Here is a 121,896-nt window from a genome sequence, read left to right on the forward strand (position 1 = left end):
CCTGGGCCACTGGAGGGAGAAGTGGCCCCTACTTTCCTGGAGAATAGGCCAGCTCTCTAGCTCCCCATCCCTGGGGTCTGGGGAGGTCACATGAGGCTCACATTCAAAGCCCTGCTGTTCTGCCTCGCCCTACATGGAAGCTTTCAAAAACCAGGACACGAGGAAGACGGGCCAACTGTGCAGCAGGTGCTGTCCCACCCAAAGGGCTCTTGATGCGGAAGGGACGAGCTGCTCAGAGTGAAGAGAAGAGAAGCTGGGTTGTTGTGATGCTGTTTTGGGTCTGAAACAAAGGGAGCATCAAGGGTCACACACCAACAGCCAATGAGGGTAGCTCCTTAGAGCTGCACTTGAGCAGAGGACAGTGCTGTCTCCACCTCATCTTCTGCCCAATATACACATTTTTCACCATCCAGTTGTTTCCTACTCGAGGCTTTTGCATTAAAGATGGGGTGTGTCTCCAGCCATCCTCCTGAGACTCAGATTTAGGGATTCAAGCAGACTCAGGTCATCTCCCCATACCCCTCTGGACTAGCTAGCTTCCATATCTTTCTAATATGATCTCAGGAGTTTTGAGCATTTCCTTACTTTTTTCATAATAGAAAATTGGGAGGGAAGATCACTCTGCTGTTCAAAGAATGAGCTGGAGGGTGCTAAAAGACAGCAAGGAGCCCATCTGGATGCTGTCAAGGAGTCTAGGTGAAAGGTGATGGAGTCGGGATTTATATGGACCAGGTTACAGTGGCAATGATGAGAAATGATTGAATTAAGGATATATTTTAGAAGTAGTACTAAAAGGACTTGTTAATGGATTGAATTTGGGGGAGAGAGGAGAAGTGAAAAATGGAAGATAGCATCCAAATTTCTGACTTAAGCAACCAAATGGATGGTGCAGCCATTTCCTGATGGGAAAGACTAGGGAGGAACCAGTTTGGGTGGGTGAGAGGGGATCAAGAGTTTTGGCTGACCAAGTTGGAAGTGTCTCTGAGACACTTCAGGTAGGCAATTGGATGTTAGAATCTAAAGGTCAGAAAAGACCTGGCTTGAGATACACATTTGAAAATCATCACCATACAGTCTAATGCCTGAGGCTGAATGAGGTCACAGTGGGAGAGAACAGGGGTAGGATAGTCATAGAAAAGACTATGGAGCTGTGGGCCCTCCACTCCTTGGAGGCCTGACAGAGGAGGAGCCAGCAAAGGAGGCTCAGAAAGACTGGCCAGTGAGGTGGGAGGGAAAGGAGGAGAAGGTGGTGTCTGGAGGCTTATAGGAGAAAGCGTGGCTAACTTTTCTGGGGTGGAATAAGTTAGGGAAGAGAATGGACCATTGGATCTGGCCTGAGGTCAGCTTGATACAAGCTAGTGACTGGTAGAGAAAAAAGCCCATCTGGAATGGGTTGAGAAGAGAATGGAAGGCTAATAAATGGAGACAGAGATGCTTTGCCATGAAGGGGCAAAAACTGGGATGTTGTCAGGAGGGGAGTAGGGTTAGGGGGAGGTTATTTTTTTGTGAATGTTTTGTTTTGAAGGAGGAGACCATATCCACTTCCCCCAGATGGGCCATAGTAAGGCAAGTTTGCAGGCTAAAGGGAATAATTGAGTAGAGAGGGCGAGGCGGGTGATGCAGGAGGAGGTCAGGGGCTGGCATGAGATCCGGAGTTGGGGGAGGGGTCACCTGTGATGGACTCTCTGGGACACCTTGTCCACTAGAGATGGACAGAAGGCAGGCAGAGTCTAGGACCAAAGCAGGCAAGGTTTTGACTTTGGTGGTGGGCAGGCAAGGAAATTCTGGGTTTACATGAACCCATTTTATGAAACATGAGGCAGGGCCATCAGTCGGGGAGCAGGTTTGAGGAGAGGAAACGTGAAATAGGCCCCCTTATGTTCTTTAAAAATGCAGATTCCAGGGCACTACCCAATGATCCTGATTCTGCTGAGGCAGAGCCTGGGAATCCTAAGTTTTAGCAAGATCCTGAGGTGATGTCAGGTCGGGGGGGAGTCCTCTGAACCAAAGCAAGAAAGGTTCGTCGTTTGTTTTGTCTTACATTAAGTAATCTGTATTCTTTATGGAAAATTAGAAAATGAGGATTGACCAAAATGTCAAGTTTAATCCCTCGTCATCGCTGTTAATATCTCAGGTCCAAGCTGACCAGTTTCCCTCTCACTAGCTCAGTTCCTCTCCCTTGCAAGGTTCCTGGTCTGTTAGGGGTGAGGGTGGAGGGTGGGGGGTGTCGGAGGAGGGGGTGTCTGGGGGGGGGGGCTCCGCTTTCTGCGCCAAGACTATTTTCTCTCAAATGAAGGGGCTTGCTCCTGGGCCGCTCGTCACTCCCAGCCCCCTGTCAGGATCTTGCAGCCGATCAGATGGGGAGCAGAGGGGGTGCACGACCTCCGAGGGCCTTCTGAGCACCCGCCAGCTAGCGGTGCACCCGAGGGGCGCGCGGTCCCCAGGACTCTCTCTGCCTGGGGCGCGGGCGGCAGGGGAGGCGCGCTCAGTGTCCGCGGGGCCCCAGGCCCGAGCCGAGGCTTGAGGGCTGAGCGGTGCGCGGCGAGGCGATGGGAGCAGCGCCGGTGCAGAGACTCGGAAGCGCGAGACAACGCGGCGGCGTGACCGCGGGAGATCCCAGAGCCAGGAGGGACAGACGGCGAGGTCGGACAGCTGGTCTGCGATCCCCAACGGTCTCCGAGGGCCAAAAGGGAGGAGTCGTGGCTGTAGGCAGAGAGCGCCCCCAGGATGGCCCCCCCGCCGGCCCTGACAACCCCTGTCTCCGGCCCTGACACCTCCCGCCCCCTCCCACAGTCGCGGCCTCCCCGGGGTCGCAGGATTTCCTCCGCTGAGAACCAAGGCCCCTTCCCCACACCAACCCGACCTTTCCCGAGGGAATTCGGCAACGCGTGTATCTAAAGCCCCGGAGACATGCAAGTCCTGAGCCTGCAACTCCACGTACAGGAAGTTAATATGAACGATGCCTGTGCGTCTTTGTGCGTTAACTCAGCCGGGGCTCGATCCAGCCCACACCGTGCGAGGTGCCGGGGATGCGGCGCCGCTCGAAGGCCCCTGGCCCCGGGCCGCTCCTCTTCTAGAGGGGAGCCCCACGTTAAACAAGGTCACATAAAATGTGTGGAAATGGTGCAAGCGCTCTAGAGGAAACCAGTCAGGGTGGCAGGAGGATAAGAGGGAAGAGCCCCTTTGGATTGGGAGGGCGGCGTGCGGAGGAAGGTTCCACGAGAGTGAAGCAGCGCGGGCACCGCCGCAGCAAGGCACTGGGGGCGTTCAAGGCCCAGAAGGAAAACCCCGGGGCGGCTGGAGGGGGAGGAGGGGGAGGTGTCCCAGCCCTGGTCGATCGAGCAGGCCCTTGTGCACCGCGGCACACGCGAAGAAAATAGTCTACGGATAAAATAATAGCACATGGCAGCGGTTGTTATTCAAGTTCCGGAGCCTCTGTCGGTGTGCTTGGGATGAAATCCAGAATCCACACCGCAGCCTGAAGGTCCCGGGCTCTGACCTTGACGGCGAGTCTGCCGCTGCGCGCTTTTTTGTTTTGTTTTCCGTGGTTTTTTTTTTCTGCTGGCATGTATCCCACCTTGCAGCAGAGGCTGGTCAGCGGGTCCTGCTATAGGACCAAGCGGACTCAGGGCCCAAGAGTGACCCTCTCCATACAGTCCATAAGGTCAACGAAGGGACCCCAATTTATGTTATCAATGGCTTCATTAAGCATCTAGGCAAAATGAAGAGCCATAGTGAACTCATTTTAAAATCCTCAGAGAGGGAATTCTACGAAGTTCCGTGCAGCCTGGCACAAAAGGGTCAGAAAGCACCCGCGGGCCTCGAACCCCCGACGTTGGCACGAAGGGATTGTGCAGAGAGGGAGGAAGTGTCTGACGATGCGAAGTAACCGCTTGAGCTAAAGCTGACCCCGACAACGGCAGGCGATCGCAGCCTCTTAACGCGACAGGGAGTGACGTGGCGGGGCGGGCTGCCTCTGCTCCACGCCTCCGAGCCCTCTGCCTCGCCCCGCCGCCCGCCCTGCTCGGTGTCCGGAGAGCCTGTCCACAGCATCGGGGAAGGCCTCTCTGTCCCTCGCCTGCGTCCCGCGCGCGGAACCGCGGGAAGGGAGGGGATCCTCTGCGCGAGCGGAGGGCCGAGGGCGCGGGTGAGCACATCAGCGCCGCCGGCCTGGGTCAGGCAGCGGGGCCGCTGAGAGGTCCCCTCGTTCTAGAAGCTTTTCAGGGTGTCCCGGAGCAGACCGGGGGAGCCCAAGACCCTCCATAAAACCTCCCATGAGAAACCTGTGAGCTTGTGGAGGGCTGAGGCCAGCTCGTTTCATCTCTGTGCTGGGCGCTGGAGACATAGGGTTAGTGACCAGCAAATGCTTTTTAGATGGGGAAGTGAGTGAATTAATGAACAGTAGATTATCAGGAGATGGGGCCTGGGATGAAGCCTGCAGGCCAAAGAATTCAGAGCCTCATAGTTTCAGAATCTCCCTCTCAAAGGTACAGTAAGGTGAGTCATTTCTCCTGTCCCCCACCCCACCCCTTTGTCTACACTTCTTTCCTTTTATTGGATTCAGGAACTGGATGGAGACCTTACCCATACAATTGCTAACAAGAGGCCTGGGACCTCAAGGAGAGTGAGAATGTCTCTGTTTACTGAGCACACACCACAGTGCCAAGCTCTGGGTTAAACATTCACTTCATTTAATGGCCAGAACAACTCAGTGAAGTGGGTAATGTTGCCCCATATTGCAGATGAATAAACTGAGACTCAGAGTTAGGTCACTAAGCTGTTAGGAATTACGTTTCCCTGTACCTAGCACTGCCTGGTCCACAGAGACATTCAATAAACGTTTGTTGAGTGAGTGACTGGGGAGAGTAGGACAGCATTATACTAGAAGCTGTGCTGTCCCCAACCTGGGTTGAATCCCAGCTCCCCCACTTCCTAGCTGCAGGACTTCAAGTTCAAACTTTTCATTAATTGGCTTTTTTATATTCATTTTGTATGAAATAAAAACCACATGAAAAATTAAAACCAGTACAGCAATGAAAGCCACCCTCGACCTAATCCCAACTACCAATCCAGACCCCTGCCCAGAGGAAACAGCTATTTTTATAAAGTTTGCTGTGCCTCCTTCTAGTCCTCTTTCTATAAATTTACATATAAAGGTAAATAAAAAGATATAGCTTTATTTTGGTTATGGCTGTGTTTTGTTTGATACGATGGGACAGCGCTGCACCGGCTTTATGGGAAGCTTCACAGTGTGTTTGGGACATGGTCCCACGACAGTGTCTGGAGATCTCTCATTATTGGCAATAGCTCCCCAAGAGTACACGAACCAGGATCTATTTTGCCATTCCCCTGGTAGAGCTGGACGTTGAAGCTGTTTCTGGTTTTCTCACTAGTTTACAAATAGTGCTCCAGTGAACATTTTTACACAAGCCTCTTCTCGAACGTAGACAAGTATTTCTTGAGGCTAAACTCCCAGAAATGGAATTGCTGGGCTGAGCAGCAAGCACACTTAAAACTGTGCTTGCCAAATTGCCATCCCCAAATGGGCCTATTAACAGTATGTACCTGATGGAGGCCTGGGAAGTTATGCTGTGATAATGTGCCTCATTCAGGCCCAGAACACAGTAGGCTCAGTAAGCAGTTAACCAAAGTAATTGCCAACAATCATTTCCCTCCGATCCATTGCCAGCCTCTGATCTGAGCCCTGGCTTTCAGGCCTGGAGCCTGGGTTTAGGAATGAGAAAAGCCAGCAGACAGGGGAGGACTCAGTGGGTGCGTTCCAGGCGCTCCCCCTGGTGGGCAAATGCCCCTGGACAGTAAGAAATCCCCTGTCTTTGTAAACCCTAAAGCAGATCACGTGGATTCCCGCTCAGAACCCTGAAAGACCACCTCTCATTCTTAGAAACCCACCTAGAGTCTGTTCCTGGGATGATCTGGTGCCCGCCTGCCTTTCTGATGGTACCTGGTGCCCCCTCTTCTTCCCTGGTTTTGTTACAACCACATTGCCTTCTCTGGTTCCTCAAGCATTGCCTTTCTAGCTCCTTTGCTCTTTCTCAGAGATCTCCCCACCCTCCAATCTCATTCTTTAACACTCAACTCACATGCCACCTCCTCAGAGTTCCCTTCCCTGAACACTATGTCTAAAGGGCCACCTCTCTCCTCTCCACACCTTCCCCCGCTTAGTCTTTGTCACATCAGCCTGTATTTTTCCTCCACTGGCAAGTACACACCTCAGTAAACTCAGACATTTCCAAGTGTGGTAGAGCACAGTGTCATTAGGACAGGGACCATATTTGTCTTACAGATGATCCTTGTCTTCCCAGTGCCTGCCACAGCACCTAGCAGTAGCAAGCACTCAACGTTTGTTAAATGAGTGGATGAATGAATAAATGACACTAACAAGAAGGAGTAGATTTGAAATTGAGGGCTAGCAGAGGTCAGGCAAGATATACCTCCAAGGTTTTGACCCCTTTCCCCTATAGATGTCCTTTCGTGATCAATAAGAAAAATTTTTCCTGGGGTATCCTTTAGTCAGAGGTATTATCCTGAGTGCTCTGGGGTGGAGGGAAGGGGACAGAATGCAGAGGAGCTTTCCGTACCTTTGCTTCAGTAATCCTTACCACAGTCCTCAAGGTAGACCTTATTATTTTCTGGATGAGCAAACTGAGGCTCAAAGAGGCAGAGTAGAATGCACAGCTAGCATTAGGCTCAAAGAATGGTAATGTCTGCTGAGGGGAGGGTTAGCAAACAGTCCCTTCCTCTAGTCCAAAAGGACACTAGTCAAAAGGAAGTACAACCCCATACTGATGGCATGGTGGCCCTTCTCAATGGAAAAGTCTACACTGGCTGGGATTGGGCGGTGGGCTCATCTATTCAGCACATCCTTAAAGATCGTCTACTGTGTAACAGGACTTTCAGAGATGAGTAAGAGGTGATTCAGCTTTCAAGAGCCTTATACACCAGAGACGTAATAGACCATTGCTCTGTAGGGTGTCAAGGTGTGTCTGCACTAGGTACAAGCAGGGCAGCCACATACAGCCAGGTTGTATAACTCAGATCTGGTCATTTGCCCTTCAGAGTGACCACAGTGTGAATAGTGCTCCCTGGAGTCATGCAGTGCACAATCTGAGCAAATATGTGTGGCTGCTGGGGCAGATGGGGTAAGTATCTGGAATTAGGTGATCAGTCTGAGGAGTCAGAAGAGAGACTAGATCTCAGGGGAGCACGAATATGTAGGAATCTGTGGAAGAAGCAAAAGCCAGAGACGCAGGAATGGACCACGCTGTTACAGAAATCAACAGAAGAGGAATCAAGATGGCGGTGCAGCCAACAGTGCCAAAGGCTGTGAACAGTCAAGCAGAGAAAGGCTGCTGAGTGACCGGCAGCAAGGAGTTTGTTGGTGACCTTGGCAGCAGTGGTGAGGAGGAGGGTCATATTCCTGTTTGTTGTGGGATGGAATGTAGGGACAGAATGAGGGTGTTCAGCTCTTTCTGGAAGTTGGGCTGTGAAAGGAGAGAGGGAGCAAGGGTGATAGGGTCTTCAGGACTGGGGAGAGCTTTGTTTTGTTGTTGGTCTTTAAGACGAGACCCTTGTGCATGTCTAAATGCTGTTGGGAAGGAGGCAGTAGCAAAGAGAAGTTGAAAACTCACTAGAGAGTGTCTTCACCAGGCTGATCGACACAGGAAGGTTTCTAGGAGGGAGAGGAGTTAGATTCATAGAGGGCAATGATTACAGATGATGGCTAGTCAGGAATCCAGAAAGCTTCATGGAGGGGCTGTGCCTTAGTCCTGGGCACAAGGGCCCCTGCCCTATGCCTAGTGCTCTGAAGAGCCCTGCCTACGATGCTCTCCACAATGTGATAAGGAATTGTCAAGGAACCAAGGGAAAATGCATACCCAGAACTCTCCTAGATCATTCTCCAGATAACCAGAACACTCAAATCACCTGCCAGAATGGCCCTGAGGATCTTCCAGGGTCTTTGTGGGCCTTTTTCTCAGGATGTCCTCCCAAGAACAGACCACACCCAAGGGGAAGATAATTCGTTTTATGAGCCTAGCATTACTCTAATACCACACCAGAAAAACGTGTTACAAGAAAACAACAGACCGATAGCCCCCATGAACATAGATGCAAAAATTGTAAACAAAATTTTAGCACATAGAATACAACAATCTTTAAAAGGATAACACCTCATGACTAAATGGGGTTTATCCCAGAAATGGAAGGTTGATTTAACATTTGAAAATCAATCAACATAATTCACTATATTAACAAACTACGTGTATGTGTGCATATATATATATATATATATATATATATATATATATATATATAATCACAGCAATAGATGCAGAAAAGGCATTTAAAAATCCAACATGCATTCCTGATTTAAAAAAAAAAAAAACCTCTCAGCAACCTAGGAACAGTAGAAGACTTCCTCAATCTGATAATAGGCATCTACAAAAGGCCTACATGTAACATCATACTTAAGTGTGAAAGACTGAATGGCTTTTCCCACTAAGATTGAGAACCATACAGGATGTCCATTCTGACCACTCTTATTTAACGTTATACTGAAGGTTCTAGTCAGTGTAATAAGTCAAAAAAAAAAAAAGAAATAAGTTATCCAATTCAGAGAGAAAGAAGTAAAACTGTTCTTGTTGATCAGTGACATAATCATCTATATAAAAAATCCAATGGAATCCTCAAAAAGCTACCAGAATTAATAAGTGATTTTGGCAAGGCTGCAGGATATAAAATCAGCATACAAAAATCAATTATATTTCCATTTATATCAATAAACAATTGAAATTAAATTTTTAAAAATACTGTTTACAATAGCGCCAAAAGTTATGAAATACTTAGGGATGAATATAACAAAATATACACAAGATCCATAGATGGAAAACTACAAAACATTGCTGGGACAAATTAAAGAAAATCTAAATAAACGGAGAAACATACTTTGTTCATGGGTCAGAAGACTCAATATTGTTAAGTCGTCAATTCTCTCCAAATTGTTCTGTAGATTCAATACACTCCAGTCAAAATTTCAGCTGACTTTTTTTGTTAAAAGTTGACAAGCTGATTTAAAAATTCATATAAAAATTAAGGGACCCAGATTAGCCAAAACAAGTTTGAAAAAGAAGAATAAAATTGGAGGGCTAACATTACCCAATTTTAAGACTACAGTAATCAAGAGAGTGTGATATTGGCATAAAGATGGACAAATAGATCAACGGAACAGAGCAGAGACTCTAAGAATAGACAACTGATTCTTGACAAATGTGCAAAGGCAATTCAGTGAGGAAGGTGTAGTTTTTTTCCACAAATAGGGCTGAAAGAATTGGTTATCTATATGCAAACAAGTGAAGTTTGAGCTATACATATCTCCAACCACATACAAAATGGAATCATTAAAAAAAAAAAAACACCTAATGATGCATCATAGACCTAAATGTAAAATCTAAAAATCATGAAACTTCTGGGAAAAAATCTTTTTGACCTTAAGCTGGGCAAAAAATTCTTAAAGATGAGATCAAAAAGCATGATTCATAAAAGAAAAAAATGATCAATTGACTTTTATCAAGATTTAAAACTCTGCTCTTTGAAAGATGCTGTTATGAGAATAAGAAGACAAGCCACAGACTGAGAGAAAAATCTTTGCAAATCATATATCTGATAAAGGGCTTGTATACAAAATATAAAAGAACTCTCAAACCTCAGTAGTAAGAAAACAAATGGCTCATTTTTTTAATGGGCCAAAAGTTTGAACAGACATTTCTCCAAAGAAGATATATGGATGGCAAATAAGCACATAATAAAAATTCTCAGCATCATTTGTCTTTAGAGAAATGCAAATTAACACCACAATAAGATAGGGGCCGCCCCGGTGGCATAATGGTTAGGTTCCCACGCTCCGCTTCAGCGGCCTAGGGTTTGCAGTTTCAGATCCCAGGCGCAGACGTACGCATGGCTTATCAAGCCATGCTGTGGCAGATGTCCCACATATAAAGTAGAGGAAGATGGGCACGGATGTTAGCCCAGGGCCAATTTTCCTCAGCAAAAAGGGGAGGATTGGCAACAGATGTTAGCTCAGGGCTAATCTTCCTCACCAAAAAAAAAAACACAATAAAATACACTACACATTCATTAGAATGGCTAGAATGAAAACACTGACCATTCCAAGTGTTGGCAAGCGTGTGGAAGAACCAGAACTCTCATACCCTGCTGGGGGGAATGTAAAATGATAAAACCACTCCAGAAGGAACAGACTTTGGCAATTTCTTAAAAAGCTAAACATACACATATCATCTGATCCAGTAGTAAATATTACTAGGTATTTACTCAAGAGAAAAGAAAGCATATGTAGAAACAAAATCTTGTACATGAATATTCCTAGCATCTTCATTCATAATAACCACAAGTAGGAAACTACTCAAACATTCGTAAACAGGACAATGGATAAACAATCCGTGTTATATCCATGCGATGGAATACTACTAAACAATAGAATGGAATGAAATATTGGTACTTGCATCAACATAGATGAATCTCAAAATAATTATGCTAAGATAGAGAAGCCAAACGAAAGGGTATGTATATACTATGTGGTTCCATTTATATTCAACTCGAAAAAATGCAAATTAATACATTTTGATGGAAAGCAGAACAGTGGTTGCCTGGGGGTGGTGGGGGTAGGGTGGGAGGTTATAGGAGGGTGGAATTATAAAGAGGGAGATCTTTTGAATGTATTAGATGTGTTCACTATCTGATCGTGGTAATGGTTTCATGGATGTACACAGATGTCAAAACCTATCATGTGCAGCTTATTGTGTGTCAACTACACCTCAATAAGCTATTGAGTATATAGGCCCATAGTATATGGGCCTCCTTATTACTCTGCCTTTTGCCCCACAAATGTTAGGAACAAGCTTAGTGATAGAGCAGCAATGATAAGACTTGAACATTAAGAATGGCAAGGAGCAAATAACCTTTTCTGAGTGTGTATCTGTGAGTGTGCTAAGTTTGTGAGAGACAGAAATAGAAAAGACATTTTTCTCAATTTCCCAAACACCTAGCGGTCTCAAAAAGTCACCAGATAATATAATTAACAGCGGGTATTTATTTAGCAACCACCATGACCCCAGCCTCGAGTCAGATTCTTAGTAAACGTATACAGTAATCCTTTTGGCCCTCCCAACAAATTTACAATATTTTGACAGTTTAGAAAACTGAGGCTCAGAAGCCTCAAGTCAACTATCCAAAATTGCACAGCAAAGAAGCGACAGGGCCGGGACCTGTGGGGCCTGAACTGGCTGGACTTGCTCCCTCTCTCTCTTTGTGGACCCCTCCCTGCAGGCAGCTCCCAGTTGGGCGGCTGCCGGCCTCTGGCTGCACATGGGCAGCTGTTGAGACAATAGGCCAAGCCTGTCCAAGTGTTCTAACCTCCAAGGTTAGCTATTGTGCATGGAGCTATGTATAGCTCACTGTTAGGAAGAAAGAGAAAATAAGATTTACTTTTTGGAGGCTCAGAGGATTTAGGCAACTTGAAAGATCCTGAAGGCCTTTGCAGACAAGGGCTGAGGGGTCATTGGCTAAGCACAGTTGGACTGTGGTTTCTTGGCCAGGGAGGAGGTGTCTTGGCGCAGGGAGGTGTGACATGTTCCTCTGCTCAAAATAGAGACTGGCCATTTCCTGAGTGGGAGTCGGCTGGGAGTGGAGAAGCAGACCCAGCCCTATGGCCTCTGACAGTTGGAGGGTCTGGCAGTCCTGGTGGAGAGTAGGAAATGGGATGCCCATTCAGAGCCCCTGAGGGTCTCAGGCTGGGGGTGGAGGATGATAGTCAAGGGCAGTGAGATGGCTACTATATTGCTGACGGGGGTGGTGGGGAGTGGCTCCCACCTCTGCCTGGTATGGTGGAGGGCGGGGAGAGGGGAACGTGGAGTGAGCCTTGAGGACTGGGAAGGGTTTCCAGGGAGAGGCCAGTCCCTGCAAAGTGTGATAGGGGAGGTGTTGTTGAGGCTGCAAGTTGCTGGATATGGAGGGAGTTGATGGTTCCTGTGTAGGAAGTGACCGAAGAAGGGTCCAGAAAAGGAGGCAGAGGCAGAACGATGACCCTGGTGGTGTGAGTGAGCATTCAGAGGTGAGTTCTAACTGGGTGAGAACCAGCAGTGCCCTGTGGTTTAGCTCCTCTACGTGATCTAACTCAGTACCAGCTCCAGGGCTGGTGGTGAGCTGGTTTACGCTGGTGTGGCTGCCTGGGAGTTAAATGTAGGAATACTTCTGAACTGGTTGGTAACTAGCCACTACCCAAGTCCCCCAAAGTGAGCTCCACCATCACGGCCTTCTGTATCCTCCCCCCACTTCTGCCCCATGGTACACTACTCCTCATCTCCCACAAATCTAACCACCAGAAGGTTAATGCTTAGCTGCCATCTGATTGGCTGGTGTCAGGGTTATTAAATATTTGAATATCATCTTCACTGGACCCAAAAGAGTCACTGTAGTCAATTGATATTTGCTATGTGCCAGACACTCACCATTCTAGATGCTTTACCTACATCTACAACAACAGCAATAACGATAAGACAACAATAGCTGACAAGTATTGGGTGTTCATTAGATGCCAGGCACTGTGCTAAGGGCTTTGCATGGATTGTGACATTTTAATGTCCACCCATTCACTATAAACTTATGTGGTAGGTTCTTATATTATCCTCCATTTTCAGAAGAAAAAATGCCCCCAAGGCCCAGAGAGGTTACGTAACTTACTTTGGGTCACACAGCTAGTAAGTAGCAGGGCCCAATTCAAACCCAGGTCTTGCTGACTCCAAAGCCCTTGCTCTGGCATTACTCTGTACTGTGAGAAATAATACCAAGAATAGAAAAATGCTCATAAAAATTGAAAAACAGGGTTCTAATATTAAAAGCACTCTCTTCCCTTCTGATCTGAGTCCAATACCTTCATCAGGCAGTTCCTCCAACTTTGCTGCTTAAGTGTTTCTAATACATCCTCTGAATTCTGTGGGTAGCATTCTCACGCTGTGAAAATAAATTTTATTGTGATAAATTCTATGAAAGTTAATTTCAGCGGCCCTGAAATACTCTCTACAGAAGGTGCAGGTGAGTCCTGGCTGATGTCTGCAAGAGACTAATGGGATTACGGAGCCTTCCACAGCTCCATGACATCCATTTGCTCTCCAGACTCCAGAGCTTTCCTGGAAACTCTCCTTCCTGATTCTTTTTTTATTGTTGTGCTGCAGCCAATGCAAAGGCTATTAATCTATGCAGGATCTCACTGGCAAGCCTCATAAGAGATGCCCTGTTCCCGAAAGCAGGCCTCCCTTCGCCTGTGTTCCAGGAACTGTCCAATGTATTAATGGCTGGTCATGGACATGCACTCATCCATTCAACTACTATCTAGGGAGGGTCAGCCATGGGTCAGGCACTGCTCCAGATATGGGGGATAGAGCCGTAGACGAAACAGCCCCTGCCGCTGCCCTTGTGGGGCTTGTAGTCTAGGGAAAGAAAGAGATATTAGACACATGATTACAGAGATACAGCTAACTGTATAATTATGATTTGTGATAAATTCTATGAAAGAAAAGTAAACAGTAAAATGAAAGTTGATGTCAGATCTTAGATTGGATTGTCAAGAAAGTAGGAAGAAGGGATATTGCAGTAATATTCAAGCTGACACATGAACAGGCAGCCAGGGAAAGGAAGGAGAGGGTCCCAGAAGAAAGAAAGTTCCAGGCGGCGGGAACAGCATGAGTGAGGGCCCTGGGGTCAGGTGAAAATTTGACACATTTAAGATCATGAGAGAAAAAACACGATGTCTGTAGTTTAGTGAGCAGGGGGAAAGTCAGAGAGAATGGGACTAGACAGTAGGAGTGGGCCAGATTTTCTATGAATGAAGGTCTCTATTTAGAAAGTGCAGATGAGGATTTAGGGCCTGAGGAGGGCAGTGGAACTATTGCAAAATACCCTTTGGCAGAACAGACAAACCACTTGATAACGGTAAAGGAGGAGCCCCCAAAAGCTATCTTTTTTCGTAAGGAGAGTAAGAATGGCAGTTGCTTTTATAGAAAAATTAATCTTGGGCTAAAATCATACCATACTGGCCAGAGGAAGCATTCTTGATTAAAGTAAACCCAGCCAGGCCATGTGAGTAAACACGTCCTGAAGTTTCAGGGGCTGGGACGATGCCCTAGTCAGGATTCTTTTAGTTAACAGTGACAGAAACCAGCTCAAATCAGCTTAAGTGAAAAAGAGAAATGTGTTGACTCAAACAGCTGGGGAGACTAAGGAGTAAACCGGCAGGGCAGAGAGGTTCAGACTCGTTTTCAGTTGTCTGTCTCTCCTGGTCTTTCTAGCTCTCTCTCTGTTCATCTGTCTTTCCTTGTCTCTCCTCGCTGACTTACTCAGACGTGGCTTCATTCTAAGACAGACAAGATGACCTCATGCTACTTCAGATAAAAGAGCTAGATTGTTATGCAAAGTCTGACTCTCAACTTGGATTGTACACCCATCCCTGACCTGACTGCCAGGACAGAGCAGTCTGATTGCCCAGGATCAGTTGCACCAACCATGTGGGTCAGACAGTATGAGGATGGAATTGGAGAGGAGTCGTTCCCCAGAGGGGTACTGGCAGACCTCTAATTCCTAAGGGCTGCAAAACAACTGGTCCTGCCTCCATATAGAGAATTTTATTATTACATTATTTTTATAAGCTTTAAAAAGAAGAAATGTTACCTATAATCCTACCATCTATTGTTAATATTTTGCTATCTATCCTATTAATCATACACACACACTCACATACACATAGACATTATAGACATACACATATTTTATTGGCTTTGTTTTCTCTTTTTTTTTTTTGCAGTCACTTGGTAGGAGATTTTAATTCCAATAATATTCGTTTTTTGTTTTGTTTTGTTTTTGCTGAGGAAGATTCACCCTGAGCTAACATCGTGCCAATCTTCCTCTATTTTGTATGTGAGTCGCCGCCACAACATGGCCACCAATGAGTGGTGTAGGTCCGCACCTGGGAACTGAACCTGGGCCGCTGAAGCAGAGCACGCTGATCTTAACCACTAGGCCATAGGGCCGGCCCCGCAGTAATATTAACCATTAATTTTTCCAAAGAAAACTTAAACCTTTATTCCTCTAACAGTGATGTCCTAAGTGAAACTTTTGTTGGCACTCCTGTATGTAAACCTCATTCAAAAGCTTTTACTCCTTCCCATCTTTCTTAACATTTAACACTGATATTAATATCCCCGGGCCGGCCGTGGCTTAGTGGTTAAGTGCATGCGCTCCAGTGCTGGCGGCCCGGGTTCGGATCCCAGGCGCACACCGATGCACTGCTTGTCCGGCCATGCTGAGGCCATGTCTCACATACAGCAACTAGAAGGATGTGCAACTATGACATACAACTATCTACTGGGGCTTTGGGGGAAAAAAAAAGGAGGAGGATTGGCAATAGATGTTAGCTCAGAGCCGGTCTTCCTCAGCAAAAAGAGGAGGATTGGCATGGGTGTTAGCTCAGGGCTGATCTTCCTCACACACACACACACACACAAAAAATATCCCCAGTCCCATTATCCTCATTGGATTTGATTCAACCGTAAATGTTACAATGCTCATACTCCCAAATGTTTTCCGTACTCTTCATCTTACCTTAGCTTACAATCTTTATTTTCTGATTTAAATTTAACCTGATTAGAGTACCTTCCTTAGTACTTTCCCCTGGAAAACATCAGTGTACTTGCTGTGTCCTTGCATATCCAGAAAAGTATTCTTTATACATGGATGGTAAGTTGGCTGATGTAAGATTCTTGGAACGTAGTCCTTTTCTTTCAAAATCTAGGATCTGTGTTTCACTGTCTTCTGGTTTCCACTGTTGCAGGTGAGAAGTTTAATATCAATTTGATTCATTTCCCTTTGTAAGTAAGCTTTCTCTGTGCCTGGAAACATGTGAGATTTTTCTCTTTAACCTCAAATTTGAAAGACTTCACCGGGATATGATTAGTTTGGAGTATTTTCTGCAACTTGGAAGTTTATGAGCCCTTTACTCCTAAAAACGCAAGTTTTTCTACAGCTGAGAGTTTTCTTTCATTATTTCTTACCTATTATTTTTCTCTTTCTGTGCCTTTTGCCTTAAGGATCTCCTGCTATTTGCATACCAGATCATCTCCCAGAGCTACCCTTTATGAATCTTATCATGTACCCATAATTCGCATTTCTTTGGGTTTTTTGCCTCTGGGTGTGTGTGATGCTTCTCTCATTTGATTTTCCAGAACATAAATTCCATTCCCAGCAGGAATTTTTCTCCTTTTCTAGTTCCTTTGTTAATTTTTAAAAATATTTTTGCAGTTTTCAGGTCACATCTTCTTAAAGTTTTCAGTTTTAGAGATTTCTTGCCCTTCTTCCACTAGAATGCCTCTATAAATGCATCAGTGCCTGTTGGGGACTTGGCTTCCCTTCCTGAAATGGCTGTGAACTTTCCTCAAAACGTTGATGGTTTTGCTCCATTGTCTTCTGCTGTAGAGTATCGTTGAGGAAAAGTCTGACACAAGCCTGATTTTCATTCCTTTGTAGGACACCAATTTTCTTTTGTCTAGAAAGCTGTGCCTATGCTGGGATTGGTGATGGGGTGGCTCCTCTCTTTCATTGGTTAGGAAAGGTGACATCTCACAAGTGGTGGACCACACTGAGAGCAGTTAGAAATTTCCCATTATCTTTTTTTAGGAAGATTGGCTTGAGCTAACATCTGTTGCCAATCTTCCTCTTTTTCTTTTTTCTCCCCAAAGCCCCAGTACTTAGTTGTATATCCTAGCTGTAGGTCCTTCTAGTTCTTCTATGTGGGACGTCGCCTCAGCATGGCTTGATGATCTCTGAGTAGGTCAGTGCTCAAGATCCAAACCAGGGAATCCTGGGCCAGCGAAGCAGAACGGGAGAACTTGACTGCGACGGCACAGGGCTAGCCCCTCCCGTTATCTTTTTCTCCTACCTGTGGCCCCAGCAATCAGCCATTGGGCTTTATCCAGGCTGTCACTGATGGAGAATCCTCCTGATGTCTAGAATCATTGCCTAGTACTTTGATGTCTAATATTCTAATGAAATGTTAAAGTTCTCTATACATTTGCGTGGATATTTCTGTGAGAAGATGGTGTAGGGAGAGGAGAAATGATCCTGTATGGTAGTTAAGCTTCTTTATTGCAAACAACATAAACTTTCTCTCTGTTGTTTTATCTGAAAGTTGTTGGGGAGCTTGGAGAACTGATGGACAGACTAGAGAAGCAGGTTTGGAAAATGGGTAGGAACTGATGGAGTAGGGGTGGCTGGGAATGAGACTGGGAACAGTCTGACTATGACACTGTTGTCACTGCTCTTCTGGAGACTCACTACACTGTCGGACTCTTAACCTGGCTATTACAACCGTGAATCGTCACTGACTGTCCTGAATCTTCATGCCACTCCCTTGTCTCATACATAGCAGGCAGCGTGTAAACATTCCCTGTTTGGGCTTCCTGGTGGAAAGCGGCTCAACCTCCCACCAGGAACTACAGATAAAGGAGTCTCCCCCAAAAGAAAGAGGTGTTAAATGCTGGCAGCCAAAAAGGGGCACGTGTCCATCTAGGGAAACGTCAGTAGATTTCTGATTTTTCCACTAAGTAGGAGTCTTCAGTTCTGTTTGGGAATTGTGACACTTCCTAAGAAATGATGAAGCAGGTGCTGTCATTGCTCTGCCGGTACCCTCTCAGCACTCCTCTCTCCCCGGCACCTGGTCACTCCGGACATCTGCAACTCTCTGCCAGCTGCAGGAATGCACTTGACCTCTACCCAAGACAGGTTAGAAGAGCCAGACACTTAATGCTTCTTGTCTCAATTCTCAACCAACAACAGGACACGGCCATAATGGATAAGTACCCCAGCTTCCATGTCCCATGGTTGGGATAACTCTGGGGTGTATGTTACACTCTTTCCCAGCATTTTCCAGCAGGATTGAGTCCCATCTGTGCACAGTGGGAAATGGTTTAATAACACATCCTTTACTGCCTGTCTCACTTCCCCATTCCCTTTCTTGTATTTCCTGAGATTACCTACCAAATAAACTACTTTCACTTGAATACTTGTCTTAAGGTCTGCTCTTGGGGTTACCCAAACACAGACAGTTGGTGAAGCCCTATTGGGAATGGGGCCAAGAGTGCCTGGAATGAGGGACAGGGCTGAGGAGTCCTGACCCTTTTCCTGCTTTTCACTTAGGGTTGCTGAAGAAGTATTGGTGCGTTAACCTGAAATATCACACTGTACATGCCCTTGACTCAGTCTTTTAACTCCTACTTGTACATCTTACAGAAGGACTCACTCATTTGCAAAAATAACACAAAAAGATGTTCATTGCAGCTTTGACTGTGATAGAAAACAAAGTGGGAACACTGAAATGTCCATCAATCAGGTCAAACAAATTACAGTGCATCCCTACAACGTAGCACAATGCAGCAATGAACAACAATGCTACTGATTTCCACCAACCAGTATGGGAAGATGCCCAAAATGTACTGTTGAGAGAAAAAATCAAATTGCAAAAGAGCATTATACTTTTATTTCATAAACAGATAATTCAATAAATATTTATTGAGTGTCTACTATGTGCCAGGCTTTTATTGTCTTGTTTCTTAAAATTTTCATCTGTTCTATTACCTCAATTGTGTTTTGTTTGAAAAATGGCTTCTCTTCCAAAAGTATTCAAAGAAGATGAGAAAAGGAGGACTCAGGGTGGCTTTTGAAAACTGTTTAGAGTTAATAGTTTGAATACCTTCTGGAAGCATTTTCCCCCATTTTTTTGTAAAAGACCTAATTTGAAGATAAACATTATATATGAATATTTGTGTGTATATATATATGTATGTATATATAGTTTCTGACTGTTATGGAACCGAGATCACCTATTCCCTTCTGTACTATTTGAATATTTCCCCCAAGATACACACACACACACACACACACACACACACACACACACACACACACGCATATGGTTTTTCTCTCAGACAAGTCTCCCTCGTTAGTGACTTTCTACTCTTGGGAAGCCTTGCCCTTGTTCTCTGCCAGATGCTTCTGTGATCTCCTCTGAACTATCTGCCCCACCAGGCAGGGAGCCATATTCCACCATCTTGATATGCCTGTTTCCTTTTTCTCAGTCCTCTAACGCTTGCATCTCCTCCAAAGATGGTCAAGAGAGATGAGGAAGAATGCAGGGGAGCGTTTTAGAACTGTTCAGAGTTCAAAGCTTGAATACCTTAATAAAAGCTTTAAAAATTTTTTTTCTTAAGAGACTTAAGTTGAAGAAAAATATACCATGTACTGTTTTCCTGAGCCCCACCCTGTGCATGACTGCCATAAAGCGTTCCTCACTGTAAAGCAATTGGTTATTCTGACTCCTTCCGCAAATTAATTTACCTCAGGAAGCCACGTTCCTCCATAAAGCAAGGGGAAACAATGGGCTCTCTTACATTCTCAATAATATGGTGCTCATTAGCTAAATGCTGACTTTGTTGGGCTCTGGAACAGAACAAAATATCCTAAAGCAAGGTTGTGGCTGTAGCAAAACGGAAAGAAAGGGGACCCTCACACCTGTGTCTGAGCCCTGGGTGGGGAAGGAGCCAGGCTGGGGCATCTAGGGCAGGAGGCATGCTGCCCAGGTGGCCTCCTCCTCCTCTCCTGGGGCCTGGGCCCAGAGGGAGTGATGAAGGAGGGACACAGGGTAGCGTTTAGACCTCCTGGCCAGAGGTCCCAGAGTATCTTACAGACCAGTGGTCTCCACACTATTTTTTACCCCATGCTATTTTTTTTTTTTCTGAGGAAGATCAGCCCTGAGCTAACATCTATTGCCAATCCTCCTCTTTTTTTTCCCCTTTTCTCCCCAAAGCCCCAGTAGATAGTTGTGTGTCATAGTTGCACATCCTTCTAGTTGCTGTGTGTGGGACATCGCCTCAGCATGGCCGGACAAACGGTGAGTCAGTGCGCGCCTGGGATCCGAACCCTGGGCCACCAGTAGCGGAGCGCCAGCACTTAACCGCTAAGCCCTGGGGCGGCCCCCTACCCTGTGCTATTTTGATCACAACTGTCTCTATTGGCAAAAATGTCTGAGCGCATACTCCCAATATACATTATAATGATATATTGAATGTCTTATAAATTAAAAGAAGTGAACATTTTAAAGGATGAAATTTAAAAAAAGCATATAAAGAGAAATTTAAATATAAACGTAAGATCACTTCTGTAGATGAGGCAGGAGCAGTCCTATGGTCCCCAGATGAATTGTGGAATGATCTTTGGAACTTGCAGCATTTATTTATTTATTTTTTTGGTGAGGCAGATAGGCAATGAGCTAACATTAGTTGCCAATCTTCCTCTTAAGATTGGCCCTGAGCTAACATCTGTGCCCATTTTCCTCTCTTTTGTATGTGGGACGCCGCCACAGCACGGCTTGATAAGCAGTGCATCAATCCATGCCTCGGATCACCAACCTGCGAACCCCCGGCTGCCAAACCAGAGCGTGTGAACTTAACCACTACACCACCAGGCCAGCCCCTGGAACTTGCAGCTTTAAATACAAGCAAGCAGCCTCATACCAACCCCTACACCCAATATCCCACCAAAATATTTGCGAGGGTTCAGAAAAGGCCCAAGGCTGTCATTGCCTGAAGGATAACCTATAAATTGAATTTGGGAAGAATTTCCACCAAATAGAGGTCTAATTGAGTTGGACAGGAAAAAAAGGTCACAATCCTGCTTCACCCATGAAACAGAGCATCCCTGCTTCCTAGAAAGAAGGCAGAATGAATCTTCAGCAACCTCCATTTCCTACCCTCTAGGTGTTCTGCAACAGCCATAAAATCAGGTAGTCATTTCAGAACACCAGGAGGCTACCTTTGAGGAGCTCTGAGAAATATCCTTTCCCACTCTCCCCAACACCACATGTTCTACATCCATCCAGAGACTGCAAATCGCAGAAAGGAGGAGGGCAGGGAGTTTGGGGATGAGCAAGAGAGAAAGAGATGGTATAGGGAATTTTAAAGTGCTGAGCTCCCAAGGTCAATGCTTTGACAATAAGGAAAAAAGAGGAAATCTTCATAGCAGTACCTGATGAGGATTTGCATTTCTCATTTATTCCAGTAATTCAACCCATCAGAGAGCCAGGAACTGGAAAGTAGGAGAAAATCTGCCTTAGGACAAGAGGTACATGTCAAAAGTGATATTCTGGGCCCTTACCCCTCACTTCAATCAAGCTTTTACAATTTTATAGATTTTTATGTTGGAGTTCCGAGTAAGATTTTTTCTGAAAAAAGATTCCGCTGAAAACCATAACAGTTCTTCCTACCAGACATTGCGAATTGGACCATGAGCTATTTATAGCCACCCGCTCTATTGCTGAATTCACGAAAAGTGGAGCTGGGCAATCTACCCACTCATCTGCCCTGTAGTTAGTTCTCTGTTTGTGCAGAATCAAGTGGGAAAGGAGGAACCTGACAAAGGACAACTAAAACCCCAGGGCAAATACAGGAACAGAAATATCATCTTAAAAATTCAGAGGAAGAATGTAACGAAAATGATATATGGCAAAACCCAGAAGAAAATTTTAGAAAACTATTTGACACCTTCAATAAAAACAGCTTCTACAAAATAGAAATAGAAAATCCTGAAAAGAAAACAAGATGAAAAGGGATAGAAGGAGAGCAAGGAAACTTATATATTAGTGATAAGATTAAAATCATCTGAATTGGAGGCAGTAAAAAACTAAATTAATGCCCAGAAAATTAAATCACTGACATGTAGGATAAACTCTAGCAGTCTTTCTAAAATGCAGAGGAAGTTGGAAAAGCTATAAAGATTATGAGAAAGGAAATGATCTACTTGGAGAATAATAGAGACTAATGCCAAGAAGTGTAGGCTATCCTAAGTAAGAATCAAAATAAGTGGGTGTAGAACCAATAAAACATAATTGAAACATTGCAGAGATTTAAAAAATTTTTATAAGGATGCAAATCAAAAAAAAACATAAAAAAGGAAGAAAATATAGGTGAGGATTTGATGTTAGGAGGGGCAAGAACTCTCTAAAAAGAAAAACAACATCAACAATAACATGTATTTATCAAAATATCAATGGACTTTGATATATAATTTTTTTTTAGTTTAAAGAGCATTACAAAATTGAGATAAATTACAAATTCAGAAAAATGTCTATGATAAATATGACAAGGAGTTAATATGTTTAATATATAAAGAGCTGTTAAAACTAAATAAGAAAAATACAGGCCCCCTCCAATAAGAAACTTAGGCAAAGATCATAGATAAAATAATTAAGGAAAGACTCAAATGACCAAGAAATATTTGAGAACATATTTAACCTCATTAATCATTAAAGATATGCAAATACAAAACAACACTGACATATAAATACTTTCTGCATTTGCAGATTTTTTAAAAGTTATAATACTTAAGCATTCAAGGTGATTCTGATGCAGTTGGCTTTTGAAAAGCACATTTGATCAGGGCTGGCCTTCGTCCATTTGAAGGATGCTTCTCATCCTTTAGGTTTCAGTTTTACCTTCACTTCCTCCAAGTTTTCCTGACCACCCGGGCTAGGTTATTGTTCTCCTACTATAATTTTCATTGCACCTTACACTTTGTGGCATTTATCTGAACGATATTGTGACAATTTGCATAATTTACTTATTCAATATTTGGCACCTCACTGAGACTATAATAACAACCAAAGTTTATATTGAGAATTTACTTTTTGCTAGGCGATATTTAAGAGCTTTCACGTTTTATCTCATTTAATCCTCCCAATAACTTTATAATATAGAGTGTTTAATTGTGCTTGATTTATAGAGGAGGAAACTGATGAAATTGAGAGAGGTTTAGCTTCTTGTCCGAGGTGATGGGGCTGGTACTTGCCTCCACTGGCTAGAAGGTATCAGATACTCCTGGTATCAGAGCTGCAGGTGTCTTTTCTAAACCTTTTTCATCCAGACTGATCACACAGAAGCAAAGCTCCCTCCCTCCAGGAAAGGACTGGATCTTTCATTTTCTGAGCCTCCGGCAGCACCATAACACATTCTTCCGAGGCTCTACTAGCAGCTCAAGGTTACATCTCGAGAATATAAAGCAAGTGGCTTGGGGCTGGCCCCGTGGCTTAGCGGCTTAGCGGTTAAGTGTGCGCACTCGGCTGCTGGCGGCCCGGGTTCAGATCCCGGGCGCGCACCGACACACCACTTCTCCAGCCATGCTGAGGCCACGTCCCACATACAGCAACTAGAAGGAAGTGCGACTATGACATACAACTATCTACTGGGGCTTCGGGGGAAAAAATAAAATAAAAATAAAAATTTAAAGCAAGTGGCTTAATTAGAAAATACTCAAAGTTTGCCCTCATTTTTTTGTTTGTCTCAGGAAGCAAAACTTTTCCCCATGACAACGATCTCCATATTTCATGTCACATTCCACCACAAAGATACAAAGTAAGACTGGGGCCACTGAGGAATTCGTGACTCAAGTGTCCAAATCCTTTCTTGAATCCAAAGGAAAATATCTTGCCACTTTCATACGCTGCTTTGTAAATGCCAAATAGATAACGAGATAAGCAACATTTTTGGAGGATACAGGACACATTAGAATTATTAAAAGTTAAGTCAAGTGAACGTGGAGCTATTGCCCTTTGGTCACAAGGAGATAGCCATGAGTTTCTGGGATGGGGTGAGCTGGTGCTAGGAGCTTCAAGTTTGGAGGAGAGAGGGGAGTGGGCAGCTGGAAGAGAAAGAGGATTTTCTGATTAACGTCTGTAAGCAGCAGGGAGCAGAGAAAGATTTGTGGAAGCCGTGCTGTTTTGTAGAATGGAAACACTTCTATGAACCTCTAATCTGCCACAACCCCCTTAATACAAGATTCACATAGAAAACAAAGCAGCTCAGGGCACTTGTTTAAGAACCTGAGCTTCAGTGTTAGAAAGGTCTGAGCTTGAGTCTGAGCTCTGTAGCTTTGTGCCGGTGTGTAAGTTTCTTAACCTTCTGAGCCCAACTCTCCCGTAAATTCGGGATCATAAAAGGGGTCGCTTCAGAAGGTTGTAATGAGAGGTACATGAGATAAGTAGGCAAAAGACTAAGCGTAGAGCCTGGCATGTCATAAGTTTTCAATACATGTTAAGTATTACTATTTCATAGCGGCAATTTGACCTGCCAGTGAAAACGATCCTTTCCTTTTATATCTTAATTATTTTTCTTTATACCTTAATTATTTTTTATGGAAATATTCTAAACTGAAATGCATATTTTCCAGGCTTATTAAATAGACTGCACTAAATATAGTGAGTGCTTTTGCTTTTGTTATGCTTAATATACCTCACTGTACTGGCAAACAATGCAGGAGTCTGTAAAGTTGAAATTGAAGTCTGCCCAGTCTGTTCCTCTTTCCAGGTAACCACTCTTACAGTTTGAGGCGTGTTCTTCCTGACTTGGAACTTTCCTGAAAGTTCTATCAAATGTCGTGATACAGGGATGCTCTCATCTGGAGCTATGACAGTGTGTGGTGCAGTGTGCCCTTACACTGAATGGCCCCAGCCAGCCACCCCTCCGAGCTCCAGGCTTACTTCTCAGTTTTTCTGCCTCTCCCTTGATGTCAGCCTGTGGCTCTCCCCTACCACTCCTTCCCACATTAGTTGGAGTTTCTAATCTCCTTTGTTTAGAAAACAGAAAATCAAGTTGATTATAAGAGCTAAGCCTTATAAGGGCTATTAGAATTGTGATTTCAGATGTTTCAGACACATGATAATATATTTCATATATTTCTAATCTTATTATTATAACCATAGAAAGAGGGGTAGTATCTCAGAAAGAGTCCTCGATGAGGAATCCAAAGATATGATTTCTAGTCCTGGCCCTATCATTTAACACCTGCATAAACCTGGAAAGTCATGGAATCTTGCTAAGCCACAGATGCCCCATCTATAAAATGAGATTCATTCACTAATTCATTAAACTTATAGTTAATGATTGCTTCTATGGGCCAGGCATATTGCTACGTGCCACGCACACAGTAGTGAACAAGACAAACAGATATCCTCAAAGTTTCATTCTGGAAGTGGGAAAAGAGGCAATAAACCAAATACATTCCCCAGTTAATCCCCCATAGTGCTACCAGATGGTATTGTGAAGACAGTCAGACAAAGAGGAAAGACATAACATGACAGGCTGCCTGTCTCCCGGGGTTGGCAGGCCTTCAAATAAGTTCTTCAAAGAGTTTTGTAAACTATAAAACATGATATAAAATATAATTTAATTCTTAGAAAACAAGAAAGCATCTATACATTTGTAATACTAACCACCCAACATTCTGTGATTCTCAAAGAAGGAGCCGTGCCTCAAAGGAGAAAAGGGCATCCGGATGGCATACGATTGAGAAATCCTGCTTTGCAGTTGATAAAACACTTGTCCATACTTATCTCAATCTGCTCCCTAAGTTTTCAAAATGTCTCCCAAATTTAATGGCAGGGAGTGATGTGAAAAAAGGAAGAGCTTTACTTGTATATGACTTAAGCTGGACCCTACCGTTAGCACTTGAACGCCTGCCCACAATAAATTGGAGGGTGAAGTGGTGCCTGGGGCCGGAGCTCTGCAGCGTCCTTTGGAGTGCTACCTTTCAAGTGTTTGTTTACTGATCATTTAGTACTTTAATGGTAGGAGAGACCCAGAGCAAAGTACTCCAACCGCCACGGATGAAGACTAGTTAGACATTACGTGAAGAATATCTGGTAATGTGATAAAGGCATATTTCCATATCTCGGTTTAGGATTTCCATTTTACTCCTCTGGAACCTGATCGTTCTCTCAAACGTCTAGTGGGGTTGGTATCACTCTCCATCCTTTACAGATGAGAAAACTGAGGTTCACAGTGAAAACATCTCCTTCAGAGTCTCCCAGGAGCTCAGGCCACGCTGGTTTTCTTCTCGAGTCCTTGGCCCCATCACCCTCTTGCCTCCGTTTCGCCCTCCCTTTGTTCATTGTGCTTTCCCTCCTGGCCTCTTGGTCTCCTTCCCCATCTTGCATACAGGTCCTCCTATTAATTTTCCTCTACCATAGCACTTTTTTTCTATGCACTTATGAAGAGATATCATTATATTTTCAAACATGTTAATTTGTGTGTCGTCGGTCTTCCCCATCGTGAAGTCACAGTTCATGCCTGTTTGGTTCACTGTTGTATCCCCAGCGTCATGCCCAATGCTCAATAAATGTTTGCTGCATGATGAATGGAAGAAGGGAAGGAAGGAAGGCCAACTCATCACTTATTTGAAGTTTCATCCATAAAATAAAAATGATTTCCTCTGATATTGCATTATGAAAATGTTGAAACACAGAGAAAGTTCAAATGCAGAAGAATTTGTGTTGTATTGATTCAACAATTGTTAACACAAATTAAGAGCTATTGATTGAAGTTTATTTCAAGGAAAACTGAATTTCAAGTTGGGTTGGTTGGTTGTGACACAAACAGGCATTGGACCAGCAGTTACTACCAAATGCTTCAGGAGTTCTCGGTTTCAAAGAATTGGTTTTACCCTAACGTGGCCCAGAAGCATCATCACCTTGGACAGAAAGCTATAGGTGCCCACCCACAAGGCTCAGGCTTCTTCCCGGTTCCTGATGACACAAGTGTGGGGGGAATATGGACAAGTCTGGGCCTAGAAGCCTAATCAAGGCCTCATGAGGCTCTCTGATGTGGGTCGAGTTACTTCTCTTTCCTGAGCCTGTCTCTTCTTCTGTGAAATGGGGATTAATATCCCAGGCCTGACCCCCTCATCCCTCACCAAGATGGGATGATGGGAATCAGATGTTGGACATCATCCTTTGTCCAAGTACAAAGCACACATCACTGTTAAAATGTAAGGGATTATTGCAGTTGGGGGCGGCACAAAGCATCCGGGTATCTGTTTATTTTCCTTCTCGCTCATTTGCACTGTTAACTAAGAATTCCAGGTTAACTCCCAGCTGCTGTGATCTGGCAGGACTTTGGATCGCAGCCGTGCGCCTCCTCCTAAAAACATGGAGTTGAGCCAAGGGCAAACCTGTAAGGGCCTCTTAGATACTGCTCACTCCCCGGAAGCCGGGTTGCTTTGAATATTTTGCCAAATCTCCTTCTTACTCTTGGAAGAAGATTTGAGCTGAAAGAATATAGGAACGGCTGTTTTTGCTTGCCCCTGCCCTGTGCCCCGGCTGCAGGATTTCTGTCTCACATCTACCCTCCTACTCCCTTTCTTCTCCTCCCGCCCAGACCCAAACTTGCAGGGGACCTTTTGCCCTAAATTTCAGCAGGAAACACAACCAGCAACCAGATGTCTGACTTTTTCACCCCATTGGCAAGGATTAGCCATCTTCCCTGTAAACTTCCGGCCTTTCCTCTCTGTTAGATCTTTCAGCTTCTTCACGCTCCATCTCCTTTAGCTCATACACATGAACACCCTCCAGAGGAGAAACAAAAAGGCGCCTGCAAACTGCTGCAAACGTGCCGAGTATTTATATACCCTATTCAGTAAGTGGAGTACTGGGGGAGGTTGGAGGGGGTGGGAGTGGGTAGGGTGGCAGTTCAGCTCTTGGATTCATTTGGTCTATCACTACCTTCAGATTCAAAGAAGAGTAGGTGGTCTTGATCAAAGACAGAGATAACTTAATAAATTCGCAACTTCAAATAACACACAAAGGAAAGTAAATGCAAATTCTGTTTCCATCAAAGTATTTAGGTGTGAAAAAATAATGCGTAAGGCAGCTTTCTCAACTTCCAGAATAATGAGAAACCCAGATCTTCTTTGACACAAAACAGAGGACTTTGGAACTGGGAGAGACCTTAGAGGGCAGCTCATCCAGTTCCTTCACCTTACAGGTGGAGAAACTGAGGCTCTGCCTGGTTGGGAAGGACTTGCCCCAGGTCCCTTGGTTGATGGCAGCACAAGGGTCCACTCTTGGCTCTACTTACACCTCCTCTGAGATGTTTCTGGAAAAGCAGGGTGGCAGTCACAGGTCTGGAGTTGGCCTGGATACTCTCTGTGCCTTCTGTCCTTCTGCTCTTGGAATGGTTGGCTGTGTCTCCTTCTCGGGGGGCACTCTGATCTACAGCCCCCAGCCATGCAGCAGCAGCAGCCACAGCAGCGATGGAGCTCTGCTTGCCTGTGTCCACCAGCCATCCAATAAACACCTTGAGGGGAAGAAGCAGAAGCCTTTCTTTTTTTTAAACATTAGAGGAAACATACCCAGAAAAGACTCTAGTTTTCAAGTCAGCACTCGTGGGCTATCTACAGACAATAAGAGCAAGTGTTCCCCAAAGAACTGCATGGAAAGCAGGCGGGTCGTCACAGGAAGGCTTTAAAATGGGATTTTAAGGAATTATCACTCAATTGCACAAAGTCTTGTGCCCCCACCTTCCCCACCCACTTCCTCAGGTATGTCTCTGTTTATTGGTATAAATCCCCATTCTACTATTTCTAGATGTGTGACTTTGGTCAAGTTGCTGCCTCGCTCTGTGCCTCAGTTTCCTGACCTGTAAAATGGGGAAAATAGTTCTTATTTGATGGAGTTGCCATGGGGATTGTGTGAAATGAGGGCTATCACACTGAGCATGTAGTAAATGTTTAATAAACTTTAGTTCTCTTCCAGTTCTCTTTCTTCTGTAATAGAAGACTATAAACGTGTCCCTTAGGGAGTGGGTCCCAACAGGGCAGAAGCAAAGTCCCATAGCACTTTGCCTCCTTTCCCACCTGCATTTTTGCCCTGCAGCCTCAGCTGCCTCCAAGAAGAAAGGTTGATCTGGGCCTTGAAGGATGTGTCCAATCTGTCTAGGTGGCCAGGGTACCTCATCCTGGCAGTGTCACTGTGGGAAATGTGTGCCCGTTCTGTCCCAGGTCACAACCAGGGGCTCTATCCCTGGTGTTGCTAATTGTTCACATCACGAAACCTGAATTTTTCTTCTAAAAAAAAAAAAAGAAACCAGGGCCCCAACATTAATGTAAACGAATTCCAAGAGGGGCCTGTTAGCTGGGGCTCAGAACAATGAGTTAATTGAAAGTGGTAATGAGAAAAAGCAGCTGACGCTCATAAACCCACGGGCCAACGAGCAGTTCAATTCCTGGGCAGCGGGTGAGAGCCAGGCTTTCTAGCCAACCAAGATGTCAATGGCTTCTGAAAATAATTGCCCGAAGAATATCAGGCTGCCTGCAGGGCCCAAGCTTGTCCGCAGATCCTGTCACCTGGTTGGGAGCCACCTGTGATGGCTCAGCGCCCAGTGCTTCAAGCCCTGAGAAAACCCTGTGCTTTGAGGAAATACCTGAGACCTAAGGACAAACACTCAGCTCGGGCGTCATATGAAAAACCCCAAAGTCAAGGGACTTGCTTCACATTCCAGCCCTACCATTCCCATGGGGATGGGGCTCAAGAAAGGTGCATCTCCAGGCCTCAGCTTCCCCGCCTGTCAGACGAGCACCTGAACACCTGTCCTCCCAGCCTCCCAGCACTGCTTTGTTTGAACATCAAATGGAATGTTATATCTGGAATGCTCTATAAAATAAGAAACATGTTGTGCAAATAGGAGAGCTTAGCAGAGTGAGTTGAGTTATCAGACTGCCTGGTTAACTCGTGTTAGATTCAGAAAATAATAAATCATACTTCATAAGATTGATGACAGAATTAAATATATGTATATATTAAATATAGATACATAATGTATTTGGCATGGCAGCTGGTATAGGGTATAGGCAGCTGGTATAAGCACTGCACATATGTTACCTATTATTTGAGATGAGTTATTACTTTCAGGGCTGCCTTGTCCTGTAGTGACTAATCCGAGCTTGTGGCCAGAGGTCCAGTTTGGGCTTGTGCTTTGCTTCTTTTTCTAATCGTTTCTGGTCACACAGATCAAAGGCCCATTCTTCCCACAGCAGTCCTGCATCATACAAGGAGGGGCAGGCTGAGTAGACAGAGCAATGGGGGATTTTAAAGATAAACTGATTCACAACGCAGCTGAGATCTAACCCATCGAGATGACATTTCTTTCCAGAACATGACAATCACACTGCACTACGAGCTCACTGCACACTTGTCCACCTGCAGGGCCAAGCAGGAATGTAATGGAATCCTCAGTGAGCCTTGGACAATTTATCTGGACAACTGATGGAGTCCAGGGCACAGGAAACTGGGAAATGTGAGTGTGTGTGTGTGTGTGTGTGTGTGTGTGTGTGTGTGTGTTGAGGGGGGATGCAGAACATCCAGTAAGAAAAAATAGTATACTCTTTGGATAAGAGACAGGACACAGGGGTTTCCCTGGCTATCTGTCTGTTCATCTCCATTCTGCCTCTGTCTGTCTCTCAGGACTTCTCAGAAGTTTCCTTGGGCCATCTCATTACCCACGTGCAACCTCAAGTGGGACTTTACGACAGGTGCTGAGTGATGTCACCTATACCGTGCTGAGCATGAATCCCACAGCAAGTGCAGGAACGGAGTCCATGTGGCTGTGTCTCAGCACAGCTTTCATAAAGCCAAGGACAACATTAAAGCACAGTCAAGTGACTCACACACTGCCAGTAGGAGAAGTTGGCACAACCTTTTTAGAGCACAGTTTGGCAGTATTTGTCAAAACTAAAGTGCACCTCCCCTTTCACCCAGCTTTTAATTCGAGAAATCTGTCCACAGAAACAGGCACACGCATGTACAGAGGCAGAGGCACAAACCTGTCTACTGCAGCATGCCAGTGGTAGAAAGGAATAGGAAACAACCCAGGTGCTCATCCGAATGCACGAAGATACAGGGACGCTCACTACACCAGGTTTGTAATCACAGAAAAAAAGAGACACCATGAAAAATCTATTTATAGAAGCTGTTTAAAACATTGAGGTGATTTAGTATATAGACTACAGTGGTGTGGAAAGGTTCCAAATATATATTAAGTAGAAAAGGTAGATTGCAAAATATTAAGTGTAGTGAAATCCCTTTTGTTCGTATATGCATAGCAACAAGGTCTGGATGAAGAGACACAGAACTATTGACAGTTGTTACCTTGACAGGGGAGGAGGAGAATACACAAGGCTTGCACTTTCTACCTTACTTATCTTTGTAGTGCTTGACTTCTCCACAATGAAGCTATATTAATTTTGAATTTTTAAAAAAAACAATAAAGATAATTGAGGAAATGCACATCAACAAAACTGAGGGTAAATAAATCCAAGAGGCTGAGGCTACATGCTTGGCCTTCGGGCATTCAGTTAGGTTGGAGTGCAGTTTCAAGGATCCATAGAGGTGGTTTGATGTGGGCTCTTTTGTGGGATATTTGGTAGACAGTGGTCAAGTTTTGCTGGACCTGGAGCACGGGCAGCTCCAGGATCTGTTCCCCGATCCTGGGCGGCAGACCCTGACCAGCTTCAGAGCAGATGAGCAGTTGGTCTGGCTGCCTGGATGCAGGGACAATTCCTTTCTTTTTCCTCCTGTGGAGCTGGGGCACAGAGAGGCTATGGGCAGAGCCAGCTCCCCCACGGGAGCAGATCTGGGTCTGAGCCAGCTGGGGAGGAAGGGCTTCCTTAGGGCCCCGATCCATCTCACAGCCTGGGAACTCTGCACAGCAGGTCTTCCCTTCCTCCCAGAGGCCCCAGAAAAACTTTTGTGTTTCCCCTTATGACCCTCTAGTTCTTAAAATGTTGGTTCCAGGTGATCTGGATAAGAAAAATCTGACCACACACTGAGGACCGTCAGTTTTGCAAACCAGATGGCTCAGCAGCCTCTGCGTGTAGCTTCTCATGGTCTGCTGGTTCTCACCACTAAGCGGGCCTCCTTCCCAGCAAGGCATCATCAACAGCACTAGAACCACAACTTCCCGGGTTTCAGGAACAGAACACGTGCCTCTATTGATTCAGTAAAATCAGCTGGACCTTTTGAAAAGTTGGCATGGGGTGGGAAATCTTTGGTCCCCTAATTCTGCCTCATCTGAGAGCTTCCACCATTTTAATGTTATTTCTGAGGAAAGGTCAGAACTTTTATCTGAAGATTTTGACATTGAGAAGATTTACAGGTGGTCATGTGAACTATCCTCGAAAATTTAAAGAGTCACCCCATGGAAGAAGACGTTCGACCCATTCTGTGGATTTCCAGAGCATTTACTTCCCTACCAATCATGGGTGTGAGCTACAGGGGAAGGGGGACACCTGCTGTGGACCAAGCCCAGTGCTAGCTTCCAAGGATACACTGGTGAACACCAACAGTTATGTCTACCTTCATGGAGCTTACAGACTAATGAGGGAGATGACTTTCAATCAAATAATCACCATCCTGAGTATATAACAGCAAAGGGACACATGTGCTCTGAAAAATGAAACAAGTTCTGTGGGAACCTAGGATGAAGGAACCACTCTAGACTCGGGGGTCAGGAAGGGCTCTCTTGAGGAAGTGATGCTGAGATCTGAGAGGTGAGTAAGAGCGGACAAGGCTGGAGGGGGTTGGGGAGTAAATGCTCTTGTAGACCCTCCGGACAGAGGATGGTGCCGTAAGCTAGGCAAGAGTAGGGAAGATGGAGAGAAGTGGACAGGAATGAGAAGGGGGCCATGAGGAAGAGAAAAGAAGTGATTTTTATGGAGATACACATGACTACCACTACCACTAACCCACCCCTCCCTCCCCATGCACACTCAGTGTCTGAATATCTTACTTGGAAATGGAGGGTAAACTTGTCAAGACCAAGGGATTCCTCACAGGGCTGGATCTCTCTCTTTACTAAACTCTTCAATCTTTTACTGAGAGAGAAACTGAGAGTTGAATTGACTCGAGTGCCTGCTAATTAAGAAACTATGAGAAATAAAGATGAAGAGGATCTGAAATGAACATGAGAAAAATGTACACGTGACTGCCTGGTTTTAATCTTTGTCCTTTTTACTGGACAGGAATCTAAAATGCCAGACTGTCTGGTTCAATACTGCACACTCCTTGTCCGGACTCCTGGGCCTTCTTCCTTCCTCAGGAAACCCAGGCCATTGCCCACGCGGTCAGACTCTCAGACCCTTTCCCTCTTGAACCTAAAGAACTCTCAACTCACAGCCTGGAGACTTCCCTCTGTGCCACGTCACCCAAGCTTCCCCTCACCCTCGCAGACCCCGACTCCTCTCCGACTTCTCTGGTTGACTCTGAACACCCCCTTCCTTATCCTGCCTGCCCCCGACATCCAGCCTCCTCTTAGCCACACAGGGTCCTCCTTACGTTCATCTCATGAATCTCAAGCCTCCCCTCCCCTCACACAGATCTCCTTCCCGGCCTAACGCTTCACTCCACCATTTTATTTTCTTTGTCTGAGATCAAACTCGAAGGCCGCTCTGACCAGACTCCCCAAGGCTGGAGGCTGCAAGTAGTAGGAGGGGAATAAGAAGGACTTTCTCAAGACCCCTGGGCCCTCCACTACCCTCCTACACCCTGCCCCCTTCTCTCTGTGTCTTCCTTGGTGGCCAAGCTCCCATCAGAATCAAGATCCAAAGTGCCACCTGTGGCAAGGAAGGGTGCTGTGAGTATCTGAAGATGGCCTCTTGGAATCAGAATCTTGGAGCTGTTTGGCCTGAGGAGTGGCACAGGCAGAAGGCCTGGCCTGAGGGTAGAAAGCACCTCACTGTGAGTTCTGCTTCAAAGGAGCAAATATCTCCCAAGGAGAGCACCTTGCAACCCCACAGCGTTTCCTAGTCTGTCACCTTCATTCATGGATTTGGGGGGCCACTGTGTACCCGCTCTCCTTGTGGGGGTACTGAGATGATCAGACTGGAATGAGGCCATGGTCATCTGGGTTTCTGGAAGATGAAATAACATATAAAGAATTCCCCGTATAAAGATAAGAGGTTCTTAGCTTCTTGGAGATCACAAACCCTTCGAATGGGTGAAAGATCTTCTCATCAGAAAAATTTACACATACAAAAGTGCACAAAGCTCTGCGTACAGCACAAGGTTCCACCCTGCAAAGGGCCAGGAGAGAGCGTGGGCTTCCGAGTAAGCTGGAGGCCATTCGGCAGGCAGGGCATCTGAGCTCCCCTTCCCCACGCCAGAGGGGGCGAGGAAAACCTGGCCTCATCCCAGGTCCAATCCCCAGGTCCTGGCTGCAGGGAAAGAGCAAGTGAAGGAGCATTTTTCTTTCTCTTCTTAGGGATAGCGCCATTAAATGGGAGCTCTTCCTCTCTACTGTTATTTAACTTGGGGCTCCGGAGCAAGAATCTTCCTCGGTTTCTCACTGTCATCACCACGCTCCCCGTGGCCCTCACACTATTCCCTCCTCTGCCTAGAAGACTTTCCCCACCCTCGTCCCTACCCAAACTTCATCCTTGCTTAATTAACTCCTGTTCATCCTTCAGATCTCAGGTCAAGCACCTCTTTGTCAGAGCAGCCCTCCCTGCCCCCTGGTCCTATGTGCTCATTGGCTCGTGTTCGTTTTTATACAATATGATTATTTGATTAAGACCTGTCTCTCCTGCTAGGTTATGCAGTCTGTGTGGGCAAGAACTGGTCTGTTTTTGCTCACCACTGTGTCTGGCACCTGTCACAAAGTCTGTTGCATAGTAGGCTATCAGTAAAAGTATGATGAGTGCTTGGATGGATAAATGAATCAATGAATGCCTTGTATGGAGGAAGCTATCCATACTGAGCAGATCCCCTGGCACTCACTTTGTGTGCTGGGCTGGCAGCGGTGGAGTCCAGGAAGCCCAGTATGTCTGCCATGCCCATGGCAACCTTGTTAGGAAAGCTACCTGAGCCATTTCATTCCTGAAGTGGTTTGGACTTGTGCCACGTGGTTTGAGTGCAAGCAGCCCTATAGCTCTGGGCGCAATTACCTAGATGCGGACTGATGTCCCTGCCAAATAGCAAATGAGCTGGACATGACAGAAGCCAATCCTTTTGGAGGAGGCTTGGCATGGAATTCTACTCAGTAGAACTCATTTTGGGTAGTGACAAAGTTGGGAGTTTTCCTGAGACGTCTAACTACCAGGAATTCTGGAAAAGTGAACAAAGAGAGAGAGGGTTACTCTAAGGCTGGCTGAATCCCTAACCACGCCCGGAGCTATTGTTCTAGAAGCCCGATGGACAATCCAGCCTCAGTAGCCCTGGGACCATAGTGGCTTCGTGGCTGAGGAAGCCACATTCCGTGCCACACTGCACTGCCAGATCACCTTGCAATGTGCCTCCTTTACCACTGGTATTTCGTGTTCATCCCTTCCTTTCAATTTTAAGGAGTAAGAATAATCCAAGTGTGAGGATGAGGAATGGGTTTCTCTCTGTGTGTTTGTCCTCATTGTGTGCTGTCTAGAAAAAAAAAATGGACCTCTTCGGTTCTTCCTTAAGGCTGTGAAGAGTCTCTAGAGGTAGCAGCTAGAAACCCCTCAGCGCAAAAACTTGGGTCTAGTGTCTATTTTCCTGATATGCTCATGTAGCTGTGGGGCAGTTAGCCTGCTGATGAAATTGTTCATGGCATCCTAGTAGTTCCAGAACTGTCGGGGTCCTTAAGGTGAAATATCACAGCTGGATGAAGACAGGGCCTATGTGTGAGTCAGTGGTGATCACCAGCACCCCAGGTGCTAAATCCTTCAGGAATCAATGTAGGTCTGGGTGCTTGGGTGTCTGGGTGCCTCTAGTTACTCAAATTTGTTTGTGGCTGTGTCAATGTTGCAAAAATAATAAGAGCAAGCGAGACATGAGTATATCTCTTTCCATGAGGTTGGTTATAGACCTCAAGAATGAATTCCAGGCATGTGATGATGAGATGAGTAGATAAAGAAAATTTGCAGTTTAAAAAGTTTAGCTCAGCCAATGCCGATCAAAAGAAGAAAGGGGGTGTTTGCAGATGATCTTAGTTAGGCAGACTAGAGATGGAGCGATTTACGTCTGTCTTCCTGACTTGATTGCCTTCTGTGTGAGCAGAAGGCCTGCCTGTTTTTGCACTCTAAGACATTCCTAGTGTCTAGCCCAAGGCCTGGCACATAGCAAGCACTCCACAGATGTTTGTTGAATGAATAAATGAATCAGAAAGAAGGTTTCAATCATGAAGCCAGAGATCAGAATGGAGAAGTGACTGAAGGAAGAGATAGGGAGAGAGATTCAAGGAGAGAGGTGGGTGTTTTTCCACTGATATCTTTATCTCTGAATATCCTTATTCTTCATGAATAAATAGAGGAATGTATGGGACAATTTCCTTATCATTATAGTGTCTGGCATAGAATAGAAACTCATCCAGCAATCATAAGCAAGTAAAATAAATATTTTAACCTATATGAGAAATAGACTTCTTTCCTGTGGTCCTGAAAGCCAGAAGCAGTCCCCAGATGGGTTTTGCTCAGTCCCCAGAGATGTCATAGCCGGGACCACATTGGGCCTCAGATATCTCATTCTTGGCAGAATGATCTCCTACTACCCCATCTGTGACACATTCAGGGCAGGCGACTTTGTTGGCTTCTTACTTCGTTTTTAAAACATTCAAACTCTGGTTTTTAGTACATAGTGTGATAGTGCTCTTACAAAAATAGGTTTGTGGAAGCAACACAGATGAGATCAGCACTCCTGGACTGCTTAGCATAGCTCCTCTGTGCAATGGAAACGTTACACCGCATGACTTGGGTAGCCAGGGTTGACTTGCAGGAGCTTAACTGATTTGATTCATCAGTTCGGATCACCTTTAATGTGGCACATTAGTAACGCCACCATATTGTAAATGATACATCCACAGAGGCGTTAGCCATTATAAAAATAGAATTAATAGGTTTCACTACACTTCAAGATAAACATGTCGAAACAGTAACTCCATTCACTCAGGGCCTTTTGAGCTTGCTCAGGCCCCTTACCTGACTGTTAGAATAAATATAAAGTTTTATGGCCTACTTGCTCTGTGTGACTTCACCATCACCAAATGACATAAATTTTGTTTAGAAACTGAAATTGTGTTCATCGACACATTTATCTATTTATTCATTCATTCTCTTACTTAGTAACCTATTGTTTTTCCAGCTCAGTTCACAGAGTATTGTGGTTCCCTAACTACTATCATAGGATTCATGAGAACTGTTTGTTGGAGTGCAAAAGTCTAGAATGTCTCAAGGAGAGTGAGTCAAGAGGAGAGCAGACAGTATTGCGTTAGAGCAGAAGTTTGGGCGTCAGACTCACCTGGATTTGAATTCTAGTTCCATTACTATCTGTATAAACTCAGGAATTGACTTCATTTCTTTGAGTCTCTGTTTCCTTATCTGTTAAATGGCTGCGAAATCCCTCACCTTTCACCATCTCTTTCTCTTTTCTCTCTCATATCTCTTTTCCTTCTTGTGCATCTCCCACAATGCCACACATCACGAGAAGATCCTTGAGGACCAGGCACGCCTCCTGAAGGAGGAATTTAAATTGGCCTGGGAAGGAAAGATAGGGTAGGCTGTGGGAAAGAACATGTCCTATAGAGGTTACTGTGAGAGCAAAGGTGTGTTGATGGGAACTTGAAGGCAAGTTGGGAGTTGGGAGTACTGGGGACAGCAAAGAGACCAGTTTAATGACAGGGGAAAGGAGGGTGGTATATGGCGATGGTGGGGAGAAGCTGGAAGGGACTGGATTGGAGAAAGCAGAGAATGAAAGATTTTACAGAATTCAAGGAGCAAGGAATGGGGCCCAGTGTACAAAATATTTCAACCAAATTCTGTTACACCTTTCAATGATCAGCAAAGCATTTTGCAAACACTAGTTTTTAAAAAAAGACACCCTCCAAGGCAGAGTTAGAAACGTTTCTGGGAATCATAACCCAAGGCAAGCTGTAGAAATATGTACATTTACGATAGCCAGTTCCTTAATGGCTTGTGCCTTAGTTTCTTCATTTAGAAAAGGGAGGATGAAAATGTTAGTAATAGTAACCACGTTGTAAGTTTACTGTGGCATTTAATAAAATATATAAAGCACATTGTTCTGTACCTGGCATAGGTTACATGATTGATCAATATTAGCTGTTATTATTATATGCATGGAGAGATATCTGACAAGATATTACATCAACTTATTAACCATGGTTATTTCTGTTTGTATGATTTCAAGTAATTTTTACTCTTTTCTGTCCTTTTCTCTATAATTTAAATTTTTCCAATAAACATGCAATATTTTTATAAAAACTGTAAAGCTATTTTTTTTTACATCTATACTTAGCAATGAAACATTTCAGGGAATGTGGTCTATAAGGGATGCAGCTCTGCCTGTAACAACCTATCAAATGATCACATTGAATAGTTCAGCCCTCTAGCGCTAAAAACTCCATTTCAGAAAAGGGTCTTTGTTTTCCATTTTCATGATAAAATGATCTGTTATTTGTGGGAGCTTTTTACAAAACAAGGGTCTCGGCAAAGGTATGAAAAGTCTCCTCCACTGTAAATACTTGGGCTCACCGCTTTGAAATGAAAGATTTTGATTTTATAGTTTCTGACTCTTCCATCAAGTGTTCAAGGATCTTGAAGACAGAAGACATCCAGACATCCCACAGGAAACTATGAACTTCACCAGGGCAGAGAAAGTACCACTCACCTTTGTAGTCCCAGTACTTGGCACAGTGCCAGGCACACAGTAGGTATACATAAATATTTCAGCTGAATGAATAAGTGAATGAATGAATTCTAAATCTAAGAACTGAGTTTCTGCTTGGGAGATGGGGAGAGGGACACCCTATTACATATTAAAATTTGATTACAAAATTTAAAAAAATTAAATGAAAACAGTGGTTTTACTGGGAGCAAACATAAAACCAAAATTAAAGCAGAAAATTCAATGACTCTTTATTGAGGGCCTACGGTATTCTGAGACCTGATCTAAGCGTTGAGAGTTCAGTTGTGAAGAGGAGCTTAATTCCAGTGGGGAAGATAGACTTTGATCAAGTCACGACATGTGAGAAGAGAATCTCAAGAGGTAAAGAGCTGGATGCTTTGGAAGTGTATAAAGAGGGGACCCAATCTAGATGGGGTGGAGGGGTGGTGGGTGGAGTGGAGGTGGCGAGGGGAAGCTTTCATAAGAAAGTGACCTGTCAGCTGAGACTTAACATTGATGAGAAGAAGTGAGACAGATGAGGAGTTGGAGGCAAAGCATTTCAGAAGTTACCAAGGTGGAGAGTGAGAACAAGCAGAGGGAACCACATGTACATGTACAAAGCCCTAAGTTGGGGAAGAGCTTGTGGGCTTGGAACAGATAGAAGGCCAGTATAGGCAAGGTACGTGTGAGAATGTTGGCGATGGGAGGGACCATACCACTCAGGGCAGGGCCATGGTAGAGAGTTTGGATTTTATCCTAAATGCAATGAGAAGACCTTGAAGAGCTTTAACTTGAGAGTGACCATAATCTTATTTATGTTTTCAACATGTAATAGCTATCAGGTGATCAAGGGATTGGAGCAAGGCTTAGTGGAAGTAGAAGATGGTTAGTCCAGGTGAGAAATGATAGTGACCTGGATGAGGACCTGGACCTGACTATCTGTGGGTAGTAGACATAGAGAAAAGTGGATAGATTTAAGAACTGATAAGACTTGATGCTGTATTGGAAGTGTAAGAGCAACCCGATTTAACCCTGACGACTCCATCAAAACAGCAGCCATTGCTCCTCCTCATCCCAGCACTCTCTCCGCCAACTCCCGTTCACAGTTTTATTTTCTACCAAGTATTTATTACCATGTGACGTGCTAAATTTTACTTGTTTTCATATTTTTAAAAATTATCTGTTTACTCTATTAGAGCTGGAATTTTTGTCTGTTTTGTGTAGTGTCTTTTCCCAGGTGCCCAAAACATGATTGATAGGTAGTAGGCATTCAATAAATATTGTCACATTATTGAATGAAGGAGTTAATAAATGTGGAAATAAATGAGAGTGAGGAATAGGCATAAATGAAGAATGTTTTAGTTGGCTACTGCTGCATAACAAACAACTCCAGAATCTCAGTGGTGTACCACATTAAACATTAATTTTTCCCACTTATGGGTCTGTGAATCAGCTTCAGGCTGCAGGTGTGTTAAGCTAGGCTCCAGGCTGTAGAGCTCTGCTTCCTGTGTATTTTCAATCGTCCTTGGACCAAAGGCTACCTGAGGTCTATTCTTTTAATGGTAGATGACAAAGCACAAAATACCAAGTCAAACCCTCAAGCACATCCAAAGATTATGTTCATGTCACGTCTACTAGCTAAAGTCAATCTGGCCAAAGTCAACATCAAAGGGGCAAAGAAGTACACCTCACTTTTCTAGGGAAAGGTACTGCAAAGTCACATGGCAAAGGGCATGGATGTATAATTCCACAATAGGGAGGGAGTGAAAATTTAGGACAATAATCTAATGTACCACAGATCATTGCCAGGTATGAGCAACTATATGGATGGAGCTGCCATTTATTGATGTGGGGAAGATTTGAGCAGGACCAGGTTGGAGAGGAAGAGTGACAAATATCAGGAGTTCAAATTTGGACCTGATAAATCCAGTTAGACTGGCAAGGGCAGATGTAACAAGTGGCAGAAGCATAATTAGCTTAAACAAAAATTGAATATCTAGACTAACGTAATTGGGAAGTCTAAGGAGGATCTTCAGAGCTTCAGGCACTGCCCCATCAAGGGATTTTGTCAGGGCTTTGTCTTCCCCTCTATATCTCAGCTCTGCTTCTCTCCTTTGGCTTCATTTCCAAGCAAACTCCCTCTACGTGGTGGCAAGATGGCCCCTGGCAGCCTCAGAGTCACCCTTAGCTCAGCAATGACAGTAAGAAGGAGGACTTCTCTCTCATCATCAATCTAAGAGATGATACATGTTACTTTACTTGGGTCATATGCCCATCTATGAACCAATCATGGTGGCCCAGCTAGTGGGGAACTATGATAACCCTCCTGGGTTATGTGCCCATCTCTGGAGTGGGTTGCTTGGTACTGTGGTTAAAATAGAAAGGGAATGATACCACAAAGGAAGCAGGAGAAAGGGATTGGAGAGTATGGCAAGCAGACAAAATCCACAACTACTGTGGTCTAGTAGAGAAGTTAAAAGAGTAGTTTAAAAGCCTGGAGTTCGTTAGCCAAGTCCAAGATGGAAACAGAAATTTGGGGATTGTCTGCAATAGACAGTACCAGAGGCCTGAGAGTGATTGAGATCACCTCTTAAAGTTAGAAGAGAAGAGAGTCAACTGTTTGGTAAAATGAATGCATATCTCATGTAGCAAATGAATTTGCTAAGAATATATTAGAAATTGCTGGCATATCAGGAGAAAGAGCATGTTTTTAAAACAAACGCTTATATATCACTTACTATGTGCCAGGCAGTGTTCTAAGTGCCTAACGAGTCTCTATTCATTTAATCCTCATAATAATTCTATTAAGTTGATACTACTGTTATCCCCATCTTATAGATGTGGAGACTAAGGCACAGATTGGTTAAGAAACTTGTGCCACGTCACACAGGTAGTAAGTGAGACAGTCTGTGCTCAAATCAGTAAGTCTTGCTTCAGAGTTCTCATGGCTAAGATTTTATCCAGTGAAAGGGCACCCTAGAGAAGGAGAAGTTGCTGTCTCCTTCCCCTCTCCCCAATTCCATAACACTCCCGGATTTTCACCTGCTGCTCTGGATTTGTGGCGGAGTGCACATGTGGTTTGGCTCATCTGAGACTATATCTCTGAGGATGAAAACTGAGAATGTAGAACTGTGGAGGTCAGTTGCATTAACTTGGAGAGTGTTTGCCATCAGGAAGAACAGATGCTGTTGAAGTCAGGAAGAAATGAGTGTTTCTTTCAAGCCCTGCTTTAGAAAGCCTCTTTGTTTTATGACTCTGGGTGCAAGCAACCCTTTTAATTTTGTGTTTTGGATTCCAGCCATAGGAGGCCTTCTTGAATGTGGCTGATGGCTGGAGACAGACAAGCCCGGTTCCTACACTCTACATCAAGCAGCCTGCCCTAGAGAGGAATCTCCCAATTATGTTGCTCTGAAAAAGTGAAGAGAAGAAAAGATAACTTAAAATGGACACATTAAATTTTATACCACATGTAAAGTAACCACTGCTTTAAGCATCTGCAAACATTTGGAGGTCAGGAAACCTTTTGAGAATCTGATGAGCTGTACATAGGTATATACATAAAAATGGGCATATTCATTCCAGGGGGCTCATGGAGTCTCTGATATCTATCCCGGAGGCTTTGAGGAGTTTGTGGTCATGAGATTCCTGTGCTTCCAGCAGAGGCTGCTGTCATCCTTTTATTGCACTTTTCCTTTTTTTCAATACATTATGATTCTCAACTTTTGAGTTGTGAAAATAAAGGGTCTGTGGATTATTAAGGAAGAATTTCACACCAGAACACTCAAATTTTACTGGAAAAAAATCCTTTCAAATATCGGATAAAGTCACTTCAGTGTATTCTCTGGTGGGTACAGAACCTTGCCTCATTCTGCTAAAAAATAACATGAAGTTTCTTTTAAAAATTGTAACATGATAATTTTTTTCTCTTAGATGGTAGGGTATGTCTTTGCACATCATTTCCTTGGGTCTTCTCAGAGCTTCTCTCAGCTCAGCTCTGCCACCTGTACTGTTTCCAATATTAAGGATTGGAGGTGGGCTAGTTTGTCAACTGAAGAACATGCATAGAATTTTCAGAACTTGGAAAGGCAGCTTTATTGTTTCCAGGACACTGCCGGAGGAGTCACACAAACTTAGACATTTCTTCCTCTGATGTCCACTTGCCATGACTGTCTGAGGCAGTGAGAAGTCTTTGAGATAGTTACCAGGACCCTTTATGGATCTCCATGATGTCATTCACTGATCTTCTATGCTGGGTGACTCCTCTAAACATCACCCTATTCTTTCAATTCTACAAGGTATGCCCTGGTCGTTTAGGGAGAATCTTCTGAGCTACAGCAAAGGGTGGAATTGAGATATTTATTAAATATATTGAAACCAAAAACAATTTGCCTCAATTATCCTATATTTAAAAATAAAATTTTAAAAATATGGGAAACACTGAGTTAATTATTCCAGTTCTTCTTGTTCCATATAGGGTCTCACTTTTCCTGAAAATTACCTCCTTTTTGGATCTGGAAAATTCAAGGTGGGAGTAGGTCATGGACTAAACATTCAGGCTGGTTCTTTACACCAAATGAATAATTAAAACAATTATTGGAAAAAGTCAAAGAAGAGGCCCATCTTCTCCCTAAACATCAACCCAACTAAAGAAAAACTATTTTGAGCTTAAATCAGAGTTTCTCAATCTCAGCAATATTGACATTCTGGCCTGGATAATTCTTGGTAGAAGGAAGCTGTCCTGGGTATTGTAGAATGTTGAGCAGCATCCCTGGCCTCTACCTGGTAGGCGTCTCTAGCACTGCCTTCCTATATGTGACAACCAAGATTGTTTTCAAATATTGTCAAATGTTCCCCAGGGGGCACACTCACCTGTGATTGAGAAACACTGGCCTAAATTATCCAGAAGTAGGTTTCTCTACAAGTAAAGTAACATTGAGTGTTGAAGCTGCTTCTCTCTGAGCCTCTTAATCAGGGGCACGCAAAGGTGAAAAAGCAGTTTGTCTATTTTGACACCCCATGGATTATAGCTATCTGTTCAGGTCATCCTGTTCTACATTTGTTTGTAGATCCCATTTGATTGCCAAAAACAGGGACATCATACCATTGGAGGTCTGGCTAATTGCTCAGTCCTTGGGAGGCATCTGGTGTGCTGTTAAAATTTCCATTCCTCCCTTCTGTACTATCATCTCTTCCAACTTAAGACCTAAGCTGAGCTCTTATAGCAACTCAGAGAGGTTGGAGGCTCTCGTTGATTGATCAACATGTAGACACATATTTCAGGAAGCAAAACTATTGGCTTCGAGATTATAAATATGATTGTTAAAAGGAATCCAGTAAACACAAATTGTTCCTTACATATGTGCATTGACTGAAAGAGAGCAAACAATCTGTTTTGGGAAGGATTTTCCTGGCTATTTGAAGTGAAGAGGGGCTCTAGTTTACAGAATATTTAAACCAACCTGTCATGTCTTATAACGTTCAACAAGGCACTGTGAAAACACCAGTTCTGAAAAAAAAAGGCATCCTCCAAAGCAGGGTTACAGGCACTTCTGGGAGTTGTAAATCCATGCAGGCTCCAGAAATATGTGCGTTCCAAGGGCTGGAAACTTCTGCATTAACAACAAATAATCAGTGAGTATGACAAAGAGTCAAAGTACACAGAATTTACTTTCACAAAGTTTATGATGTAGTTAAGAGGTTTAAGATGTAGACTTGAGATTGCAAACTGAGGGCCAGCAGGCTAAATTGGGACCATGGATTTGTTTTCCTTGGCTTGTACAGGGTTGGCGTCCTGAATGTCTAAGAAAGAGAAAAAGAGAGAAAGATACAAGAAGTTGCTAAACGTAAAACTGAGATTTTTGCACTAAAATCCAGATTTCCAGCTGTTTTTGAAAAATCAGAAGATCTGCCAACACTGGGTCCTTATTCCCACATTTCCCCATGGTGACAGTTGGCTGGAGTGTAATAGCAGCTGCCCCCTTTGATGAGAGCAGGCACTCTCTGCTTCCCCACCCTGGCCCACTACACTCCCTCACCAGGCCTCAGTCCACATTTGAGACTGCCAACCTTAATGCAGAGACTTCTGCAACATTTGCTATGTCTCTTCACTGTGGAAATAAACCGCTGGAGCCTGAAGCAAAATAACAGCTTCCACTTGCCATTCAGGTGAGACGATCCTGGCTCAGGCCATGGAGGTGGCAACAGAGGCAGTGAGAAATGGTCAGATTTGGGATATATTTTGAAGGTAGAGTTAATAGGATTTCACGATGAATTGGATTAGGGTACGAAAGAGAGGATTCGAAATGAATTCAATCATGATTTTTGCTTAGATTGATTTATTTAAAAAGGAAACCTATAGTAGAACATTGGAAAACCAGCATTGAACCTTTAAAGTAAAAGCAGAATTACTTAAAAGTTTTTCTTCACTGGTACTCTCCAGATTGGGTGCCCTAGATGGAACCACGATCATATTCTGGGAAATGCTGACACTTTGGGGAATTTGGAGGGAAAAAGCATTGAGAAGAGTTCCAGTTACTAAGAAAAGAGAGTAAGGCTCTCACCCCAGGATCTGGAGTGGGGGGATGTCAGCCTATGGATGGCCTCTCTGCATCTGGGGGCCCCACTGCCCAGGAGGGTGTGTGCACCTTGAACTACGGGGTTGATCTTCCAGTACACGGACAGTCCTGCTTTGGGGAACTCCAAGGTCCTGCAGCGCAAGGGGGTGGGGAACTGCAGAGGCTCCAAGATTTCCACATGGGAGGGGTTTAGGGCTGTATCTAGTAAGAAGCTGTAAGATGTTCCGAAGCTTGTTTTGAAACTACTTTTTCAGAAACAGGATTGTCTTCACTCGGATTTATATTTATATTACAAACCAATAAAAGTAGCAAAGTTGTATCTGAAGATGTTTTCATTTACACTTCATATGACTGAGAAAATCTCCAACTGTCCATATCGAGGACAACGATTTTATTTCATTATAATGTGGGCTGATTTGGTTAGTGGTGACTACTAGTGGCTACTGTGGCGGTGGGAGCAAGTCGACTCCCACTCCCAGGCCTGGCCATTGCACGAGAAGCCTCCCGCTGATCGGAAGCCCTGGCTTGCGGGCGCCGAGCCAAGCGCGGAGGCTTCCTTCAGCCGCCAGAGCGAGACAGACCTTCTCTCCGGCCCGCAGCGGTCACTCGGCCTCTTGCGCGCATGCGCCGACCCCAGCCGCGTCCTCCCCGGCTCCTTCCCTCCCTCATCCGGGTCCTGGGCGAGCGGGCGCCGTGCGTGTGTCCCGCGGCCGAGCTGCTAATAAAGTTGCACTGAGGGGAAGCGCAGCGACGGCGGCGGGAGAGTGCGCCCAGCCCGCCCGGGAGTGAGTGTGGGGCCCCCGGGGCGGGCGGGCGAGCGGGACCGGGGGAAGCGGGCTCTGCCCGGACGCGGCTCGCCCTCAGGCCGCAGCGGCCGGACTCGGGCGGAGGCGGGGGCGTTCGGCCGCGGGCGGAGCGGAAGCCAGCCGGGCCTGCGCGGGGGGAGGTAGGCCGAGTCCGGGCCTGCGGGGTCCGGGCGGCGGGGATGGTGCGGTCCGTCTGGCTGCGGAGGCCTCGCCTGCGGCCGGGGGCTTTCTGAGGCGGGGCCGAGACTGGCCCTCGTCCCATCGCCGCCGGTACGGCCGGGACGGTGGAGGGAGACGTTCGGGACGGCCCCGCGGGAAGCCCCGACCCCCTTCTGTCCAGAGGAGCGGGTGGTTCTGCCTTATCTAAGCCCCACCCTCAATACACACCCCTGGTCGGATCGCCGTACTCGGCGGAGCAGCCTGGTCGGCTGCACTGCAACGCTGTCCAGTGGCTTGATGAAGCCGTGCCGCCGTCGCTTTGTGTTTCAAAGATAAGCATCCGCGCTTATCGGTGGGAATTACATTCTGGGCAGTTGTGACTTGCTCCTGCGCTCAGCTGGTAGTTAGACCTGGTTTCTGCCACTTGATATACCAGTTTTCACCATTGCAAAGATTTCTTCTACTTCGTGTAAACTTCTGCACTGCTGCAAGACTTCCAAGCAGTGTCCGCCTTCGTCATGTTCTGCCCCTGCCCGGGTCCTTCACTTCAGTATCGGTACTCAAATTCAGATTTCAGTCTCTCCCCCTCCCCCTCCTCCTCCCTTTTTCCTCTCTTCCCCTTTCAGCTGCTGTTATTACGTGGAGTTTGGAGCCTAAGCTTTGAAAACTCCCATGTGGCGCCTGTCTTAAGTCGGAGCATGCTCAGTAGCCAAGACAGATTTTGGTTGCAAAAAGAACTGGGGCGAGGATAGTCGGGTATTTGGACGTTTGCCCGCTTCCTAACAGAATGTTCCAATTCTGATTTTGATGGTATTGGAGAATGGAGCTGTAGGCCAGCCTGGAGGTGAGGAATGCCTGGACACCGTGGGCCAGATCTCTGTCTTGATTGTAGAGACATTGTTTCCTGACCAGCTGGAGGTCTAGAGAGGAGGGGAAAAAAAAAAAGCATTCCTGGCTGCTTGTGCGTTTAAATGGGTGTGGTGCTAAGTATATCTTGTTTACCTTATCTTTCTGTGGAAAAAGTTTTGAAGTCTGGTTGGGTTTGTCACATCATGCCTGTTGCCTAGCACTAGCAAAAGTGTGCTTATCTAGCAACAAAGACTAGATAGGTGGAGGTTGTGGCTTGGACTCGCAGAAGTGGAGAGGAAAGAGCCCTTGAGTTGATGTTTTTTAAAAATTCTTTTTAAAATTCTTTTTTTAAACTAGTTTGCTTGAATTTCCTTAGAGTACCTGAATTGCCCAGAGTGAATTAGTTTTTAATTTTAATTGGAAAGGTGAAAGGTTGAAAACCTTAGTCCCAGTATAGTAACATTCCAAGTAGTTTAAAATTTCTGCTAGATACCAACGCGGTAGTGTCTGTTGTGGGGAAAACAATACCTAGACATAATGTGACAGTTTCACATTTATTGTTGTGAAATTAGTGTGTTCCAAATTCAGTAAGTAAGGAATTATTTATAGATCTGAACGAATTATTTTATATTCTTTCTTTTACTCCTTCTTTAGTAATTCTTTTTCCTCTAAAATGAACTGGGAGATTACAAGAATACAAACAACTCGTAAGAGACAGGTTAACAAAATGTAACCTTCGTAAAAGTTGCACATACTGTGTTTAGATTTTTTAAATTTAACTTTTGTTTGATTGTTTGCATGATTGTCTATACACTCTTCCTTTCCTTCCCTCTTTTCATTGCTGCTCCTTGGTCAGAGTGCCTTTCCTTTTCACAAAGCTGCTATGGCATAAACTTGACCTGTTTATCTTTGTTACAAAAATCCGTTTGTCTTTTATGCTTCCATTTCTTTCAGATCATAGCTGAAATTGGCAGTAAAAGTTAGAGGAACTTTCTCAACTTACTTTCCTCTTAGATTTTAAATGCATCCGTATGATATGGTCCAGTTAAAAGGAGGAAGAGAGCAGTAAACTGGAAAAGAAAAGAGTAAAATATTTTTCTAGATTCTGTGCAGATTTGGTGGTATTATTTACTTGTCTGGTTCATTGTAGTAGGCGCCACAGAAATGGGTAGATTGATATGTGTTGCATTTTTTCCCCCTCTGGCAAAGTCAGCTATTAATTTCAGTGGGAGACTGGCAGAATGTTGTTACTAATGAGGTTTGAATCAGATTGTTGTTTACTGTTGGTTATGTAACATGTTGCTGGGAGTATTATTAAAAGTTGCCTTCTGTAGCAAGGTAGAGGCAAGTAAATTCTGCTTACCCCCCTTGACTGGGTTTTAATTCTTGGCTGAACCTGAAGGCACATTAGACTATAACCATAATTATACCTGGGCAGCCTGTTTCCTGTTTTCATCGTGAACCCAAACATTATGATTTGCAGTGATGATCTTTTTTGTCCTTTGCTTTAAACAGAGGCAATATGTTTTCTCTCTACTGAAAACAGATTTGTAACTTGGTCAAATCAAAGATACTGGCTTAGTGTTTTGAAGACTTGGCAGTAAAATAGCAGTTTTTCATGTCTTAGTAACTTAAGTTGAAATGCTCTCTAAAAGAAATCTATTTCACACATTTGTTTGATTGTGTTTTATGTAAATTTTAATGTTACCGATAGTTTGTAGAGTCTTTGAATTAAGAAAGCCGTTTTTGTTTATGACTTATCAGTGTTTATCATTACCAGATGTATATGTTGGTTTAGGCAGTGAGCCATACTATTTGGGTGAATTTCGGAGCTGACTTGAGTACACTTTAGGATATAGCTGCCTTTATTTTCCTGGTTTATCAGTCTTCCCCATTCTTTTTACTTCTAGAGGGTCTACATTCCTTGCCTTTTTTTGTGTTTCATACTAAGCACTAAAAAGAAGCCAAAATAGTTTATTTTTTCAAATGTTACAGGCGTCTTATATCTTGTGAGTTTGCCAGTCTGCTCATCAGGTCAAAGACGTTGGAGATTTCTTTTTATAAGGGACGTTAGCAGCCTGAAGGATGATTCTGATCTCCACCAGCCTGGATATTCTGGAGAAAAAAGTGTCTGGGAGGGTAGGACCCAAGAAGGCTGCCCAGAGATAGGATGCTTTCCCCACCTAAGATGATGAGGAATGACTCCAGGAAGCCTATCTATCTCTTTTTACACCTTGTTTTCCACTTTCAAGGTTACAGGATAATAGTAATAGAAATTTTTGGTGCTGGATTATCCAGTTCATTGCTATTGTCTAGAACTCTGAATCTGAGAGGTATGTTTATTAGTTGGAAAGTTAAGATATAGAATTCTTTTTGAAGAATTATTAAAAGCTAGATTATTGTTAGGACCAGCTAGTTTCCCGGTCTCATAGGTCGCCTTCATATTCTAACACATTTTATTGTTTTATAACTTTGAAAACATGGGGTAATTACAAGAGTTGTTAGGTTTTTCATAAATAATCAGCTGGTTTGGGGGTCTTTAGTTTTGATTTTTTTTTGCCTTGGGCAGTTAGGGGGGGCAGATTTTTGGCCCCATTCTAGTGGAGAAGTGGTTTCAGTGACTTTTCTTCCTGCTTTTACTGTATTCCTAACTTGGTTGTGATAATATTTTAGAAGAAAAATTCTTTGTTAGGCAGTTTATGTGTGATACTGTAATTGTAATTCACCTTTGGAAACTAGTTGTACATTTTGTAAATAGATTTTGCCCTTGAATTCTTTGGTACAGCAGTCTCTGCCTATAATGTATATATGATTTACAGACTGGTATACTCTATGGAAATTTGAAAATGGTTTGATCTGTTGTGTGATATTAATTGGATTTTTCCATATGATTTCCATATATGTTGTTTTGTTATTACTGAAAATAATAGTAAGAAAATAACTAGTGTCACCTCCCCACCTTATTCTGAGCATGGCAACTAGAGTTCTGAGACTCTTCAGATTTTTTTTTTTTTTTTGGCGAGGAAGATCAGCCCTGAGCTAACATCCATGCTAATCCTCCTCTTTTTGCTGAGGAAGACCGGCTCTGAGCTAACATCTTTTTTTTTTTTTTTTAATAATTTTATTTATTTATTTTTTCCCCCAAAGCCCCAGTAGATAGTTGTATGTCATAACTGCACATCCTTCTAGTTGCTGTATGTGGGACGCGGCCTCAGCATGGCCGGAGAAGCGGTGCGTTGGTGTGCGCCTGGTATCCGAACCCGGACCGCCAGCAGCGGAGCGCACGCACTTAACCGCTAAGCCACAGGGCTGGCCTCTGAGCTAACATCTGTTGCCAATCCTCCTCCTTTTTTTTTTCCCTAAAGCCCCAGTAGATAGTTGTATGTCGTAGTTGCACATTCTTCTAGTTGCTGTATATGGGACGCGGCCTCAGCATGGCTGGACAAGCGGTGCGTCGGTGCGCGCCTGGGATCCGAACCCCGGGCCGCCAGTAGCGGAGCGCGCAGTTAAACGCTAAGCCAAGGGGCCGGCCCCTGAGACTCTTCAGATTTAACTATGATCTCAGAATATGGCTGGTGCTTTCAAGGCAAGTTTTGTTTTGTTCAGTTTTGTTTTCATGATGTGTTAGGAGCTGCCTAGCATCCTATCTGGTAGCTGTATAACTTGAGATCTAGTTATTCTGGTTTGTGTGTTCCAGGAAAAGGGGGCACTGCAGAAATATTTCAAAGCTGGTCTTTTGTTTTCTTTACCATTATTCACATCTTTCTGCTCATTTAAGTGAGTGCCTACTTAACTCTCTGGTCATTTCCAGTCTTTGGAGTTGAAGGTGTAAATTAAATGAATGATGACTAGAGCTGAATGGTGACTAGAACCATATTTGCTCTCTTTTCTTCTAAGTAGGTGACTTGAACTCTGGGCTGCACATGAGATATCTGGAGAACATCTTCATAAAGCACTGGAATACATGTGTACACAAATTAGCACTTTGTGCTCCAGAGACACATTTTGTAATGTGTAATGATTTGGTATCTGCCCTTGACGATTTTATAATTTAAAGGAAAGCACTATAAAGATTGACCAGCTCTGTGTCTGTTCCTGTGCCTACAAGCCTATACAGGTATACTCGAACACATCTGGTAGCAATGTAGGAAATCTTGCAGGCTCTGTGGGGGTGAGTGATACATCTAGATCTGGCTCTGCTTAATTAGAGGATTTAGAGGAGCAGGTGAAGTTTAAAGAGTGATTAAAAACTGGGAAACAAAAGTCTGGATTTGGGAGATAAAAAAGTATAGACTTGTGTGGGCACAGATAGAGACTAGGCAAGAAGATTATGCTGTGAGAAGTGTCAGGGATCATGAGTTCAGCTCCTGAATGGCTTTGAAAAGTTCCATGAGAACTTTTGACGTCTTTGGAAATTGGGAGCCACAATTGGGAAAAGTGGTGATTTAAGTGTTTCTCTAGGAAAATGATTTTAGTGTCCATGTGATTGTACCCCTCTTCCTCCTACATGTTCCCATAAAGAATAGGATTTCTGAATCTAGGAGAGCTTGTGGGCATACTTGCTCTTGGTTTCTTTCTCTTCTCTGCCTGCACTCATGGATGTAGCTTACATGTTTTGTAGTAATTGTATACCTGAATCTAGGATTGCTTTGACAGTGGTGGTGGGTGTCTACTCTTGCTGATAATTGGTGACTACTATTGATATTAAATCTTTTTAAAGCTCTTTTTAAAGCTTTACCGCCTACTACCCATAAGTAAGTTACCCTTGGATATATATAGAGAAATGAGTTTTTTCCATTGCTGGTGTTCGATACTAAGGGCCCTGGTTCTCAAACTTCCTGCATAACCTGGGACTCTTGTGAAAATGTGAGGAGGTAGGAAGGGCCCTACGCTCAAACCTAATGAATCTGAATTATGTGGATGGTTATGAGGAATTTGTTTCTTTAAACCCCCCATCTGTAATTCTTTTGTACAGGTTTGGCTGAGATGATGGTCGGTTGTGACCCATATGGGCATTTATCAACTCTCCTGAGTTGATGTGCTCAGGAGATTTCGTTTTGGCTAAGTGTTGGGTGAAATTTTTGGATTGGTTTGCTTGCCTTTTATTTTGGATTGGAGCAATTAGAGAGATCTTGGAGCAGAAAGTGAAGGAGCTGTTCCTGTGAATTTACCTCTGAAGTCTGGGCATGAACAGTGTGTGTCTATGTGTCTGTCTCTCTGGGGGTGAGTATTGAGGGTGTTTATAGGAGTTGGTCAGGAGGTCCTACTTAGGTAACTTAAGGTAAGAACAGGACCTTTGGGTTCTTGATATTAGCATGACTTCATTTGAAAAGGAAGCCTGGTGAAGCTTAACAATGTTTTATTTATACATTTAATGTATGTAAAATGTAACTCCTGATCTTCCTTTAGCTTCCCTGTTAGCCTTCCCCAAGTCAGTTGATGACAAATCCCATTCCTCCAGTAGCCTAGGCTGGCACTTTGGCATCGTTGTTGACTCATCTTTTCTCACAGTCCCCATATGTCTTCCATCAGGAAACCTATTGCCTCCCAAAATATATGTGAAATTGTCTGCTTCTCACCACCATACTGCTATCATCCCGGTCTAAACCATCATCATCTCTCACCTAAATTACTGCAACTCTGAGCTGGTCTGCCCTGCTTTTACCCTTGCTCCACGCCCCGCACCTCCTCCATCCCCATTTATTCTCAACACATCAGCCAGAGTAATTCTTTAATGATATAAGTCAGAAAATGTTACGTCTCCACTCAGAGCTCTCAGATGGGTCCACATTTTACATAAAAGCCAAAGCCCAATCATATCAAGCATACCCAATCACACTTTCTTACCTATTTGACCTCATTCCTTATTTTCCCTTCCTTGTTCACTTTATTCTCAGGCTGTATTGATCTTGCAGTTCCTTCAGTGTGCCAGGCATGTTCCCACCTCAGGATCTTTGCATTGCCTGTTGCCTTTTCCTGTAATGATTTTCCCCTAGATAACTACCTGATCACTCTATTTCCTTAAAGTTTTGACTCATTTGGCACCTTTCAGTGAGGCCCAGCCCAGCCACCCTATTTAAAATTACACCTCTCCCCATAGCACCCTCCATCCACCTTCCTCTGCTTTATTTTTCTCCATAGTGCTTTTCACCTAACAAACTATACTATATCACTTATTTATTGTATTTTGTCTGTCTCTCTGCACTGGAATGTAAACTACATGAGGACAAGGGTTTTGGTCTTCTTTATTCACTTCTATATTCCCAGCTCCTAGAATGCTATCTCAATAAATATACTTTTGAATGAATAACTTGAATGAATGTAACAAGTTCTCTGAATATGCTTAGTACTCCTTCTTAAAGATTAGATTCTAGTAATAATAACAAATTGGTTAATAAAGTGAAGGAGGTGAACATAGTATTGGATTAGAGATTGGGGAAAACCTACTTTATATAGGGTTATGGGGTGATCAGGGAAAGTCTCTAGGATAATAGCTAAAGCTGAAGCCTGGATGGTTAGAGAGCTAGAAATTAGTGCTTGGAGCTTGAGAAAAGTGCTCCAGGCAGAGAATGGCGTTAGTAAAATGTCTGAGGTACAAAAGACATTTCGGTACAAGGAGAAAAATGCTTTTGAAAAATGAATTCTTACTAACATTTATTGGGAGCAGAAAGTATTTGCTCCTAATGTCTGATTTTTCTTAAATTTCAGCCTCCAAATTTGTATAACCCTAAATATGTTGGAGAGAATTCTTTTGAAATATGAATGACTCTTGTAATGTAAAATCCTCTCTTTAGTAAGGATTTTAATATGGCTGAGGTACAGCTGCACTTTGGTTTTAAAATCTGTTTTTTTCTCCTGACTATACAAGAAATATGTTTATTTTATTTATTTATTTTTTTACATCAAATATAAATATATATTTTTTGTGTGTGTGAGGAAGATCAGCCCTCAGCTAACATCTGTGCTAATCTTCTTTTTGCTGAGGAAGACCTGCTCTGAGCTAACATCCATTGCCAATCCTCCTCCTTTTTTTTCCCCCAAAACCCCCCAATAGATAGTTGTACGTCATAGTTGCACATCCTGCTAGTTGCTGTATGTGGGACGCGGCCTCAGCATGGCCGGAGAAGCGGTGCGTGGGTGCGCCCCCGGGATCCGAACCTGGGCCGCCAGTAGCGGAGCCTGTGCACTTAACCACCAAGCCACAGGGCCGGCCCCGAAATATGTTTATTTTAAGAAGTACAGAATTGTATGAAGCAGAAAATGAAGAGTAACCCTAACCCCACGCCACCCCCACAGCTGATATCCTTTCAAAAGCTCTTTATGCACATTCTCTTTCATTCATTAAACAAGTTTTATTGAGCATATGTATCCCTAGGCTTACAGTGATGGGTGAAAACGGATATGGCTCCTCTCCTTTATATTCTTGCAGAATTTACATTCTTGTGGGGTTAGACAGATAAATGTAAAAATATAAGTATGTTAAGTGCTACAAAGTAGTGGTATGTGAAGCAGTAAGAGTGTATAATAGGGGAATTTCACCAAGGCAGGGTGGTCTGGGAAGGCTTCCCTGGAGAAGGAGTGCTTGAGCTGAAATAGAAGGAAGGTGTGTGTGTGTGTGTGTGTGCGCGCGCGCGTGATGTTTTGTAATGTGATAGATTCTTTTGTAATGCATGATAGCTCTTAATTTGATGAGGTTTTCGTTTATGGCTGAGGTACCACTGTATTTCTTTGGATTTCTGAGGTACTGTTATGTGTTATTGTTCAGTCAATAGTTGCAGTTTTTTCGGAAGAATTTCAGGAAACCTAACACACACAGGGATTTCTAAATATTATCCTGGTTTTCTTTCTAGCTCTGAGGTCATTTCTCTAAGAAGTGACAAAACACATCAATGAAAGGGTCCTCTAATCAGATCTTCATAAGCCAGAGGTAAACTATAAAAGGCCAAGGTAATGGCAGATAATATTCATAGTTACTTTCGCTTAGTTCTGATATAAGAAGTAGCACACATTCCTGTTTGCTCAATTACTGGCCTTCTGTGCTTGCTATACTTATTTTTTATTCTGTTTTAATGCCGTATCTCGGTTGGCTATCATATGGAAATAAATCTAGAGTAAAACTAAGTGATGTGATAAACAGCATATGAAGCTCTTCATAGTACCTTCTATGTTTTGCCCTTACTCTTTAAGATCTTTGAGATTACAGATAGTGTCTTTTAAGCCTGAATTCCTAGCACAAAGTATTCCTGGCTTATTAGGTACCCAATAAATTTTGAATAAATCAAATATCTACTCTCATAGATTCAACTCTCACTTCTATTCATATGATCTTCCAAATCTGCATTTTCATTCTTTCTCTCTTGAGGTTTAATTTCACTTCATTTAATTTGCTTCCTTATACCCCTCGACTGTCACCTTCTTGGCTCAGCTTGGCTATAACTAAAATTCTCCTTTTTAGGTAAGTGGTGTCTTTATTCTTTGAGCTTTTAAACCTTGACCTTTCTTGCTTGCACCTGTTTCTGTTTTAGGTGGTCACCAAGTTCTTTTGATTATTTGTTAGTAATGTCCCTCATATCTCTTCCTTTTCTATCTCTACTACCATCACTCCCTTGATCTGTGTACCACCGCCATGGTGTGTCTTCCTCTCATAGTTGGATTACCACCATGTTTTCCATCTACGCTCTCTGTCCTCCACCCCTTAAGTTTTTTACTTGGTCACGTGCTGTTGCCGTTCTTGTCTTCTTGAAATGCCTCTTTGAACATAACTTTCTGCTTAGATAGAACTCTACACTGCATGTAGGATTACTTCTAGCAGACTGACTCCTTAGCCTTGTCTTCAGTCTTTCCCTGTTTGGTGTTCATTCTGTCGTAGTACCTTTCCCTTTTGCTTCACAGACTGGCTGTCTCCTCCCAGCCTCTCCTGCCTCATTTGGCTTAATGATACTTGGTGTTCCTTGTTCTTGTCCTTTATTACCAACTGGACTGAGGTATAGATTGTCATATTCCTATTTGTATCTTGTGATAGTTGCTCCCAAAATTTGTGCTCATATGATGAGCAGTTATCCACTCCTCATCCTTAAGGCTTTTTATTCACCTAGGTATAGTGTGTGTGTGTTTGAAGGGGAACAGGGAGTCTGTCAGAGCTAGGTTTTTTGTAGACTTGGCTGAGCCCTCCACGCTTTGTCTGTCACTAGCCATTTGCAGCACAGTTAATGCTGCCTTCAGCAATTTATTCACAAGAATATAATCTTTTCACCTTTTTCCTCCCCTGTTTTCCAGTTATATTGTGGTAATTCCTCTTCTTTTTTGTCTATTTATGGTCCGCCTAAATAGATCTAATTTTAAAAATGTTTGATCACTAAATTTCATTATATTCACTCAAACTGCAGTATTGATGAGAATTGATTGACCTACCTTACACAGACTGGCCTGTGTATTTCCTATTGGAATTTTAGATTTTGGAGGATTCTCTGGTCTTTAAGCTAGAAATAGAAATTCTCTGAAAGATATCTTGGGAACTGTTCAGTTTAGTTTGTGTGTTGTGTTTTATTAAGTTCTGGGTTAGCCCACTAGGCATTATTGTAACAAGACTTGGCTTTTAAGAAAAAGGCTTACTTTGACATTTAGCATTCTAAAAGGTTGGTTTAGTATGGCCTCAGTAAAAACAAAAAAGAGAAAGCAGAATTTGTCTTCTGTCCCTGATTATGCTATTGAAATAAGGCTTTAACATTTATAAATAATAAATGTTTTGAAATAGCATCTTATGGAGGCTTATTGCAAAAGGAAATAATTCTATGATTTAAGTTCCTTGAAGTCTAGTGATTTTTTTTGGTTTTTTTAGAAACTGAATATATCACCTTTAAAAAATAATAACAAATATATGTTATTCCCAGTGGTGTACTTTAGGACAGCTTTAATGTGTTAGGTGGCCCAGGATGAGGATGGCAGAAGCACAAATAGAATCTGCTCAGAAGCCAGATTTTCTTGTAGGGCATTGTCTTACCAATCTGGGCTGTCAAATACATCTATACGTCTTCCCTTCTACTTAGAAGAGAGAGAGGTAAGCAAGCCCTGGAGCACGTGAAAGTACTAAAGATACAAGTTACATACTCTGTGCTAGTTGGGTTCTTTTGGAGATAGAAGAAAAGTTCATTTTCATTAGGTAGTTTATACATCATTAGGTAGTAGCTAAGCTTTTCCAAAATCAACACTGAGGAATGTGGAAGAAGCCATGAGGGGTGGAGAAAGAGGAGGCAAGAAAGGAGAAGAGTCAAAGGAATGGAAACAAGAGAAAGGAGAGCAATAGATACTGGTGGGAAGTGATGGGGAACATCAGAAAGGACTTTGGTAGAGGAGAAGAGAAAAAGCTGCCTTATTTCTTCTAAAATGTGCATTTTTTTCACCCCATAACGTCTCTGAAATTGGGTTGTGTCTTACAATTGATGGCATCTGGGTATTGGTTTTCGCTGGTGGCAGTTTTGATGTAGTTGTCGTTACATGTGCCTGAACTCTGCCTTTGCTGTTTATGTTGCTATCATTTCTTCCAATTATACCCTCTGGGAAGATCAAGCAAGCACCAGTATCAAAACTTGCAAGGTGGGTGTCAGTGGCTTGAATGACAGTCCTGGAGCAATATTGGAACACTTTTCAGACCTACAGTCTTGATGGAAGAAGGATGATATTGTGAAGAAAAATTTGAAGTTATAAGAAAGCATTGTGTGATTAATTTGTAGCTTTTCCTTCCTTCTAGGTTCATAAAATAATGGTGCCTCTTAAGTAGATGGCTTTGTATATTTGTTGAAATAAAGTAGTCCAGCTGTATATTTAAAATCCTCATCCTGATGCCAAAATTTTTGTGATTATTACAACAATAATAACTACAGTTCCTCTTTACTGAGCATGCACTATGCCAGGCACTGAGTTAAGTATTTATCTCATTTAATTCTCAGAACTGGTATTCATTATACAAAATAGGAAAAATGGAGATTAAGGTGTAAGTGTTAGATCCAGGATTTGAACCCAAGTTCATTAGACTTCAAATCTGGTGTTTTTATGTGTTAAAATACATATTTTACTATCCCTGTGTAGATTAGCCTTATTGTATATTTCTAGCCAGTTCTCTTGTTCTACCACCTATGTTCCAACAAGCTCAACTGTGGTATTTCCTCATCCTGGTAGATAAAAAGTCTGATTTTGTGTCTTTACTCGCAATAGCTTTTATGCCTAAGATATAGCTACTTCATGCTTCTTGTCTCCCTCCACTCCCTTCCCCAAAGGGCCGTTCCCTGAATTTCTTTTAGCACCCTGTACACCCTTAGGGCATCTGCCATTCTCCATTGTCTGTTGTAGATAGGTATGGGCACATCTTAGTTGTTTATTAATTTGTAATTCTTTAAAGTTAAGGTCTGGACCTGATTTATCTTTTAATCCTTTAGCATCTCACTTAGTAGCTTGCCCTTTTTAGGTACACTCAGTGAATATGTGTTGTATAAATACTACGTTAAGTCTGAGATTAAGTTTAGCACTGGTTATATGTATTTTACCTTAGTAGACCCCGAAAACATTGTAGAAAGGGAGTACAGAGGACCAAATTTAATCTGTAACCTCTACATACTGAAGTTACTGAGTGAAGCTTTTGGGACTTTTCTCTATTACTAGGAGAAGTTTAGAGGTAATGTAGAGAAGTATCATGGATGGTTGTGTACACAATCAGCTGATTGAATTGAGGATGGCTGTTCTCAGTGTTTCTAAATTCGTTTTATTTCTTTCTTTCTTTCTTTCTTTAATGAGGAAGATCAGCCCTGAGCTAACATCCATGCTAATCCTCCTCTGTTTTCTGAGGAAGACCAGCTCTGAGCTAACATCTATTGCCAGTCCTCGTTTTTTTCCCCAAAGCCCCAGTAGGTCGTTGTATGTCATAGTTGCACATCCTTCTAGTTGCTGTATGTCGGACGTGGCCTCAGCGTGGCCGGAGAAGTGGTGCATCGGTGCGCGCCCGGGATCTGAACCTGGGTGCGCACTTAACTGCTAAGCCACGGGGCCGGCCCCTAAATTCGTTTTATTTAATGAAAGGTAAAAGTCATGAAAAATTGAACTATGTATTTTTTTTTTTGCTGAGGAAGATTTGCTCTGTGCTACCATCTGATGCCAGTCTTCCTCTTTTCTTGCTTGAGGAAGATTAGCCCTGAGCTAACATCTAGCCAGTCTTCCTATATTTTGTATGTTGGTTGCTGCCACAGCATGGCTGACAAGTGGTGTAGGTCCACGCCTGGGATCTGAACCTGCGAACCCGGGCCGCTGAAGTGGAGTGCGCCAAACTCAACCACTACGCCATGGGGCTGGCCCCTGAACTAACTTTTTTTTTTTTTTTTTTTTTTTTTGTGAGGAGATCAGCCCTGTGCTAACATCCGCCAATCCTCCTCTTTTTTTGCTGAGGAAGACGGCCCTGGGCTAACATCTGTGCCCATCTTCCTCCACTTTATATGGGACGCCGCCACAGCATGGCTTGCCAAGCAGTGCGTCGGTGCGCGCCCGGGATCCGAACCAGCGAACCCCAGGCCGCCGCAGCGGAGCGCGCGCACTCAACCGCTTGCGCCACCGGGCCGGCCCCTGAACTAACTTTTTAATGAGGTTCAAAATTAAACCTTTTGGTTACTAGAAAACCTAATCATACTCTTATTTTCAAAGATATTGCAAGTTCATATTGGATGTGCTAATACATGGAAATCAGAAAAAGGATAATATCTTACTCTTTTTTTTTGTATACATAATGTGAAATTCTTTCATAACCAAGGACTTATGTGGGGGTAGTAAAATAAATCTATTGCTATATCCCAAACACTCTAATACTTGTATTTTGACTTGTGGACCAAGGTGTTATTTTGAATATGATATGTTATACAGAAAAGATTACAGAAAATTGATCTGTCATATGGGTACTATAAAACAGTTTTAATCCCACCATAACAATTTCATTTAGAAATCTAAATGTTAAATATTAAGAAAGTGGATGAGTGAAATATGGTTGGGCCATTAAAAGCATATATATATGGCGTATTCTTTTTGTGTTAAATGGAGAATGCAGAATACCAAGTAGTGTCATGGTATACCCACAATCATGGCCAGACTATACAGATGCAGAGATTAAAAATACTACAAGAAAGTAAGTATACCAAATGTTAGTGAAGTGCTTGTGGGTATGCATATTTTATAATTGGAAATTTTATATTAGATAAAAGTGTTTTTAAAAAAGTAGTGCATTGCCTCATCATTTCTGGGATGATTATGTTCTAGTGATAAGTGTGGCAAAAACATCCTAATGATAATTAAAAAGGCTTTGGAGTAAGGCTGCCATAAATTGAAACTTTTATACAATAGGAGTAAACACTTAGTTGTTTCATACCTACCCACTGACTTAGCTCAACTGAGAGGAGAGTAGGTTAAAGTAGATAAAGAAGTTGATGAGATATATTAAGTGGTGTAAAAAAATCAGTTTGAAAATGAGCACATTGAACTGGATTATCCTTGGTCTCTGAAACTATATGATCTTAATTTTTGATAACATGTAACAATTTGAATGTTTTGGAGAAGTCAAAGAGATATGGAGAACCCTAGGGAAGAAGATTCCTTGGCAGGAGGCTTTCTCTGTAGGAGACAGTTTGTACAGTGGTTAGGAGTATGGGTTCTGGAGCTGGGCTGCCAGGGTTCAATTCCTGGCTCTATTTCTTCCTATCTATGTAAATAAGCAAATTACATTTAATTTCTCTTTGCCTGTTTTCTCATCTGTAAAAGGAGAATAATGGAATTTACCTCATTTGGCTGTTTTGAGATTTTAATAATTTTTGGTCTATAAATGTAAGGTCCTTAGTAGTGCTTGGCATAGTGAGTGTTTAATAAATGTTAGTGGTATGATTATTTTCATCATCATCATCATCAAAGCAATATTATTATCTTTGCTTTAGCAATTGATTTTGTAGAAAGGAAGCTGTTGAAATCCTTGAAATAGCTATATTCTTTCAAGAAAGTCAAATATCCAAAAGTCTACCTCTGTAAGTAATTTTTCAAGATTATTGATTCACTTTTGCGTCTTCAGTCAGTAACAGTGCAACCGTGTTCTGTTCTTTCTGTAGAGGATTTCTAGCACAGCGCAGTAACAGAGGTTCATAATAACAACTAAGTCATCAAGAAAAGCTCATGCTACATTTAGGTCTTTGTGAACTAATGATAATTGGTTCAGGAGAAAGCCCATTTAAAATGAAACCACTTAAAATGCAGACCGATATTTCATACTAAATTGTGAATAAAAGGTCTGATTGGGACTTTATCTTGAAAAATTAAAATTTTGGAAAAACATTGGATTATAATGGTAAACATGCATTAATTCTTATAATGAACAAAGAATGAATCAAGTATGAATGGATAGGTTTAATTTTTCTCACAAAATAATTTAGTAGCATGATACTACATCCTTCATGTTTGACATTTGTGGCACTAACATTAAGAGAATTTTTATTTTTTTTTCAAAAATGTCTGTTAGAAAATATATATCAGTTTTCCCAAGGAGCTCTGTTAATCCTTTGATAGTCAAGTTATTCTTTCTCCGCAAATAGGCTTGCTTACTGATTTTACTATAAAAGTGGTGAATTCCCCAACTTTAGTGTTCCTCACCAATGCAAACCCACTACAGGAGTACTTGCCATCCATCTGGGCCATATTGTATCACTCCCATGGAGTCTTGGAGGCAAAGGGAACTGCAAATCTGATGCTTATGCTGTTTGCTGTGCCGTGAGTAATAAAAGTCCTTTGTCTCTGACCCAGGAGTCTCATGTCCTTTGTCAGCATCCATGAAACAGTAACACACTACTGTATTTGACATCAAGTGGATTCTGACTCCTAGTGACCCTGTGTACAGCAGAATGGAACCCTCCCCAGTCTTTTTGAGCCGTGCTATTCATACGGTTTTCATGGCCAGATCCTTCTTCCTAGTCTTTCTTAGTCTGGAAGTTCTGCTGAAAGCTGTCCTGCATGGGTGACCCTACTGGTATTTGAAATACTGGTGGCATAGCTTTCAGTAGCTGCCCCAGTGTGACAGCCAACAGACGGGTAGACTGGGTCGTGTGGTTCCCTGACTGGGAAATGAACCCCGGCCACAGTGGTCAAAGTGGTGAATCTTAACCACTAGACCAGCAGGGCTGAATTGTAGAGTAGTATGGTAAAATTAAATCCTAGATCCTACATTGTTTGCCATCATTTTAATAAACTTTGTGAAATCTTGCAGTTTCACTTGTGGTTTATAAGCCATTATGGTGAGGAAGAAGCTAGTGAATGGGAACTAATTTTATAAGTGATCAGTTCACTAGTAAATTTTTAAGAGATTTTCTTATATTGAAGTATATGTTATAATAAAGTATTTTCTATCCAAATCTTGTGTGTATAGCTCATTGAACTTTTACATATGTGTACATCTGTGTCATCACCCAAATCAAGATATAGAAAATTTCTAGCTGCCCAGAAGGCTCTCTCTTATCCCATCTTAGTAACATTCTTGCCTCTGATGCCGTTGGTTAGTTTTGCCTGTTTTTGAATGTCATATAGATGGAATGATGTAATGTGTAATCTTTTGTGTCTGACCTCTTCAGTGTTATATCTATGAGATTCATCCCTATTTACATGTGTTAGTTCTTTTTTATTGCTGTGAAGTATTCCATTGTGTGAATTTATTAATATCATTTATTTACCCACTCCACTGTTGATGGGTATTTGGGTTATTTCCAATTTGAAACTATTACAAATAAAGTTGCTGTGAACATGTACTTGCCTTTTGGTGGACATAGCACTTGTTTTTGTTGGATATATACCTAGTAATGGAATTGCTGGGTCATAGAGATCTATAGTTTAGCATTAGTAGGTAATGTGAAACAATTTTCCAAAGTGATTGGGCTAATTTATATTCCTTCTAGCAATATGTAAGAGTTCCAGTTGTTCTGTATTGTCATGAACATTTACTCTTATTTTTTTTCAAGTCTAGCTATTCTGGTAGATAGGGAGTGATATTTCACTGTTTTCTTTCTAAAAAATTTCTCTGATAATTAATGATGTTGAGCCCATTTTACCATCTCATGGCCACTTTGATATCTTTTGTGGGATGGCTAATCAGATCTTTTGCTTATTCACTAGTGAATTTTTATGATGAATTTTGCTCCCTTTTTAACTTGGTAAATTGAGATTTAGATAATGAGTATTTGGATTACTTGCACATACCACTTATGCAGTTTGGAAAGTTATAAAACATTTTTAGAAAGAATTCCATTAAACATGTTTAAAATTTTTAAGCATTCTATATTTGAAGAGTTTAATGTAAGGTTTGTCCCGACCCCTTTCCCAGTGCTAGTTTTAAGAAAACTCTAATTTTGAGTCTTCGGTTTTTGGAATCTGACACCTATTATTCTTTCTGAAGCCAATCTCTTGAAGTCTAACTAATGACATCCCCTTTCACCAAAGTCATTGGCCTTTTCTTTGTTCATATCCTCTTTAAAGTCTCCCTTGTGTTTAATCTTCTACAATACCATTGTATCTAGTTCTGAGATCCTGGTTTTTTGTTTTTTTTTTTAAATTTTTTTTCTATTTATGTTAACACAGCGGATTTATTACATTTTCTTTAAAGATTTTATTTATTTATTTTTCCCCCCAAAGCCCCAGTAGATAGTTGTACATCATAGTTGCACAGCCTTCTAGTTGCTGTATGTGGGACGCGGCCTCAGCATGGCCGGAGATGCGGCGCGTCGGTGCGCGCCTGGGATCCGAACCCGGGCTGCCAGCAGCGGAGCACAAGCACTTAACCGCTAAGCCACAGGGCCGGCCCTAAGATCCTGGTTTTAACAATACTTTATTAGTAACTCTTTCTCCTCCTTCCTACCAGTGTATGTTCCCTAATATTCAGGTGTTTACTTGCTGCTCTTTTCTTTCTGTTGAAAACCTATTTTTTCTTATTGTTTCAGCTTCTTGTCGAAAATCTTAAATCTGTTTCTCATCTTTTCCTTGCTAAACCTGTATGTCCAGTCATGACCCTTTTCCAGTAGAGTTAACCATCTTCTCTACTGACTAAGCCACTTTCTGAGTGTCCTTAATTCTCTTACGGAATTATCATTATCTTAGTCATCTGAGTTTAAAATTTGAAGTTATCTTTGATTTCAAGGTACAGTTGATAGAAAAATCAATGACATTCCTTAAATACTTCCTTAGGATGTGTTATGGTGTATGGAATAGTGCCAGGTGCCGACAACTTCCTCCTGGAAGGATTTTGTACCTCATTTGGGAATTTAAGATATGTTTTTTTATCAATGTCTTATATTATTAATTAGTTTTTATGGTAAACATTTGGTGACCCATAGCCTTTTTAGGGTGGTGGGGTGGTGAAGGAATTCTTCACAAAAGGGAATGGATTTGAGTTCATCATTAAGGAAGACACAGATGGGCAGAGGTGCAGGGATTTGGGCTGAATCAGAAAGTATGTGTAGTGGTACAGTGGTGGGTATGTTAGATTGGGACTAGATCCAGCCAGTCTTTTAAGTGTTGACTCTTCTTCCTTTGAATACTGATGATCATAATTTATGTTTGAGTAGCACTTTTCAATTTATAAGATGCACACGTATGTATACACACACACATGTACACACATTATTTTATTACTTCAACATTTCGGTGACTTAGGAGCCATCATCCCTCTTTTGCAGAAAAGTTAATAGACTTAGTCATGGTCATATACATAGTAAAGGACAGAATCTGATCCGCTTCTTGTAAGTTTTCATTATACTATGTAAATATTAAAAATTGTGAATTTTTCAAGTTATGAAATATTTAAACACAGAAAAGTAAAAAAAATAACGTATCTGATGATTTGCCAAATTTTCTTCAAATCTAGTTTTAAAAGAAACACAGCTAAAGCTTCTTCCATTCTTTCTTCATCCTTCTTTCCTTCTTTCACCAGAGGCAACCAGTATTCAGTATCCTGAGTTTGGTATATATCATTTCCATGCATACTTTTATTCTCTTACTATATCTGCATATCCATAAATAACATTTTTTGTTTTAAATTTTATACAGTTGCTCTTATAAAGGTAGGTATATTTTTGCAAATTGCTTTTTTTTTTTTAACTCGCTACTTGCTCACTCATTTATTTAATAAATAGGCACTGTTCTAGGTCTAGGGGAATATGATAGTGGATAAGGAGGATGAGGCTACCTGCCTACTAACATTTCAGTGGGGAAGACATATAGTAAATAAGTAAAATCGATAATGTAATATCAGGTTAGGATAAATGCTGTGAAGGAAAATTGAGCAGGATCAGAGGATAGAGAATGATGTGGTAGTGGGATGTGTGCTATTTTATATAAAGTATTCAGGGGAGTCCTTTTTCAGGAGGTAACATTTAAGCAGCTGAATTAATTGAGAGAGTAAGCCATGTTAAGATCTGGGAGAAGAGAATTCCAGGGGAGGGAACATCAAGTGCAAGGTAGAAATGACCTTGGAGCACTTGAGGAATGGAAAGAAGTCAAGTGTGGTTGGGTGCAAAGTCAGCTAGGAGAATGGTAAGAAATGAGTTTGGAGGAGAAGCCAAAGGCCAGATCATCTATATCCTATAAAGTAATGTTAAGGAATTTGGATATGGAGTGTAATGGGAAGCCACTGAATGATTTTTGAGCAGAGGAATGATGAGGTTTGATGTATTTTTAAGATTACTTTTACTCTAGAATTCTGTGTAGTAGAAAAGAATGTAGAAGCTCTTTCTATATTGATATGGGAAGATCTTGAAGATACATTGTTTATACATTCTTCTATACTTCACTCTTTTCTTTTTAGTATACCACTATTTATGTAAAAAAAAGATGATGTATATATTTTTGTGTTTGTGTAAAATTTCTCTGGAAGGACATAAAAGACAAATATAAAAGGGATTACCTGTGAGAAGAGGAACTGATGATGGGGAGAAAAATGGGAAGGAAACTGACTACACTCTTTATACGTCAAGAAAATATTTTTAAATCATACAGAAAGGTGTACACACCTTAAGTATACAGCCAGCTGCATCTTCACAAACAGAGCTCCCCCATATAACCACCCAGAGCGAGAAGCAGAACTTATTAGGATGGCAGAAATCCTCAGGTTCCCTTCTAGTTAATACCCCCACCCTTCCCTACAAAGAGTAGCGCCATCCTGACTTCTAAGAGCATGCATTTGTTTTGTCTGCTTTTTGACCAGCACTGTTAACTCCTATTCACTGTAATTTGTTTTATTTTAGCACTATGCAAGTAATGCATTAATAGTTTCCCTTTGTTAAAAGATTAAAACAGTACTGAAGTATGTGGAACAAATCACGCAGGACCGCTTTCTTTACCGCTTTCTACTGCCTCTCCCGTTCGTGCCTCCCCTCAGAGGTAATTGCGATGAATAATTGCGTATGGAGCCTTCTAGTCCTTGTTCTGTGTTTACATACACAAATAACTTTTCTTTTTTTTCCCTCTTTCGTACGTAATATGGTTAGTACTTAGTAGTAATAGTGATACTAGATTAGTAGTTAACATTTATTAAGCACTTTCTAGTAGTTAACTACTAATCTAAGGTCTGGTCCTTTAAGCCTCTCTCCTTTTGTTTCTCCCTTCCTCAACACGTCTCTCCATTGCTCATACATACTCTATCTCACACACGTGCAGTATCCTCTCTAGCCTCCATTGTATTCCAGGATTACTGAATAAAATCTCAATCGGCCAGGCCTGTCTCCTCTCTATCCTAGGAAATGTTCTATTCATGTCTGCCCACATATTTTTTTGTGTCCCTTTGCCTTTGAAATTTCCCTTCTTGTCTCAGACAACCAAACCATGTCTTTATTCTCTACCCCAGATAGCTTTTATCCTGGGTCCTTGGTGTAGCTACAACTGAGGTCAGCTCTTCTTACAGTTTAGCATGCAACACTTTACACTTTGTGACTTGTTACTAAAAAATGTGCTTTTACTCTCTTGTTATATTTCTTCAGTTTAATGTAGCCAGCTTTGCTTACCTGACAAAACTTATCCTGTGTAGGATTGGGCATATCTATCCATACCTAAGGAATATACCTTCACTTCCTTGTACCCTTTCCTCCATTGTTCCAACCTATTAGTCTGGATAGCCCCTGCTGGTTGATCAGCATCCAGAACAATGCCTGGCACTTAGTAGGCTCTCAGTAAGTATATGTTGAATGAATGAATCCATTGGCTCTTAAGATGAAACCTATTTGGTATGACTTTTTTAAGCTCCATCATGGCTATTCACAGTACGTGGCACATAAGCAATCAATAATTATTTGTTGAATTTAATTGTTTTATTTAACTTGATGTTTACCTAGGTTTTAACTGAGCAAATGTATTCTTTTCTGGAAAGATACCTCCCAATCCAGAATAGTCTTGACGCTAGAATTTGTCAGATACAGAGCTGCAACATTATTTGGCAATTTTAGGCACAAGAAAGGAAGCATCTTTTGTTACTGACATCCTTTTTCCAAACATTACTCCTGGTATTTCACTAGCTGCTCATTGTAGTTGGCTGTGTAATGACTGCAGGGGATTATACCCACTCTTATCAGTGGAGTGCCACTGCACATCACTTCCTCTTGTCATCATCTCCAAGAGCTTCTTAATGGCGCAGAGTGGTGGTCTGCCTGGAGTGGGTTCGTTAACTTAACATGCTTAAAATACCACAGAAGGTGATAGGAATTATAAAATTATGAACTATCCTTTTTGGGGTTAAACTTTGAATTTATTCTCTTTAAATCTATTCAGCATTCTTAGTTTAAAAAATAAATACTTCCCATTTTTCTGGCAATTATGTGTGTTATGACTTATTTGAGGGTTTGGTACATCTTATGACAACCTTTAAAAAAAATTTACATCTAATAATGTGACTTGAATAGTACCAGGGCTTTTGCCTGATTTTATAAGTCTGTGAAACATTTTAAAGAGAATAATAGCCTTAAGGAAGAGCTAGACTTCTCTTAAGACTTTTGTTCAGATCAGGACATATCATGTTCAAAATTGACATAGAGTGTAACGTGCATTTCTGTGAAGAAAAGTACTTCAGAATCAAACTGTAGAAGGCCGTTTGGGGGCTTACTGGCCTGACCAAAGGAAATAAAAGTCTGGAGGCTGTTTTTTTGGATAATGCATAGAAGATAGAGCATCTGGTTTTTGCTTTTGGTTATCATTTGGCATTGCCAGTGAATTATTTGTTCATATTATGAAGAAGGAGGTGAGTGGTCATGGGTCTTGAGAGAAAATTTCTCTTTGTAGACTTAAGTTTTTTGTTTTACGTTGCAGTGCTCTTCTGCTCTTATTTAAAAATAACATACTTTTCAATTATATTGATTTAAATGTATGTTAATTACATTCATTTAAATTAGAGATCTTATCCTTTTCCCACTTTCTCTTTCAGGACTTGAACCAATGAAAGAAGCTTATGGCACTTATGAAGATAAATGTTACTCCTCCCTTTTTAATTGGAACTTCTGCTTAGGACCTGTATATGACTTTTCACCTGTGATCTGTTCTTTCAGTAGCCACTGACTTTGAGTTGCAAAAAGGTCTCTGAAGATTTGTATCAAATGACGTCAATGGCCAGCTTGTTTTCTTTTACTAGTCCAGCAGTAAAGCGATTGTTGGGCTGGAAGCAAGGTGATGAAGAGGAGAAGTGGGCAGAAAAAGCAGTTGATGCTTTGGTGAAAAAGCTAAAAAAGAAAAAGGGTGCCATGGAGGAACTGGAGAAAGCCTTAAGCAGTCCAGGACAGCCGAGCAAATGTGTCACTATTCCCAGATCTTTAGATGGACGCCTGCAGGTTTCTCACAGAAAGGGCTTACCCCACGTTATATATTGTCGTGTTTGGCGCTGGCCTGATTTGCAGAGTCATCATGAGCTAAAACCATTGGATATTTGTGAATTTCCTTTTGGATCTAAGCAAAAAGAAGTTTGTATCAACCCATACCACTATAAAAGAGTGGAGAGTCCAGGTAAGTGTTACTCCCTTGAGAAGAATTAAAAAAACTTCTCTCTTCTTGATTTGTGTTTAACTGAATTTAGTAATTAAAAGGTTATATTAGCCTTGTGTTTTCTTCTTAAAGATTTTAATCTTGGAAGGAATACTGGATTTTGAATTTAGCTTTTTATATGTAGATGACATAGCTCCCAAGTGTCTTACTCATTGTTCACTGCAAGCAGTCAGTCATATGTACACTCTGCCATTCCTGTGGATGGCCTGTCTCTATTTTGTCTGAGGCTCAAGCTCCACGTATGTACTATATCCCACTCTTTTTTTGTCTATTCAAGAACTTTGTTCTTACAATTATCACCCCTCTCTCTGGCATTGCATATCCCTCTCTACTGGACTGTTTCTGACAGCATGCAAGCATGTCATACTGCCCATCCTAAAATAAAAGTTAAAAAAGCGTTCCTGTGTTGACCTCATTCACATACTCCCAGCCCCAATCTACTATACTATTTCCTCTAGTTCTTTTATAGGAGTCCTCATTTTTATCATCTCCACATGACTTTCTTCCCATTCTTTCTTGACGCTCTTCCAGTTAGTCCTTCTTTCCTACCATTTGACTTGTCAAGATCACTAGTAACTGCCTTCCTACAGAAGGAGGGGTCATTCTCAGTCCTCATCTTACTTGCCCTCTCAGCATCATTTGATGCAGTTGCTCTCCTTCCCTCTCACTCAAACCTTTGCCTTTATTGGCTTCTGAAACACTATACTCTACTGGTTTTCCTGTCTCCCTGGCTGTTTTGGTTAGTCTCTTTGTTGGCTTATTTTCCTGTTTTCGTAGGACTCAGTCCCTGGACCTTTTCTCCATCTATATTTTTCCTCTATCTGCTCTTATGCTTTCACGTGTGTTAAAACCATCTATAAGCTCATGCTCACATGTTGAACTCCAGATTCAGCTTCTCCTTTGAGTTTTAGACTGCTATATCCAGTTGCCTACTTGACATCTCTGCTTAAATATCTAATAAACAGATCAGATTTAATATGTCTAAATAGGACTTTTGATTTTTTTCCCACTAAGTCAGTTTTTTCTCCAGTTTTCCCTATTAAAATAAATGGCACCAGCATTCATGTAGTTGTTACCTAGAAGTCATCTTTTTTTTTTTTTTTTTTTGAGGAAGATCAGCCCTGAGCTAACATCCATGCTAATCCTCCTCTTTTTGCTGAGGAAGACTGGCTCTGAGCTAGCATCTATTGCCAATCCTCCTCCTCCTTTTTTTCCCCAAAGCCCCAGTAGATAGTTGTATGTCATAGTTGCACATCCTTCTAGTTGTTGTACGTGGGGTGTGGCCTCAGCGTGGCTGGAGAAGCGGTGTGTTGGTGCGCGCCCGGGATCCTAACCCAGGCCGCCAGTAGTGGAGCGCGCGCACTTAACCGCTAAGCCACGGGGCCGGCCCCTAGAAGTCATCTTTTATTTCTCTCTCTCAAGTCCTGTATTTGAGCTATGAGCAAATGCTGTTTGCTGTGCCTTCAAAATATATTTAGATAATATCACCTCTCACCATCTCTAACACCACCGCTCTAGTACAGACCATTATCATCTTTCACCCTAAGTAGTCTCCTAATTGGTCTCTCTGCCTCTTTTCTTTCCCCCTAACCCATTCCCTTTTCTACACAGCAGCCAGAGTGATCTTTAGAAAATATATATCAGATCATGTCAATCCCTGCTCAAAACACTTTAAAGGCTTTCTATCACTCTTTGAACAGGTTGCTACAAGACCCTACATGGCCTGTCTTCAAACTTCCTCTGTTCTTGGACTTGCCATACTCCTCCTGCATCTAGGCTTTTTTTCTTGCTGTTTCCTTTACTTAGAGTACTCTCCCCCCAGGATCTTTTCATGAACATTTTCTCACTCCATTCAATCCTTGCTCAAATACCCCCATCACTACTTGACTCTATGTTAGATATTTATTTTGTTTATTGACTGATGTGAGCAGGACCTTCCTCTGTCTCATTCTATACTGCATCCCCAGTGCCTAGAATAGTAGTATTACCTGGCACTTAGTAGGTGGTGCTCAGTAAATATTTTTTTTGTAATGAATGAATTGGATAAGCTGAGATAACTAGCTAGGTGTGTTACTTATCTATTGCTGCATAACAAATTACCACAAGCTAAGTGGCTTAATACACGTTTATTATCACAGTTTCTGTGGGTCAGGAGTCCAGGCACAGCTTAACTGGGTCCTTTGCAAGGCTATAATCAAGGTGTTGGTCAGGGCTTGGGTCTTATCTGAGGCTCAACTGGGGAAAGATCTGCTTCCCAGCTCATGTGATTATTGACTGGATTCAGTTCCTTGTAGGCTGTTGGACTTTTGCTGGTTGTCGACCGGAGGCTGCCTTCGGTTGCTTGCCACGTGACCTTCTTCATTGGTAGCTCACGTTCATTCATGGCAGCTTACTTCTTCAAAGCCAGTAAGAGAGAGAGGGTCTTCTTGCTAGAAGGGCATTGTATTCTTATGGAATGTCATCATGTACCTGTCACCTTTGCCATATTCTGTTAGTTAGAAGCAAGTCACAAATAATACACTCAGAGGGAGAGGGGATTACGCAAGGGTGAATAACCAGAGGCGGTAGTCGTGCTGGCCACCTTAAAGTGTATCTGCCATGCTGGATTTCACATGGAGAAATTATATAAGCCCAGTATGGTAAAAAGTCTGAAAATAACATTGGATGTGAGTACTAGTAAAAAGAAGAGCAGTGATGGTGCTGTTAGGGAAAGTTCAGTTTAAGGGGCTTTAGGGCTGCCAGTTGGTATTTGAAGTGATTCTCAATTTCTTATTGAGTCTAAGGAGAGCTGTAGACTGAAGGAATTGATGAGGAAAGGAAGATGTGAGGATTTAATAGAGAATTATAGTCTGAAAAACTCCCAAACTTGATATTTGCTGGGAAGAAGGTCTAGGAATTTTAGGGTGTGACTGATAATCGGCCAATAGAAATGTCTTATTGTTTGTAATCCATTTTTCTGAGCTATGATTCATTCTGTAGAAAAGACTGCGGCATGGCTCTGATATGCCTAAGCAAGTTAATCAAGCAGCTGTGACACAGGATGGATCACTTTATAGTATTTGTGTTAATAAAGTGGTAGTGGTAGTAACAGGATAGTAATAGTGAGAACATTTTTGGAGCACTTATGAACTAGGCACTTTTCTAACCTTATGAGGTTATTCCTTCAAAGGGTTAGAAAATGGTACTAACGTTTTATAAACCTGTAAGTTTACTGGTAAGTTTACGGATAAGGAAGCCAAGACTTAAAAGGGAAGTAACTTATATAAGATCACATAGCTAAAATATAGTGTAGTCAGGAAGTATTACAAAAAGATAAAAAAGATGGAAGATAGTTGGAAAGTGATAAAGAAAAGAAAAATAGATGGCCAACCCAGGTGATCCAGTGTTTAATAGGCAGTACTGTCTAGTGGTTAAGACTGGGTTCTGGATTTGAATCCTGATTTTACCAGTACTACCAGTGACCACAGGCAAGTTACTTAACCTTTCTGTGACTTAGTTTCCTCATCTGTAAAAATGGGAATAATACATACCTACCTCACAAGTTTGTTATGAGGATTAGATGAGTTGCTGCATGAAAAATGCTTAGATTAAAACATTAACTGGCTCAGAATAGGTTTCAAATTAAATATCATTCTAATAAAATAATACATTCTGGAAATAGAGCATAGGGGAAAATGGCAGAGAGAAAATTATCAAAAAAATACTACTAGAACAATTTTCAGAACTAAAAATTGAAATGCCCAGTGATTGAGTAACCAGAATAAAGGATAGAAAAAGACCCACACATGGAATTTTAGTGTATCATGCATAAAAAGAAGATTCTGGAAGCTCCCAGAAAGGACAGGACATGTACAAAGGACTGGAAATGAGAATATTGGATTTCTCAATGCAATTCTGGATCCTAGAAGAAAATAAAGCAGTGCCCCCAAAATTCAGAGAGAAAAAGTTATCTGTTCTGGAATCTGTCTGCAGACAAACAGAATACAAGATATTTTCATGTATGCAAGGACTCAAAATTTATCTTCCTTATATCCTTTCTTAGGAAGCTAATAGAGAATAAAGTTCAGGAAATGAGATCCAACAGGAGAGGAGAGAAGGGAAGTCTAAGGACTTCCTTAAGTCTAAGGACTTAAGTAGCAGCCAGTCTAGATTGCAGCAAGAGGGTGGAGGATCTAGGAGAAGAAATGGAATCGATAGATTGTTTTTTTGTTGCATCTGGAAAATAATATTGATAGGAATTTGACAGATCTGTTGGATTTTCTGAAATATGAGTGGTACATACTTAAGGTTAAGCAAATGAAGGAACAAAGCAATAATTAACTTGAATAAAAGCACTGTTCAAGAAAAAATATAATCATAGTAAATACTTGGCTCAGCAATGAATAATATTTATATATATAATATAAACACAGGATATTGATTTAACCAAAATATTTTATGTAACTTTATTTTGGTTAAGGGATGGGAGTGGGATAGAATGATATAAGAAAGCTACTTCATTTGCCGTAATAGCAAGTCTAGAAATAACATCTTGACAAATCTGCAATAGCAATATAAACATATTATTTAGCAATACACAAAGTAAATGTTAGGAGAAGTGGCTGAGAGTTTAAATTATTGTCTTTGGAAGCAGTATGGGAGGAGGCTGTTTTTGTTATAATCTCTTGTAGCATCCATCTTTTTAAACTATCCATGTATAATTTTGGGTGAAAATAAAATAATTTCTAAAAACATAGTGTGTGTAGATAATATTCAAGGAAGAGAGAAGGCAATGATTTTAGCTCTGCCTCTAAAAAAAAAAGTAAAGAAATCCTTACCGGATTGAATTCCTAAATAGTTATTTCACTAAGTTTTTCAGATTGCTAGCCAGCTAAACATAGAAATTCTTACTGTCTAATGCCCTGCTCTCCAGTGGCAGCTGTCCCTTCATTCTGTGAGGGGAACAGCAGTTGGTAATACACAGTAGAACAAAACAATTGTAATCAGATATTAACCACATAATCACAACACTAATTCAGTAAAATGAAAAGAGACAAAAAACAGTACAAATACCAGCTTGTAGAGCCTCTGATTCCTCAGATACGTCCCTACTTCAGGGAGGGGAGGTATGACCTATTTAACTTAAAAACAGATTAATTTTGGTGCTGCTGAATGATGTCAGAGTCAAAGTGAGATTTTTGGAAGTGACATATATAGGAAAGTTGTTAAAGAGATGAACTTACTGTACCAACAGTGAGAGTTTAAAGAAAACAGATTTGTTTCTATTTCTATAGGGAAAAGTAATCAGATATTTGTATGTGATTGATCACTTGGGTCTTCAGAGAAAGTCAATGTTTGAATAAAGTTAATTTTTTTTTTTTTCTGTTGAGGAAGATTAGCTCTGAGCTAACATCTATTGCCAATCCTCCTCTTTTTGCTGAGGAGGATTGTCCCTGAGCTAATGTCTCTGCCCATCTTCCTCTATTTTATATGTGGGACACCTAGCAAGCCACAGCATGGCTTGATAGGCAGTGTGTAGTTCCATGCCCAGGATCCGAACCTGTGAACCCCAGGCAGCCGAATCGGAGTGCACGAACTTAACCATTACACCTCTGGGCCGGCCCCTCAAGTTAATCTTTTAAAAAATGTATCTCTTAAAATGTGTAGGCTTTGTTGTATATATTTTCATTATGGTCATGTTTAGAAAACTGACTTTGAATGGAAGACTTCTACCTAGGAAATATTGCTATTTTCAGTAGGGAAAACTTTACTGAAGAACATAAAATGTGAGATCCTCAAACTAAGAAAGATGAAATGGTCAAAATTGGAAACATGGAGGCGTTCAGGGCATCTGCATAGCTGACCTCAACTTCACTCTCTAGTTTTACCTTCTAGTTCAGTGCTTAGGCCAATGGCTGTCCTTTCTTATTTCTTCCCTGAGGTCTCCCTGTCTCCTCCTCTGCTCTCCCCACCCCTAGTGCTCCCATGTGGAATCCTCCCAGTTCTTCAATGTCCAGTCAGATGTTGTCTTTTCCACAATATTTTGTTTGATTCCTTATTAGCTGGAAGTGCTCACCTCTGTTGAATTCTCATTGCATTTAAATTCTCTATATTATGATTGTTTCAAAATATGCCTTATCTCCTATTGAACAGGAGTAATATCTTTTCTGGATTTTCTGTCTTCCAGAGTACTTCATACAGGCTAAATGCTTAGAGTTTTTGGTTTAGTTATTATGTAAATATAGATTTGAGGTTCTACAAAGCAGCCCTTCCTAAAAGTAAATTGTTTTAATAGATTTACGATCTTACCTGAATCCTTTCCATCTACCCCTTAATGTGTGTGGGATATTTGCTTTACTCATTGCTGACAGATGACTTTTGATTTTTGTCTTTCAGTCTTACCTCCAGTATTAGTGCCTCGTCATAATGAATTCAATCCACAGCATAGCCTTCTGGTTCAGTTTAGAAACCTGAGCCACAATGAACCACACATGCCGCAAAATGCGACGTTCCCAGATTCTTTCCACCAGCCCAACAACACTCCTTTTCCCTTATCTCCAAATAGCCCCTATCCGCCTTCCCCTGCTAGCAGCACATATCCCAATTCCCCAGCAAGTTCTGGACCAGGAAGTCCATTTCAGCTCCCAGGTAAGAATTTATTTTATGGCTACAAAAAAATAATCCCTGAGAATCCAGCGATTACTCTTATACTGCTGGCCCTCTGGGTGAACTGTTATATGCCAAGTGGTAGCTACTTTTACTCTGTATTCTTTGGTAATTGTTTGATTTCCAGACGAGTTTTGGTTTTTATTTTGCCAAGTACCATATGTTTAAAAATGGATGTAGCTGTATTTGACTTAAATATTCATATAATTTGTAGTCCTAAGTACCATTTATTGAGTAACCTTTTATGTAACTGATACTGTGATGGATGATATTGCATTAAATTTAATCTTCAGAATGACCATGTGAGATAGGCCTTATTCCTGTTTTATAGATGGAAAAATAAATTGATATTAACTTCAAGAGTTTAAATACCTTGCTTAAGGTTGCACAGCTTATAAGTGGGAGTTCAGACCCAGGTTTCTCTGACTCTAAAGTCTGTGCTTTTTTTAACTTCACTGCATTGTTTGTCAAATCATTTAGACTTGTGGAATGTTAAAATGAACCCCAGTTATCTTTAATTAGATAACTGATGAACCAGTTTGCCTGGAGAAAGATCATAAGTAGATTTTATAAATTTCCTAAATTTTGTTAATAGCATGTCATGTATGGACACATCTTTATCTGACTCTGTCAAGAAATATTTGAATGCCTATTGCAGACAGAGTCATTTGTAAGTATATTCTTCATGGTTTCTCTACTGCAGAAGAATATCAATTGATACAGTTTTTTTTCCCAAATAGGAATTAAGAACCAATTGTTTAACTTGCTGTTAGGTGTTTGTTCAAAAACTAATTTTCATACTTTGTCCTGGATTCAGTGCTGATTGTAACTCTGTCTCAAAATATATCTTGTACAAGCTGCAAACCTTGGGGTGAAAGAAATTATATTCAGTATTTATAGTTACTGAGACAAAAAAGTATAGCTGTAGCTTTTGCAAAGATGTTCAACCACGAGTGTTGGAACTCAAGATTTTCTAGTTAACGTTCAGTTTTCTGAGAGAATTAACTAGCCATTTAATAGGACACAACAGCTATTTTAGGACGTTGCAAAAGAATTAGACGACTGCTGTTAGTGTTGATGGCAAATTTTGAAGGAGAATAGTTTCGTTTTCTAGTTTGAAATAGCAATATACAGTATGTGACAATCTTGATAGTTTAAAAGTGTCTCTGTAGATGTATACCCAAACTAGGATAATCTTTGTCCTTCAAATTGATTTGCAGTAGTTGCAGTTTCTCGAGCATATGATTCTAAGCAAATAGAAGCAAAATTCTTGACCTTCATTTCTATTTTAGTGAATTTTAGCACTAATCTTACTATCGTGGATTGCACAAATACATAGGGACTTGTAGTAGGTTTTCAGTAGCTAAGGGTGTGCTGTCTTTTCTCCTTTCCCTTGCTCTGAGATAGCATCCTACGTTTTTGTGTGTCTCTAATGTTCAGTAATGAACCCTGCTGGTAATCTTATGAATTTTTAATGCTTTTAGAATAACTTGGAGCAGAAAGAAGATTTTAACTGTTCTTTTGGGACTTGAACTTGTCTCATTTTCTTCCTCTTAGCTGATACTCCTCCTCCTGCCTATATGCCACCAGATGATCAGATGGGTCAAGATAATTCCCAGCCCATGGATACAAGCAATAATATGATTCCTCAGATTATACCCAGTATATCCAGTAGAGGTAAGAGAAATACTCACCGTATTTTGTTGTTGTTGCTGGTTTGTAGGTTTGTTTTTTAATTTCTTGGCCACTTGTTAAAAACAGCTTTATTGAGGTATAATTTATATACCATAAAATTTATCCATTTTAAGTGTATGTATGATTCAGTGATTTTTAGTAAATGTATAAAGTTTTACACCATCATCACAATCTAGTTTTAGAACATTTCCATAATTCTTTGAAAATATCCCTTGTACCTAATTTGTAGTCTGTTCCTGCTCCTGTCTCCAGTTCCGGAGACCCTCTAATCTGTTTTGTGTATCTATAGATTTGCCTTTTCTGAACATTTCATTTAAATAGAATAATGTGTAGTCTTTTCCATCTGGTTCCTTCCACTTAATGTAATGTTTTCAAGGCTCATCCATGTTGTAGCATGTATCAATAGTTTGTTCCTTTTTATTGCTGAACAGTATTCCATTGTATGGATGTACACGTTTTGTTTATCCATCTATCACCAGTTTATGGACATTTGAATTGTTTCTAGTTTTTGGCTAGTATAAACAGTGCTATTACATTTGATACATAAATGCTGAACATTTGCATATAAGTCTGTGTGGACATTATTTTTCTTTTTCTTGGGTAGATACCTAAGGTGGAATTTCTGAGTCATATGGTAAGTTTTAACTATTTAAGAAAAACTACCAAACTTCTCCAAAGTGGCAATACCATTTTACATTCTTACCAGTAACATGTGAGGGTTCTAGTTTATCCACATCCTCCCTCCTAACGCTTGTTGTTGTCTCACTTTTTGATTATAGCCATTATTGGGGGTATGAAGTGCTATCTCATTGTGGTTTTAATTTGCATTTCCATAATGAGTAATGATGTTGAACATTTTTTATGTACTTATTAGCCATTCGTATATCTTCTTTGGTGAAATGTTTATTTAAATCTTTTGCCCATTTTTTAATTGGGTTGTTTGTCTTATTATTGAGTTGTAATAGTTCTTTGTATATTCTGGATAGAAGTCCTTTACCAGATATATGATTTGCAAATATTTTCTCTCAGTCTGTGGATCGTCTTTTCATTCTCTTAATGGTATCTTTTGAGGCACAAAAGTTTTTAATTTTGATCAAGTCCAGTTTATCAATTTTTTCTTTCCTGGATCATGCTTTTGGTGTTGCATCTAAGAATCTTGTCTATGCCAAGGTCATGAAAATTTTCTCCTGTGTTTTCTTCTAGAAGCTCTGTAGCTTTAGCTCTCACGTTTAGGTCTCTGATTCATTTTGAGTTAAGCTTTTTGTGTGGTAAAGGTCTAAATTTATCTCTGTTCATGTAGATATCCAATTGATACTAGTAGTATTTGTTGAAGAGAGTATCATGTGTCCATTGAATTGCCTTGGCATCTTTTTCAGAAATCAATTGACTATAAATGTAAGAGTTCATTTCAGGACTTTCAGTTTTGTTCACTGATCATGTATATCTGTACCTCATAGTCTTGATTACTAAAGCTTTATAGTAAGTTTTGAAAATGAGAAGTGTTTAGTTCTCCAACTTTTTCTTTTTCAGAATTGTTTGCCTATTCTGCATTCTTTGCATTTCCATATCATTTTAGTATCAGTTTGTCAGTTTCTACTCCCCCTCCTCCACCACAACCCTTCCTTGGATTTTGATGGAGGTCACATTAACTCTCTCAATCAGTTTGGGGAGATTTGCCATAGTCTTCCAGTGCATGGATGTGGAATGTCTCTCCATTATTTAGATCTGCTCAGTTTTCAGCATATAAGTCTTTTACTTCTGCTTCTCTTTTTTTTTTTTTATTGATGTTTTAATGGTTTCTAACATTGTGAAATTTTGGGTTGTACATTTTTGTTTGTCCATCACCCCATATATGACTCCCTTCACCCCTTGTGCCCACCCCCCACCCCCACTGCCCGGGTAACCACAGTCCAGTTTTCTCTGTCCATGTGTTGGTTTATATTCCACATATGAGTGAGATCATACAGTGTTTGTCTTTCTCTTTCTGGCTTATTTCACTTAACATAATACGCTCCAGGCCCATCCATGTTGTTGCAAATGGGACGATTTTGTCTTTTTTTATGGCTGAGTAGTATTCCATTGTATATATATACCACATTTTCTTAATCCAGTCGTCAGTCGAGGGACACTTAGGTTGCTTCCACTTCTTGGCTATGGTGAATAATGCTGCAATGAACATAGGGGTGCATAAGCCTCTTTGGATTGTTGATTTCAGGTGCGTTGGATAGATTCCCAGTAGTGGGATGGCTGGATCATAGGGCATCTCTATTTTTAATTCTTTGAGGAATCTCCATACCGTTTTCCATAGAGGCTGCACCAATTTGCATTCCCACCAGCTGTGTATGAGGGTTCCTGTTTCTCCACATCCTCTCCAACATTTGTTGTTTTTTGTCTTGGTGATTATAGCCATTCTAACGGGCGTGAGGTGGTATCTTAGTGTTGTTTTGATTTGCATTTCCCTGATGATTAGTGATGTTGAGCATCTTTTCATGTGCCTATTGGCCATCTGTATATCTTCCTTGGAGAAGTGTCTGTTCATTTCCTCTGCCCATTTTTTGATCGGGTTGTTTGTTTTTTTGTTGTTCAATTGTGTGAGTTCTTTATATATTATGGAGATCAACCCCTTGTCAGATGTATGTTTTGCAAATATTCTCTCCCAGCTGGTTGGTTGTTTGTTCATCTTGATTCTGGTTTCATTTGTCTTATAAAAGCTCTTTAATCTGATAAAGTCCCACTTGTTTATTTTTTCTTTAGTTTCCCTAGTCTGGGTAGGCATGTCATCTGAAAAGATTCCTTTAAAACCAATGTCAAATAGTGTGTTGCCTATATTTTCTTCTGTGAGTTTTATAGTTTCAGGTCTCACCTTCAGGTCTTTGATCCATTTTGAGTTAATTTTTGTGAATGGCGATAGCACATGGTCCACTTTCATTCTTTTGCATGTGGCTGTCCAGTTTTCCCAACACCATTTATTGAAGAGACTTTCCTTTCTCCATTGCATGTTCTTAGCACCTTTGTCGAAAATTAGCTGTCCGTATATGTGTGGTTTTATTTCTGGGCTTTCAATTCTGTTCCATTGATCTATGTGTCTGTTTTTGTACCAGTACCATGCTGTTTTGATTACTATTGCTTTGTAGTATGTTTTGAAGTCAGGATTGTGATGCCTCCTGCTTTGTTCTTTTTCTTTAGGATTTCTTTAGCTATTCGGGGTCTTTTGTTGCCCCATATAAATTTTAGTATTCTTTTTTCTATTTCTGTGAAGAATGTCATTGGGATTCTGATTGGGATTGCATTGAATCTGTAGATTGCTTTAGGTGATATAGACATTTTAACTATGTTTATTCTTCCAATCCACGTGCATGGGATATCTTTCCATTTCTTTATGTCATCGTGGATTTCCCTCAATAATGTCTTGTAGTTCTCATTGTATAGGTCCTTCACCTCCTTGGTAAGATTTATTCCTAGGTATTTTATTCTTTTTGATGCAATTGTCAATGGTATTATCTTTTTGAGCTCTCTTTCTGTTAGTTCATTATTAGCATATAGAAATGCAACTGATTTTTGTAGATTGATTTTGTACCCTGCAACTTTGCTGTAGTTGTTGATTGTTTCTAACAGTTTTCCAACAGATTCTTTAGGGTTTTCTATATATACAATCATGTCATCTGCAAATAGTGAGAGTTTCACTTCTTCGTTACCTATTTGGATTCCTTTTATTCCTTTTTCTTGCCTAATTGCTCTGGCCAAAACCTCCAGTACTATGTTGAACAGGAGTGGTGAGAGTGGGCAGCCCTGCCTCGTTCCTGTTCTCAGAGGAATGGCTTTCAGTCTTTCCCCGTTGAGTATGATGTTAGCTGTGGGTTTGTCATATATGGCCTTTATTATGTTGAGGTACTTTCCTTCTATTCCCATTTTATTGAGAGTTTTTATCATAAATGGATGTTGTATCTTGTCAAATGCCTTCTCTGCGTCTATTGAGACGATCATGTGGTTTTTATTCTTTGTTTTGTTGATGTGATGTATCACGTTGATTGATTTGCGGATGTTGAACCATCCCTGCGTCTCTGGTGTAAATCCCACTTGATCATGGTGTATGATCTTTTTAGTATATTGTTGTATTTGGTGTGCCAATATTTTATTGAGGATTTTTGCATCAATGTTCATCAGCGATATTGGCCTGTAATTTTCTTTCTTTGTATTGTCTTTGTCTGGTTTTGGTATCAGGGTGATGTTGGCCTCATAGAATGATTCAGGAAGTGTTCCATCTTCCTCTGTTTTTTGGAATAGTTTGAGGAGGATGGGTACTTCTGCTTCTCTTTTTAAATTTATTCCTAAGTGAATGGAATTTTTTTAAATTTCGTGTTTGGAGTCTCCTTTATTAGTATATAGAAATACAGTTGATTTTTGTACGTTAATCTTGTAACCTACTACCTTGCTGAACTCATTTATTAGTTCTAGTAGTAGTTTTTTTGTGGGCGTTATGTAGATTCCTTAGGGTCTCCTAAATACAGAACCATGTCGTTTATGAATTAAAAAACGGTATTATTTTTTCCTAACCAATCTGGATGCCTTTAACTTCTCTTTCATTATTAAAGGGCATATATGAAAAACTTACAGCTGTCATAATTCTTAACAGTAAGAGACTGAATTGCTTTCCCTCTACAATTGGGAACAAGACAAGGATGTCTGCTCTTACTACTTCTATTCACCATTGTTCTGGAGGGTCTAGCCAGTAAACTAGTAGGTTTCACCTATTCCTAGTTTGTTGAGAATTTTTATCATGAATGGATGTTGGATTTTGTCAAAAGCTTTTTCTACATCTATTGAGATGATCATGTAGGGTATTTTTGTTCTTTTTTCTAGTAATAAGGTATATTACATGAACTTATTTTCTGAGTTAAACCAGCCTTATATTCCTGGGTTAAATCCCATGTGGTCATGGTATATAATCCTTTTTGTATATTGCTGAACTAAGTTTACTAAAATTTTGTCGAGTGTTTTTGCTTATATATTCATGAGGGATATTGGTCTCTAGTTTTCTTGTGATGTCTTTGGCATTGGAATCAGGGTAATAATGGCCTCATGGAGTGAATTGGGAAGTAGTCCCTCCTATTTTTGGAAGAGTTTGTGAAGTACTGGTATCATTTCTTCTTTAAATATTTGATAAAATTTACCAGTGAAGCCATTTGGGCTTGGACTTTTTTTTGTAGAAAGATTTTTTTTTTTCTTTTGGTGAGGTCTTGAGATTAGCCCCGAGCTAATATCTGTTGCCAATCCTCCTCTTTTTGCTGAGGAAGATTGGCCCTGGGCTAACATACGTGCCCCTCTTCCTCTAATTTTTTTGTGGGACGCCTGTGAAGGTGGAGGAAGACTGTCCTCTACCCACTCGTGAGTCCTTCCTGGCTGGGCTACAAATTAAATTGACATGAGACCAAATAGCAGGAGAAAATCAAACAAAGTTTAATAACATGTATACATGGGAGAAACCAGGGAAACTGAGTTTCTCAACAAATGGCAGTGGTTTTCACCTTAAATAGATTTAGATAAAGACAAAGGAGGATGTTAGGAGTGGAGGAGGAGACAGCTATGGGAGATTTCAGAGGGGAAGAAGACAGTTCACATGGAGATGGAAATGCAAATGTTTGACAGCCCTTTACAGGGCCACCTAGAGAATGTGGCCCAGGAGAGACGGAATTTTTGATAAGATGGGCTTGTTGGTTCCTTTCTTATTGCAGCATCTATTTTACATTATACTACAGCCATCATATGGCAGTGGCTCCTTCCTGAAACAGGCCTTCTGTGTTAAATTCTTTAGGCAGTTTGGGAGGGGAAACTCAAATATTCTTCAGAGAAAATAATCAAGGTAAAGAGATAGATTTTGAGATAGCCAAATTTTGATCTCCCACACCTGCCACAGCATGGCTTTGTAAGTGGTGCGTAGGTCTGCACCTGGGATCTGAACCTGCCAACCCCGGGCCGCTGAAGTGGAGCGTGTGAACTTAACCACTATGCCATTGGGCCGGCCCCTGTAGGAAGATTTTTAAATATGGATTCAATTTTCTTTAGTTGTTATATCGATCTGTCTATTGAGAGTCTCTTTTTTTTTCTTGAGTCAGTTTTGGTAATTTGTGTCTTTCTAGGAGTTTGTCCATTTTATCTAAATTGTCTAATTTGTTGGCATAAAGTTTATCATAGTATCCTTTATAATCTTTCTAATTTCTGTAGGAGTTGTTAGTGATGTCTTCATTCCTGATTTTGGTAATTTGTGTCTTGTTCTTTTTTTCTTCATAGGGTTTACCTGAAGGATTGTCAGTTTTGTTCATCTTTTCAAAGAATCAACTTTTCTCTTTTTCACTGATTTCCACTCTAATCTCTATTATTTCCTCTATTCTGCTTGCTTTGGGTTTAGTTTGCTTTTCTTTTTATAGTTTCTTAACATGGAATCTTAGGTTATCAGTTTGAGCTGTTTCTTCTTTTTTGACATGTATTCAAAACAATTTCCCTCTAACCACACCTTTAGTTGCATCCCATAAATTTTGATATGTTTTGTTTTCATTTTTATTCAGTTCAAAATATTTTAAAATTTCCCTTGTGATTTCTTCTTTGATCCTTGGATTATTTAGTAGCATGTTAATCTATTTCCAGATATTTTAGGATTTCCCAAATTTCTTTCTGTGAAGTGGTATCTCATTGTGATTTTAAAGCCGCTTTGTTTTGAGACCTTAAACTCCTTAGTTTGTCACAAGTTAGAAGTAAGATTTGCCATTTTAGACGTTTCTTAAAAGGATGATGTTTTTGTCTGTTTGTGTGTGTTTGTGATGATACTGAATGGCTCTGTGTCACACTGCGTTTTCCCAGGAGCCCCACATTCCTAAGAACAGTTAAATTTCAGGCCCCCCAATAGTTTTGTTAATGTTTAAATAATGTCTTTGCTTTTTCAAAGTCTAGAATTTATCTAGGAATTTTTCATACTAATTTGCTTGTAATTCATTGACTCTACCTTCATTTAGAGCAAAATGTCTCAGAACATGTATTTCTGGATTTGAATTCCTGCATCTCTACTTATTTGCTTTGCAGCTTAGGGTAGCTGTTTTAAACCTCTAAGCCTGAGGTTCCCCATTTGTAAAATAAATAGAGATAGTATTTACACGGAAATTATTAATGAGTTGATTGAATTAGACGATATATGTAATGCTCTTGGCATATAGCATCAGGTAATAGCCAGTAAAGGGTATTATCATCCTCCTTCTGAAAATATGGACTGTATCTACCCCACCAATCATTTTCCTTTTCTTCTTCTCCTGATTCTCCAGAGATCAGAGAGTGCAGTTTAGTAGAGTGGTGTGTTAGATGTTCCTTGGAGTATAACTTGTCTCAGCCAAACAACTGAGTCCCTTTAGAGGCACTTGGCACTCGTCTTTTCACCCTCGTAGATGTCTTTTTTCACCAGTTTCTTCTCATTTCAGTCTTTTTTTTTTCTCTTATTTCTTTGACAGAGAGATGACAAAAGGCAAATCAAAGTTAAAATGCAATGCCTTGAATCCCTAATAGTGTGTCCTTTGCCTTGAGCAAAGGCAGAGCTTTTCTTTGTCTCCTTTTTATCCTAACCAAAATTATCTTTTTAGTTTTGCTTAGCATTTTTTCCCCTACAAGCTTCTTATTCTTGGCTCTAGCTTTCCTGACACTATTCTTATAACTTCCTGCTACTCATTTGTATGTCTTTGGTTATGGGCCCCTGCTTGTTCCATCTTTTGTATAAACTTCCTTAAAATCTGAGCTTTTAGGACTTCTTTCTATGGGTCCACATTGGTTTGTTTTTCTCTATTTCTCCTCATCTGAATTCTTTGCAATTGAATAATCAGAGTTGAGTTTTAAAAGTTAACTAATTCTTTTGCACTGTCTACAGTAGGCCACGTGACCACTCTTAAGTTTTTGTCGGACGTTTTTTATCCCTGCCTTTCTTGAAAGAAAATTGAGGGTATATGACTTCTCGGCCTGGTTTCAGGTCCAAGAAAGACACCCTACTAGCACTGGATAAGGAGTCCATGTGTCCCTCCCACCCATTGTGCCCATTATGAATTGTTGACCTTTTCTGGCACTTGACATATAAATGTATACCACCTTTTACCCGAAGATAATGCTCACTTGGTTGTGGTTTTTTTCCTTTTCTTTCTTTTTTCTTTTTATAAGGCTTTATTTTTTAGATCGGTTTTAGGTTCACGGCAAATTTGAGTGGAAAGTACAGAGAGTTCCCACATAACCCCTGCCCTCACACTGCACAGTCTCCTCCACTACCAGCATCCTGCACCAGAGGGGTACATATATTACAATTGATGAACCTACATTGACACATCATCATCATCCCAAATCCATAGTTTACATTAGGATTCATTCTTGGTGTTGTACATTCTGTGGGTTGTAACAAATGAATAACAAGATGTATCCACCAGTATAGTATCACACAGAGTAGTTTCACTGCTCTAAAAATCCTTTATGCTCTGCCTGTTCATTCCTTCCTCCCTCCTAACCCCTGGCAACCACTGATCTTTTTATTGTCTCCATAGTTTTGCCTTTTGCGGAATGTCATATAATTGGAATCGTACAGTATGTAGCCTTTTGATTGGCTTCTTTCACTTAATAATGTGCATTTAAGTTTCCTCTATGTCTTTTCTTGACTTGATAGCTTTATTTCTTTTTCATGCTGAATAATATTCCGTTGTCTGGATATTTATTTATCCATTCACCTACCAAAGGACATCTTGGTTGCTTTCAAGTTTTGGCAGTTACGAATAAAGCTGCTATAAACATCCTTCTTCAGGTTTTTGTGAGGACATAAGTTTTGAACTCTTTTGGGTAAATACTAAGGAGCACATTTACTGGATTGTATGGTAAGAGTATGTTTACTCTTACTCACGTTAGTTTTGTAAGAAACTGCCAAACTGTCTTCCAAAGTGGCTGCGTTATTTTACATTCTCACCAGCATTGAATGAGAGTTCCTGTTGCTCCACATCCTCACCAGCACTTGGTGTTGTCAGTGTTTTGGATTTTGGCCGCTCTAACAGGTGTGTAGTGGTATCTCATTGCTATTTTAATTTGCGTTTCCCTGATGACATATGATGTGGAGTATCTTTTTATATGCTTATTTTTATATGCTTATTTGCCATCTGTATATCTTATTCAGTGAAGTGTCTGTTCATGTCTTTGACCTATTTTTTAATTGGTTTGTTCATTTTCTAGTTGGGTTTTAGGAGTTCCTTGTGTATTTTGGATAACAGTCCTTTATCAAATATAACTTTTGCAAATATTTTCTCCCAGTCTGTGGCTTATCTTCTCTTTCTCTTGATGGTGGCTTTTGTAAAGCAGAAGTTTTACATTTTTAATCAAGTCTAGCTTATCAATGATTTCTTTCATGAATTGTGCCTTGGTGTTGTATCTAAAAAGTCATCACCATTTTCAAGGTCTTCTAGATTTTCTCTTGTGTTATCTTCTAGAAGCTTTATAGTTTTGTGTTTTATGTTTAGGTCTGTGATCCATTTTTAGGTAATTTTTGTGAAGGGTGTAAGGTCTGTGTCTAGATTCATTTTTTTTGCATGTGAATGTCAGTTGTTCTTGTACCAAAATGAAAAGACTATCTTTTCTCCATTATTGCCTTTATTCCTTCATCAAAGATCAGTTAACTGTATTTATGTAGGTCTATTTCTGGACTCTCTGTTCTCTTCCTTTGATCTATTTGTTCTCTCACTGGTACCACACAGTCTTAATTACTGTAGCTTTATAGTAAGTCTTTAAGTTGGGTAGTGTCAGTCTTCCAATTTTGTTCTTCTTCAGTATTGTGTTGGCTATTCTGAATCTTTTGCCTTTCCATAAAAACTTTAGAATTAGTTTGTTGATACCCACAAAATGGTTTTCTGGGATTTTGATTGAGATTTCATTGAATCTACGGATCACGTTGGGAAGCACTGACATCTTGAGAATATTGAGGCTTCCTATCCATGAACATGAAATATCTCTCAATTTATTTAGTTCTTCTTTTTCTTTTATTAGAGTTTTATAGTTTCCTCATAAAGATCTTGTACCTATTTTGTTGGATTGTTACCTAAGTATTTCATTTTTTGAGTGCTATTATAAATGGTAACGAGTTTTTAATTTCAAATTCCAGTTGTTCACTGCTGGTATAGAGGAAAGTGATTGACTTTTGTATATTAACCCTGCATCCTGCAACCTTGCTATAATTGCTTATTTGTTCCAGGAAGTTTTTTTTGTCATTCCTTTCAGATTTTCTATATAGACAATCATGTAATTTGTGAACAAAGACAGTTTTATTTCTTCCTTCCCAATCTGTATACCTTTTATTTTCTTTTCTTGTCTTACTGCATTAGCTGGGACTTCCTGCATGTTGTTGAAAAGGAATGGTGAGATCATTCTTACCTTGTTACTAGTCTTAGCAGGAAAGCTTCTAGTTTCTCACCATTAAGTACAATGTTAGCTATAGGTTTTTTGTAAATGTTGTTTATCAAGTTGAAGAAGTTTCCTTCTACATTAATTCCCCCTTATCCATGGAGGATACGTTCCAAGACCCCCAGTGGATGCCGGAAACTGCGAATAGTACCAAACCTTATGTATGCTGTTTTTTCCTATACATACATACATATAATAGTTTAATTTCTAAATTAGGTGCAGTAAGAGATTAACAGCAGTAACTAATAATAAAATAGAACAGTTATCACAATGTACTCTTATAATAAAAGTTACCATAGATCTTAGCAACCTCAGCACACAATTTTTTCTTTTTCATTCCTTATTAAGTCTAGAACTTTAACCTTTTCACTTAAAGGAAGCTCTTTACAGATTCTCTTTGATTTATCTGAATTGCCAACATCACTACTCTTGTGCTTTGCGGCTACTATTAAGTAAAATAAAGGTTGCTTGAACACAAGCACTGCACTACACAGCAGTCAATCTGATAACCCAGACGGCTACTACATCACTTAAGGACGAGTAGCATATACAGCATGGATACGCTAGACAAAGGGATGATTCATGTCCCAGGTGGGATGGAGTGGGACAGTGTGAGATTTCGTCATGCTATTCAGAACAGTGTGCAATTTAAAAGTTATGAATTGTTTATTTCTGGAATTTTCCATTTAATATTTTTGGACTGCAGTTGACCACAGATAACTAAAACCACAGAAAGTGGTTTTACAAACCGCGGATAAGGGGGACTACTGTATTCCTAGTTTGCTGAGAGTCTCACTTAGTTTTTTAGTTCAAATTTTTGTTTAGAATGATTGTATAGATACTGGTATAGTTAAATCTTTCAGGTTGCTGAAACAGAAGTTTGTCATCTTAAATTCAAACTGGGATTAGATTCTGCTAGAAAAACAATTTAAAATATGATGTTGCCTATCCTTGTTTTTGTATCGTTTTTTAAATCGTCATAGTCAAGGCATTTCTATGGTTTGCTTTTTGGATACAGACTTAAAGCTGGGAAGGATAGTGAGAATTAAGTGAAATATCTGAAAATTTTTGTGTGTGTGTGTGTAGTGCTTGGGTTGGGTTAAAGGCAAACACATAAAGAGTTTGAAGTTTCTGATAATCATTCATTAAATGTTTTTTCTGTGTGGTTTGTTCACAGATGTTCAGCCTGTTGCCTATGAAGAGCCCAAACATTGGTGTTCAATTGTCTACTATGAATTAAATAATCGTGTTGGGGAAGCTTTTCATGCATCTTCTACTAGTGTGTTAGTAGATGGGTTCACAGACCCTTCAAATAACAAAAGTAGATTCTGCTTGGGTTTGTTGTCAAATGTTAATCGTAATTCGACAATTGAAAACACCAGGCGACATATTGGAAAAGGTAATTTTGTCATTTTCCTACATTCAGTTGAATTCAGTCATTTGTTGTGCTTGCTGTGTACCATGCATCATGTAAGGTGCTGGAGCATACAAAGAAGCCTAAGGCATGGTCTCTGCCCTCAAGTTGTAGATGTCAAAGAATGTATTAAGTGAAGACATAATCAGTCCTCTTTTCCTAATCTTGCTTATTAGTTTCTCTTCATAGTACTTAGGATCTGAAATCATACTACGTTTATGTTTATTTTTTGAGTGTCTTCCTGACTGGTATATAAGCTTTACAGAAATTAGTCTTGTTCATAACGTTATCTTCAGCAGCGAGAACAGTGCCTGGCTCATAGTAAGTACACAACAAATATCTATGGAATATGTGAATGCTGGTAAAGGATTAGAATTTTATAATTATGATATTTGTAGAGTATTTTGGGTTGAGATGACTTGTAAGTAAATTTCTATTATGTTAGCGGAGCAGAGTTACAGATAGGAAATCCAGTTTGAATGACATAAGTCTTCAGTGGCTTCACCATCACCCCTTCTGCCTTTTAAATTCAGGTAACAAGGTTTTATTTATAATTCATCCTGCAAGACAGTTACCACAGTAAACAAGGGACTTTCCACACTGCAGTGAATTATCAGATTCTCATGCGTCAAGTGGTCAGGAAGGAAACCTATCCTAGGTAGAGTGTATTACCTGCTTCTTAAGAAGTTCTGTTTTTACCACTTGCTGCTTTCTCCTTATTTGACTTGAGAAAGTCTTTGTCCAAATTAGGAACAAAAGGTAAATTACTATAATTGTGATATGATTTCTTATAGAAGAGATTCAGAAAAATACTATGGTCAAAAATAAGTTGAAAAGAGTTTCCAATCTCTTTTGACTTTACTGCCAACTTGCCATGGTTTTTTAGGTAAAATGCCTTACTTCCATGCATTGATTTTCCCACTACAGTAGAATAATTTAAGAGAAATCTACTTGGTGAATTCTTAAATTCTAGAATGAATTTTCCCTTTTTTCCCAGTGTACAGTTCTAGGACCCTTTCTTCCATGGGTAATTTTTATTTGCTCAGAAATAAAACATAGTTGTTAATAGAGGTACGTATGTACAAGGATGGTCTTTTTAGCACTGTTCGCATTAGTGAGAAGTTAGGCAGACGTTAACTTCTTGATTATCTTTGGCAGCGCAAGGCCATCTAGTGGTAGCTTGTATCTAAAGACTGCCAGGAGTCGGCCGTAGAGGAGTGGGTATTCTTGATTGCACCTCATACAGTCTCTTTAGTTTCATTATACTGCTTTGTTAGGTTGACTCTTGTAATGCCTGTCTTCTTCAGGTGTTCATCTGTACTATGTTGGCGGAGAGGTGTATGCAGAGTGCCTCAGTGACAGCAGCATATTTGTACAGAGTAGGAACTGCAACTTTCATCACGGCTTCCATCCTACCACTGTCTGTAAGATTCCCAGCAGCTGCAGCCTCAAAATTTTTAACAATCAAGAGTTTGCTCAGCTTCTGGCTCAGTCTGTCAACCATGGGTTTGAGGCAGTATACGAGCTCACCAAAATGTGTACCATTCGAATGAGTTTTGTCAAGGTGAGTGGGTTGTGACCTGTAGCTTAATTTGAGTCACTGTAAATATGTATATTATATGTCTGTAGGATATAATAAAAGTCTTTGTTAAGTGAAGGGTGGTAATTACTTTTGACCTAATTTAATAGGCTTTTAAATGAAATTCTTGAATTTATAACTGTAACCACATGGCAGGTCTAAGATTTTATTTTATAATCCAGGTGTTATAAACTTCATGGTATTGCTATTGATTTTGATATTGAATAGGGGCTGAGTTTATAAAGAATTTCAGTTAAAGACTAAATTGCTAGAGAGCATTTAATATTAAAATTGCTTTTGTAAGTTCCTTAGCTTCAGCAGTTTTTATCATTGAATCCCATTAAAGTGATTTAAAGAATTCTTTAGAATACTAAAATTATTTTCTTGTTTCTAAGCTGTGTTATTAAGGGTTTGCAAATCAAAGAATTTTTGAAATTTATCATTTACTCTTGGCCTGATTTTATTGGCATTCCAAAGGTGATGGTTCCTGAGCATAATTTGGAAAGAATTTTAGTGATATATTTAAGCTTAGTGACTTAGTCTTTAAGGATTTAGCCAAAAAAGAGCAACTGTCAAATGCTATGTGTGGGTTTTTTCTTTTTGGCATTCAGTCCCACAGGCGGATGTTTCCTTGCTGCTTTGCTGTGGGTCTGTTATGTGCATTAGCTTGTCGCTAGCCTTGAAGGCATGTCCCCCTTTCTATGGAAATAAGACTTTTATATGACTGTTAATCTCTACTCCTCCATCCCTTCCCGCTTTCCCCTGGCCTAATTTTCCTGGGCCAAGACTACAATAAGCAGTAAAGCAGAGAGCTTGATAAATCCAGGCAAGTAAAAGTGAAAAAATTAGATTTTAATCTTTGGAGTTTTAGGCTAAAGTGTTCCAGCTCACTTCACCCCAGTAATTTCCCGTCTTAAAGGATAATTGATATGTGGTTGCCGCTTTAGTTACACTTGCATGCGTTGATCAGATCTACAGTGCTTTACCTGATATTAAAAAAAAACCTGAAAACCAGATTCTTTTTGGTAACAAAATCTGTTGTGAATTTACATGAGGCTGTTTATGGGTTTTATTTATTCCATTAAGTGAAAATGTATCTCACTGCAGAAATATTGTTTTAATTATGAGATATTGCACTATATTAACTTTCTAAAATTAAAAAAAAAATTCTGAAACATATCTTGCTCCAAGGGTTTCTATTAAGGGAATTATATGTTATTAAAAACTTCATATATCTTTCAATATTGCAGCTTTCTGTTGCTTTTAATTCCATGGTGAATGCTAAGATTGGTTTTGCGATCATTTTTTCCTTTAAGTACATTCTACGTGTCTCTGTTGTTAAGTATCTTTTTGTTACTATGTTAAAATTGGTTTAGACTGGTTGACAGTTTAAAGATGGATTTGCTGATATCTGTTCATTCTCATAGGGCTGGGGAGCAGAATATCACCGGCAGGACGTTACCAGCACCCCCTGTTGGATTGAGATTCATCTTCATGGGCCTCTTCAGTGGCTGGATAAGGTCCTCACTCAGATGGGCTCCCCTCTGAATCCCATATCTTCTGTTTCATAGTGCAGAAGTATTCTTTTCAATTATATTATTAGTGGACTTGATTTAATTTTAGAGAAACTTTCAGTACAGATACTGTGAGCTTACCTGGAAAACAGATACTACAGCTTATTTTTTTCTACATAATTGTGACCAATACATTTGTATTTTGTGACGAATCTACATTTGTTTGTATTCATGTTCAACTCAAAAGTGTTGTGAAAGATGCACAGTATCATGCCCCAGTTCAGAAGTTTGGCATTGATCTTAAACTGGAACATATTTTTGCCATATTGTCCCAGCAATTTTCTTATTAAATTTTTTTGAAAAAGTGATGTATCACATGATGAAAAATTATAATAGTAGAAGAGGATACACAGTGAAAAGTCTTCCCTTCTACTTTTGGTCCTCCAGAAGCTGTACTTTTACTAGTTGCTTTGTCCCACCAACTTTAAAAAAGTATAATTCATTGTTTTGTAAAAGTGTATGGTAGGGGCTTAAAAGAAACTGTAAAGAAATATCTTTTATTTGAAGGAACACTATGGACTGCTCTAACAAGTAGTGTTCAGTAAAAGCAAAGTGATAGTTTTCTAGGTGACATCATAAAATTTACATTTAATACAGCTAAGTGTTTGTCAGTGTATTGTGACTTCACTCAATATATCTTTTGTAAAACATTTCCTTTTATAAAAAAAATTACTGCAAACATCGGATCTCCAGTATATGTCATTTAATCAGAATCTGTCATAAGTACTACTTTATAGCTAGTGACAGTGCATGCACGGCCTTGTTTAGCTCTGTTTGCTACTTTTGGCCAGTGTTGCAAGAACTCTAATTTTGGCATGCATTAATCTTTTATTTTGCACTTTGATGGGTGACAGTTTTTAGTGTAACCTTTTGTGAAACACACTCAAGTGACTTGGACTTAGATGCTCATCCTTACTTGGTACCCCTTTTGTATTAACAAACACTGCGATTTATAGGTTACAGTTGTAGCTTTTTCTAGCTTTTGTTGTATTTTCAACCTAGGTTATAAGAGTTATTCTATAGCTCCAACTTAAGGCGCCTTGTTAATTCTCTAGAGTTTTATGGATGTTATTAATGTTGGAAAATCATGTACTTAATCCCATTGCTCTTACTTGCATCAGTCTCCCCATGCAAGGACCTGTGTACGGTAGCCACAGGAGCCTCTTCAGTCTGGCTTCAAGCATGAGGCTACTGGTCTGATACTTAAATGAATCAGCAGTGGTTGTTGAGATAGCCGATTTTAAAACATTCACATGTTAAAGAATGCAGACAGTTTTCTCAGTTACGATGCATGCTCTTTTCCCATTTTTTTTTAGCACCTAAGTGGATGCTCGTCTCCCAGAACACAATCCTCAGAGAGGAAAGACGTGAAAACTCTAAAATATCCATTTAATCAGTTATGCTTAAAGGCTTTGGGTAAAGGACTCTTAACCTCTTTTTCTAGGGAGCAGTCAAATGGACACTTAGTATGGCCTGAGAGCAAAGACATTATTTTGAGAAAAATGACCTAATTTACCTATCAGAAGAAGCCTATTTTCTGGTGCCTATTGAAAGTATATGGAGCCATGTCAATCTTCTGTTTAAAATGTTAGTTTGGCTTGACTTTCTACTTTGCCTTTTCTGCTTTTATGAGGGAAAAAATGCATTTTTTGAGGAAAGGAGAATGCTATTCCTTTTGTTTTTTGTGACATTATTTATTGCTTTTACCAAGTACAGCCAATGAATGGTTTTAATTCTTTCAGATGGAGTGCCGTATGTGTTTCAGCTGACAGTCCTTTGCTAGGTAAAAGGAAACTTGCTGACAGTCACCTGAGCCTTAAACATAAGTTTTACGTGACATGTGTTCTCAATCTTCCAGAGCTGTGTCAGCCACTTGAAAGAGGATTAGTGCTAGAACTTAGGTATTTACGTCATTCTTTTACTTACCAGGCTCATGGCACGATCTTTGGAACAAATTTGTGGAAAAAACCACCCGGTTTGAATGACAGATACATGTAATCAACTTCAGTGGGCTTCAACTTGTGGAAACCATTGAATTGTTTTTATTCATGTTACAGCCTTCAGAGTTAGCAGGATTTTATGTGATTGGCCTTTTCTGTGTTTTCTCTAAGGAGTTGTGTCTCATGAATGACAGTACTAAAGCTATTAATTGTTAAGAGTTTCATGGAGAAGTATAAGCCTGTTGTATTTCCTAAAAGTTGTTAACTCCACACCCTTGGACTTTAAATGAAAACTTTGTTCTGTCTAGCTGCTTCTATAATTCCTGAGAATGCCCAATATCTATGGATGGGAAATAAAACTTGCCAGTAGGATAAAAAAAAAAAACTAAGTAAAATTCTGACCAATGGAAAGAAAGCACCTCTGAAAGAAACCATTTCAGAAAATTACGGTTTTAATTTTTTATTTAATCTCCTGAATGATTTATAGTCAAATTTATGAAAACAACACCACTAGAGTAATCATATTTTTTAGCATGTACAACATATTAATAAATGCCAGCTGAAAAGATAGTGTCTGGGAATAATAAAATTACAACCAGCTTGGTAAAGGCAAAAAGAGGAATAGAATCAAAATTAATCTCAGTAATGAATTAAAGGACAAAAAGTTGTTGATTAGGGGAAAAAAAGAATATAGGAGATGCATTTGACTAATATCTCTACATAATAGACTATGGTCTGGTTGGTATTGCCTGGCTTAAGTTATAGAATGTAAACTAGTAGGCATGTTATTGATCCACTGAAGCTAACGTTTTTTTCTTTAGAGAAAATTTAAGGAAGATAATCAAACTGTCAAATATATATATCAGTATATATCATTTTTCACATTTTATTGTTGTTGTATAAGAAAACTGTGATAATAGAAGTGGCTGGGTTTCTGAGGTGAAATCCACAGTAAGATTACTAGAAACTTCCATAAGCTGCACCTAATAGTACAGAAGGAGGATGTAGCTGTTTTATACTTTTCATAACATTTGAGAGTAAGACATCCTTTTAGGATGTAAAATGATCAATAAGTATTCAGATCTGAAATCTGTTGTCAAAATAAGAACTGAGGCTCCCATTATAAAACCTCTGGTATTACCTGAGGTTTCCTGTGGGAAATCGTTCCCCTGTAATAGTGTTCTTTTGAAGGGGAAAGTTTAGACAAAAAATAAAATCCTACCAATGGCAGAGAAACTCTACCAAGTTTGAGAGTACCTGTTTAAGTGCTGTACTTCCAGTGCAGAGAGCATCTGATAGACCAGATTGGATCTGTTTCTTTATACTTTTTCTAGTTGTTTGCTTAATATTACTTTGGGTCGTTATCGCTTTCCCACTTAAAATATATTAATATCTTTTATACTTCCTGAAGAAGGAAGAATCTTTTGATAATTATTGAATTTAACTTCCAATGATTAAATTTTGGACCTATTAACTTTTGAGAGGGTCAGAGCCCATCTTTGTGTTACTAGTTAAATCCTCACTTAATCTCTTGGGTAGGAATATAAACATGTGTCCTCATTAGACCCATCAGCTAAATAAGCAAGGATCTTTTAAGGTAGTAGTTGCCGGTGGTTTTAGAAGTGTTGGTGATTTTTATGAGAGGGCGTTTTCCTGAGTGTTGGTTTATGGGTGGTCTTCTCGGATATTAACTAGGGCAGCTTTTTTGGGGGTAATCTCAGCTTTGATGCCTGTTTCCCCCAGAGCATCAGCATTTTTCTCATTGATACAGGTGGGATTCTGGGGAGATTTTCTTCTCACAGGGGATGCATGTATGGAAAGTGAGAGTTCAAGCCATTTTTTCTGCATAAACAATTCTACCTACTGGACAGAAACTTGGACAGTTCTTTGGAATTCACTGAATTGCAGTTTAGCATGTCCTAATTACAAGAGGTAACAGTATTTATCAAGCCTGTGTTACATTGGATTATTTATAATAGAAACTTATCTTCTAAAATACAACTGTGTTATAATCGAAGTGTTACCCTAAAATTGGATTGTTTACAAAAACCAATGAGAGAGATTTTAGGCATCAATTTTTTTTAAAGTAAGAGCTTATGCTATAATATCTGCTGGTAGCAATTGCTGTAAAACAAGTGATGAGTTGTTTTGTTGAAACAGTCTTTAGAGAGGATTCTTCTTTCATGGCAGAGTGAAAAGGTTTGTCTGGTTCTTGTCCAAATAATTCTGTTCTTAAAATTCTTAAACTCATCGTGAACCGGTGTCTTTTAAGGATTTATTTGAAGATGCTATTTTTAAAAAGTTCAGAATTTTGTGTACAGGTCAGGTAGGTTTTTCCCGCATTAATAGGTAGTGCCTTTTTAATACTAGCTAGTGTTAGCTATAACAAAACTCCAGTGAGGCCATACAGTCCCAAGTTCTTTGTAAAAGAGGAAATCTTTAGAGTCAGCTTTTCCCTTCTAATACCATCGGGGATGATATGCTTTGATTTAGCCATAAAGCATTTTGACATAGGGACTGTTGAAAATAATAGTTGGGCAAATGATTTTCTTCTTAACCTGGTTGGTTAAGGTTGCATTTTGAAAATCACTTATTTTAAAATTGGATAGGATTGTAATCATGAAAACTGGATGTTTGTATGTACCTGCCCATGTTCTCTTAAAAAGATATTTTATACACAGATGATAAAGACCAAACCATTGGCTGCACTATAAGTCTGCTTCTTATTTGTACTTGTTCTGCTTCTGTTTATGTTGTAGAAAATGAAATTCTAGCAACATGCTTCAATTCTGTTATCTTTTTGATACTTATGTATTAGGTTTTACTATATTGTGCTTTTCAAAGCCATAACTCTTAAGAACTTTGTTTTTGCATTTGTTTGCTAATACTTTATTTTAATAAACCTCAAAACATGCTTAATATGTGTGTGTTTTTGTTTGTTTTTTAGTACTCTGTTTTGACTTAATATGTTTCACTGAGTGGAGTTTTAAAAAGGAAGAGATTATCAGTTGCTGTGACACGCCTGTTATCTGTGCTTATGTACTAGCGGTAGACAATGGATAGACCAGGCCTTTCCACTCAGCATGAGATTTGCTCAGAATGATCAATATTTTTCCATTCTGTTTGGAAGAGTGTTGATGTGCTTTTCTTTGTTTAGTTTTGTTTTGAAAAAGGATTTGGACCTAGAGTCTGGGATTTTTGAGTTTAACCACTAATTTCTCTTCTCTGGATTTATCTGTAAATGAGAGGTCTTGACTGGATGATTAGAAGGTAGAATAACTCGTAGCAGAACTGGCTCTGGAGTCTGTCTGCCTGCATTTGAGTTCTGGGCTACATAGCTTTCTTAGCTGTGTGCCCTTAGGCAAATTGCTTAACCACTCTGTGCCTTAGTTTCCTGAAGTAAAAGTCTACTAAATGGGATTTTGGGGAAGATTAAATAATGTAATACAAATAAAGTACCTAGAACAGTGCCTGGCACATAAGAACTCAAGTCTTTATTATCATTATTTTCTCTTACATTTCTTCTACTACTTTGATTGAGAGGAATTATTTCTATTTCTGTTGCTGCTTGACCTTGGTAGATCGACCCTTGCTTATCCATATTGCAAATTAGATTTATTTTTCTTTATTTTCTCCTTTTTAAAAAAAATTTTAAATCACAGATTAGTTTTATCATCCCCACCAAGTGCACACTTTTCCCACCTCTGTGTTGTATATGTAAGAACTGCAAACTCATTCTAATTAGGAAGAGATGGTGAAAATCCATGTGGCCCCACTAACCCAAACTAAATAATTTAACCCAAAAGAATAAATATAAAAGCTCTTATTATTCTCTTTAGAGAAAAGACTTCATCAAAAGAATTCATTTCTGCAGATCAATTCCTTCTTAGGCCTTTTTATTTCAAGTATAAGGCATTTAGTAAAGTATTTAGTAGCAACTTCATTGGCTGCTTTAGAAGCATATTTTTTAAAAAGCATGTTTTAAAAATCATTTGTTCTGGCAAAAGATTTCAGTGAACAGTGAGGTGTTGGCTTTTCTCAGATTTAAGATAATTAGTTTTCAAATTGCTATAGCCAAGACAGTGCAGGTGATAAGGGGATCAATTGTGACATCTGCTTCAGTTTTCTTTGAGACGTGAGACTCAGTGGCTAATGCTATTCCATATTGCAGCAGTTTCATGCAGTTCATATTTCATAAATATTTATAAGAAGGCTGTCAGCAGGCTGGGGCAAGCTTATGAGAAAGTACTTATTTGGAGCTCTGTAGTATATATGTTTCAAAGAAGGAAGCCTTTTTAAAAACTACCCCCATTTAACATTTAAAATATTACTCTGTTTTTTGTTGTTGTTGAATTTGTAAGCCTATCTTTAATAAATGGACTTTTGTAAAAAAAAAAAAACCCCAAAAGTCTTGTATTATTTTAATCTAAATCACTTTTGTGGTTGTATTGTAAAAAAAGGGGCATGGAGCTAGAGGGAAAACATAGAAAAGAGTTGTTGGCATCTTGCTTAACCATCTCCATCTTAAAGTGTCCTGGATGGGAGGTGGAAGTGGGGTTTAGGCTGGTGGTTACGACTCTTGTATTATCCATATTGTATCAAGTGGATGTGTGCATAATTCCTGTGAGACACGTTTCCTGAGGCAGTTTTTTGAAGTTTGGGGATGGACTTGGAAGGCTTCCTTATACTTTTTCTTAATCTCTTACCCCTTTCCCCATCCAGTAAAAACCTCATCTGTTATTTCATTTTAAATAATACTTTTATCTGAGATAAATGCTGAGAATTCTAATAGTACAGAAAACTATAAACTAAAACCCCCAAACAATAGCCAACCACTAAACACTTATGCGTGTATCCTTTTAACCTGTTGCAGTAGTCACTCTACATCCGTCCTTTCTTTTCTTTGACAAAAATTTAGCTGATTACAGGTGGAGCTATAGCTCCTTCTTTGACAGGTTCTCAGAGAAATTGGTTTGGTTCCACAGTGTTTCTTGAATTCTCTATACCCAAGAAAGCGTTGTCCCCTCTTAGCTACTTCTTACTTTGTTGAATGGCAGACCTTTCCAAGATGTAACATCAAGCCTGTCTATCCAGATATTTTAATGAGATTGCTGGAGTGACAAAAAAGCCAGTTGGGGTTATTCTGGGAAGGCTTTCAGTAAGAAGGAAAATAAGACCTTGGAATTTAAGGAGAAAGAAAGATTTTCATTTTCTACAGCATTTCTCACCATCCAACATACTATATATTTTATTTCTCTTCCCACTGCTAGAGCAGTTCTTGATAGATTGTAAGCACTCCAGTATTTGTTGAATGAATGAATAGTGAAGTCAGATTGATTTTTTTATTCCAGAATTCATCTTTTACATTATGTAATAAGGCAATTCTTGGTTGAGTGGATTCTAGCTCAGCACTTTAACTATTAGATCTCTTTACTCTATGCCTCATAAGAGAAGAAAGGGGGAAAGTCAAGACATTAGAACACTCATACCTATTCTTTCTCTGTGAACTTTTGGACCTTTGCCCCAAAGTTATCAGGTTTCTGGAATTGTTGCTTAGAGACCTACAAAATGAACAGTCGTTAATATTTTCCCAGAGAAAGTCAAAAAGGCACAGTTTCCTTTATGTATTTGACAAGAGAAAATAACCAAAAAAGTGTAGTTTTTATTTCATAACTTACAGGGGTGGCAGTGTTAAGAACCCTGTAGTTTGATTTTAGTGCCCTGGTTTAGGTCTCATAATGTCATCTCCAACTGTGGGGCATGAGGGATAGGCCTTTAATTGCATTCCAGCAGGGCACCACTAGCAATGCCTTTGAGAGACAGAACACAGTGACCTCTAGTTGTACTTAGAATAGAAGATTCATTTTGCTGAAGAGTGTGTGTGGTTGTAGGGGGAGAAAAAGCACAGGGGGATTTGATGGGCTATGCCAACATTAGTTAAGATTAATAGTAAACATTCAGCAAAAAGAGGAAGATTGACATGGATGTTAGCTCAGGGCTGATCTTCCTCACACACACACAAAAAAACCAACAAATTAATAGTAAACATTCCCTGATTGCCTTTTTTTTACATAAAATTCTATGCATTTTACAGAATTTGTTTAGGCCAAGTTAGTGATAGCAGTGAGGATGAAGGTGATGAATGCAAGCACCAGTTATGTAAAAATAGTAAGACTGCAAAGGTGATCTTCATATGAAAAGAAAGGTGCTTTCTTTTTGCTGTCTGTCTAATAAACTGCTGCAAGTTTCCCAATACCCATTCTCCCCTTCCTTAATTATAGAACACCTATGTCCAGCTGCATACCACATTTCCCAGCCTCCCTTTCAGCTAGGTATGGTCATGTGACTCAGTTCTGACCAATAGGATATGAGCAGAAATGAGGTGTGCCGTTTCAGCATAATCCTCCAAACAGGAAACATTCTCCTTGCTGCTTTCCTCTTCCCAACAGCTAGAATGCAGATATGATCACAGGAACCAGAGTAGCCACCTTGAAGTGGACGTGGAAGCCAAGGGATGAGGACAGCTGTGCTACTCCTGGAAGGTTAGGTGAAGAAGAAACTTGCAGGTGGGGAGTGTTCTTTGTCATAACAGTTCAGACTGTAACCTAGTTAATACTTGCCCATTCACTTCAACTCTCAGCAGACCTTCACTGAGTGCTTGCTACACGTCAAAGTTTCTGCTAGGCAGGAGAGCTGGAGCAGGAGAGACATCTTCTGTCCTCATGGAAAGTGAAGCTGTAACACAGTTCGGTGTTTTTAGTTCCTATCCAGTTAGGGTTATCTGATCAGTTTTGGAGGATGGAGAAGCAGCAGGAATGGAGAATGAGAGCGACTTTAAAAAATAGACTCTGCTCCTGTTTTTCTGAATATCTGTATCATTTCCAGTCTCGAGCAGTATCAGGTTGTTTGTTCATATGTTCAACTAATATTTGAGGGCCTATTAGATGTCAGGCTGAGGATAAACTGAATAAAACAAAAACTCTTTCCCTCACGGATCTTCATTCTGGCTGATCGAGACACAAAACAAGTAAAATATATAGAGTAGTGGTGAGTTCTAAGGAGAAAGTAAAGAAGGAAAGAGAAATTTGAAACGTCAGTGGTTGGGGGAGATGAAAGTTTTAGATCAAAAGCCAGGGAAGGTCTCATCGAGAAGGAAATCTGATCCAAGTCCAGGCAGAGGTGAGGAAGTGGGTACGTGAAGTAGTGACTGAACTGATTCTTAGTCAAGGCAATTCAGAAGGCATATGAATGACCTCAGCTTCCCTGCAGGAGGTGGAGTAATTCGAGAAGAAATTGCGAAAGGTACAAACTTAAATTGCATGTTCCGTAGTCTCTGCAGGAGGTACAATAATAACTGAGGTGATACACGGATGGAGACAAGAATTGTCAGTTGCTAACAACTCTGTGGATTACCACTTCCAGGAAACTGGCCACTTGGAGGATCAATCAATAAGGAGAGCTCAGGTCAATATTTCATCTGATACAAGTTTCCATTAAGGCAGAAAATCAAGGGTGAAGTGTTCAGATGAAGAACCCACAGGCAAATTTACCTTAACCCCCACCTCTGTCTTTCTGCTATATTTCATTCAACAAATACTTGCTCAGTGCCTATTTTGTGTTGAACTGTGCTAGGCATTGGGAACGCAGCAGTGAGCAAGGTGCATGTTTTCCCTGACCTCATACAGCTTACATGTCAGTAGGGAGAGGCATTAGGCTACGAATTATACAGTTATTTAATAGCTGTGATAAGAGAGCTGACTAGGGGCTATGAATGAATATAACTGATCTCTGAGAACTCAGGCGAGTCCTTTTTGAGGAAGAGAGATTTAAGATGAGACCTGAAGGATGAGAAGGCATTAACCGGATGAAGGAGAACAGACAAACAGCTTAGGCAGAGAGAACTTAGGGAATGAAAGGCCACTGTGACTAGAGCCTGGAGCAAGAGAGGAGTGTGAGATGAAGCTGGAGAGGATGATGAGGGCCAGATGATGCTGGGTCTTGTAGGCCAAAGTTAGGATTAAATCCTGAGAAGTCTTATGTAAGTGTAAGCTGGAGTGGAGGCAGATATGGGGATCAGATGTGTGCTTTGATTGGAGAGAGGCAAAAGTGGATGTTGGGCTTTGAATCTGGGGGGTGATGGTAGAGATGGAGGGGAGTAGATGGAGTAGAGTGGTGTCTAGGAGGTGATGGATTGCATATAGGAGGATGAAGAGGAATTTGGGGTCAAGAATGACCACCATGTGTTTTTATACCTTGGGCAACCAGATGCTTGTGAGATGAAGAAGACTGGAGGAAGAGCTAATTTATATGGAAAGATGACGAGTTTTAGACATGTTGAGTTTGAGGTTCCCTAAGAGATATCCAAAAGGCAGTGTTGAATGGGCTCAGCGATAAGGTCTGGAGAGAGTCATTTGAAAAGCACCTGAAGCCATGCGAGTGGATGAGCTAGTTTAGTGGGAAAGAGCAGAGACTGAAAAGACCTAGGACAGATGCTCTCCACCTCTGGGCCTACCTGCTGGGGCGTGGCAGACCTCTTGACTGTTTGGTGATAGCACATGCATTTTGAAAAAGGACTTCAAGTCACTGAGGGAAAGCAGTTGCTGTTTGTGCTGCTGCGAGCACTTCCAAAATGGACATCCTGGTTAATAGTAATGATAGCTCACATTCAGAGCACTTATTATGTGTCAAACATGACGTAAACACTTTACTTACAACATCTCACACAATGTTGAAAAACCCAAGAAGCAAATACTATTATTATCTCCATTTTACAGATGAGGAAACTGAGGCTCCCAGAAATCCAGAAACATGATCAAGGTATAGAGTGGATGGCCAAAGTCAGGTTACGTGGCTCTAGGACTGAGGATTTTGGTCACTACACTATGCTGCTTCTCCCTGGTTCCTGGCATCTACCACCACCTTCCCTAATTTCCATCCTCCCCGCCTCCTCACCCCCCATCACAAATGTGTTCTCAACCCTCTTGGCTGCTCCCAGTGGCTGGTTATAGCCGAGTAGCCCAAACACCTATGTCATGGGTCCTATTCCTATTTTTAGCCTGCCATGCCCACCTCTCCAAAGACTGTTCTGAGGCATCCTGGGATTGGTGGATGAGCAAAGGGCAGGAGGATGTGTGCATATAGACCTACTTCCCTGATGGCCGTCTAAATGTCCACTTACCCTGCACATCAGTAGAGGGCAGACATGAACTCAGTCACATCCTTGCTTTCCAGGGCAGAATCTGGGGCTAGGTCCAACATGAGAAAGGACCCATTATTGCTCAACTAGTCTTACAGTAGCCTCGAGAAGGGAATGAAATTAGTCAGGGTCAGAGTGCTGGCAAAAAGCAGAACCCTAGTCTAGTTCCTCTCACTGTCCCTGCTTGGTTTCTAGATTCCAGCTCTACACAGGCCCAATTACCTAGGAGTTCCTTCCAGAAGTATCTGTTCATTTGGAATGGCCAAGCCTTTGGCTTAGGTGGCTGAGGACACTGCAACCCTGTAGAGACATCAGAGACACGCCCCAAGTCTCCGTCTCAGCACTTTTATCTTTAACCTCTTCTTGCCTTGGGCCAGTGTTTTATTAGGGGATCCCGAGAGCCTCCTGGGTCACTCTGGCTTTGGCTGATGCTGGCCCAGGAACTTCAGGTGACCTCTAAGCCAGTCGTCCACTCATATTCCCCTTGCAAGGAGCAGCCCTTGCATTTGTTGGTGGTCCCGGCAGACAGTGAGCCCTAGTGAGAGCGCGTCCTGTTGTGGGTCAGCTTCTCCTTTCAGCAGCGCTGCCTCGAGTGTCAGGCTCAGTTATAATAAGAGCTAATGTGGGTGCTAGCATGTCACACCGGTTATGTCATTTAACATTCAACCCTGTAGAGCTAGAGGATATAATACTCACTTCACAGGTGACGAAACAGGCTAGGATGGATTAAGTAATTTGCACAGGGTCACAGAGCCAGTGAGCAATGGAGCTGGGACTTAAAGCCAGATGGTCAGACTCCTGCACTTGTGCTTCTGACCACTCTGCATACTGTCTTCAGATCTAGCCATCGGGAGATGTGGAGGAGGAGCACCCGGCCTCTATATTAGTCTCCTTCCCCACACAGCCCCCAGATCAAGGCTCAAGGGTCCCCCATATCAGCAGTGTGTGATTTCATTATGCCAGCCAGCGGCCCTCATATCTCCTTACATTTATTCTATGTAGTCGTCCCTGCAACAAAGGGTCACACAGATTAGCTGGGTTACCATTACTATAGGCTGGAGCGGTTTGGCGACATTTCCAAAGACCAAACGAAAATGTCCTGTGTGGTTATAGAATTAGCACCATGAGGGCTTGGCTGGTATGAGCTCTCCAAGACCTGGGTAATCAAGCCCAAGGTGAAACACCTACCTCTCATCCCTGCTGCTTCATGGGCGAAGAGCCAGGAAGGCATCTTGGGCACTGGCTGAGGAGATGTGGTGTGGGAGCCCTGCCTGAGAGCCCTAGCGAGTTTCCCCAGCTTCAGCTTGGGTCCTTAGACTGTTTCAGTGTCTGACCACCCTTACAAAAGGTTTTGTAGAATTGTGTGCCTGTATGCGTTTTGCCAGAGGAAAGCATCCTTAGCATTCTTCAGATTCTCAAAACCCAAGTGACCCCTAAATGCTTTTGAACTACTGGATTAGATAATGTAGCAAATCATTTTTTAGTCAAACATTCTCCAAGCTCTAGTGCCGTACTTAGCCAGGTGACTCCCGAAATTATTTTAAACCCCCATAAAGAAGACTCCCTGGAATTAGATTAACTTTGAAAATGGTCAAGGTTATCACAAATCTTTCTATTCCCTCTCAGGTTCTTTGAAATGGTCTTTTCCTAGCTGGGTTTATTGGTCCATTGCTTTCCCACTGTGTTCTCCAGAGCTGGCCTCCTGCCTACTTTGGGAAAAGTGTTGAGCAGCTGCCCCCATCACCTGAACTTCAGGCCCTTCCTTCACCAGATGGTTCTGGTCCAGAAATGGCTCTTGGAAGGGTTTAGACCCAGGGAGGCTCTGAGAGCAAAGGGGAAGACGCCAGGTGGAAAGAACTGCCCCACAGGGAAGGTCTCCACGGAGCTCCCTTACAGGGAATTTTTTCAGATGAGGCAGCAATTCCTCCTGGAGACGGGATCTGGAAACACCTCCCAGAGCAAGTAGCTGATCCTAGGGAAAAAGCTGGAGAGGAGGAAGTATCACTAAAACTGACCTGGGGTGGGGCAGGGTGAGAGGCACATTGCGCTTGGGTCTCAGCCTGCTCAGGATCGCCCTGCTCTTATCCCCCTTTCCAAAGTGGTCCAACCAATGACCAGAGCATTCTCAGCACTGAGACTAATTCCGTGAGGTTTTATTGTAGACAGGCGGCCCCTGCAGATGTGGGACGCGGCTCCCCGACCACGGGGTGCTGCAGGTAAGACCCTGTGCCTCGAGACTGGCCTCCCCTCCGCCCGTGCCCGCAGAGAAAACTGGGTCCTTGGACCCGGGCGGGACCTATTGAAACTCTGCGTCCCCTCACTTCCCCTGGGGGACACGGCCCCCGAAGGCCATCATTCCAAAGTCCGGCTGAGTTCACGCTCGGATACTAACGGCGTCCTCGGTGCCAGAGTGGGAGAGGCGATAGCAGCCGAGGGAAGACAGCCACGGGGCCAGGGAGTCCGGACAGGGCAGGTCCCAGCTAGTTGCTCTCTCGTCGTGCCTGCCCCTTCCGTGCGCAAAGTAAGGAAGTCAGCAGGTGGCGAGGAAGGCTCCTGTGTCGGGGTGGGCGCGCCGTCTTTCAGGAAGGCTACCCAGCTGGACCCGCTGTCCGGGGGAAGAAAGACTCAGCCAGGGGATTAGAACCTTGGTACCCCGCGGCCACTAGGATCCGGACCCTGTGCAGCCTCCTAACGCCTCCGACTCCTTTTACGTCCAGGTTGCCGCTCGAGGTCAGGAAGGTTCTTTGGGTCAGGGCGCAGTGTTCCCACGGGCCAGCGACCCCCCAGCGTCAGGCCCGCCCTGACCGGCTCGTACCGATTGCTCGTGGCGAGACCGGGACACGGCGCCCGCCGGCCCTGGCTGGCTCCGCCGCTACACTGGCCTCATTTTCCAGGGCGCGCGGGCGTCGCGCAGCGAGCGGTCGTGGGGCAGCGCTGCGAAGGCCGAGTGGCGCAGCTGGCAGCCGATGAAGAGGACGACGAGCGCCACGGAGAGCAGCAACAGGAAGAAGAGCAGCAGGTAGGTGGGCAGGTCGGGCTTCGTGGCCGCGCCGTCCCGCATCCCGCGCGCCGTGGCCAGCTCCAGCGGCAAAGCGCCCTCTGCCTTGACCGTGGCTGCCAGAGCCAGCGCGCCGCCTACCGCCGCCTCGGGGCCGCCCGTGGTGTTGAACACGTCGCCGTACATGGCCCGTGGGTCCGCCGACTCAGCCCGGCCGCCTCACTTCGCCTCGCGCGGACCGGCGCCACCCGGCGCCTCCATGGTGCGCCCCTCCCGCCCTGCTGCGCGCAACCAACTGGGAGTCGGTGCCTTCGGGTCCGCTGGGGCCCAGAGCCCCCGGCCGCGGCCGCTCCCTCGCCTCTGCGCTCAGGTGCCTTCCCCGCGGGGCGGCAGACCCCAGGGCTCGGAGCTGGACGGCCCCGCGCCCGCGACCCCCGGGCCTTCCCTGTTTCTCGCCGTCCCCACCCGCGGTTCGGAGTCACCCGTCTCGCGGTTTTACAGTCGCCCTCTCAGCTCGGACCCCCAGCTCCGGTGAGCTCCGGTCTCCAGGGCGCCTCTGGGCTGCAGCGGCGGCGCGAGGTGCCTGGTGAGTGCGGCTGCAGCTCGGTGTGCAGGCTCAGCGCCCGGGACACTAGTGCACCGAGGGCGGGTGGCGGGGAGTCCTCCGCGTCCTCCGCCGCCGCAGCCGCCGGGCTCCGAGCAGTCCGGCAGCCTTGAGTCCCTGTCAAGATGCTCGGTGTGCGGCAAGCCTGTCCCCACTCGCTTTGGCGGCTGCGCTCCTGCCTTGAGCAGGAGACGGAGATCTGAGGCGGCTCTGAGTGCGCTCAGGTCCTGGGCGGGGGGCGGGACTGGTAGCGGCTGCCCCCGGGGAGCGGCCGCGAACCAATGAGGGCGAGAGAGGACACGGCTGCGACTGCCCCCAGCCCGGCCTCACATCACTCACAGAGAGAGGGACACACAGAGAGAGGGAGGGAGAAAAACACAGAGGGTCACAGCAAGACTGGCGGACAAAGAAACGGTTACAGACCTATGAGCAGAGACACGCAAAACAGAGACAGTTGTTGACAGCAAACCGACTCAGAGACAAGGCTCAGCCGGGCAAGGCTTTCATTCTCCTTGACATTCTCCCTCCAGGCATAGCCCGCTTGGTCGGAGCCCCACTGGCTGCTGGGTAGCTCAGGCAGGGCACACTGCCCCCAGGGGAGGCCCAGGGCAAAGGCAGAGGGCTCCTGGACAAGCTGGGACTGGTTCCACCCAGCCAGCTCCTCTCTAGCTGTGCCCTGGGGGCACACGTGCTTCCTCCACCATGAGCTCACTCGCTCAGCTCCCCAGCCTGTTCTGCCCCGACACAGGGGCCGAGAGGAGGACATGATGCTGGCGATGGCTTACCTGCCCTTGGCAGCCCTGGTGAAGGCCTGGTGGCCAGGACAGAGGTGAGCAGTTAGCAGGACTGAGGATGATCTCCTTTTCCAGGAGTCCAAACTCCTCATTTCCTCTGAGAAGCCTTCTAACCATCCCCCACCCCCGCAAGCCAGACTAGAATAGGAGTCAGTGCGCTGTGCGCTGGCTGCCACAGCCCCTGCACTTCTCAGGAAGTACTGACCTCCTGGACTGTCATTGTCTGGCGAGAAACTGAAGGAGGCATTTGCCCTCAGGGGCCTGCAGCTGCAGAGTCAGGAGTGAATTTGCCTTCTCCCATTTTGCATCCTAGGCACCTCACCCCTCACCCTTGTCCCAGCAATGTTGCCTGGACGCTTGTCTGAGCGTCCCTGAAGGGTCAGCCAAGTCTCTCTCCCCCTTACCTCCTTCTCGAATCAAGGGGTGCAGAACCTGGGAGAGCTTGCTGCGCGCTGGCCAACAGGTGGAAGAAGGACAACCAAGGTGTGCAAGGCCAACCTCAGCCAGAGCTCATTCCCACAACTCCCAACCCAGCACTGGAGAAACACTTCTGCAAGCTCTTTGTCTAACGTTGAAATTGTGGTCCCAAGTCCTGGCCCTACAGAGATTTGACTACTTGCTGAGTGAGGTGCAGAAATGCTCCAGAGGCCCTCTGTAGTGTTTTCCTTAGTCCCATGGATGGGCCTATGGGGGCCTCCCTGGGCTGGAAGGGACCTGTGTGTGGGGGTGTAGGGTGGACAGCAGGACCTGGAAAGACTCAGCAGTGCCCCATCTACCCACCTGGTCCCAAGGAGCTGTCCAATGTGCTCCAAGGGTATAGGAGCCCCTTTGCCTGGCTGCTGTGTAGGCCAGCCCCTCATTTTCCAGAGGGGCAAGGCTTATCTGTGTTAGCACAGGACAGCCCCACCACCTAACAGCGATGCAGCAGCCGTGGAAGTGGGCCGTACAGGCGAGTGGCAGGAGTCCCTTTCTCTGAAGGCCTGGCCTATTTCGGACAGCATTTTACCCAGCCAGCAGGATCCCAGGGGACATTATATGAAACCAGAACAGGCTTTCTCACAGACACATTCAGCCAAGGGGAGGGTCAGCATGTGGATTAGATGGAGGGGATTTTATCCAGGTGAAGCCCCTGCTGTCATTAACTCCCTGGGTCCTGGTTTTTTTTTTAAGGTATAACAACATTATGTTTAATTGAATATTAAAATTTCCTTTTTCATTAAAGGTTGTGCCCATCTAAAATATATACAATGAGGAAAACCATCAGACTGTTCTCAGTGTGTAGCTCAGTTTGGGGTTTGGCCTGGAATTTCCTCAGTGTGTTTATATGGGGAGTCACATGGCCCTGCTGACCCTGCTTCCTCTCCGGTCCGCCCATGAGATCACGTAAGACCCCACGTGGTGGCAGGAAGTCTGGACAGCTCAGTTGGGAGGTCCTAAGTGGAATCTGGGGCAGGCATCAGCCTTTTGGGCAATAAAATGAGGGTTTATGGTAAGTGCTTTCTGGTCCTGCTCTGGAAATGTGCTGTGATCATCATTGGAGCAGGGGGAGTCTGCGAAGGGTTTGGTGTGGATGGAGGGCTCCTGCAGCTCCATTGCTCTTGGGAGACAGGGGAGATCTCTGAACCTGGGGTCCCTGGCATGCTCATTCCTTCCTTGGAGCTGCTGCTTTTCATCAGCATATTGCATTTTGCAGAAGTAAGACATGCAAGGTCTTGTAGCCTCTGAATAGTGGCTCTAGGATTTGAACCTGTCAGCCAGGCTCCAGAGTCCATGCGCTTAACCACTAAGACCACCTCCAGTGGCAGAGCAGTTCTAGTAGCGGCCATTCGCAGACCTCTTCCATAGGCTGAGCACTGGCTTGGGTTTCAGCATGACCTCTTTCTCCTCACAGCAACCTGTGAGAGAGCTACCACTAGCACCTCCATTTTCCCAAGGAGGAAACTGGAACCCTGAGAAGTGGTGTCACCTGCCAAGGTCACACAGCTGGGTCATGGTACCAGGGAACCTCAGACTCTGCAGCCTGTGTTTGTCCACTCAGTCTAAAGCTGCTTTCTCTAATGAGAAACTCAGCAGAGAGCATATGGTCAAACCGCCTTTCCTTTGGTAAAGTTGGAGGAGGTATTTTGCCCTTTTTTGGGGGTCCTTTGGTCCCAAAGTGGGGAAAGCACTGTTTCTTTTCCAAAAGATGCTCAGAGCCCCGAGAGGGCAGTCATGTTCCCTGAACCTCCCCAGGCAGGAAATTAAACAAGGCTGATGCTGAGTAAATGCAGAGATGAAGTTTACACAGCTTTTTACACAAACCAGAGCGACCTTCCATTAAGGGAGCTTTGTGTACCCACACATTTAAGTCTCAGAAAAGATTATAAAGAGGTTCTGAGGTTGGCTTTGACAGGCGGAGGTCACAGGACTGGGACCCTGGAGCGACCTCTTCCCCATTACGTGGTCTCTGAGTGACACCCATTCCCTCCCCGCCGGCCTGTCTGCAGAGAGACAGAGAGAGGCGAGGCAAGGGTGTCTTTCCTGCCACGATAGGGCCATTTGGCAGCTGTTTAATGGAAACTTGGGAGACTGGGACCATTAGGGCCCCAGGATTTCATAAACTATGTCGTGCCGGCCTGTGATGCTTGATGAAGCTATTTCTGTTTCTTTTGCACGCTCGGGGAATTATTATTAAACCACTCAGCATCACCAAGAGGCTGGAGTAAAGATCAAGGGTGAAAAGTCGCTGTCTGAGGTTGGGGTTGGTCGCTGCTGGAGTGGGTTTCCCCGTGTCCTGTGCGCATTAGACTGCAGTGGAACCGCCTCCGCTTCCTCTGTGAATGCCGATGGTGCCCTTGCTTGCGGACATTTTTATTTCAACTATCACCCCGGCAATACTTTTTTTTCTTTCACAGATGGCTTTGGCAACCACAGTGATTGGTGACATAAGGTTGCATTTTAGAATGACCATTTTAAGAACTAAATAATTGCAAGTAGGCCAAGCCCAGTCTCTGAAGTAAAGTGATCTTCCAAATGGAAATAGGCAGCAGTGGGCTTGGAGAATGGTCAGGCCAGAGCCTTGGGGGTTGAAGTCCAGTTTGTGGAGTGGGATCAGTGGAGAAAGGATAAGTGTGAGGGAGAGATGGTTCTGCAAGGAGAACGCTCACAAAAGGACTCCTATCCCAGAAAGGGCATCTCCGCTTCTGTCCTCTAATCCCGTGGGCCTGCTGTCTCTTATAGGATCAGATGGTGGGATGGAGAATCAATGGCGCGATTCACAGGGGCTGGGGCTTTCTGGAAGAGGATGCACACCTGGATATGCAGGCTGTGGGTGTTGGCTCTGACTCTGGTGATGGGATGACTCTGAGTGTGCCATTTTTTGGACAAAGTCTCACTGGTTAGTCCCTCAAAATCTTTCTCTTTGGTCCCAATGACATATGACCTCGCCTGCCTCTCTGGGTCCCTTTAGCTGTGTGGCCTCTAGCCAAGTGGGTCACAGCGACACAAGGCTGGCAGGCTCCCGGGACTGATAGCAGACTGATTGCCACCCCCTGGGCCTGTCACCTCGCCTTCTCTGGGAAGGACAGAGTTTTGCATGATGGAGAAGCTGCACTGCTGCTGGACCTGACTGGGGGGTGTCAGGGTGGAGTCACTGTGTGCTAAGGAGCAGGTCACTGCTCTGGCCAAGAATGGGAAGTGGCCTGAAGCTGGGATAGAGCCAGCATGTGCCAAAAGGAGCAGGAGGACTTGGACCAGGACTTTTGTTTAAATCAATAGCCAGGCTCAGGGGCACCTGGCATTCTGGCTGGGGTCCTCTGGTTCCTGTCCCTGTACTTCAAGGGAGGGGGTGCCTGGCCTCTGAGGTTGCGCTGTGGGGAGACTGTGAGCCAGAGGGGGTGTCTTGGGCCCAGAAGTGGAGACAGGCAGCAAGACAAGGAAAAGGTATGTTCAGTTAATTAAGAGGCCCCCCTAATCCACGCCATCTGTGGCACCGATGGAGAACTACTTCATGGAAAGGCTTGGGACTTAGTGGTGAGGCCAGGGCCAAAGGATTCGCTCAGGAAGAGCTGGTTCTTTTCTAGGATTGCGTTTCCTGAGATTTGGTGTGCACACTTCAAGTGGGGTGCAGTATTAGTTTAGCTAGCAAGTGGGTACATCATTGAATCACACAGTGCAAAAGTTACTGTCTTGCAATCTCCTTTAATGATTCTGATTATGGCCAGAAGAATAATCTAGTTTGGTCCTGTGTCAGTTCGGGTCCTCTAGACTCTAGAGAGGCATGTGCAAGAGATTTATTGGCGGAAATGCCTGTGGTGGATAAAAGGTACGGGAGCTGGAGCAGGCCGGGAGAGCCTTTGTATCACAGTGTGGGTCTGACACCTGTGAGAGGAGAGAGGAAGGGAGGACTGGGTAGGAAGCACTCAACTAAAACGTCCCAGCCAGGTCGGAGGGTTGCCTGTTAGAAGAGTCCCCACCAAGCCGGGTGTGTGCAGCTGGCAGCAGTTTCGAGCTCAGTGGGTGGTCAAGTGTACAGTAATCTTTCCCGGCTGAGGCTGGGCTGGTGATCCTTTGCAGAGGGTTATCGAGGCCTGAAGGAAGGGGACGGTGCCAGGGGTCAAAGTCCCAGCAAGACTCATCTCTGCTCAGAAGCCCTCCCTCCTAGTCCCTTGCCCCGTCTAACCTTTCCTCTCTGGCCTCTCTCCTGGGTAGGGGAGACCCACGCAGTCTCCAGCTGTTTGCAGCTGGTTTGACTGTGTGCCTCAGATTCAGAGTCTTTCACGGGTGCGAGTCACGTCCTTGGGCTTGGGCCTGTGAGTCTGGGCTGAGGTCAGAGTCCAGGGCCTCGGCCAGCCCCCCATCACAGCCAGTGCCTTGTTTGTGTGGTCAGCAGTGTAAGGTCCATGTGTGTCCGGGCTGTGTATCGGGGCTGGACCTTCTCTCTCTCCTTGCATTGGCATTTCCCCAGGACCTGCTACTGCGCAGGCACGGACCCCACTGCCGGACACCGAGACGACAGCAGCTGCCTGCCCTTCCGTTCGTCTGCAGACCATCCTGAGGGGTAGATCCAGGTTCTGGGAAACCTGGAGCTTGTGCATCTTAGGGGCCCTCTCTGAGAATAACACCATAAAATTAGATTTTAAAGTGAATTTTTATTTAGAAGGAAAACAGAATCAAAATAAATTACAAATTTTAAAAAAGCTGGCAAAGATCCAAAACATGGAGAAGCAATCCAGACTGGCTTCTGGCGCCATATATTTCAAACACCGCTTCCCTTCCATAGTCAAAGTCCCTGCTCCCAAGTGTTTAGTGATGCTTAGTACCTGGTCGCCTGCTCTGACACGGGTGAGCGGAGACGGCGGGTGGCGGGAGTGTTCCTGGGAACCGCAGTGGCACTGCGAGCAGTACAGTAACCCTAAGATGCGTCTCCAGCTCAGCCTCCTCGCAGCGGGATCATCCAAATTTCCACGGTCTCTTCAGTGCTGCCCGACCTAAGGAGAAGTGTGGCAGAGAGGAAGTGGAAGATGGTAGTTTTACCTGATAAAATGCCTTACTTTTGCAAATTTTACAAAAACACATGACCAGGTGAACAGGAGCTGGGGCTCCGAAGCCTAAGCTCCAGTGACCTCACAGGAAACCCGCGGCCATCGTCCTGGGTGCGTTCCCTTGCCAGAGGGAACCCAGGTTATCTTTGGTCACTGCCTGAGCCAATGACCTACAACGGCTCCATTATTGTTCCTACCCAGAGCCCTGTATGGCTCAAACGAGGGCCTGGCCAGTAGACAGGCACAGTCAGGGGTCTTAATAAGTGAGATGCCTGTCTTGGCTCCAGTGTGTTTGAGATGGGGGAGAGGTCTCTCCTTGCTCGCAGACCCAGACCTGTGAGTCTGAAGGTTCTCAAGAAGAGAGAAGCTGGGCCGGCCCCGTGGCTTACCAGTTGGGTGCGCACGCTCTGCTGCTGGTGGCCCAGGTTCAGATCCTGGGCGTGCACCAAGGCACCGCTTGTCCGGCCATGCTGAGGCCGCGTCCCACATACAGCAACTAGAAGGATGTGCAACTATGGCATATAGCTATCTACTGGGGCTTTGGGGGGAAAAAAAGGAGGAGGATTGGCAATAGATGTTAGCTCAGAGCCGGTATTCCTCAGCAAAAAGAGGAGGATTAGCATGGATGTTAGCTCAGGGCTGATCTTCCTCACGAAAAAAAAAAAAAAAGAAGAGACAAACTGAGACAAGCTGAGGGCTGGTCCTGCTTCCAACTCTGTCAGGGCTGCCTGATGTCTGGGGTGTGGGGAACGTGGGGGCAGGGGGCCTGCCACAAAGGAAGGACTGGGAAGGGCCATCGGGCTCAACCTTCTTAGGGTTCAGGTATGGCTGAACCTACACCTGGGAGGTACAGGGGATGGCCCAGGCCATCTGTAACCCCACCCATGGCTGAGGGCAGCATCAGCTAGACAGACTTGGTCTGAGTCACTAAGAAGCTCCGGGATTGGGGACCTGCAGGAAGGGTGTCACTAGCTCCTGTCACCAGTACATCCTTCTCACCTCCACCTCTAGAGTGAGCACTCCGGGCAGGCTGTGGGAGCTGGGCCAGGTTGAGTTTGAGCTCTGCCCCCCAATTCTGCTCCTGAGCTGAGGTCCTGGGTGGGCAGTTAGAGGCCTGACTTCCATCTCAGGGGTTAGTCCTGGCCCTGCACGGACAGGCACCACTTCCCTGCTCACCGCCCTCCCCAAAGACCAGGCCAAGCCTGCAAACCAGGTCCTCCAGAAAAGGCTCTGCCTTCTTGATGGGGCCCCTGGCAGCTGGTCCAGGCCTCCTACAGACCCTGTCTTCATGGGCTCAAGTCCTGAAGTCACTTCCCAAGTTAACGGGAGGGTGGCATAGGAGAGACATTCACTGTTCATGCCTCCTCCCTCACCTATACTTAAAATATGGGGAAGGATTTCCATCCTAGACTAGAAAGAGCAGGAAAAATCCAAGTTTATGCAATTTGGGAGCATATTCCTTTAGGGTTTGAAATTATGTTTTCATTTTCTCCAAGGTTTTAAAAAGACAAAACAGAAAACAACTTGGTTTCTCTCCCATACAACTCCTAGGGATCTCAGTAATCTTAATTTTGGATGAGTCCCTCCATTACAGGCAGTCACCCCTGCTCCCAACCTTCCCCTTGGCTGGTGTCTGGGAGTCAGCTCTCCTTTCTTTCCTGGTCATTCCTGCACCTCTGCCACCAGGTGGTGCTGTCTTCTCCCACAGGGGAGTGGTGGGGGCATGATCCGTGTCCCAGAGGCTGCGGGCAGAAGGGACTATGGATGGGGGGTCAGGGCAGAGAAAGGCCCCCTGACTAAAGCAGCAGCACATTAGTCGTGAAAAATCTTGAGAGAGTGTCCTTTTTGCTCTGTCAGTTCTCGACAGGAAGGGAGGGACAGATATGCCCGTGGCCTGATTCATGAGGAAATGTGATTATTTAAAAAAAGTTTTAAGTGAGAGCTGTCCTTTAAGTGGCATTTTAAAACTTAAATTTGAAGCTACATTAGCATTGCCATTTTATGCGGAGGCAGCAGAAATTTCACCTGCTCCTCCTCTTGGGCTCGGGCTGCCAGGTCAGAAGTGAGGGTGTCTCCATCCTGGAAGGTTTCCTCTGGGGAGGCACACATGGTCCTGAACCCCAGTGCTGCTGAGGGAGGGGCTTCTCCAGCCACTGCCTAGGGAGGCTGCCTGCGGTCTCGTCTCTGCTGGATGGGGGAAGTGGGCCCGATGACTTGGAATCATTTGGCCCTTCTTTGAGAAACCCTTGAAGATGACACTCCCCCAGATATGGTGTTGAGTGGATTTTCTCAACATCTCAACTAGAACCAAATCGGGAAAACAAGAAGATGCATGGGGGTGTTAAGGGTGTTTTGAGATATGACAGTCGCCCATCCACCCCATCCTAGTCCTGAATTCACCCACCCAGGCAAGAAAGGCAGCGTCTTACACTGCCCCCAAGGGGAGCTGAGGCTGTGGGCCTGGGTCTCAGCTTCTCCTCATGGCACCTCCTCTCTTCCAACCCCTTCAGAATCACCTGGGGAGCTTTTTAAATTCAGGTTCTGGCCCCAACCCCAGAGCTTGGAATCCAGCATTTGGAGCTGAGGGTGCGCCTGTGCACATGTGGGTGTGCGTGCATGTGGGTGGGTGTGATATCGTCAAGCATTGACCAAGGTGTCCCCTGTGTTTCGTGACACCCGTGATCCTTCTTTGCAGGCAGAAGGCAGGTAGACTGCCCAATATTAACTGCCTTGGGGAAGGGATGACAGTGCAGAACTCAATTAACAAGGGAATCAAATTATTGGCTTTTCAGTTTCAAAAGTCTGGGCCTGGGTACAAGATTTGGAACAGGACATGATGAATAAGTGCAGGGCTGTGGCTAGCATCTATGGAACTTTGGGTGAATTCTAAAAAGGTGCCTTTCTCCTTGGCAGGGCACGGGCAGATTTTTAGCCTCCTGTTGCACCCTCACCCCTCACCGTGCACCCACTGCTCAACCTCATCTGGCAGCCCTGCGTAAGGCCATGTTTGCCCATTCCTGAAATTAGAAGAGATCTCCCTGATCTGATCTTGGGGTGGGGTGGGGTGGGAGGTGAGGAGAGGTGAGTTAGTGGGGAGACAAGGAGAACTTAGATGTTGGTGGGTCCCTGATAGGGGGCAGAGGGGCTCTCTCTGCCTTGGGAGAGATGATAGAAATCCAGGTAGTTTTGGGGGATCAAGGTGCAGAGGGAGCTAGTAGAGCACTATTAGTGCTTGGGTAGAGCACGAGGGAGGCAGAAGCCCTCAGAGTGTGGATGGCTCTCCACGGCACCCCCCCCCCCCCACGGGGTGTGAGGCAGTAGAATAATTCCTGCAAGCTCACCTAAGTGTGTCGAAGCACCGAGGGGCCACAGCTAGCTTCCTCCAGCTCCAAAGTCTCTGGAGACAGAAGGGCTTCCGAGCCGGTGCTCCAAGGAGAGCATGAAAGTTGTCAGGACGCAGCTGAGGCTGTCTTTTGGATGGGAAGGAGGGTCCGGGTGGCAGCAACCCACAGGACTGACCTTTAGGAAGCAGATGGGACAGCGGGTGCTGGTGGACGTCAGCAGAGAAGCCTGTGAGGGGAGGACCCCTCCCACCTTCAGCCCGTGGCATTGAGCTCAGTGCAGGGTGTGGGGACTCGGAGCTCCGAGTTTTACCACTTCAGGGGACTAGCTGGGAGGGCTCCTCACAGGGATCGGCTGATGGGAAAATAACGTTATGTTTCTTACCTACTTGAGTTTGTGGATTAAGATTGATATAAATATGCAAAGAAAACCATGAGTAAATACCCTCTAATAATGATCCCCGTGGGTGGGATTAAGAGTGATTTTCATTTTCTTCTTTTTGAGTGCCAAGGTTTTTGAAAATTTCTCCAGCGACCATGGTTTACTTTAGTAATGAGAATAGTAATTTTTTTAAAAACAGTATAAAACAGAACAGTAAAAGTAATTTGCTTTCTTATTTCTCTCCCTCTCTGGGGTCCTCATTCTTTAAGTGCCTCATCCGTCAGGCTCCTTCAGCCCCTCCTGAGCGAGCCCCTCTGCCCCGCCTGCCCAGCAGGCGCTGGCTGACGGTGGGGCTGGGCGCTGGAGCAGAAGGTGGTGGGCCCAGCTGAGGGTCCGGGAGCCATAGGCCTCCCTTCACGATAACGCTGACAATAGTGTCAGGAAGGACACTTTTCCATCCTCTCTGCACTCACTTGAGAGGATGGCCAGGCATTTTGAGACACTGTCGGCATTTTTGGCCTCAGGAGATGGTCTCTCCGCCCCCAGGCAGGAGGGTCAGACTGGGCTCTGCTGAGCCAGAGTGTGAGTAGGCTGGGCCTTTCCACCATCCAGGCTCCCAAAATAGCGCCCTTTCCCGGAATCTGCTCCTCTGGCCCCTCAGAGCCCTTGTTCAGAGCCTCACTCTGAATCACGCGGAGGAAAAGGCCCACCCTCAATAGGGCCGTGTGGAAAGAAAAGGAAAAGATGACAAACCAGCTAGGCCCCTTTAAGGAATCCCCACCTGGGAGGGGACAGGATGAAAATAGAACAGAGGCAGGAGGGGGAGGCTTGGGGAGCTGGAGGGAAACATGCTGATTATTAAAGAGTGAATTACCTGGGTCTGATTATGAGCGCACTTCAACAGCACATTTCTTCCTGCTCCAGGTTGGAAGTGGCTCAGAGTCCCTCACAAAGAGTAGGACAGGGGACATATGCAAGGTGGATCTCAAATACGAGGAGCCAGCCCTACCTTGCCCCCATCTCCCCACCCCATTTAGTTGTGGTGAGAAGAGAAGCAGGCACCCCATACACCCGCTATTCGCTGGGCCTGGCAAGACCTTTCCTCCCTGCTGTCGCTGTGGTAGAACCGGCCTGAGTGGGGGCTGAGGGGCCCCCCAGGATGGCCTAATGCTGGGACACTTGAGAAGCTTGCTGTCCCCACCAGGGCAGGTTGTCCGCCCCAGGGCTCTGCTCTCTGACTCCAGGGGAGCCCTGAGATCCCAGGACAGAGAGGGACCCCCACCCATGCCCCAGGGCAAGAGTGACACTTCCTCACCTCCAGGAAACAGGAGACAAAACCCAAACCAGACCATCCCTGGGTGATGTTGTTACCCCACACCCTTGTTCGTGTTTCCTGTCCCTTACCTATGAGCTTTTGCTTCGGGACGATGGTGTTTAGTAATGGATGTGCGACCGAGGGCAGCATGGCACTGAGCTACTCACCCGCCTTTTCTTTCTTGGTGCCTCCAGTGCTCTATCCCCTGTCTTTTCCACGTGTCCAAATCTTACACATCCTGCCCAAACTGGATCTGTCCCGCCTCCTCGGTGAAGACAGGAGAGCTAGCTAGAGCACTGGACCCTGAGTCCTCGCCCCCCACCACTGAGTCAGGTGATCTGATAATCATGCCATCCAGCAAGGGGACTTCTGTGGCAATAGAGTTCAAATATCATTGACTACGAGAGTCACCTGGGAGCATCGTAACATGTAGATTCCTGGGCCCCACTCCCAGTCTGTAGATCTACATTATTAACAAGTGTCCCAGGGGACTCTGGGGCAGGAGGTCCTAGGACCACACTGAGAAATACCTGCAAGGAGCGTCCCTCCTCCCCCAGGCTGCCTCCCGGGACACTGCTTCTACACTGTTGTCCAGCCTAAGGGTATCCCTCCCGTCCAGCTGTGTTCATTGGCACCCACTCTGCACCCAGTCCAGTTCATGGGGCTCAGGGGCCCAGGGATTGAACTTCCAGTTCACGGGGGTCCCACTGAATGGGACCACTGCACCACTTAAGCTCTTTCTATGCAAAGGGGATAATGAATCCTGCCCCGCCCACCTTGCTGGGTCCGTTGTTTTAGTGAAATGAGATAAGGATGCGAAAGTGCTCTGGTAGCTGTAAGGGTGGAAATCGAAGGGAGTGTTGTCGTTGTCCAGTGGGCAATGATTCACCGACTGCCTTGTGATATCTCCTTCCTGCTGTCCACCACTCTTACTAAAATCTCGCAAATCTACTTAGCTGTTCCCAGGCTTGCCTCTTTTCTCTCTAGGAGCCTGCAGGCTCCTCAGCACTTTGAGTCCACAGCATCCTTTCCACCCTTTGCACACAGCAGTGCATGAGCTGAGGGGATGGCTGCACTGACTGGCTGCGTTCAACTTGTTCAGCAGAGTGTGTATCCTTCTGCGAGATGGCCAGGGCTGGTTTTTGAGGTTTCTATTGGTGGACAGAAATAGGGTTTCTTTCCAGATGGAGCAAAGCTGACCTGGGTAGTTGGGAACCCTGACTGTGGCTTCATTATCACCAGCTGACTTGCATCCCTAGGGCACTGTGGATGAGGCCCTGGGAGTCAGTCATTCTCCTGGGGACATGAGTGAGATTCGTCTCCTATTGTTAGGCTGAGTACAGTGTGAACAGTTCCTGGTCCATCCCTCAGTCCCTTTGTCTGAGTTACCTATTGCTTGGGTACCATACCACCTCAAAACTTAGTGGCTTAAAACAACACTGTTATTTCCTGTGGTTCTGTGGCCGACAGGCTTCAGCTGGGCAGTTCTTCTGCTCCACGTAGCTAACTCCCTCTTGCACTCAGCTGGGAGCTTGGCTAGATTGAAGGACCAGAGGCCTCTCATCCTCTGAGGTTTCTCTCCGCAAGGCCTCTCAATGTTCAGTAGTCTAGCCGAGCTTCTTTACAACATAGCAGCCGGCTTCCAAGAGGACAAGCCCCACTGGGCACGTGCTCATCAAGCCACTGCTTGTGCTATACTTGCTAATGTCCCCTTGGCTCACACAAGTCACATGACCAGACCTAACATGGATGTGGGAGGGGAATAAGCAAGGGCAGGAGGACCAGGAGGTCTGTTTATGGGGGCCACTGATGTTATAATGCACCACAACCTCACTTTCCTTTCTTTCTTGGGAAGTCACCCAAACACTTCAGGGAACAGGACAGCAGCCAGGCCAGGCATCTGTGCTCACTTGCTCTCTTTCCACTGCACCCTGTGCCATTGGCCCGGCCACCTCCTGGGCTTGGCGGCCTAGGGTGTGACTTGGGGGACGTTACACAGACCTGGGCTCCTCTGCTCCAGGCCAGTGGTGGTTTCTGCCCAAGAGAGCACAGCCTGATTTCTGCCCGAGTGACCACAGCCTGTAGGAGGAGATGCAGAGCCTGGCAGGTAAGCAGTTTCTCTATTATTTCCCCTCTGTAGTAGTTCAGCTTCACACACGTGCTGCCTCTCATGCATCGGTTCTGGCCTTCTCTTTCTGGGGGTGGCCTCCAGAGGGGCCTGTGGGAGTCCTTGCACACGGCTCCCAGGCCCCATGAAGACGGAGCCATGGACATCGTCACCCGCCACATCTGCTTGGGTTGCCTACCGGCCTCTGCCGCCGGCTGGACCCACATGGGAGCACGTATGGGGCAGGAGTGCTGGGGGCGTGGGCCCAGATCCCATTCTCACCTCCAAAGCACCCCCCTCGTCTCTGACCATGCGGTGGGGCACTGGGGTGACCACTGATGCCCTGTGGGCTTGGGGCACACCTTCAGTGTTACTCAGGCACCGGCTGATGACCCTGCGGGTAGACGCACACCCAGGCTGTGTGCTTCCTCACACATCTGTGCTCTCGTCTCCAACTGTTAGCTGTGTTTTCCAGAAAGGATCTTTACGTTTCACCTTAGGCTGAATCTTTCATGTCATATGTATGCGGAGAGGGGACCGACTGGATGGTCTTTAAGAATCAGGAAAATGGTATTTCTACCCTTTGGGAGAAAAATTGAAAATCTGCCCAGAGCAACTGGAATACCGATCTGTACCATCCTCCCGCTGCAGCCTCGGCACAATGGAAATCATGCCCTCTGAGCCGGTGCTGGGGGACATACGGGCTCAGAAGTTCCTGAGCAGCAGACATGCCTGTGTATCTTTGGAGGGGAGATGTCATGAGAAGACTCATGCCCCACACCCCCCTGGCCTTTGCCCAAGTGCAGAATACACATTCTGTTCACACTGTTGGTGACAGACAGTGATGATGCTGTGAGTGTCTTTATGTGAAAATGTGTCTAAGAGCCAGCTCGGCTCTCAGATGGAATGTTCACCTGCAGCAGGGCTCGGCAGGCTCTGGGGGCTTCTAATTTAGTTCTGCAGATTGAGGAGGCACCAGAGGCTGTATGTTGCTGGAGTGTCTATCCTGTGATTGATCTGAGCTGAGCCCGAAACCCTGGGGCTCTATTCTGTTCTATCATGGAAGTGACCCAAAGGGTGACTTCCTCTCTCGGAGGCTGACCCAGCTTAGGTCTGGGGCGGTCACTGCTCCCCCTGGCATCAGCCAGTCTGAAACCCAGTGAGTCAGTGGTACAGCTGCTGGGATTCATGCTACTGTCAATGATCGATGTTCAAGGACAGCAGCAGAAGTCCCCCAAATCCAATATTGAGTTGTACTTATGTAACTTGAATAGTC

At 42.9% G+C, this 121,896-nt stretch overlaps 2 protein-coding genes across 5 annotated transcripts; one reads left to right on the forward strand and one right to left on the reverse strand.

Annotated features, from left to right (window-relative positions):
- Positions 1-45,841: 45,841 nt before the first annotated feature.
- SMAD5 (SMAD family member 5) lies at positions 45,842-93,864 on the forward strand. 4 transcript variants are annotated; one of them, XM_058540795.1, is made up of 7 exons: positions 45,842-45,959; positions 68,449-69,020; positions 75,435-75,686; positions 77,262-77,381; positions 89,032-89,253; positions 90,576-90,832; positions 92,275-93,864. In XM_058540795.1, the coding sequence occupies exons 2-7, from the start codon at positions 68,618-68,620 to the stop codon at positions 92,416-92,418; spliced, it is 1,398 nt and encodes a 465-aa protein (XP_058396778.1). In that variant the 5' UTR covers positions 45,842-45,959; positions 68,449-68,617; the 3' UTR covers positions 92,419-93,864. The 4 variants fall into 4 exon arrangements, with proteins under 4 accessions (XP_058396778.1, XP_058396787.1, XP_058396804.1 ...); XM_058540804.1 differs by lacking the exon at positions 45,842-45,959 and adding an exon at positions 46,327-46,695; XM_058540821.1 differs by lacking the exon at positions 45,842-45,959 and adding an exon at positions 46,743-46,983.
- Positions 93,865-103,718: 9,854 nt separating this feature from the next.
- Positions 103,719-107,641, reverse strand: SMIM32 (small integral membrane protein 32). The gene has a single exon (XM_058540834.1). The coding sequence runs from the start codon at positions 106,739-106,741 to the stop codon at positions 106,430-106,432; it is 312 nt and encodes a 103-aa protein (XP_058396817.1). The 5' UTR covers positions 106,742-107,641; the 3' UTR covers positions 103,719-106,429.
- Between the last annotated feature and the right edge of the window lie 14,255 nt (positions 107,642-121,896).

Source organism: Diceros bicornis, chromosome 1 (assembly GCF_020826845.1).
Source record: "Diceros bicornis minor isolate mBicDic1 chromosome 1, mDicBic1.mat.cur, whole genome shotgun sequence".
Lineage (NCBI taxonomy): Eukaryota > Metazoa > Chordata > Mammalia > Perissodactyla > Rhinocerotidae > Diceros > Diceros bicornis.

Excerpts from the sequence above, each read along its gene's own strand:
- SMAD5 (XM_058540795.1), top strand. The coding sequence starts at position 68,618 with ATGACGTCAATGGCCAGCTTGTTTTCTTTTACTAGTCCAGCAGTAAAG. Across the intron at positions 75,687-77,261 it reads AAGTCCATTTCAGCTCCCAG|CTGATACTCCTCCTCCTGCC; the intron begins GTAAGAATTTAT and ends TCTTCCTCTTAG. Across the intron at positions 89,254-90,575 it reads CAGGCGACATATTGGAAAAG|GTGTTCATCTGTACTATGTT; the intron begins GTAATTTTGTCA and ends TGTCTTCTTCAG.
- SMIM32 (XM_058540834.1), bottom strand. The coding sequence starts at position 106,741 with ATGTACGGCGACGTGTTCAACACCACGGGCGGCCCCGAGGCGGCGGTA.